The sequence below is a fragment of the Schistocerca nitens genome, chromosome 1 (assembly GCF_023898315.1).
Source record: "Schistocerca nitens isolate TAMUIC-IGC-003100 chromosome 1, iqSchNite1.1, whole genome shotgun sequence".
In the NCBI taxonomy this organism is placed as follows: Eukaryota; Metazoa; Arthropoda; class Insecta; order Orthoptera; family Acrididae; genus Schistocerca; species Schistocerca nitens.
In genome coordinates this window covers 768,430,932-768,575,110 of record NC_064614.1, presented here as the reverse complement: position 1 = coordinate 768,575,110, position 144,179 = coordinate 768,430,932, and the positions used below count along the sequence as shown (strand labels likewise).

Genomic DNA, 144,179 nt, shown 5'->3' with positions numbered 1-144,179 from the left:
ACAGGTACAGTTATCCCGCGTTTAGTTTCCTGTTAGGGGTTACTACTTGTACATACAACACGTTTTCCTCGCTATTATGAGATTACAACGTTAAGCGGCTGCTAACTGGGGTCTGTACAACTGGTAGTGTAGCGATCTGACAAAAAATTTTCTGTCAGATTTCATTTTCTTGGATACACCAAGAAGATAATATGTAATCATTCTTACCCGTTATTCCTGTTAGTCGCTTATTTCCACTCTGGTAATCTGAATCTATGGATTTCGCTAATAATTACAACAATGCTGATCATTTGCACACCCAGTCAACTACATAAACAAACAGCGATTGGCATTCACTCATTTGGGTTTATTCGGCTCAGCTTGTATAGCCTCGTCCCGTTTTGTCTGCGGGAAACTTTTTTATTTCTAGATGCGACGGGGATTCCCCTGGCAGAGACGTCACGTGCACTACGCACCCGTTCAGAAATCAGCTTTATTTCTTTGTCTGCCTGCCCTCCTTATTATTTTCTGGTTTGTACCCGACCCTCAGAGTCTTACTTGGTCGGCTCTTTGGTCGTAAATGTAGGCAGTAGTATTGTACCAAGACACTAGTTGTTTGAAAATTTTCTCGTTATTATATTGCCTTTCCTCTCTGGTTTGAAAGACCTGGTCATTATTGGTGTACTTTAGCTGGATCTTGTAGTTCCACCTGTGAGTACTCTTGTAATACGTTTTCACAAGTAATGTTTTAAGACGTTCCTTCACAGCGGTCTTAATACCTGACAGTTCAACATTGAAAATAATCACAGCCATCCGTCACTAGGGCTTTAGTCAGTTGTCAGAAGGAACAGGTTGTGGTACAGTCGCACCTTGGTTGCCGACTGAAATTAAGAGGTCGGTTACTTTGAAGTAAGTCTTACCATTGTCATATTGTTTGCTAATCTGTTTAACATTTATGCACAGGTGTGCATCTTAACGCCGAACCTTTCGACATACAGCTTTCAAATTAAAAGTTAAGTCATTTGATTTGAGTAATTGAATCATTCTTGTCATCAGTGGTGCTTATATATTTTTCATGTGCTGCAGAAGGGCATTTAATAAGACAGAGTGTGTCCAGCGCGGTAATAAACACCGCTGTTTCACCCGATAACGGGCGGGCTGCAGGTCCGACCGTCTTTGTAATCACTGTCATATTGTTTGCTGTTTTGCAATACAGTACTTCAGATTTCTTTTGCAAAGATTAAAAGCTTATTCAACTTAAGGTTTAAGGTCAAAAGAATTTTGCAAATTTGTTCATTTTCTTAAAGAAACTTTTGTGGTTTAATGCTTCGATCATCTGTAAAACACACTTTATATATTGTTAAAAAAACAGGTTGTGTGAAAAGATTGTTTTATTGTTGGGTCCTCCCTCCACGTTTTCCTTAATTCCAGTAAGTACTACGTATCAGAGAACTGTGTGGAAGTGCCACTGAAATAAATTATTTTGTTGAAATTGTGCTAGTTGTGGTAGAGTAAGCAGTTTAACTGATGTTCTTAGACAAGCCACGGTTACATGAAAAAGCTGGCTTTTGGTGGTATTTTCGACCATTTCGTGTGTACATCATGCGAATGGGGCCAGAGATGGGTCTACAGCGAATGTGCTGCCACAGGGTTGGAGTTGATGCCTGCGAGCCAGTGAAGCGTTGGTGTCCAACTGCCGGCGCCATGATGCTTCCGCTGAGCCGAGTGGAGAGGCTAGATGACGCCAGGTGCGCTTGAGAATGCGCAAGTGATGTGCTAGCATATGGCTGCAAAACAACACACTATTTTGCTTGTCAGTACAAAAACAAATACGTCCCATTAATTGAGACACACGCTGTCGCTGGATGAGACCAGGTGCCACACAGCTGAAAGGTAATAGGTTCAACACCGTAGTGAGTCCAGCGAAGAGCAGGTTGCCGGCCGAAGTGGCCGTGCGGTTAAAGGCGCTGCAGTCTGGAACCGCAAGACCGCTACGGTCGCAGGTTCGAATCCTGCCTCGGGCATGGATGTTTGTGATGTCCTTAGGTTAGTTAGGTTTAACTAGTTCTAAGTTCTAGGGGACTAATGACCTAAGCAGTTGAGTCCCATAGTGCTCAGAGCCATTTTTGAAGAGCAGGTTGCCACCTGCCCCTCACTTCCCAGTACGATGAGATCTTTCATTGTTAGTGCAGTGAACGTAAGCAAAGTGCAGAGATTAAAAGAAAGCCAATGAGTGTTCCGTTGTTTATTTTCTTGCCTGTTTGACAACAAATTCTTATATTAAAATGGGTATCATGTATAATTTACTGTTGTATATAATGTCTTGCACAGTAATAGCATTTTGGTGAAAAATATTCTAACACGAATTCATCTCGTATTTAGATAATTTATGGGCGCTGACGTTTTGATAAAATGTAGCTTTAAAATCAATGTTCATATTTGGAACATATATACGAGGGTGAGTCAAATGAAAACCTTAAATTTGTAATAACAAATCGAAATTTCGCGTCGTTATCCTGTAAGTTGGCAAGCGTGCTACAAACAGCGTGCAGAATGGCCTGTAGGTGGCAGCATAGTGCAGATGCACGCATACCGTGGCAGTATCAGTATAAAGATGGCCGCCCCACATGCGACTTGCACCAGGGAAGAACAGCGTTCTGTTACACGGGTTTTGCTAAGTGAAGGTTCAGTACGGTGATGCATGTCTGTCACTGCAGATGCTCCTCATCCAGGTCAGGCACAACGAGTTGTGACTCCACAGAACATTGCAGAAGTTGAAGCCATAGTGAAGGAAAACCGCCGAGTGACACTGAATGACACTGCAGCTTGTTTACAGATTAGTCATGGCTCACCACATCACATTGTGCGTGATGTGCTCCAGTTTCACAAAGTGTCTGCAAGATATGTGCCAGGGCAGCTGACTCCTGCAATGAGAGAACGACGTGTTGATGCTTGTGAAGAACTGCTTCGGCCCTTTGATCGAGAAGGTGATGGCTTCCCTGCAAGAATCGTTACTGGGGGCAAAACTTGGGTTCACTTCCACCAACCGGAAACGAAGAAAGCGAGCAAGGAATGGCGCCATTCCTCATCACCAAAACCAAAGAAGTTTCGAACAGAATCATCAGCAGGGAAGGCAGAGGAACAGGAGAAGCCACGGATGATCGATGTTAGGGTTCAACCTGGAATTCGAAGTAAGTTCTTGAGGCGACGATACTTCTGGGTTCTGAGCGCCTGCAGTTGTCGGAGGTGATGGCTCGGACGACGATATCAGCTACTGGGACGACGTGCAGCGTGGCGTGGCGGCTGGGTGTGGCAGTCGGCGGTCTTGTGTGGCATGAGCGAGTGCGATGATACCGTACGGTGAGCAGCCGGTGCGGTTCGTGTGGCGGCCGGGGGCATAACTGGTGCATCACGTCCAGCCGCGGCCAAAATAGTCTCCCATGTAAGGATGCCCACATGGCACCGAGAGGACACGTGACATAGCATAGGGAAATGGTACTCTGTCTGCAGCACTCTCCGTTTGCAACAGGCAAACTGCCTGTCGGCGAGGTTGGCGCATCCGGACGCTGTGGCAGCTACATACTGTATTCAGTACCATGATTGTCTAATTAGCCGGCCGTTGTGGCCGAGTGGTTCTAGGCGCTTCAGTCCGGAACCGCGATGCGGTCGCAGGTTCGAATCCTGCCTCAGGCATGAATGTGTGTGATTTCCTTAGGTTAGTTAGGTTTAAGTAGTTCTAAGTCTAGGCGACTGATGACCTCAGATGTTAAGTCCCATAGTGCTCAGAGCCATTTGAACCATTGTCTATTTACAACAGTCTTCGTGTTGAGGCAGGGCTGTACCTGACCCGCAAAGCGCACACTCTAGTGAGGTGGCCGAACTACGCAGGGGGCAGTCCTCCATACGCTATAGATATCAATAACCTACGTCAACACAAGTAAAAATTACTGTAAATGAACTGGAATATTATCCTGCGCAAACTGTAGCGAGTGTTTCCTGGTTATTATTGTCTTTTGATGGAGTGGGATATTTGGAGTTCTCATAGTATGTTTGAGCAGCTGATTCTCCAAATTTACTTCTTGCGAAACGTTGAAGTGTGGAGAAGTAGGATACTGTAATGGATATCCTTGCCAAAGAACTGCCTAGCAGCAGGAACTAGCTGACGAGTCTTAGCTTCTGGAACTATCTGCAGTCTCCAGCCCTTTTCGGTGGACATGACATTTTCGTGCCGTGAAGAGCTGTGACCAGAAATACGCGAAGTTGAATTATAAACTGTTTAGTAATGCACTGAGGCAAACATTTCGTTTGAATAGGAATACTGAATCGTCTATGGCTCTTTTGGAGTGCATGAACTTTAAAATCTGTCGGTATTGTTATAAAAGAAATACTTGTGACACAATTAAGTGTGAAGATGAATAAACAAAGTTAAGGGAAGTTATCTTTTGTTGTAGAGGAACCTTACAATCTTTTCTGATTGAGTTTGTTGTACGTAAAAAATACAGTTAGACCAAGTGCACTTAGCCTATAGTTTGGTTTCCTATGCAGTCGTGGCTGAAGTAAGTCTCTCGCCGCATAGTCCGGCAACCAACCAAGAGGGTCACGTCAGATCTTTAAAAATTACGGGGTGAGAGCTTACGACGACGAAAACAGTCACCACCCGTCGGGTTGCACAAATCGTTTCGCTGGTTGCATACAGCTGGTGGACAGCAGGTTGACGACCACTGATCCCCAACACAGGACGGATGCCTCTGTTTGTGACCAGCGGGAGCAATCTGGAACATGATAAACGACACGTAGATTTTTTCTTGAAGTCCAAAATTGCACCAAGCTCAAGTGTGAGAATATTAATTTATGAAGAAATAAAAATAAAATGCATATGGAGCCAACATTGTCTTCCTGAAGCACCGAAATGTAAAAACACAGTCACCATTTGTCTGCTCCTTCTCTTCGTTGTTGAATAGTTGGTAAATTTTGAGCCCCGTGTTGGTTCTCACTCTTATCCAGGATGGTGCGAAACAGTTTGAAAAGCTTGTAAAGGTGTTCCAGATTAGGTTGTGCTGAGAAATAATTTTAAATAAAAAAGTAGTTGCGTAGTTTCCGATTTAATTGGCATTGACATCAGCCAATCAGGTCGTTCTGCACGCAAATTCAAGCACTTGCACGCGCTGAAATCGGGTAATGTACAGACATATGTGGACCCACGAGCTCAAATGCTCATTATCAGTTGAAATGTGCCTTTTTAGGAAGTGATAAATACGAGTACGTGAGTAAACGCTACGTTTGTTCGGTTTGAGGAAACAAAACGAAGAACATGTTTGAGGACACTGTGAAACGTCCCCTTTGGAAAAATTATATACGACTGTCCTTAAACTGACACACAATATTTTTAGCGCAACGCAATCTGACTTTCAAAAATCCCTACAAAAGAATGGTCCTGACTAACATTAACCTATACGTTTCACAAATCACTTACCTCTCAAAAATCTTGGTTACTCGAACTACAGCAATACAGCGAGCGCCACTACTGCCAGCTAAATAAAAGATTCAAACTACGGAAGGCACTAACTACTGATAGGCATAGTTAGGAAATGAAAGATTTTAGTAGAGAACAAACAATGTATTTACCTTAATAGTGTTGAAAAATCATAATATACATAAGAGTTCATGACATCCAGTCTTAAAAATTTCCAAACTCCGCCATTTCTCTCCCCACATCCACCACTGCTGGCGGCTCACCTCCAACTGCGCAACGCTACGCGCTGTTCACATCCAGCTGCCGCTGCCCAACACTACAATGGCAGACAACAATGCAAACTAGCCACCGACTGCACACATCACAGCCAGTGATTTTCATACAGTGCGCTACGTAACGTTGCCAATAAGAAAACATAAACAGCCTACTTACATAGCCCCCATGCTCCCCACAAAGAAATTTACAAATTGTTTTGGGCACTGGCCAATACAGATTCGAAAAATTTTTTCATAATTACAGTAAGAAAGATATCAAATGCACACACTTATTAATACAATGTTGGTCAAAGCTAAAATTTTCTCACAGTCCATGAAGACAGTCCTGATCATTCATCACAGTAAAATTGCAGTGGTTTTTTTTTCACAAAGTCTCATTAGTAAAAGAAAATGCACATGGAAGTAGTGGATTTCCATGCAGTCTTGAAGAAGTAGTGTTGTCCTTCCAACGGAAAGACAGTGCTGACTCTTGACATGCAGACAGGTAATGGGCCACAACAGAGCAAACCCACAGCAGAGTCAGTCGAAGTTTTGAAGAATGTTGGTAGGTAGGCCATCACAGAGCAGACCCACTGTAGTCCTAGTAGAGATTATGGTATTGGGGGGCCACCAGAGGTGCAGACCCAGTGCAGTTCTTGTAGAAATGAAGGTATTCGTGGGCCATCAAAGATGCAGACCCACTGAAGTCCTTGTAGAGAAGGCCAGCAGCCATCGCAACTGTGCAGGTGCACAATCACCATCGAAGAGTCTTGCGGAGAATATAGCAAGTCCATTACCACCATTTGTGCACTCACAAAGTTTTTGAAATTGTCCTTAGAACCAGCAATGCTGTTATCCAGTCCCTTGCTGAATTATTAACACACGTGCAATCACTAACAGTCCCTACTTCTCACATATTGTCCATATACTATGACCAACAGAAATGTGTGCAGTGAAATGTAACTTACAAGTTAATAATATGATGAACTGGTGTCAATTACAATTTTATAACATGAGAATACAATAACAAAGGTACAAAATACATCATTAAAGAACATAACAATACAGATAACATTTGTAGTAAAACAGGCCTTACAAAAGAATAGAAATAGACATATACATCAGTGTTACAGGAATTATGACATAAGTAAATATATAAAAGATCAGAATAACTTTTGAAACATCAACTTCATACATGAGCATTAAAACAAAACAGAATAAATAATGTCTAAGCATCTTTACAAGGTAAATAACATATTATAAATGCAAATTATATTTGAGGATAACAGTATTCCTCATCATAGTGAATGTAGCTTAGTACTAGAAAAATTCTACAACATAAGTCTTATCAGATAAACACATAAAGACAGGAGGTACACAAATACACAAGGGTACACAAACACATAGCATAATAATACAAAAGTAAAGGACAGGGTTTGTTTTACTGCAGTATTTTGCAAACAAAACTTTCTTTACTTCTTGGAGATCTCCCTTCATTCATCATTATTCCCAAAAAGTCCTATCTATACCTCTTTTCTGTATTCTAACCATATTTCTTTCAAAATAATTATGGATCATTGTAAAATACTCATTTTGGCCCAAATCGTTTTAAAATAACTTCTCAATGCATTTCTTCCAATTTATCACAACTCGTTCTCACATATAGCCTACCCCATCTTAAGCTAACTTAAATCTACTGAGCTCAGATGCTAAACTAAGGAACGAGGCAATGCAGCAGCACAAAACAATTAACACAAACAGCAATGATAAAAAATACAAAAGGCAAAGCAAGCAGCATAAATTACAACTAATATAAGGCAATGAGCAGCAAACAAGAAAAATAAATCAGTAGTAAAACTGGCTTACAAGAATAATACAAAGTGAAATTTAGTAGCACTATGCCTGGCAAACAGCAGAAGCAAAAGCAATAAATTATATCTAAACATGACAAAGCTCAAGCAGAAAAATATTACAGTAAAGACAACAATGCAGATAAGGGAAATGACTATTCACATCTTAATATCTATGTCATTAAAGTGGTGCACCACAACTATTTCTACAAAAGAAATTACCAAGTACTTGAAAAGAAAATTATACATGCAGTTACTGTTATTAGTCCCTTCTTATTGTTCTTTCCATTCCAAGAGCTCCTTTTTCGAAGAATGTGGATCACAAAATAATTATTTAATAGGTCTGTTGACAGAAAGTGTTCACATTAGCAATTGCATTTAATTTTATTTTATGAAACCAATGCTGCAAGACAGCTGGAAACCAGATATCAAATGAAATAAGCAACTATGTACAAAGTAAAGCATAAAATAATCATTCAGTAGTCATGAGGCATTTCATAAGTTAGTAGAAATTCTCTCAATTCTCGTAGATAGACACTTGTCCTAATCAGGTGTGCAGATGTAAGAATGTTTCCAAGTTTGAGCGTGTCGTATTTGCGATGCTTTCTACAAAGGCATGTCAATAGCGAGGTTAATGGTTTCTTTTTTTCTCCGCCTAATGGCTTTTTCTCAAGGCAGCTGGCACACCTGGCCGCTCACAACGCATTACGTCACGGTCACTTACCTTTCTTACCGAAATATTTACGACAGCAGTTTCCGCTACAGTGACAGTCTCATATAAAAAATTCACAGGTCAAGAATTTGCGTTACAAACGTGTAGAAACAAAATTCTATAAATATAACAGTGCCCAAAAAATTTTCGCCGGTATTGTGATACATTCACGCAGGTACATACATTTCATAAACCTTAAAGTACGATCCTTGGTTTCCAACAACCTTTTTCACAAACCAGAGTCCCTAACCACTACTCATTATTCCTTACCTTATTCGTCGACACTTCTTCAATATTTTATGATAACAGATACGTAGCATACTCAAATAACTCATATAGCATCAGCTTATTGATCATAAACGTACCGCAGCAGCATAATACACATAGTCATCGTAATAATAACATCATAACACCTCAGTCAAATCTCAAAATCGTCGTAGCTTCCTCCAATAATTTCAAAACCTAAAAAAAAAATTCTCTGCTCATGTCAAAAGTTTCATCCACCTCAAACGTACTTTAAAAATCATGATCCCATACCAAATACATCATTCAAAGCTCTCATAGTATCACAATGGTACTGAAAATTATGAAGGGTTCACACAGTACACACAAAATAAAATTTCATAAGTGTGAAGTTATCCAGCTGTGTAATTGCGTAAACATCTGTCACTGACGTAGAAAAAAAATGTTTGTCTCTCTCAGTTAAATGATCAGATAGCTGTGTAATTCTGTGTTAGAGAAATATGGTACTGATGTGTAAAGTTGTATAAGCAAATACCATATTAGCTAGGGCTCCTTGTGCTTGCCACACACATGGTACACAAAGTAAGCGTGTACCCCCATGAGGATTAATGTAATTATACCCTCAGGTGTTACAGATTACAGCAATGGAATGAAATGTATCATGGAAAACTTTCTTTGTAATTCAAAAATCTTGGAAAATAAATGGCTTAAGTACAAAATTAATCTCTCAAATGCGTGTCCTGTAGCGCTAAATGTGCGTCTTGCTGTAAGATAATTCTGTGGAAGTGTCGTAGTTATCGTCCTCTGTAAGCAAAGTTCTGCTGAAGCCAATATACTTACCTCATCATAAACGAAAGTGAAATGCTTTGCGTATGGATACCGTAGTTATTACGTACCTTACCGTGATCAAGAAAGTACTATAATGTAACGTATTGTTGTGCTACGAAAAAGGCTGTCTCATTGTAGATATACCACAAAAGTTACTACTAAAACATGTTTTACTTTCCAGAATAATACAGAAAAACTGTGCAGAAATAAAACAGAAACACTGCAAGAGCAACATTGTATATTGTCACTCATTAGTAGCGTCGTGATAAAATCGTGTAGCTATCACATAAACTAACCACTGTGTCATCTGGTATCTCACAGAAAGTACTTTAAATCCAGAATGTATTTTCAAGTAAACCAAAATGTTGCATTAAAATCTCATTAGCAGTACTGGTAAATGTTCTAAGTATGTAAGCCTTATAGTCGTTACGTAATCGTGCAACTAACAAGCAAGAATGTACACACACAATAACACCGTGACATCTGTTCACTATAACAATGCATTCGTAATTTCTGTTTAAAAATGTTCCCTAGGTTCTAGACTGGATATTTAACTTCAAACATTGTTGCATGTTAACAGTTTCTCAGTGTAACAAAGCATACTAGAAATGTGAAGTGAAAAGTTTTATGGCAAAGACTAAGTTAAACAGCAGATTATCATTCCATAAACGGTTTTACATGTGAAATGTGGTGTAAACCTTTACTCTTCCTAGTACACAGACTTTCAACTGAAAAGCAATTGTCATGTTTTGTACGTCGGTAAGGAATGCTAAATCTTTTCTCAAGGTTAGCGTCTGTGTTATTTTTCTCTGAGCCAGCCGGTGCAGGTGGCTGCCTGCGGTGCGAGTCATTGTCTGTTCCTTTATTGGGGCGCGTCGTTATTGGGATTAGGAGACCTAACTTCTACAAATTCACATTGTCGAAAGTGCCCTGCTCTGTTTGAATCCCGCCAGTTCTGATGAAATTCAGGTCTGTCATTATGATTATCTCGTCTGTCGTCATGTCGGTAGATTTCATAGTTTCTTTCTTGTCGGTCACGTGGTGGAGAATTTCTCCCTGAATCGTAACTGCACGCTGGACTGTTGCGTCTAAAGTTATTCTGTCTCCCTTGATAATAATTGTTTTGGTTCCCATATTGTCTGTTTCTAAGGTAATCTCTGTCATATTCGTTACTACGGAAATGCGATCTTTCTCTGTAACTACTATTCTGCCAACGGTTGGCGTACGGGTGGTGTCTGTTTTGGTCACGATTTACGTTGTAAGAATAGCCTTGTCGTGTCTAGTTATTATTTCTTTCATCGCGGAATTGCGACGGATGTGACCTGTAATTGTTGTGTTCCTGTTTTCGCGTTCCGCGATTGTCAGTGTCAATTTCTAATTCTTGTAAAAGTCCCTGAAAAGCTTCAATGTCGTCTTTGCAACGTCCTGCTAAAATAATATTTCTTAAATGTTCAGGCAATTTCATTAAGCAAATGCGGATGAGTTCTGAAGGGCTGTATGGGTTTGACAGGTACTGATTCTTGTGCAACATGTCTTCTAAATATTTCACAAGACTGGAATATTCAGATTGTTCGAAATGTTTCATCGTTATGATGCTATGTTTTACTCAGTCTTGTGTAGCTTGAGACCAATATGCTGAGAGGAAGGCATGATAAAAATCTCCTTCATTGTGGCAATCGAGAATGACCGATCGCATTCTTACAGCTGGTTCATTCTCCAAGTAGCCACACATAAATTCTAACCTGTGCTCCAATGACCAGTTGGGAGGAAAACAATGAGAGAATTGATGGAGCCATGCTTGTGGATGAATGCCGTTGCCAGAATTCTTAAATGTTTTGAATTTACGTGTAGTAATGAACAGCTTATAGTCAAAGTCATGTCGGCGAGTCGCATATCGGTCATTGTTACGTCGTTGCGGCGGTTCCATTTCAAAATTCGGTGCACCTTGCCAATTTCTTTCATAATTTCCGAAATGCCCTGTGTTATTATTTTGTGGCTGTTACGTATTTCTATGTCCCTCTTCCCGTATTGGGGCGCGAGTGTCCTCTGAAATACGTAATTGTTGTATTACCTGTGTCAGCTGATCTTGTACTTCCCGGATTTCTCTTTTGTCCTGTGTATTGATTTGATTTTGATTTTGTTTGAATTTTCTAATTTGTTCGCACTCTTCTGTGTCATTAAAGACTACTGGTTTAGTGTCATTCAGATTATCATCTACCTTCGTAGATAAATTATTTAACTGATCCGAAAGTTCAACTACTTTCTCTGATAATGAACTAATTTCCTCCATGTGTCTTTCTGAACCAATGTTCAGAATATCTACTGTGTCCTTTAAGTTTTCCTGAGTTTTTGCAAGTTGTGTAACCAAATCGATAGATGCAACTGAGTCAATTTTATCTTGCAAGGTCTCATGATTTTCATGAACAATAATATGCAGTTGTTTTATGGCTGCTTCGTGATTCTGTAATGCATTTTCATGCCGCGAAAAAATAGGTTGAAAATGCTCACAAATTTGTGTTTTTACGTCATTACAGACTTTTTGACATTTCGATTCAATCTTATGTAACTCAGTAGTTAAATCTTCACGTGTTTGTCCAAGCGTGGTGTCTAACTTTTGAAGATTTTGTTCCATTGGGTCTAACTGTTGCTGTGTTTGTCTCTGGTGTTGTTCCATTGTGTCCAACTTTTGAAGATTTTGTTCCATTGTGTCTAACTTTTGAAGATTTTGTTCCATTGTGTCTAACTTTTGAAACCTTTGTCCCATTTGTCTCTGATTTTGTTCCATTTGTTGCATTAATTGCAATAATAATGTATTAGTGTCTGGAATCTGTTTCTCTATGCTTTTTGGCAGTGCATTTTCACCGGGAACATTCACATTTTGACAAGCAGAAAATGTGTTTTGACTCATTTGAGAAAACGGTGAGGACCCAAAACCTAAGTCTACAGTATTTGCAATATTGTGTTCTGTCATTTCGGATTCCTGAGGCGAGCTGTTGCCGACCGATCGATCGATAATGCTTCCTTGTTCACTACCTGTTTCACTGTCTACACCATTATTTGACGCCCGCTCCATTTCCCTATGTACAGTTAACAAATTACTACTTTGAATATTAGTTAATTCATTACATGGTGGCGCTAACACACTGCTTTCGTCTTCACTGTCATTTCTCAGTTTACTTTGGAGCCTAGTATTACGTTTTTCACACGCCATTATTGTCACAATATTTCACACGACAACACAGAAAAGCACAATTTGAAGAGCAAAAATAAGAGAACACATTAACATAGCACTGAAAATAATACCTAGTTAATTGCAGCTCCAAAATACTTGGTGCAAATCTACATGCGTGCCACACCTGTTTTACTGTACAACAATGAAAGACTGCAACTACAAAGGAAATTCTCTCTATAATTACGAGCTAGCAATAAACAATAGCTACACTAATTACACAAACTACAAGAAAAAAATCAGAAGATTCCAGTGAGGTATCCTAGGCTAAGGGTCGACATATGAAACGTCCCCTTTGGAAAAATTATACACTCCTGGAAATTGAAATAAGAACACCGTGAATTCATTGTCCCAGGAAGGGGAAACTTTATTGACACATTCCTGGGGTCAGATACATCACATGATCACACTGACAGAACCACAGGCACATAGACACAGGCAACAGAGCATGCACAATGTCGGCACTAGTACAGTGTATATCCACCTTTCGCAGCAATGCAGGCTGCTATTCTCCCATGGAGACGATCGTAGAGATGCTGGATGTAGTCCTGTGGAACGGCTTGCCATGCCATTTCCACCTGGCGCCTCAGTTGGACCAGCGTTCGTGCTGGACGTGCAGACCGCGTGAGACGACGCTTCATCCAGTCCCAAACATGCTCAATGGGGGACAGATCCGGAGATCTTGCTGGCCAGGGTAGTTGACTTACACCTTCTAGAGCACGTTGGGCGGCACGGGGTACATGCGGACGTGCATTGTCCTGTTGGAACAGCAAGTTCCCTTGCCGGTCTAGGAATGGTAGAACGATGGGTTCGATGACGGTTTGGATGTACCGTGCACTATTCAGTGTCCCCTCGACGATCACCAGTGGTGTACGGCCAGTGTAGGAGATCGCTCCCCACACCATGATGCCGGGTGTTGGCCCTGTGTGCCTCGGTCGTATGCAGTCCTGATTGTGGCGCTCACCTGCACGGCGCCAAACACGCATACGACCATCATTGGCACCAAGGCAGAAGCGACTCTCATCGCTGAAGACGACACGTCTCCATTCGTCCCTCCATTCACGCCTGTCGCGACACCACTGGAGGCGAGCTGCACGATGTTGGGGCGTGAGCGGAAGACGGCCTAACGGTGTGCGGGACCGTAGCCCAGCTTCATGGAGACGGTTGCGAATGGTCCTCGCCGATACCCCAGGAGCAACAGTGTCCCTAATTTGCTGGGAACTGGCGGTGCGGTCCCCTACGGCACTGTGTAGGATCCTACGGTCTTGGCGTGCATCCGTGCGTCGCTGCGGTCCGGTCCCAGGTCGACGGGCACGTGCACCTTCCGCCGACCACTGGCGACAACATCGATGTACTGTGGAGATCTCACGCCCCACGTGTTGAGCAATTCGGCGGTACGTCCACCCGGCCTCCCGCATGCCCACTATACGCCCTCGCTCAAAGTCCGTCAACTGCACATACGGTTCACGTCCACGCTGTCGCGGCATGCTACCAGTGTTAAAGACTGCGATGGAGCTCCGTATGCCACGGCAAACTGGCTGACACTGACGGCGGCGGTACACAAATGCTGCGCAGCTAGCGCCATTCGACGGCCAACACCGCGGTTCCTGGTGTGTCCGCTGTGCCGTGCGTGTGATCATTGCTTGTACAGCCCTCTCGCAGTGTCCGGAGCAAGTATGGTGGGTCTGACACACCGGTGTCAATGTGTTCTTTTTTCCATTTCCAAGAGTGTATATGACTGTCCTTAAACTGACACACAATATTTTTTAGCGCAACGCAATCTGACTTTCAAAAATCCGTACAAAAGAATGGTCCTGACTAACATTAACCTATACGTTTCACAAATCACTTACCTCACAAAAATCTTGGTTACTCGAACTACAGCAATACAGCGAGCGCCACTACTGCCAGCTAAATAAAAGATTCAAACTACGGAAGGCACTAACTACTGATAGGCATAGTTAGGAAATGAAATTTTAGTAGAGAACAAACAATGTATTTACCTTAATAGTGTTGAAAAATCATAATATACATAAGAGTTCATGACATCCAGTCTTAAAAATTTCCAAACTCCGCCATTTCTCTCCCCACATCCACCACTGCTGGCGGCTCACCTTCAACTGCGCAACGCTACGCGCTGTTCACATCCAGCTGCCGCTGCCCAACACTACAATGGCAGACAACAATGCAAACTAGCCACCGACTGCACACAGCACAGCCAGTGATTTTCATACAGTGCGCTACGTAACGTTTCCAATAAGAAAACATAAACAGCGTACTTACAACTGCCTCTGGCACACTGCTAGAACTGGCGCACGTAACTGCCTGACTGGATAACTTCAATGCTAATTAAATCGGAAATGGCGCAACTTATCGATTCTTTTTCTTTTCATTCATTTCTCAGGGCAACCTACCCTGCAACATCCTTACAAGCTTTTCAGACTGACCACCCCGTAAAATCTTTGGGAGTAACCACAAAGCAGATACCAGTCTGCAATTGTTCTCTGATGCCCCTGTATAAGTTGCTTTAAGCTACGAAATTACTTTTTCTGCTGCTGTTCAAATGCTTGTAGAAGTCAAGACCGTACCGAGATGGTGGCGACATAGGCCCTTGCGAAGGGCCTTCGCTCAGACACGGAGGGAGCATAAAAACTGACGAGAAAAAGAGAAGGAAGAAAAAGATGAAACTTTCTCCCGTCCCGCGACTCCAACTGCACGAGATTGTCACTGCATCCTTTCGTCGAAGCAGCAGAATGAAACAGTGAGTGCCACCGAACAGAGGGCTACCGCCAGCGTGGTTAAGGGGGAAACAGTGGGCTCGTTTCAGACAGCTGTGGCCTACACAGCTCGCTCATGTTCCACAATGGAGTTCTCGCTGTTTCTTCCCTGTGGTATTGTACAATCTCAAATATCGGCGAGCAAATGTGTTTTCTGATTCTTAAATTGCCCACAAGATTCAAATGAAATGGGTGAAGTGCACCGAGATAATAAAAGAAATTGTTGCCAAAGTAGAAACAGATATATTGTAGTGGATGAAGTTAGAACTACGATCTTTCTAGTGCTGTTCGATGGAAGTTCAGATATTAGGTTACATAAACCACTGTGCTTTCTGATCAGGTATGTCTCTTCAGTTTCGGGTGGGATCAGATCACAACTTCTAGAACTCACTGGTTTAGACCCTGTGGATTGTTCTGCAGATAAACTCTACATAGCGTTTAAAAAATGTTTCCATGCAAAGGCCGCCAAATTAACGAATATTGTTGGCGTTTAGTGTGATGGTGCCAATATAATGATCGCGGTGTTTTAGAGATTCTTTTGTTTCTCGCATAAGCAGCTACCTGCTTCTGCAATTGAAGAAATCAGAAAGTAGTGTTGGGAATTTTATGTGACTTCCAGTGAAGAAATACAGAGACGTTTTCCAATTGGGGAAACAATGTATAAAGAAATGAAATTTTGTGCTTTACGGTAGCAATCAGGAAGGATAGGTCTGAGTTTACAGATAAGGATATCTAACTAATGATTTCAAAAATGTTCAAATGTGCGTGAAATCTTATGGGACTTAGCTGCTAAGGTCATCAGTCCCTAAGCTTACCCACTACATAACCTAAATTACCCTAAGGACACCCTTGCGTTCCGTATGCTAAATTGTAAGACCAGATATAATATTGGTAACTAAGTGACCCGTTTCGGATGAATGTGGACTCAAGGAAGAACTGGAAGCTGAAGCAAAAATATGTTCCATTAACCTAACTTCAAAGGGTCTTTCAGTTTGGCCTATATTCTTAAATTGGCAATCACTACAGGTGATGTCAACATCTGACGACCTGATGCTATTTACGCTTTAGCATATACACCGCTTCCCTCGGGACCTATATTACGGTATCCTGTCACTTCGTGTGTGGCAGTCGCAGCGTTCCGTCCCAGTGCGGCGTCAGCCGAGGTACAGTTTACCATATGTTTCGGCTTTCCCCAGCCCCCTCCCCGCCCTCGCCACATCTTTCTGGTGTTTTTCATAACTTTTCCCTCGTCTCATTTGTTCACACCGTCCCAGTTTCATTGCCACGTTTTAATACATGAGTACCGCTTTTTGCGAAATTTCTCAAATTTTGGTGGAAGGTCTGGGATCGGACTGTAAAAGAGGCTTGACCACCACAATGTAAGTGTCCAATCTAGTGGCCACTTTTTCCTCTGTGCTATGGCCTTGCGTAGTATTATTAACGACGTCTTTCTCCTTTTTATTCAGATTTGCACCTGATGATGTAAGTTAAATTACAAAATCGGTCAGCTGCAGCAGTTTTTATTCAACAAGAAAGGAAATTAGTTGCTCAGCATAAGGACTGTAGGATAGCTAAGCGTTTGTTGAATTCCCGTTAAGGTTTCTTTCATTCCAGCTGAGAGGAGGAGCCCATGGATAAGCTTTCCATCAATTACCTGGCGCCTCTTCCCCGTACAAAGAGCGGCATTAGGCACGTTTTTGTTGTGGTTGACGCATTTACTAGTTTTGTTTGGTTACTTCCGAGGAAATCTATGTCAACAAGTCCTACTGCCCTGCAGCAGGGCCGTCCGCTGTGGCCGAACGGTTCTAGGCGCTTCAGTCTGGAACCGCGCGACCGCTATGGTCGCAGGTTCGAATCCTGCCTCGGGCATGGATGTGTGTGATGTCCTTAGGTTAGTTAGGTTTAAGTAGTTCTTAGTGCTAGGGGACTGATGACGTCAGATGTTAACTCCCACAGTGCTCAGAGCCATTTGAACCGTTTTTTACCTGCACCAGGAAAAAATATGTTCTGTCTTTGGGCTGCCCTAGTTTCTACTAAGCGACAACGCACCCACCTTTTCATCACGGGAATTTAAGAAATTTTGCTTTAATAATGCGGTTTTTCATACCAGACTACATATTATTAAATGCAGCCATCAATGTCGAACGAGTCAACCATAGTCTGAAACTGGAGCTTATTATTTTTCATATTCAATCTCAATGTAAATCATTCTATCAGATGGGTAAATTTTGTCTTTGATACAGCAATCATGAAACTCATATGACAACAACAATTAAGCTGATGTTTATGTATGCTAGTAATTAACGTAATATATTTAATCTGTGATCGATAAATGACCTTCTTGCGAAGAAAATTCGCTCTCGTTTCTTAAAAGTAAATTGACAAATTGAACTACATTGTGGAGTCTGCAAGGTATCACAGGGAGAGGCGTCCTGTTTTGTTAAATGGCGGTGACTTAGTCTTTCTAGAAAATATTTAGACATATGGTAAGGACACTCAAAAGATTTCAGCCAAGATGCTCGACAGCTTTGTTGGTCTGCAAGTTGTCATGAAGGTTATATCCCCAGTATGTTTTCTCATCCAGGTCAGAGCTACCAAGAAAAATGAGAGAACACATGAAGAAGCTGCTGAACTGAAAACTACATATTACTTAAAATTGTCCCACAGCGTGCAGGGTGGGAGAGCGGGGTTGGGACGGAATTTGGTTGCGCTTGTGTTAAAATCGGGCCTTCTGTTCATTACACCTCTCTGCACTTCGTAGCCTAGCGGCGGGTTCGTTGGCATCTCGTGAGAGGTAGCCAGACAACCACGGGCTTGCGCAACGGACTCCTTCGCCATGACGTCACTCGCGCCAGAGCGACTCACAGAGATGTCCAGAGGCGCTTCACACAGAAAGCATCTCAGGATGTACCTGAGAGCTGATTTAACCTAATACAGGCTCCCTCTTGGTCTGTGTGTTTGCCTGCTGTTCTTGGGTTGGTCACCAAGGACCGAGGTCCACATTTTCTTGTTGTGGATGGCTGTGGAAAGTGTGCCTTCCGTATTTGAAGAACTACCATTGCCCTTTGCCTTTGTCATCGCTGGGTTGGTGTCATTGCAGTCGACACATTTATAATTGCTACCGCTTTACTTTTCGGGTGCTGAGCTATACTATACTATATAGTCAAGGACTGGAGTAGAAAGAAAAATGGGGAATACCTTCTTTTACTTCTGACTGTAGTCCCAGTCGTAGCTCTTGTTCTTTGAGAGAGGAATTGCTGTAAAGACCGAGTTTGGGTTCTCGTGTTTGATTATGTCCAGCTTTGACTAACGACATTTATTTTAGTCTTAGCCTCCATTGTGGATCAGTATAACCTTTGAGTGTCTTATTCTATCTTTAATATTAATACATAACATTGCCACCTTTCTTAAACATTACTGACTCACAGTTAAAACCTGAACGGACCTTATAATTATTTATGTTGTTTTCATCTTGTAGCTATGTGTTTGAATTTTCCCTCGCGTATGGTTTAGTTTACCTAATGAGCTGAATGAAGGGACCAAGCGATATCTGGACCAAATTCAAGCAGAGCGGAGACTAAGTAAGCTTTGCAGAGCAGAGCCTAAACAATACTCAAATGTGTATGTTTCAACTCCTTAAAATTTGTTTTTTTATTGTTTAAATGTTGTTAGAGTTAGTTATTCTGTTACAGTTTAATTATCATTTTGATACTCATACCCGTTAAATGCTTTGTGGTATTTTTTATTCCTCATTTTGTCAATTCTGAAATGCTGATGATCGAATAAATGTTGTTCAAGATCTTTCAATTTTTTGCTTAGCGTGTTACTACCCCCAGATCCATGTTTCCTACCATTTCAGCGTTATTATACAAGCTGATGAAGCGTAGGACATAACCGTTATTTTTCGCTATTTGACGTCTCTAGATGGGTTTGTGTACGTGGTATAAAGGTATGTACCTATTCTGACAGAGTTTTGAGCCTGATAGAGAGGTTAGAAGAGACGATCCGTAAAGCAAAACTTTAGCTACAAAAATCATTATGACGGATGAGTTATGGATAGTCAACAACTTCTGAATCTGAAATGTAAATTTTAAGAATAATATATATTTTAAAGTATACCATAATCATTTACGGTGAATCTTATGATATGTGTGCTTTAATACTATGACGCAGAGATTCACTGCTCAAATTATAGCACGCTGAAAATACATCAGGTTTTTTCCTGAATTACGTTTTCCGTTTTTTCGGTATTCCACAGGTTCTCGCAGAAATGTCATGAACCTAGATCACCCAGAGAAGACTGTCATACACGTAAATAGCCGTTACGATACAGCTGTTTTCACTCTTACTGTTTTACTCCATTTTTCTGGTATTTCGAAAAGCACTGTTTTTATATAAGACCTTGTCTTGTATTTAATTAATCGGTGTGTTCCTACACTTTTGCTGTAACGGCGGAAGAGTAATTCAGGGAACTCTGATTCCTGATCCAGCTGCCACAGGTGACTCTTTTTTAATTTTATTAGGTGTATTTACTTACTTTCTTAAGCGCCTAAATCTTTTTTCAGCTCAGTGTCTGTTTGGGGAGAAGGTCAGAACACGTTCATATCGCATCAAAAGTACTCAGTACGCCGTCTGAAGTTCTACAGTATAATAAACTCCATCAAATCTTGCACAGTATTCTGCCACACATCTGCTGAAACATGCGTTTGCGCTGGTGTCATATCAGTTAAGAAGTCAGTTAAGAGGAAATGGACCACAATATTCCTCTAAACACGTAAATCTGCGTTCCTAGAAGTACTTTTTATGCTGATCATAACTATTAATATTTAAGAGTTATAAAACTAACACACTAACTGCAGTGTTATACCTAGGATGTTTAACTATTTATTCAAAATACTTCTCTCAGTAAATGATTTTTATCGTACTCTTGAGAATAAATTGAGTTTCTCCCTCAAAATTTCTTTGGATTCAGCAACTTTTGTTACACGATAGACGATGGGGTGAGCTCTAAACTGAAATATATCATACAACAAGTCGCTAAGAACGAAGAAAATACAGTAAAAGCAAAGAGAAGAGAACAGAAACTGTTAACTTCCATCGTGATTTCGAACCTATAAGGAGTGGTATGATCTTCTTCTCTAATTTGTGTTCCACTACAATTTCTACTTTTTTTTACACCTAAGCTTATAATCTTCTATGAGATGTACTACAATATTGTATAGTGTCTCCTGTTTCTCGTCACGCAACAATCATTAGTCTTTATAATTATGTCACTGTCTAGATGCTGAAAGGAGAAGAGAGTAAGTTCTCAGTTTTATGCAGAATACATACATGAAATTTAAGTTTCTTATTTCCAGTCAAATTTTTATTCACTATCCTGTTGTCAACTGACGAATCAGGCCATTTCCTATTAATGTGAGCTCATACGCATGATCTGTATGAAGCTTCACTTCTCAAATTCAACATAATTTCCTGTGTTCCGTGAGCAGTTCATGTCCTTTCTGTAAACCTCCCACTTGCGCTGAAACGAACAAACGTCAGTTAAGGGATGTGTTATTTAGATAAGTCGTAGCTCAGGAAATCTCCATCACTCACCTGCATCTTCTCTCCCCGAGTATTTATGTTACTATTACTTTAAGAGAAAAAGACTGAATAATCAACGGAAGGATAACGTTCTACGAGTCGGGGCTTGGACTGTCAGAAGCTTGAACGGTAGGGAAACTAGAAAGTCTGAAAAGGGAAATGCAAAGGCTCAATGTGGATATAGCAGGGATCAGTAAAATGGAGTGGAAAGAAGACAGATGATTATGGGGTAATATCAACAGCAGCAGAGACCGATATAACAGGAGCAGGATTCGTAATGAATAGGAAGGTAGGGCAGAGAGTGTGTTTCTGTGAACAGTTCAGTGACAGGGTCGTCCTTATCAGAATCGACAGCAAACCAACACCGACAACGATAGTTCAGGTATACATGCCGACGTCGCAAGCTGCATATGAAGAGATAGACAAAGAGTATGAAGACACTGAAAGGGTAATTATAGTATGTAATGGAGGGATGCAAATCTAATAGTCATGGGCTACTGGAATGTAGTTGTAGCGGAAGGAGTAGAAGAAAAGGTTACGTAAGAATATTGGCTTGGGACAAGGAATGAGCGAGGAGAAAGACTAATTGAGTTCTGTAACAAGTTTCATCTAGTAACAGCAAATAATCTTTCAAGAATCACAAGAGGGGGACGTATACTTGGAAAAGGCCGAGTGATACAGAAAGATTTCAGTTAGATTACATCATAGACAGACAGTGATTCCGAAATCAGATACTGGATTGTAAGGTGTACCCAGGAGCAGATATAGACTCAGATCACAAGATAGTAGTGATGAAAAGTACGCTGAAGTTCAAGACATTAGTCAGGAATAATCAATACGCAAAGAAGTTGGATACGGAAGTACTAAGGAATGACCAGATACGGTTGAAGTTATCTAAGGCTATAGAACAGCAATAAGGAGTAGCTCAGTAGGCAGTACAGTTGAAGAGGAATGAACATCTCTAAAAAGGGCAGTCACAGAAGATAGGAAGGAAAACATACGTACAAAGAAAGTAATTGCGAAGAAACCAAGGGTAACAGAATAAATACTTCAATTGATCGACGAAAGGAGGAAGTACAAACATGTTCCGAGAAACTCAGGAATACAGAAATTCAAGTCGCTGAGGAACGAAATAAATAGGAAGTGCAGGGAAACTAAGACGAAATAGCTGCAGGAAAAATGTGAAGGCATCGAAAAAGAAATGATTGTCGGAAGGACTCAGCATACAGGAAAGTCAAAACAAGCTTCGGTAACATTAAAAGCAAGGGTGGTAACATTAAAAGTGCAACGGGAATTCCACTGTTAAATGCAGAGGAGAAAGCGGATAGGTGAATAGAATACATTGAAAGCCTCTACGAGGGGGAATATTTGTCTGATGTGATAGAAGAAGAAACTAGGATCGATATAGGAGAGATAGGTGACACAGTATTAGAATCAGAATTTAGCTTTGGAGGACTTAAGATCAAATAAGGCAGAAGAGATAGATAATGTTCCATCAGAATTTCTCAAATCATTTGGGGATGTGGCAACAAAACGGCTGTTCACGTTGGTGTGTAGAATGTATAAGTCTGGCGACATACCATCTGACTTTCGAAAAAGCATCACCCACACAATACCGAAGACGGCGACAGCTGGCAAGTGTGAGAATTATCGCACAATCAGCTTAATAGCTCATGCATCTAAGCTGTTTACAAGAAAAATATACAGAAGAATGGAAAAGGAAATTGAGGATGCACTAGATGACGATCAGTTAGGCTTTAGGAAAGGTAAAGGCACGAGAGAGGCAATTCTGACTTTGCGGTTAATAATGGAAGCAAAACTAAAGAAAAATCAAGACACGTTCATAGGGTTTGTCGACCTGGAAAAAGCGTTCGACAATGTAAAATGATGCAAGATGTTCGAAATTACTAAAAAAGTAGGGGTAAGCTATAGGAAGAGACGGGTCATGTGCAATATGTACAACAACCAAGAGGGAATAATAAGAGTGAACGACCAAGAACGAAGTACTCGTATTAAAAAGGGTGTAAGACAAGGATGTAGCTTTTCGCCACTACTGTTCAGCCTGTACATTGAGGAAGCAATGATGGAAATAAAAGGACGGTTCAGGAGCGGAATTAAAGTCAAGGTGAAAGAATATCAATGGTACGATTCGCTGATGACATTCCTATCTTCAGTGAAAGTGCAGAAGAATTACATGATCTGCTGAATGGAATGAACAGCCTAATGAGTACAGAGTACGGATTGAGAGTAAATCGAAGAAAGACGAAGGTAATGAGAAGTAGCAGAAATGAAAACAGCGAGAAACTTAACACCGGGATTGATGGTCATGAAGTAGATGAAGTTAAGGAATTCTGCTACCTATGCAGTAAAATAACCAATGACGGACGGAGCAAGGAGGACATCAAAAGCATACTAGCAATGGCAAAAAGGGCATTCCTGGTCAAGAGAAGTCTACTAATATCAAATATCGGTCTTAATTTGAGGAAGAAATTTCTGATAAATTACTTATGGAGTAGAGCATTGTATAGTAGTGAAACATGGACTGTGGGAAAACCGAAACGGAAGATAAATGTTCAAATGTGTTCAAATCTTATGGGACTTAGCTGCTAAGGTCATCAGTCCCTACGCTTACACACTACCTAACCTAAATTACCCTAAGGGCAACCACACACACCCATGCCTGAGGGAGGACTCGAACCTCCGCCGGGACCAGCCGCACAGTCCATGACTGCAGGCCCCTAGACCGTTCGGCTAATCCCGCGCGGCTTAATGATTTCAGTAAATCTGTCAATTGAAACACTGTCTCTCTACAGTGGCGACTTTTGCCACATTTTTCGGTGAACAAAAGGCAAGAAATTTAATGCCAATGGAGACACATGAAATGTGGCACTTTACTGATATACTGAAGTTTTCTGACAGGAAAATTCGCAAAATTGGTACTAGGATTGCATCATTCAAATGCGGAATCATAAATAATTTTTTGAACAGTGGGTGATGTAAAGGAAAAAGAAGAGTCGCATAGGTGAGGAGGCTCTCGGTACAGTTGCAGTGGCACGGTCTGCCTTACAGGCCACGGGACTGGCCTGCTGTTCGTCACCAGCACCCATCTGAAACTTCACGATTCAGACCCCCTGTATTGATAAAATGAAGAAACTGTCCAAATCATTTTACAACTTGTGCAATTGCGGCTGCCCACAAGAATCCATTGTGCCCTACATTAAATTTAGTGGGTGCAATTTGCTTAGGTTCAGTATTTTAGATATTTTTATAGGCCTATAATTGGTCAGTTTCCTTCTTACAGGATTTCTAAAACAAATTTGAATGTGGGAAAAATGTTGGTTTCGTGGGAAACTGTTCGCTTATTTCAGGGAAACATGAGATAAAGTATCTGACAACACTGATCGATAATCTGCGGTCGCGTCGAGTTGGGCTGAGACGATATGCGTGTCGGCACTGCCCGGATGTACTTGCTGATATGCTTTTGATATGAATAATCGCGCCGCGGTTTGCTCGCATTGGGGTTTCAGTATGAAACTATCGATATCGTAATGTGGCATGCGAGATATTGCTAAACCGAATGTACTTAAAAGATTTGATATGAGTAACGTTTTCAGAAACAAATCGTACAGTTCGTGACTTGCTAACAATAAGTAATCACAAATAAGCCCGTCGTTATCCGCTTGCTCAAAACTTTCAGTGAGTGGAATAAATTTATTGTTAACTTACTGGAGTGGAGACAGGCGCCGGCATAGTCGTAAATACAGCATCACTTATTCATCCGTGTTATAACCCGCTGCTGAATTTAAAGACGCCAAATGGATGTGCGATCTTTTTTTTCCTGGTAAATATAACATCTCACTTGAACTCACCAAGGGAAAAATCAGTTCATAAGTACTATGTATTACTATATGAAGACATTCGAAAGAAAATAAATAAATTCCGAACTACGAATAAAAAACAATTTCAGTCTTTTGTCTTCCCTACACGAATGTAATACTGGAGTCAAAGAGCAAGACTTCTAGGGCAATAACGCAAGCTCCAACATATTTTCATCTCCACTTCAGAAAGTGCACGAAATCTCCAAGTGTCAAATGTTGGCAGATAAAATGAAATGACATTCATCTACATCTATGTACATCCTCAGCAAGCCACAGTACGGTGCGTGGCCGAGAGTACCCTGTACCATTACTAGTCATTTCCTTTCCTGTTACACTCGCAAATAGAGCGATGGAAAAACTACTGTCTGTATGCCTCCGTATGAGCCCTAATTTCTCGAATCTTATCTTCGTGTCTCTTACGCGCAATATATGTTGGCGGTAGTAGAATCGTTCGGCAGTCTACTTCAAATGCCAGTTCTCTAAATTTCCTCAATAGTGCTTCTCGAAAAGAACGTCGCCTTCTCACTAAGGCTTCCCCTTTGAGTTCCCGAAGCATCACCGTAACACTTGTTGTTGGAACCTACCGGTAACAAATCCAGCAGCCCTCATACATACAAACAATAATTTTTTCCTTTACTTTTATAATGAAATTCATTCATCCGTAATTATTTAAGTTAAGTCCCGTTCTGGCCAGAGCATGACTTAAGTGTCCTGCGTCACATAGGCATAACATTTTAAATATGTAACTTTGTGCACTTGCGATTGTTAATTACTATTCACAAAAGTTTACAATGGTCGTGAATTCATTTCAGGAATTTATTTTCTGTGTAAACATCACTCCATTGTCAACATAACTGCAGTATTTCTCTTTCAGCTACGTTCATTTTTTTGCTGCTACACAAGAATCACAATAAATCGTAACAGTACCACGGATAACCTATACAGCCGTGCGAAAACACTACCTCATAAAATTCTATTACGGATCTCGATTTCAGTACTGTGATTTGGTCATAGCTCCACCTCCATGACTGAATGGTCGCTATTTCTGACTGCCACTCAGAGGCCCAGATTTTGATCCCTGGAGATTGATGAGACGACAGGAACATTGTTAGAACAAACTAAAAGCTACATAAGTCGCAAGAGCTCCTTTTATCGGTAACGCTTTTGGGATGAATAGTTCAATGTAATTTCTTTTGCTGGCGGAATAAGTGACAGCTATTCACCATAGAATATACTTTGAGAACTACGTATAACGAAATGAAAAAATTGTGATCTATGTATTTCATACTCTTGATGTTCAATAAATACAGTGACTGTTGCTTCTAGAATATGAATAAATAGCTCAGTCAGTGTTCTCGTTTACGAATAAATAGACCAATGTTGCATGTGTGAGTTTGTTCTCCGGTAAGTTTGCCGATATTCAGACGCAGAATCCCCGGTAGAGTGAAGATGACGCAAAGTGAACCCTGTGACTGTAGTCTGAAATGCTTCTGAAAGTCTTCAGGATTTACATTTGTCATATCGTACGAGAAATAAATGGATTTCTGGCGTCTTGTGGAAAGACGCGTGGAAACTAGACAGACCTTATAGATTCGAGAGTGGTTGCAATATCTGGACCACCTGTCTTCCTCTGTAGTTCGCAACTGTGATCGCTGTTTGTGACTTCTTTTCCTCTAGTGTTGTGTTTTATTTGCAGGACACGTTTATCACGCTTCTATAGCGAGCTTGGAAGTGAATAAGAAATTCATACGTATGAGAGGTATTAAATACGAACAAAGAAATTTTATTTTGTCTTTACGCTTGATATGAACTACGAAATTATTTTAAGTCGGGAAACATTATGGAGCTGATCGAATAAGACATTAGTGAAGTGATGAAAGCCAACGACTGAACATCATTATTGGAGTGCGTAAATTACATGAAACGTTGATTTATTTCGCTGCAATTCACATTATCATGAGTTTCACCAATCACGGAGAGATATTTTATTACATTGTATTTGTATGTTTTGATTACCATTTCTCGTTTTTACGCGGTACCAATTTTTATTTTATTTGATACGTATTCAGAACTCCAGAGCGCTAAGTTTTAGTGCTCGCTGAAACCAGCAAATAAAATTTTACTGGACACACTGCATCGCCACTCGCCCCAAACGAATTCATTCTCCCTGAAGACGAGAACACGTTGCATGTCCGGCGAAGGAGTTGTGTAGCCGACTGATTTTTTTATGGTCAGTATTATTCTCTTCTATAATGAAAGAATTCCACATTGCTCTAGTTAAGTGGCCAATCAACGACAATAGCAACTTACCCTGGGAAATAAACATCAGTTCGCCTCTTGAAAGCCAAATGTGTGTTCCATCGGGTGACATTATATTGTTAGGTGGGTGTTATTCCGCAAGGAGGAAAGACCATTAATGACCGTACTAGAGCTCTGTTTTCAAGTACCAGTATCTTTAATTGATGTGTCTCGGAAATTTTTCATCAAGTGGTAGAGCTTCGGAAAAGCTCGGGTATGCTTTGCAGCCTCAAATGAAGCGTTTGCCTTTGTTCTTCATCGTTTCTTTGAACTGCCTGTGGTCCACGTGACTGAGAACTACACCTTAAATAATGCAAGCGGCCCGCAGTCTCTCACTGGCGTGTCAGGACCGCAGAAGCAGAGGCAGGAGGGTGGCCACGAGACACGAGAGGTACGTTACGAGTCAGCCCGGCCCACACTCGCCGCCTGCTGTCCCGCCCCTACAGCTCCCTGCGACTTACAGCACTCATGCGGGCGAATCTTTCTTGCGATCTTCTGCTTCAGTAAGAGACACGAATAAAGCCGATGTCTATCAATTACGATTCATAAAGTTGTCGTGGCTTCTGTAATTCTGAGAGCACTTGTAAGTTCTCACTTTAAATGAAGGGAAATAACGTCAGGTAAAAATTGCAGTATGTCAAAAAATAACCAACGAACTATGTTTAATTTGAAAATTAATCTTTGACATCGGAAAAATATATTAGATAACTTTTGCGAACAACTGTATCAATTAAAGCAATACCAAATCTCTCTGTTTGTCATTAACCTTATTATCATTCAAGAGTAGAGAATTTCACGCTTCCAGAATCAGTATTGAATATTCGACTACCTTAATCCAGAGTAAGACCTCCAGTTACCGTTATCGATTGATTCGTACTAGCAGTTCTCGAGAAAAGAACAAATACAGCTGTTGGTCGTACTCGTAGAAGTTCTCGCGTGTGTGATCGCTTATGTTCGGTTTCCGCTGAACTTTACGAAGGGAATTCTTTCAAAGGCTGTCAGCAGTTGTGCAAAATTGAACGTTACTTTACAATGTGAGCTAAAATAAGTTCAGTTTGATAACTCACCCTTAAGCTTTACATTATCACAACCTTATACAATTTTATAATGTACTTCTCCATCTTCCCTAAAAATTCTCATAGAAACGCTGAAGCTGTTTAGATTGCAGTGCTAGAGTCAGGTTCTCCCAAATCTTAGCTCTAAATTTTAACAAATGAAATCATACTTTTTTTCCACAGACAAAGGTGGACATAGATGTAGACTCAAAACTACCGTTATCAAGGACGCCCATACGACAGGTTGTAGAGGGGGGGCATGAAGTATTTCAAATATTTTGGAAGACGAATGGAGAGTTGTAAGTAGCCATAGAACGGTTCCAGTTCCGACTCTTTTAAAAACCTGCGAAATACCAACTTCATTTTATTGAAAGAAAAACTACTGATTATGTTATTTTTTTCCTTTCCCCGAGAGTTAGTGGAAAGAGGGGGAGGGAGGTAGCGGCCCCTTTTGCCCACGGGTATGGGGGCTCTTGCTAGCAGCATGATCCCGCAAATCACGTCACAGATTAGGAAGAGAACAGAGTAAGGAAGGATGAGAGTGCACTGTTCAAATGGTTCAAATGGCTCTGAGCACTATGCGACTTAACTTCTAAGGTCATCAGTCGCCTAGAACTTAGAACTAATTAAACCCAACTAACCTAAGGACATCACACTCATCCATGCCCGCGGCAGGATTCGAACCTGCGAACGTAGCGGCCACGCGATTCCAGACTGAAGCGCCTTTAACCGCACCATCACACCGGCCAGCAGAGTGCACTGTCTAATGTGATAAGACGTGAGAAGGAGCAAACAGGACAGGAATGCGCGCCGTCACAAAATCTTTAAGAAGAAGAGGAAGAAGAAGAAAAGAACACGTTATTACGTCTAATGTCCACCTACTCATTTTAAACAGAAATGGTAGCAATTTGAGTAAGTGACGCAAGCATCCCAAAATCAGTAAGATCAGGGGAAGAATGTGCTTCATGAAGACCTGTTATTTGTGAAAGAGTGCATACACAAGGCCTACCTGTATATGCTTATACACTGAGAACATAGAATGGAATACTTTATTTTGGCAGATGCGTTGCTTAGCGTATGAGCGGCATTGGGCGATGCATGCGACCGTTAATACGCTGAGGTTCGGAAACCGCGTGAATGGAAAGTATAACGCTTTCTAAATACTTCAGTTTCTCATTTCACAGGGTGTGCTATGTGAATGATAATTTCGATGTGATATGTATGAATAAAGCTTAAGTAAGAAATGTGTAATAATTATATTTGTAATCGGCTTCAAGCCAGTGAAGTTGAACTTCAGGTTAAAACATTTCTTTCCTCATTCGGTAAAAAACGGAATTCTCCGTATGTCTGTCTCTCCGACTATTAAGACTCCTTTTGCTCAGGAATAGGTCGGCTTGTCAAGAGGAAATACATGTCAGATATAACATTACGGTTCTGTATTGTGTAACCAGAAGATACGGTATTTTTTGATAGTCGCAAACACATTCATGAAAACCTATAAGGGACTTCCGATTGACCTAGAATCACGAAATTTGGGAAGAAGCTAGGGTTCATATTAAAAGTAAAAGAAAAAATACTAAAACTGTTAATTTGTTGTTAATCACATTAAGAATATTTTTTCCACTATAAACTTACATAGCATTCGTAATCTGTCAAAAATTTCTCGAGCTACTATAACGGTTCTCATCTAGTTTTCAGCAGCAGGTAGAGTGTTTCACGAGGAAGGTTTCTGTAAAGGTTTCGTGCTAACTGTCTGAGCTACAAGGAAATGAAGTGCGCTGTCGCTGTGAAGACGATGCCTTTGTCATCCAGCAGTGGTGGGCGTATGGACGCGCGACTACCGCTGACACTCCGTGGCTCCATGCCTTTGACACGTACTGCATCCGTAAGTAAAGCATTATTGGTAATACGTAGATGCAGCACTACAATTCCATTGTTTAGGATGAGGTTCCCATAAAATATCCATTGAAGCATTCCACAACAACACTAGCCCTATGGCCGGCTGTACTGTTTTCTTCTCTGGAGATTTCCGTCAGCAACAGGGACGAGAGTAGACGAAATTAACGTTTCTGCAATTTCCATAACACCAAATCCATAAAATAACTGAAAACCTACAGTAGCGATTGCGAATCACACAAAAAATTTAAACTCAATATTAATACCTTCTCGAAAGCCTTGGAATTCCCGATATCCATATCTTGTTAATGTCGATATCGATAACAGCGAAAATTTCGAGATTCTCTATTGCTGCGATGGATGAGCTACCTAAAAATTTAACTACGCTCTAAGAGGACATGAAGGCCCAACGGAATCGACCGGCCGCCGTTTCATTTTCAGCCCAAAGGCGTCACTGCATGCTGACATGGAGGGGCACGCGGCCAGCACATCGCCCTCCCGGCCATATGTCAGTTTACGAGACCGGAGCATCTACTTTTCAATCAAGTACTTCCTCAGGTTCCCTCACTAGGGCTGAGTGCAACCTGCTTGACGAGAGGGCTCGGCAGAACAGATGGTCACTCATCAAAGTGCTAATCCAGCCCGACAGCGCTTAACTTCGGTGATCTGACAGAAACCAGAGTTACCACTGTGGCAAGCTTCCCATAGATATGGTCACAAGAACAGGTTATGGTATCAAGAGACAAGCATATATACACGAGGGTTATTCTGAAAGTAAAGAACGATCGGTCGCGAAATGGAAAATACAGTGAAAATCTGTTGAAGCTTTGCACAGATGCATTGGGCACTGTGTCGAGTACACCCGTCGATCGCATCATGTTGCCGTTGTCAGTTCTGAGCTCACAGTGAGAACGTAAAGATGGCGAGAAATTAGAGTCTCTCGCCGAGTATGAGGGCCTGGCGAAAGATTTCGCCTGAAGCTATGCAATCCACATAACATAACTGTCATGCGGTTTCTTCTACAGGACAATTCTCGGCCGCACTCTGCAGGGGCAATGAAGACGTTCCTGCAGCGTTTTCAATGGGAGGTGTTTGATCACCCACAACACAGCCTGTACTTGGCTACCCCTGAGGTTCATCTCTGCTCAAATGAACCGCTGGCTATGAAGACAATATTTGACACAGACAATGAGATGCAGTCCAGAGTAGAAAATTGTCGAAAAGCACTGGCAGCCGTCTCCTATAACGAGGACATTGAAAAGTTGGTACAACGCTACGACAGATGTCTAAGTCTGAGCGGCGACTGTGTAGAGAAGTAGTTGAAAGGTCTAGCTAACTGTAGCAAATAAAACACTTTTGATTTTCACTGTGGTTTCCATTTCGCGACCTAGCGTTCCTTACTTTCCGAATAGTCCTCATATGATAATGATGATGTTGGATTCAACTAATACTGATCGCAATTTCGATTTGAGAGCTTGTTCTTGTTTATATTACATTTGTTGTTGTATATTTTAATAGTAGATTGATCTTTTTCAACAACTAACGTAAACAGCAAGAAACGTAATGTAAATGTGACCGAACTGTTTGAAGACTAAAATGTCGGTTCGAAATGAGTAACGACGTCATTTGTGTAGGTAAATAGCATTATGAAGTACGTGGATTTTTGTTTTCGTCTTTGCAAGACTCTACTTACACGTTGTATCAGTTTTCCACATAACGATAGGAAGAAAATGTTTGTTGAAGATATCACTGTTACTGGGACACTACGTGTTATTTATGGTAATACGAAGTAGAGAAACACAGCATTACCTTTTTAACTAGCAGAACTGTAGTCGACAGAAACCACTTCTTATACGTTTTACGTTTAGAATCTCCGGAGGGAATTACAGTTTAGCACAAAGACCATGCGCCATCTACCAACGCTTGTTGGAAAGACTTTGTTCATTGTTTGGCTCCTACTTCAAGTTTCGAGACATGCAACAGTGTACCGAGCTGGCAGCATTACTGGAGAGGTGTTTCATGAAAAAATGGCACTTAGTACGTCGCCCATTTCCACACTTCACGCTAACGAGATTATCGATTGAATTGTGGAAACTTCTATAGCAACTAACGATCGAGAACACAAAACAAACAAATAACCACCAGCAGAGGTTCACAATATGCTAAAGAAAGTTTTCTATAGGAAATATAGATAAAGTCGCTCATTCGTCAATTACAGAAAAGCCTTCAGTGTTTGATGGTATTAACCCAGAATGTCAGGTACAGAATATTAGGTGGGTATTTTTTAAATGAAATTTCCACCATTTGACTGTATAGATTGTTTAATTCTATTGTACAATCATGATTTGCCGGCCGCGGTGGTCTCGCGGTTCTAGGCGCGCAGTCCGGAACCGTGCGACTGCTACGGTCGCAGGTTCGAATCCTGCCTCGGGCATGGATGTGTGTGATGTCCTTAGGTTAGTTAGGTTTAAGTAGTTCTAAGTTCTAGGGGACTAATGACCACAGCAGTCGAGTCCCATAGTGCTCAGAGCCATTTGAACCATTTGAACCAATCATGATTTGGGCATTTGGACATTTTCAAGTGCCACAATTTTGGCTATGATCGGACTTCTATAAATGAAATCATTATCGAAATATATTAAACTTCGTTATATAACGCAGGTGTCACAGCATAAAAGCGTCAACATATGCACGAAGTGTCTGACAGAAATAAAACAAACGTGTGTGACATACACTGAATAAGATGGGCGCCAAAAACAGTCGGTACATGTGAAGCACCATCATCTCAAGCCACAGTGTGCCTTAGGACAATGGTGCTTGCACATCTAAAGACTGTTCTTGGCGACCATTTTACGGCACAATTATTCAGTGCATGCCACACATGTCTGTTTTATTTCTGCCTCACACTTCGTGGAAATGTGCTGACACCTGCATTATATGACCAACTTAAATATATTTCGAGAATGATTTCGTTTATGGAAGTCTGATGATGTCCAAAATTGTGAGACTTGAAAATAGCGAAAGCTTGAAATCATGATAGTACAGTCAAATGGCGGAACTTTAATTTAAAGAGCATTACGTGACTATGACCCTAAACCATGGCCAAACTGCCGATAGTTAGAAAGATCGAATACGTATGAGGAAGTGCTAAATCAAATGAGAGAAGAAAGAAATTTATGGAACAACTCGACTAAAAGAAGGAATTGATTGATAGTTCTATCATCCTGTGGGATTAATGAATAGTTAGTTTGATAAAAGAGGTGCAAAAATACTAGAGGGAGATCAAGACTAGACTACATTACACAGTGCCAAATGGCTGTATGTTGCAGTAATTAAGCAGAGCTGAAGAGGTTTGTACAGGATAGACTAGCGCGAAGAGTTGTATGAGAGCAGCCGTCAGTCTGAAGACAACAACAACATATCTGACATACTAGAAACGTAAAGCCAATTCTGCTACCATCTTGACAGAGCTACATCTAAATTTCGTAAAAAAAATCTCGAAATTGAGCATACCTTGACTAATGACTGAACAGCTTTGAACGAGAGTTAAAAAAAAAGGCGTATATTACATATGGTAAGAAACACTGAAATTTTCATCTTCATTACAGAATGGCTACCCATGAACGCATGTATGACGAATTTCAACCAACATGTAACATCCAGTTCATTAAGCCCATCTACCACTCAGAAAAGACTTTATCCAAAAGACCATCATGGAAGCAGAAACATTCAGGCAGAACAACTATAGGCCATTAAAGGAATGGCGCAAGGGATGGAATATGGAGAATCTCATCTACTCGTATTGTATGTTAACCGGGGACCTAGAAACGACGGAGAGGCTACGTCCCCACCGCAGCCGCAGTGGTCCACAACCCGAGGACGACTACCGCAGTCCACTTCACCCCTCCGCCGCCCCACACCGAACCTAGGGTTATTGTGTGGTTCGACCCCCGGTGGACCCCCCAGGGAACGTCAGACGAGTGTAACCCCTATGTTTGCGTGGTAGAGTAATGGTGGTGTACGCGTACGTGGAGAACTTGTTTGCGCAGCAATAGCCGACATAGTGTAACTGAGCGGAATAAGGTGAACCAGCCCGCATTCACCGAGGCAGATGGAAAACCGCCTAAAAAACATCCACAGACTGGCCGGTTCACCGGACCTCGACACAAATCCGCCGGATTCGTGCCGGGGACCAGTCGCTCCTTCCCGCCCGGAAAACCGTGCGTTATACCGCACGGCCAACCGGGCGGGCTTCATCTACTCGTACAAAATGTATTTAAAGGAGAAGAAGCTTTTTCGCCAGCGTCAGAAATATCCCACAGGGACTGAGTCAGACTGAAAATAATACGAACTTGTTACGGAAGACGTGCAGATACACAATTTTGACAATGTCTAGACAACCTCACTAAATTTGACGTACTTCAAAGAATTATTAGTTACCCTTATTGTGGGGGAAAGTGCGAGCATATGAGCGGACTGGAATGGCTTCTTTTCAGCTTCATCAGAAATACTGCACTGGGCTCACCTTTGCTTATGAATACTTTGAAAGATTTTCTGTACACTTTTACGTGTTTTCTTTTTACTTCTGACGTTTCTAAATATTTATGTTTATATATTTATATTTATTGTTTTGTCATGTATGCCATACGATAAATAAAACTACATGCTGACTGATGCGGCCTTATATACACTCCTGGAAATTGAAATAAGAACACCGTGAATTCATTGTCCCAGGAAGGGGAAACTTTATTGACACATTCCTGGGGTCAGATACATCACATGATCACACTGACAGAACCACAGGCACATAGACACAGGCAACAGAGCATGCACAATGTCGGCACTAGTACAGTGTATATCCACCTTTCGCAGCAATGCAGGCTGCTATTCTCCCATGGAGACGATCGTAGAGATGCTGGATGTAGTCCTGTGGAACGGCTTGCCATGCCATTTCCACCTGGCGCCTCAGTTGGACCAGCGTTCGTGCTGGACGTGCAGACCGCGTGAGACGACGCTTCATCCAGTCCCAAACATGCTCAATGGGGGACAGATCCGGAGATCTTGCTGGCCAGGGTAGTTGACTTACACCTTCTAGAGCACGTTGGGCGGCACGGGGTACATGCGGACGTGCATTGTCCTGTTGGAACAGCAAGTTCCCTTGCCGGTCTAGGAATGGTAGAACGATGGGTTCGATGACGGTTTGGATGTACCGTGCACTATTCAGTGTCCCCTCGACGATCACCAGTGGTGTACGGCCAGTGTAGGAGATCGCTCCCCACACCATGATGCCGGGTGTTGGCCCTGTGTGCCTCGGTCGTATGCAGTCCTGATTGTGGCGCTTACCTGCACGGCGCCAAACACGCATACGACCATCATTGGCACCAAGGCAGAAGCGACTCTCATCGCTGAAGACGACACGTCTCCATTCGTCCCTCCATTCACGTCTGTCGCGACACCACTGGAGGCGGGCTGCACGATGTTGGGGCGTGAGCGGAAGACGGCCTAACGCTGTGCGGGACCGTAGCCCAGCTTCATGGAGAGGGTTGCGAATGGTCCTCGCCGATACCCCAGGAGCAACAGTGTCCCTAATTTGCTGGGAAGTGGCGGTGCGGTCCCCTACGGCACTGCGTAGGATCCAACGGTCTTGGCGTGCATCCGTGCGTCGCTACGGTCCGGTCCCAGGTCGACGGGCACGTGCACCTTCCGCCGACCACTGGCGACAACATCGATGTACTGTGGAGTCCTCACGCCCCACGTGTTGAGCAATTCGGCGGTACGTCCACCCGGCCTCCCGCATGCCCACTATACGCCCTCGCTCAAAGTCCGTCAACTGCACATACGGTTCACGTCCACGCTGTCGCGGCATGCTACCAGTGTTAAAGACTGCGATGGAGCTGCGTATGCCACGGCAAACTGGCTGACACTGACGGCGGCGGTGCACAAATGCTGCGCAGCTAGCGCCATTCGACGGCCAACACCGCGGGTCCTGGTATGTCCGTTGTGCCGTGCGTGTGATCATTGCTTGTACAGCCCTCTCGCAGTGTCCGGAGCAAGTATGGTGGGTCTGACACACCGGTGTCAATGTGTTCTTTTTTCCATTTCCAGGAGTGTACATATACCTCTCGATTTGTTGGAACTCTCCAGCAATGCCTGCTCCAAACAAAGGCATCTGAAATGGTTTTCAAACTCTTACAAGGCATCAAAACATTTTTAATAAAACTTTGTAAAAATCCCACCAACTCACTGCCTATTGTCTTACGGTGGAAAGAAATAACATTTGCAGATTAATACTAACAAGTGACTTCGAAACAATGGAAACGTTTTGACGGGCAGGAAGAGATGTGTAATCTCTCGTGGCCGTTATGAGCAAGAAAGATCAGCCGCTTTAACTGATTGACTTTTGGGACAACTTCCTTTCTTTTTTGGCATGCCTCATGATCTTCTTCATTTTTACGCGCATTGCGCCAGTTCCCCAATCGCTGTATCTCAGAATTTCCTGTGTGGTGCATGTTACAAAGTCTCTCTTTGTTTGACACGAGAATTATTATCCTCTGCAAATCTATTCAGTAGCAATTTAAGTGTTCTTACAGTTTTCTGACTTATCTGATCCATTTTTTAAATCGTTTTACTTATACTTTTATCGCTTGTTATCGCCTCTCAGTTCTTCAATTTTCCCTCTGTCCAATAATGAATGGGAAGTTTAGTCTGCTGTTCGGTATAATACGAGCAATAATAATTTCGTGTGATCCACTGGCCTGGTGTCGGTCTTTCAATTGGACGCCACGTCGACGGCTTCCTTGCCCCATTACTCCAGTTATCCAACTGGGGAAAGGGGACCTACAGTTTAACTGGAAATCCGAACCACTTGTTATTTCTGGCGACTCCTCACATCACTGGGCAGTACACACTGGTAAGCTAAGACTTTTGACCCCCTATTTAGTAGGGTGCTGGTCCTCCTTTGGAATAGAATACAACTGTGCTTCTACGTCATACGGTTTCGACAATTCCTTAGTAGCTTTCCGAAGGTAGGCTATGTGGCACCAGATGTCTAAGCACTCGTCACTCATGTCCCATAAACTGCGGGCCGGTGCTTTGTGGGCGTGGAGATTGCGCCTCGTAGTGTCCAAGATGTGTTCCATTGGGTTCAGATCAGGCGAATTTAGTGGCCAAGACACTAACCAGAGTTCACTGTCATTCTCATCAAACCACGGTGGCTTTGTCAAATGGACAGTTATCCTGCTGGAAAATACCAACGTTGTCCTGGAACACATCAAGCATAAATTGATAGAAGTGACCTGCAATAATATTCATGTAGCCCGTAGCTGTCATGATCTCTTTACTACCACAGGTCTCATAGAAACAAAGGTGGGTATTCCCCATAGCAAAATACTGCCCCAATGGCCTCGGTCCGTGGCGCTAAGCATGATTCGAGCAGCGTTTCCATGGACAACGGCACAGCCGGACACGACCATCGAGTTGATGTAACAAGAAACTTGATTCGTTAGACCAGGATTTCCAATCCCAATGACACCATCCCAATTGCAGTAGTAATTCCCAATTGGCTGCTGGGAATACAGAGGTGTCGTCTGCTGCGGAGGCCCAGGTTCAACCAAAAATGCGCTCCGCGCTGGGTTGCCGCGCGGTCTCACGCACCTTGCCACGGTTCGCGCGGTTCGTGTCCTCCCTCGGGCATGGGTGTGTGTGTGTGTTGTTCTTAGCGTAAGTTAGTTTATATTAGATTAAGTAGTGTGTAAGCCTAGGGACCGATGACCTTAAAACAAATTTCCAAATTTTCGACAATGTGCGCTGAACGGGGCACCAGAAACATTAATGCCTGCAACTGCATTGTACTCTGTCGTTAGATCTACCACACAAAGCCGTCTATTCTGCTTCTCCGGACGAGGAAGCCTACGGCCACTTTATTCTGTGATGAGGAGTAGGCCTACTCCTGCAGTTCCTTGTGACCTAATTGGGCATCACCGTCCTTCACTCTCCATAGATACTCACAACTGTAGCACGTGGACAGCTAAACAGATTTGCCGTTTCCGTGGTGCTTGTTCCCAACCCTCGGGCAATAACTATCTGTCTTTGGCCAAAGTTGCTCATGTCAGCAGATAGCTCGTGTCCACTGCCTGCATCGTCGCTGGAGTGAGTCCTCATTCGTTTACGCCGCACTTATACAGGGTGGTCCATTGATAGTGACCGTGCCAAATACCTCACGAAATAAGCAACAAAACGAAAAAAACTACAAAGAAGAAACTCGTCTCGCTTGAAGGGGGAAACCAGATGGCGCTATGGTTGGCCCACTAGACGGCGGATATCAACTGCGTTTTTTAAAATAGGAACCCCCATTTTTATTACGTATTCATGTAGTACGTAAAAAAATATGAATGTTTTAGTTGGACCACTTTTTTCGCTTTGTGATAGATGGCGCTGTAATAGTTGCAAACGTATAAGTACGTGGTATCACGCAACATTCCGCCAGTGCGGACGGTATTTGCTTCGTGATACATTATGCGTGTTAAAAAGAACCGTTTACCAATTGCGGAAAAGATCGATATCGTGTTGATGTATGGCTATTGTGATAAAAATGCCCAACGGACGAGTGGTATGTATGCTGCTCGGTATCATGGACGACAATCGTCCAAGTGTCCGGAGCGTTCGCCGGATAGTTACGTTATTTAAGGAAACAGGAAGTGTTCAGCCACATGTGAAACGTCAACCACGACCTGCAACAAACGATGATGGCCAAGTAGGTGTTTTAGCTGCTGTCGCGGCTAATCCGCACATCAGTAGCAGACAAATTGCGCGAGAATCGGGAATCTCAAAAACGTCGGTGTTGAGAATGCTACATCAACAACGATTGCACCCGTACCATATTTCTATGCAACAGGAATTGTCTGGCGACGTCTTTGAACGTCGTGTACAGTTCTGCCACTGGGCACAAGAGAAATTACGGGACGATGACAGATTTTTGGCACGCGTTCTATTTAGCGACGAAGCGTCATTCACCAACAGCGGTAACGTAAACCGGCAAAATGTGCACTATTGGGTAACGGAAAATCCACGATGGCTGCGACAAGTGGAACATCATCGACCTTGGTAGGTTAATGTATGGTGCGGCATTATGGAAGGAAGGATAATTGGCCCCCATTTTATCGATGGCAATCGAAATGGTGCAATGTACGCTGATTTCCTATGTAATGTTCTACCGATGTTACTACAAGATGTTTCACTGCATGACAGAATGGCGATGTACTTCCAACATGATGGATGTCCAGCACATAGCTCGCGTGCGGTTGAAGCGGTATTGAACAGCATATTTCATGACAGGTGGATTGGTCGTCGAAGCACCATACCATGGCCCGCACGTTCATCGGATCTGTCCCGGGATTTTTTTCTGTGGGGAAAGTTGAAGGATATTTGCTATCGTGATCCACCGACAACGCCTGACAACATGCGTCAGCGCATTGTCAATGCATGAGCTAACATTACGGAAGCCGAACTACTCACTGTTGAGAGGAATGTCGTTACACGTATTGCCAAATGCACTCAGGTTGACGAACATCCTTTTGAACATTTATTGCATTAATGTGGTATTTACAGGTAATCACGCTGTAACAGCATGCGTTCTCAGAAATGAGAAGTTCACAAAGGTACATGTATCACATTAGAACAACCGAAATAAAATGTTCAAACACACCTACGTTCTGTATTTTAATTTAAAAAAGCTACCTGTTACCAACTGTTCGTCTAAAATTGTGAGCCATATGTTTCTGACTATTACAGCGCCATTTAACACAAAGCGAAAAAAGTGGTCCAACTAAAACAATCATATTTCTTTACGTACTACACTAATATGTTATAAAAATGGGGGTTCCTATTAAAAAAAAACGCAGTTGATATGCGTTTGACCTATGGCAGCGCCATCTATCGGGCCAACCACAGGCCATCTGGTTTCCCCCTTCAAGCTAGACAAGTTTCGTTCTTTGTAGTTTTTTCGTTTGACGCTTATTTCGTGAGATATTTGGCCCGGTCACGATCAATGGAGCACCCTGTATATTGTACTTACAGAATCAAAAGTGGGTATTTAATCTGGTAGTATGCAGTGGTCATAATTGTGCGGTTCATCATTGTGTATTAAGAATACTAAAGAACCACACGTATGTTGTGACTGCGAAAACGCTTTGTTCTTTCAGCGAATAGTGCGTGGCGAACTGCATTTTTATAGACTAAGTAGCCAGCTGACAAAGAAATAGCGGACTAGGTAATCCCTTCGAGAGTGTCATTGCACAACCATTGAGAGTCTGGACACCGCTAGCTAATAGTGGCTTTGAAGACCGCACATTCCACAGCAGGAGCCAGCATGGAGCACCCGCCGGCGGACAGCGACTCGTTGGTGGTGCCCGGATCGACCCTGCGGATGCTGCTGGGTCTGTGGCAGCCGCGAGGCGGGGCCCCCAGCACGCTGAGCACAGCGCTCGCCTGCGTGACGCTCGCCTCCACCACGTTCCTGGCGCTGGGTGCGGCCCTCAAGCTGTGCGCCGACCCTCCGCAGGAGCTCGAACAGATCACGCTGTGCGGCCTCGTCGGATCCGCCTGTGTTGGATATTCCTTCAAGGTACAGTTCACTGTCCATTCTCCAGATATGTGGTCGTGACTACCATTCACGGTATACCTACAAGGTTACTTTACGTACCGTACAAAAACACCACTAGTAGAAACAAGATACAATTTGCTGTCGAAAACTCCTCTTTCAGTTTGATCACAAGTTAACGTAAAAGATATTTTGGCTGTAGGAACAGGCAGCTGCATTGGAATGTCAGTAGACTTTTTGGTTCATACTGACGATATTTAATGGATACAGAAAGAAAGTTAAGCCTCATTCGCCTGTCGACGCTCATCAAACCACGATACAGCGAACGACGGGGTACGTAAGGCGTTTTCAAAGTTACTACCCTGTTTTTCCTCGGTTCGCTACTGAAATTTATCGTCCACCAGTGTGTTCTGTTTGGACGAAGTAAAAATGCAAACTCCGACCACAGGCCATAGTGGTCCCATCGGAACCGGCCGACCGCCGTATCACCCTCCGTCAGTGGCGTCATTGGATGCGGTACGGAGGAGCACGCGGTTTCACGACGTACAGCCGCTACTACTCTGTCAAGCAGCCCCTCAACTGGCTTCACGAGGCTTGGTGCACCCAGTCCCAGTCCTCCCACCAAGGATGAATCTCTGTCTGTACCGGGAATCGAACACGGGTTGTCCGCATGGCAGTCAGTTGCACTGACCATTCGGTCGCGGAGCCGGACTTAGACGAAGTACCACAACGAAATTTTTATTTTTTGGTTATTTTTCTTGTGAATTGGTTTTACGATCGTCTGACTTGTTCTTAGTGAACTAGGGAAAAGCAGTGACAGCCCTGTACATATTGATTTGCGTGAAAAATGGTATATACCTTTTCGTTTACGTTGAGGCTTACCTGCACATCGTCTGATTCGCAGTAATCGTCGAAAAGGGACCCAATATTCTTCATTAATATTAGTACAGCCAGTGCAACTAATTTAATGCATTTTCTTCATCACAACTTAGGAAACTGTTTCATTCATTTAAAATATAGTCAGTGGTCTGAAAGTTACAAATATTTTACAGTTTGGTTATAGATGAAAAAAAGAAAGTTTACTTGACAAAGAACCATAGTTTCATTTTCTTACCTAACCACACACACACACACACACACACACACGCGCGCGCGCGCGCACACACACACACACTGAGAGAGAGAGAGAGAGAGAGAGAGAGAGAGAGAGAGAAAGAGAGGTGTGTGTGTGGGGGGATAAATATATTTAAAAATAACTATATATTTACCGCCAAATCAGCTATATGATTAAAAAAAATGGTTCAAATGGCTCTGAGCACTATGGGACTCAACTGCTGAGGTCATTAGTCTCCTAGAACTTAGAACTAGTTAAACCTAACTAACCTAAGGACATCACAAACATCCATGCCCGAGGCAGGATTCGAACCTGCGACCGTAGCGGTCTTGCGGTTCCAGACTGCAGCGCCTTTAACCGCACGGCCACTTCGGCCGGCTATATGATTAAACATTCTGTATCTACAAGTACTTCCGGCAAAACATCATCATATGAAAAGCCAAAAAGTCTAGTAAACACGGACTCTAAAATGCATAACTTAAGAGTTATGAGCCCTACTTCATTTCCAATATTGTGAAATAAATCTCTTCTACTGCAAAGTTTTGACTTTCCATATTTTGACAGGTGGTGCTGGGGATTAAATTAAGAAAAATATGTCCGCATCTAGAAACGCATCTAGAAACGTTTGAAGCAAAAAAGTCTAGTAAACATAGGCTCTGAAGTCCGTCCATTAGAGCTATGAGCACGTTCAACTTGGCTGCTGCGAAACACGTGTTCTCTACCGGAAAAGTGCTCATAGCTCTTAAGTTATGCATTTTAGAGCCCATGTTTACTGCACATTTTGATTCGAATGCTCCTTCCTGTCATATCCTTGGATATCCTGGGGCACCCTGTGTATAATGTAATTTTAAAACTTGGTGCAAGATACGTCTACGTCTACACACATACTACGCAATGCACCCTACAAAGCCGAAAGGACGTTACTTCGCACCAGTAGCAACGATTTCCTAACACATTTCATTCACGTACGAGAGCGTGGAAGAAAGGAACCAACCCGTAAATTCGCGACGTAATGTTTGGAAATAGAACGTCTCTTACATACAGAGCAAATAGGATGCCTCTTACAAACAAAGCTTAAGACTCAATTTCAACAAAATATCTATAGCAGCCCTTGCTACACTAACTGATGTTAATGTATTGAAGAATATAGATAGGTGTGCTACTGCTTCTATTAGATTTCACCAGGGCAGTGAGAAACTCAGAATGAAAAGAGAAGCCAGGAAAGTGGTTACATGTCAACCAAACTACACTGCCAGAAAAAATTAGTACGCCGTTTTAGAAGTTTCCATTTCACTAAAGATTTATTGTTGCAACAGTCCATATGGAGCATATGAAATGATTACTTTTATAGAACACAGAGGTAGCAGGTATCGACCCCTGCTCAAACAACATATTAGTATGTGGTGTGGCCTCCATAGGTGGCAACGTAGGCGCTGACTCTGGTATCCAGTCGGTTGTACAGATGGCGGATACTGTCCTGGGATACGTTATGCCAAGCCTACTGGACCTGTTGACGTAGTTCTGTAAAAGTTGTTGGCTGACGAGTTGCACGACTTACTTCTCGTCCCGTCATATCCCACATGTGCTCGTTTGGAGACAAGTCCGCAGATAGTGCTGGCCAGGGAAGTTGCTGCAAGCCTTTCAGGGCACGTCAAGTTTCACAAGCAGCCTGTAATGTCTGAAAGAAGAGATACCATCTTCCTATAGATAAGGCTTACCGTCCAATGGTCTTCTTCGGTGCGGATGCACTCACGTTCGTCAAATCTTACGGGAATTGGTAGATTGACTGCTGCGCGTGATGAGTATATACACTCCTGGAAATTGAAATAAGAACACCGTGAATTCATTGTCCCAGGAAGGGGAAACTTTATTGACACATTCCTGGGGTCAGATACATCACATGATCACACTGACAGAACCACAGGCACATAGACACAGGCAACAGAGCATGCACAATGTCGGCACTAGTACAGTGTATATCCACCTTTCGCAGCAATGCAGGCTGCTATTCTCCCATGGAGACGATCGTAGAGATGCTGGATGTAGTCCTGTGGAACGGCTTGCCATGCCATTTCCACCTGGCGCCTCAGTTGGACCAGCGTTCGTGCTGGACGTGCAGACCGCGTGAGACGACGCTTCATCCAGTCCCAAACATGCTCAATGGGGGACAAATCCGGAGATCTTGCTGGCCAGGGTAGTTGACTTACATCTTCTAGAGCTCGTTGGGTGGCACGGGATACATGCGGACGTGCATTGTCCTGTTGGAACAGCAAGTTCCCTTGCCGGTCTAGGAATGATAGAACGATGGGTTCGATGACGGTTTGGATGTACCGTGCACTATTCAGTGTCCCCTAGACGATCACCAGTGGTGTACGGCCAGTGTAGGAGATCGCTCCCCACACCATGATGCCGGGTGTTGGCCCTGTGTGCCTCGGTCGTATGCAGTCCTGATTGTGGCGCTCACCTGCACGGCGCCAAACACGCATACGACCATCATTGGCACCAAGGCAGAAGCGACTCTCATCGCTGAAGACGACACGTCTCCATTCGTCCCTCCATTCACGCCTGTCGCGACACCACTGGAGGCGGGCTGCGCGATGTTGGGGCGTGAGCGGAAGACGGCCTAACGGTGTGCGGGACCGTAGCCCAGCTTCATGGAGACGGTTGCGAATGGTCCTCGCCGATACCCCAGGAGCAACAGTGTCCCTAATTTGCTGGGAAGTGGCGGTGCGGTCCCCTACGGCACTGCGTAGGATCCTACGGTCTTGGCGTGCATCCGTGCGTCGCTGCGGTCCGGTCCCAGGTCGACGGGCACGTGCACCTTCCGCCGACCAGTGGCGACAACATCGATGTACTGTGGAGACCTCACGCCCCACGTGTTGAGCAATTCGGCGGTACGTCCACCCGGCCTCCCGCATGCCCACTATACGCCCTCGCTCAAAGTCCGTCAACTGCACATACGGTTCACGTCCACGCTGTCGCGGCATGCTACCAGTGTTAAAGACTGCGATGGAGCTCCGTATGCCACGGCAAACTGGCTGACACTGACGGCGGCGGTGCACAAATGCTGCGCAGCTAGCGCCATTCGACGGCCAACGCCGCGGTTCCTGGTGTGTCCGCTGTGCCGTGCGTGTGATCATTGCTTGTACAGCCCTCTCGCAGTGTCCGGAGCAAGTATGGTGGGTCTGACACACCGGTGTCAATGTGTTCTTTTTTCCATTTCCAGGAGTGTATTACTGCAAATGTAGTGTGTGGACAGTAAGTTGGAAGTGTGGGTCTCACGGGTAGGGTGCCAGAGCTAAGCCCCTGCAGTCACACTATCCTCTGTGTCCTCGATGGCTCAGTCAGATAGACCGTCTGCCAGGTAAGCAGGAGATCTCGGCTTCGAGTCCCGGTCGAGGCACATATTTTCAATTGTCCTCGTTGGTATTTATCAACGCCTGTAAGCAGCTAATGGTCTGGACTTCATTGTAATTTCATTCTTTGAGAGCTGCAAATCACTAATGTCCGAAAGAACAGATACCATCTTCATATATCTGTTTGTGATGGTCAGATCGACACCAACGTGTCTGTAGCTGGCACTGTGAAAGGTCAGAGGACATCGCGGTTTTCGAGACTCACACACCGACTCCAGGAATCACGATGTGATGGCTACTGGATATGAGAACAGGACTGGTTTGCTAATTGTTGAAGGGAGAATGAATTTTTGTTGTTTTTTCTTATGGCCATGGTACCAAATGATATATTCCAGTAACGAAACGAGACCCCACACCACAAGCCTCTTGAGGAATGTACTGACCCGTGACTGAACTGCCTAGTCATTTGATTTGTCAACCACAGAACATCTAGGGGATGCGATGGGAAGATGTATACTTTCATACCAGACTTCACCCACCATACTACGTGAACTGACACAGCATGTGTTTTAAGCATGGCGAGAACCTTAAGATGATATTTTCAAATTGTTTCATTCGATGTCATAACTAAACGAAGAATGCATTCGTGTCCGTGGAGGTCACACCTCACAGTGATGTAGACAACAGACATCAGTTTCGAAAGGAATGAAAGTATATTCATTTAACGTTACGTGATGCGCAAATCGTTCAAACAACCGACTGCTGGTTCATGGTGTAACACTTCCCATTTCCATCAACGTATATAATTGGTTGTGTTAAAATTTACAATTATTCTATCGCTGCGTGTATCTGTCTGCAGCACTTAATACCCTGTATTGTGTGACTGTCGTCTGTCCATTTCTACTTTCTGGCTTAAGTCTGGGTGGCATATTTTCACGGCTACAAAAATAGGCTACAGTTTCAGCGGCATCTCCAGCAAAATCTCGACCTTGATTAGTAATATTTTATGTACGGATCTAAGAATTATTGTTAGGGTTTATTTCCGGGAAAGCTATTATTGTCATTTGTTATCTACTACAGAGTTCGTATCCGAGGATCAGGAGTCGCCGATCTTATGGAGAGCTTACTCATCCTTTCAAGGATGTAAGTCGACAGCAATAAGTGGAAGATGAACCAGTTGAGCTAGTTTACAAACAGTTTATTTCAGAATATCACCGTGAGCTATCCGTAACCAGCAACCACATAATCATTCTCCACTGATACTTTCCCACGTCTAACATTAACATTGCTCCATGCTTACATTAAAGTTTTACTACTTTTTTGTCTGAATGCCATATACATTCTATTCACGCTCAGCACAAGTGAGACATAACGAAACTGTTTCCTTCCCACTTCCCCTCCCTAAATCCATCTGTAAACTCACTATAATTTTCGTTTCCCTGTCACCAGCAGGGGAACGCCCCTTCTTATTTTTGAATTTGCCAGCAGATGGGGAAACCTGGTAGCGTTGTATAAATTTCTTTACATTCTAATGCCATGTGACACAGGTCTGTGCCCTACCCACATCACAAGGCCTGCCTCCTTATCTATGACATCATCACTCTTACCAGAAATGTTATCAGACTTATCACTGATATCACCTTTCTCATGTGACAAGCCAGGCAACCACTCCTTACTGTTACCCTTCGCGTGCCGCCTCAAACCCAACAATTCAAAATCCAAGATCTCGGAACTTGCACTGTTTTACTTTTTAACACCTTCCACTCACCTCGCTTCCCCTCTCCTTCAATCATAGCATAGTACTTTACAGACTATTAAAATGAAACAGTCAATTACAATGCAGCGATCTTGCCGCTCAAAAGTATCTGAAAGCTCCCATTTTTTTGTCTGCTATATTAAAAAATAATTAATCAAAAATTAAATTACTGGAAATATTTTTGACCACGCTTGCTAGAGAAATCATTTTTCGAATATTGAAACAAACCTGCCAACTTTCGTATATGTCTCACAACTTCTTCTTGGTGTTGTGATCTTTTTTTTTCGTCAGCATATGTTTCTGTACCACGAAAAGCACGTCAGTCACAAAAGAGGGTTAATTTATAGCAAATGATGATTTACTATTATTTCTTTTACAGGCGGTTTTCAGTGTAGATCAAGCTCTGAGAATACTTGGTAACGATGAATACAATAACGATATCGAGGATGACAGCAGTCAGATTTCACTAAGAGCCCTTTCCTTCCCCACCCCCAAATGCATGTCTCGATGCGACTGATGAGGATTCAAGTGATCAAAATAATGAAAATTTATATAATTTAGGGGGAAGTCAAGTGATAACTGAAACAGAAGTAGAAATAGTTATTGAAAGTAAACGTACTGGAAGGATGGAAGCAAGAAGAGAAAAGGCAGGAAAAGGCAGACAGGATGATAATGGTATACAAACAGGAAGAAAATGTATCATGAAGAGAAATGTGATCTTACAGACTGCAGTAATGAATGGTCTCAACATTATGTTCCCAACAATTGAAGGCTATCGTAAATACAAAGACAGAAAAAAAATCGGAACACCAAGAAAGAGCTATGCGACATAAAAGTAAGGTGGTAGGCGTGTTTCTATATCTTAAACATCATGTCTATTCACATTTCAAGCCACTCGCATAAGAATCGCGCTATTAGTGGCACTATGAAGATGAAAATTACGTTTGCTTTAAATACATACTGTTACTGTCATGAGCCTTAGTTGTCTTTGGGATGTTACTCAAGAATGGATTTAAGGCAACACTAAGTTTGAACGAGGTTGTGTAGCAGGACTACGGAAAGCTGAATGTTCCGATACTGCGGAAAGACTTGGTAGGAATGTAGTCACTGTACAGGATTCCTGTCAGCGGTGATCACGAGGATGTAGACCAGTGAGAGGACCAGGCTCCGGACAGATACGTGGCACTTACTAAGAGGTAAGACCGTCGTGTTGAGCATATGGTTGTGACGCATCGTACTGCATCTCCAGCAGCAATCTGAGCAGCATTTGGCACCACAGTGTCAAAAACAACTGTCAAAAATCGATTATTTCAGGGACAACACCGAGTCAGATGCGCTGTAGCGTGTAATCCACTGACTCCAAATCACCTTGCGACTTCAGTGGTGTCAAAAAATGGTTCATATGGCTCTGAGCACTATGGGACTTAACATCTATGGTCATCAGTCCCCTAGAACTTAGAACTACTTAAAACTAACTAACCTAAGGACAGCACACAACACCCAGCCATCACGAGGCAGAGAAAATCCCTGATCCCGCCGGGAATCGAACCCGGGAACCCTGGCGTGGGAAGCGAGAACGCTACCGCACGACCACGAGATGCGGGCTCAGTGGTGTCAAGCGGGAGTTCATTGGGGGGCAGAGTGGAGGTCGGCTGTGTTTTGTGATGAAAGCTGGTTCTGCCTCGGTGCTAGTGATGGGTTTGTGTTGGTTAGAAGCAGGCCAGTAGAGGATCTGCAACCAACCTGACTGCGTCCTAGACTCACTGGACCTACGCCTAGAGTTATGGTCTGGTGTGTGAATTCGTATGACAGTAGGAGCATTGTCGTGGTTATCTCACGCAACCTGAATGCAAAACTGTATGTCCATCTGGTGATTCGACTTGTTGTGCTGCTATTCATGAACTACATTCCAGGAGTGGTTTCCGACAGGATAACGGTCGACCACATAATCGCTGCTGTAATCCAGCATGCTCTATAGAGTATCGACATGTTGCCTTGCCCTATGCGATCACCAGGTCTCCAATCTAGCACATATGGGACATCATTGGACGACAGTCATCCATAACCAGCAGTTACCGTCCCTGTATTGATCGACCAAGTGCAACAGGCACGGAACTCCATCGAAAAATCCGACATCCTACAATTGTAACACACAATACATGCACATTTGCTTGCTTGCATTCAACAGTGCGGCAATTACCCCTGTTTTTATGTACCAGAGTTTCACATTTGCAATGGCTTCCCTCGCACTTACATTACCGGAGGAGGAAATTGGTGTTTAACGTCCCATCGATAACGAGGTCATTAAAAAGGGAGCACAAACTCGGATTAGGGAAGGATGAAGAAGTAAATCGGCCTTTCAAAGGAACCATCCCGGCATTTGCCTGGAACGATTTAGGGAAATCACGGAAAACCTAAATCAGGATGACTGGAGACGGGTTTGAACCGTCGTTCTCCCGAATGCTAGAGCAGAGCTTGCATTAGCCTGTAATCTTGCTATGTTAAGCACTGAAATGCTATACAAACGTATTCCTAAAAATTCTTTACTGTACATTCATTATTTTGCGGTGTTGCTATTTTTTTTCTGTCAGTGTGTTTTGGTCTTGTTTTGATGATGATATGATTGAGACGATTACCACATTCACAAACCAATATGTTGCAAACATAATAGATTGGGAGATTGATTTCAATTAAAAGGAGGCTATTTATTACAATTATTTACTTAGCAGTTATACTGAAATACTGAGGCGGATATGTACTAGGAAACAATAATCTCGTTACTTGGGATAACACAGTCGAATTCATAATGTCCAACTTACAGTTATGTGATTTGACAAGGTTAACGAACAATTGCAGGGAAGTGCAAAAAATGGTTCAAATGGCTCTGAGCACTATGGGACTTAGCTGCTAAGGTCATCAGTCCCCTAGAACTTAGAACTACTTAAACCTAACTAACCTAAGGACATCACACACATACATGTCCCAGGCAGGATTCGAACCTGCGACCATAGCGGTCGCGCGGTTCCAGACTGTAGCGCCTAGAACCGCTCGGCCACTCCGGCCGTCAGGGAAGTGCAACCAGTGAAGAAAAACATAACGTTGATGAAACAACTATAGCTTAATTTGGTAAGTATAGATGCAAACAGTTCTCAGAGGAAAACCAATACAATACGGCTACAAAATTTGGACTAGAGCTACAAGGACTAGACAAATTGCATGGTGGATCCTTATCAAAGTACGAGCATTACTCTACCGGAGAACTACAAACACTTGGGCTTAGGAGCGAGTGTTGTTCTACAGTATACTGATGTGTTATTGAATTTGGGGAAATACTCCTATCATCTGCTTTTTGATAATTACTTGATATCATTTCCCTTCCTTGCTGAATTACATGATAAAGGCATTCAGGATACAGAGCAAATTAGAGAAAAAACGAATCTCGAAATGTGACCTATTAGACAGTAAGTAGATGAATAAATCCCATCAGGGAACAATTCAATTAAAAACCGACAAGTCTAGGAATGCAATAGTTGAAAGATGGAATGACAACAGCATGGATATCTGTAAAGTCGCTACACACACTAAAGCGATTTTCGCAGAGTAAGAAGAAATGCATAGGTATCGAACAGGCTCTAATGATTCAGCTTTACAGTGAAAACATTGATGGAGTTGATCGGGCTAACCAAAGCATAAGCCTCTACAGGAAATTCATCAGAGGGAGAAAATGGTACTTCAGTTTGACAGCGCATTGCACTGATGCAGCTGAACAAAATGGATGAAAATTACATAGGCTTGAAAGTAAAGAGTAACTGGATCATCTTGACTTTCGTGGCCATGTTGTAGCTTTGTCCTGTAAACAAATGCCCACGCATGCAAACCTAAGGGGAGGCCATCAGGACACGGCACCAGGACTCCAGTAACGACAGAACAGATCACTCGGTGATTGGCCTACGCAAACACTCTGCAGCCTCAGACATACAAAAACCACGCCAAGGGGTGTAAAATGTGATGTTGGCTTGAATGTGAATCATAAAAAGGGAGTGTTTAAACATGTTTTTATCTGTTTATACTACTATCAACTTTGAAATGTTACAAATTTCACTGTATTCATCGCAAATAATACGTGGTGCACTATGTGATCCAAACTATCCGGACACACCCAAAAACATACGTTTCTCATATTAGGTGCATTGTGCTGCCGCCTACTACCAGGTACTCCATATCAGCTTCCTCGTCATTAGACATCGTGAGAGAGCAGAATGAAGCGCTCTGCGGAACTTATGGACTTCGAAAGCGGTCAGATGATTGGGTTCCACATGTGTAATACGTCTGTACGCGATATTTACACACTCCTAAACATCCCTAGGTCCATTGTTCCCGATGAGATAGTGAAGTGGAAACGTGAAGGAAGACGTACAGTACAAAAGCGTACAGGCCGACCTCGTCTGTTGACTGACAGAGACTGCCGACAGTTGAAAAGGGTCGTAATGTGTAATAGGCAGACATCTATCCAGACCATCACACAGGAATTCCAAACTGCATCAGGACCCACTTCAAGTACTATGACAGTTACGCAGGAGGTGAGAAAACTTGGATTTCATGATCGAGCGGATGCTCATAAGCCACACATCACGGCGGTAAATGCCAAACGACACCTCACTTGGTGTTACGACGTAAACATTGGACGATTGAACAGTGGAAAAACGTTGTATGGAGTGACGAATCACGGCACACAATGTGGCGATCCGATGGCAGGCTGTGGGTATGGCGAATACCTGGTGAACGTCATCTGCCAGGGTGTGTAGTGCCAACAGTAAAATTCTGTGGCGGTGGTGTTACGGTGTGGTCGTGTTTTCCATGGAGCGAGCATGCACCCCTTGTTGTTTTGCATGAGACTATCACAGCACAGGTCTACACTGATGTTTTAAGCGCCAAAAATACTAGGCTGTACCGGAAATCTAATAGTGTATTCCAATCTCAAAAGACATTCATAATAAGACACCTTTGTTGCATGCTCTGGGTCCAGCCAAGGTAAGTTCACAGGTGCTACTTTGGTTCTAGCTGTCTGATATATATATATATATATATATATATATATATATATATATATATATATATATATGTGTGTGTGTGTGTGTGTGTGTGTGTGTGTGAATTATTTTCTGCTTGGATGATTTAATGATCTTGTGAACTCCAAGGCAACAATTACAGAATAGAGGATACATCATTAACATACTGCTAGGTGCTGTAGTCAGAAACCTAACACATATTCAATTTACTTTATTACCTTCATAAATCGGTACTCACTGTGCAGTAGTGAGTTGTCCACAATGCAAGCTGATCTCCCTTTCTGTTGCACTCAATTACAGAAGTACACGTGTATGCTAACCTATCTATTAGATTTCACTCTGTTTTTCTGAGGATGAGAATTATGCACTTCCAGAGTTTAGTTACCACTACTTATAGGAGTAGTCTTTGCTTTTTTTCACAACACACATCTTTCAATGGTAAACAGCAAATGGTAATCTTTGAGCTTGCTCTTCTTGAAGATATCTCGCTTCTCATTTGGAAACCTTTACCTACAGTTGTTTATATTGCTAGTTTTTCGTTTCCCATTACATGTTACCCGATACACATTTGCACTATTACACCATTACACAGCTGCATCATTACAGCACAACCTGGTACCTCTTAGCCATTATCTGTTACCCAATACACTCTTACACCATTACCCTATTACACCATTACTGTGTCAAAAGTTGCCCATAATGCCAATATCTGTTTCCCTTTAACCTCTGCCAGTCACACCCTTAGACCATTACAACATTACACCATTACACTAGCATATGTTTGCCTATACCCCATTACACCGCTACCACGTTACCTCATTACACTGTTATCCCATTCCCCCAACTGAAGCAATTACAGAGTTACACTGTTACACTATAATACTGTTACCCATTTACTAATATGCTTTTGTGTTGTATATAAGTTAGCCTTTTACCAATACCCCATCATACTGTATTGTACTGTATGGAACTGGGGACCTAGAAACTAGGGAGAGGCTTCCTCCCCGCCGTAGCCCTCAGTGGTACACCCCCACAGCAGGCTACAGCAGTCCACTCACCCCGCCGCCACCCCACACCGAACCAGGGTTGTTATTCGGTTCGGCCCCCAGTGGACCAACCCGGAACGTTTCACATCAGACGAGTGTAACCCCAATGTTTGCGTGGTAGAGTAATTATGGTGTACGTGTATGTGGAGAAAGTGTTTACGTAGCAATCGCCAACATAGTGTAACTGAGGCGGAATAAGGGGAACCAGCGCGCATTCGCCGCAGGACATGGAAAACCGCCTTAAAAACCATCCACAGACTGGCCGGCACACCGCCGGACGGATTCGTGCTGGGGACCAGCATGCCTTCCCACCCGGAAAGCAGTGCGTTAGACCGCTCGCCTAACTGGGCGTGCAATACCCCGTTACAGTATTTTATTCATTACCCATTACACTGTGACCCCACTACCTCATTACCCTGTCAGCCCATTACACTGTAATCATGTACAAAGTTATGCTGTTACACTGTTACCTGTTGCCAGGTTACGCTGGAAAATGGACGCCAGTAGCTGACATCCTCAGTAGCTGACACCCATAACAGCTGACAACCACAGTAGCTGACAACCTCAGTAGCTGACACATCACATAGCATGTGCTAGAAATTTTACAAAGTTCCCAGCACAACTCTAATGTGCAAAACTTATGTCAAATATCCAGTTGAAAGACAGTTTCTAATGTGTGACCATATGATTTAGCATTGTCATCGGAAGACGAAAAAAGTTTGTTGGAAGGTAACGTAAGTACCCTAGCAAGGTGTCAGTATAATGTTTGACAGACTCTGAAAGTGAGTGGTAGACAACATAGAAACGCTCGTATCAAATCTACACAAATGTGTATTACAACTGAACTGTAATGTTTGGTATTATATCAGCAGAAGATGGCAAACATCTTATTCTGCGAAGTAAAGTCCAGCATGGAATCGCTTTAATGTCTGACTGACTTTGAAAGCGTAGCAACCCTCGTTTCACACAAAGCATAACAATCCTCCTTTCATACCTAGACGAATTTTCACTGCTACTGTCCTATATGCTGTTCCATCTAAATATCATCGCAGGAGAGCTTCTGTAAAGTTTGGAAGGTAGGAGACGAGATACTGGCAGAAGTAAAGCTGTGAGACCGGGCGTGAGTCGTGCTTCGGTAGCTCAGATGGTACAGCACTTGCCCGCGAAAGGCAAAGGTCCCGAGTTCGAGTCTCGGTCGGGCACACAGTTTTAATCTGCCAGGAAGTTTCATATCAGCGCACACTCCGCTGCAGAGTGAAAATCTCATTCTGATCATGTACATAGATTCCACTGGGTGACAGCAGACGATGACAAACATTTTGAACTGCAAGATGAAGTTAATACACTAACTTGGGGTCACTATAATGTTTGGTTGTACTTAATATCGGCTTTGGAGACGTGTTTCTGATGAACTGATATATGGGAATAACATTGTTTGCTTTTATAAACCTCGTCAACGACTGCATTTTAAACCTGTAAGTTAGATCACCAATAGCGCCCACGTGCAATTTGCAGAGCAGCTTGTGTGCCATACAGAATTACGCCGAGCCAAGAGTCAAACACATTGGATGCCGGTAGGACAAGACTTGTTGGAACAAGCAAAACACCCGGTCACTGGGTTCACTCTTAGCAATGCGTGCCTTGGGGCACATGACAAGCTTCGTAGAATATTTAGATTGTGAAACTGATTAATTTGAGGTTTCATTGTCCCTTAAACCATCTGACACAGAAATCAAAGTTTGCATCTAAAGAAGTCCTGCTTTACGTAATTTTGTCTTTAAAATGATCCTTCTCAATATATTGCAAAAAATTCAGAACATTCAGATGTTTTTGAGCACAGGTAAGATAACTACATCGTGATCGACTGTTTCATTTAAATGGTCTGCAAAACACATTTAGCCGTGGAAATACTACAGATCACACACTTTAAGTAAATTAGGAGAAATTCTTCTAAAAGTCGCACAAAAACAGGCTTCAGAGCATTTCGATGATTTTGAACATGGTCAAAAATACTACAAGTTAATCCTGTAGTAATTTCTTGAGTAAATATGTTTTAGAATAGCGCACAGAGTACATGTAACGTACAGATACTTCTGAGTACCAAGTTAGCTGCACTATTATTAACTATTTCATTTTAATGAACTGTACATTGCTGTGTTCTGATTTTAATATTTATTTTGAATTTTTTAAGGGTTCTACTACCACACCTGGCTTACTTCCACCATCTTAGACAGTGATTGGCTGGGGAGAGTTAGGGTGTGGAGGTAGGGCTGAGAGAGGAGAAGAGGTGCTTTTCTTATGGGTGACAAGGTTTTTTTTTAAGAAAACAGAGAGGTCCAACCTGTAGATTAATGTTGCTCCTTGGTAGCTGCGCTACTGGTCCTTTAGCCGAAAATGTTGGTGTGACAGGATTGTATCTCTTAATACACACATCAAAAAAAGTTTTGCGACACCCCGATTCCCGGAACTCCTGAAGATAGACGTTGACTGTGGGTATTGTATCACAGACACAGTCCCTTTGACTGTTCAGAGATGTCACCAAACCAGCCCAAAGATGTAAATCACCATGCATGAGCAGTACCTATTAGACGGAGGGGGTCCGACAGCCGATCAGTTCCAGTCATTGCACTTGGAAGGAGTTACACGGCTCGTGTTGTCTATAGTTTAACCATGCCTAGACGGTCAATACCGCAGTTAGATCGCGTCCGCATTATTACTTTGTGCCAGGAAGAGCTCTCAACAAGGGAAGTGTCCAGGCGCCTCGGAGTGAACCAAAGCGAAGTTGTTCTGACGCTGACGTGGAGGAGATACAAAGAGGCAGGAACTGTCGATGACATGTATCACTCAGGCCGCACAAGGGCTCCTACTGCAGTGGATGAGCGCGACCTACGGATTATGGCTCGGAGGAACCCTGACAGCCACGCCACCATGTTGAATAATGCTTTTCGTGCAGCCACATGACGTCGTGTTACGACTGAAACTATGCGCAATAGGCTGCATGATGCGCAACTTCACTCCCGACGTCCATGGCGAGATCCATCTTTGCAACCACGACACCAAGGAGCGTGGTACAGATGGGCCCAACAACATGCCGAATGGCCACCTCAGGATTGGTATCACGTTCTCTTCACCGATGAGTGTTGCATATGCCTTTAACCAGACAATCGTCGGAGACGTGTTTGGAGGCATACCGGTCATTCTGAACGCCTGAGACACACTGTCCAGCGAGTGCAGCAAGGTGGAGGTTCCCCTCTGTTTTGTGGTGGCATTATGTGGGGCCGACGTACGCCGCTGGTGGTCATGGAAGGCGCCGTAACGGCTGTACGATATGCAAATACCATCCTCCGACCCATAGTGCAACCATATCGGCAGCATCTTGGCGAGGCATTCGTCTCAAGGAGACAATTCGCCCCCATCGTGCACATCTTGTGAATGACTTCCTTCGGGATAACGACATCGCTTGACTAGAGTGGCCAGCATGTTCTCCAGACATGAACCCTATCGAACATGCCTGGGATAGATTGGAAATGGCTGTTTATGGACGACGTGACCCACCAACCACACTGAGGGATCTTCGGCGGATCACCTTTGAGGGGTGGGAAAATCTGGACCAACAGTGCCTTGATGAACTTTTGGACAGTATGCCAAGTCGACTACAGTCATGCATCAATGAAAGAGGACGTGCTACTGGGTATTAGAGGTACCGGTGTGTACAGCAGTCTGGACCATCACCTCTGAAGGTCTCGCTGTATGGTCTTACAACATGCAATGAGTGGTTTTCATGAGCAATAAAAAGGGCGGAAATGATGTTTACGTTGATCTCTACTCCAATTTCGTGTACAGGTTACGGAACTCTCGGAACCGAGGTAAAGGAAAACATTTTTTGATGTGTGTAAATAAACAGAGAAGTCCAGTAATTTTTTGCAAATGTTCTAACGAAATCACTTCGTATATTTATTTACGGAGATTGATTCCTATCGGTAAAGACCAGGCCTCGTTACAGCTCTCCTTGCACTAGCATTTGACGGATAGCTTTGAATTATATTCCGCCAAAAGGATGTGAAACATGAATTAATTGGCACACAAAGTAATTTTTCCTGAAGGAGATCAAAACGTTGTCTACTAGGCACACGGAACGACGATAATAGTCCGTTAAGGTATCGTGAAATAAACATGTCTTTGCTGTGAGCAAAAATTGGTCTACAATTTAGAGATAAACTACTCTTCTAATCTATTTAGTAGCTCACTAGTTGTTATGGATGCTTGTAGATCGAAAACTTACATACACAATAACTTTCGAAATACATTATTTCCAGCAAAACTAATGACTAGAAAGAGTTCATAACAGTGAATTGCATAATCTGAATAAATAGGTTTCACAGGGGATATCAGTTTCCATTAGTATGTAAATTCATGTAACGAGTGCTTAGATAACGGATTCTGTCATCAAAATTTATGGGAAGAATAACAGCATGTAAAGAAAACTTAGTATACATCCTAGCTATTGTAATTAGTAGCATAAAAAACAAAGTAGTATGGTGGGGTCCAAACATTACGTAATCCCGTTTTGAAGAAAAGAGGCGATTAAATGGGAAATAAGAAAAGTGATTTCCAAGGCGACCTGTGTATGTGGGTAAATTTATACACGATTACAAATGAGGACTGTTATGTAAGTGGCTGGGATTGGTGACGTTCTCCTGCAATCCAGCGACTTAGAGGCCACATGTGGTGGATGGAATGATGGTGGGAGTACTTTTTCACAGCATCCTGTGTTGATCTGGCGTCCGCATTGAGATCGCCACCAGTGTTTCCGCTTGAGAGGAGTCTTGGGTAATCAGGCTAGGTAGGGAGTGACGCACTGGGTCAGGGAGGAACTGAGCCGGAGAAGGCCTCATGGTGATCAGCGTGGGGATAGCGTCGCGATACAAGGAAACCTATTTGTAGATTTATGTTGCCTCTCGGTAGCTGCGCCACTGGTCCTTTAGCTGAAAATGTCCGTTACAGAGAAAAAGAAGTCCAGTAGTTCCCTTTAAATGTTCACACGGAATCGCTGTGCATATTTATTTACGGAGTTTGATTCCTGTCGCTTAAGGTCAGGTCTCATTACAGGTCAAAAATGTTTATGCATATCTCCTCACAGTCACATGTTCTGGGTATTACCTTTATATACTAATGCTGGTTTCTCCTGCCGGTTACAAAACGAATACAATCTCTGTAGACCTTTCTCATCGAATCCAGCTCTGTCCGCCTTCTTACAGCATTCGTGCAGGCCTATGTGGTGATACCATCTATTCAATGTTCCGACATCTGACAGCTGCAAGTATCCTGTGTCCAGTTGACAGTTCGGCCTGTGACCCTATTGAACTCCTCGTTCCCCAAGAAAGTTTTCGGTCTTGAAAAGATGATTTTCACAAGTGACTTAACCTGTTGCTATGTATTAGCAATGTTCGTGGTATTGTTTTTGTTGTTACAGAATTTGCCTTACTTCAGCGTGTGTTCTCTTCTCACAGGCGGGGCTCTTCGTAGCACAGGGCGGCACGCTGCGTCACACGGTGCGACTGCTGGCAGACACCAGACTACGGTTCTGCAGTGGAGATAGCAGTGAATTTATACGGCGCCGGTACCAGAACCATTCAAACATCATTTACTACCTCTGTCAGGTTAGAATATCAAACAGACCTGCAGCCTCAGGTAAAAATAACTGTGATTCTTCACAAGTAATGAGTACTCTATATCTACAATCAATTCTTAAAAACTGAACGTGTATTAAACAAGGACAGAAAAGGGGATTAAATAAGACTGACAGTAACACAGTTGATAAGGTAGTAATACTGTGTATCCTAACTAAGACCTGAACGTCACAGTCATGTCGTTTGGTTTTACTGTTTGATTTGAAGTGGTTCAAAGTAACAGTGGGTACGGAGCTGCTCGAATGACAGATAAATCGTGACTGCTGTCTATTGGTCGTGTAGTATGTTAGATGCTGTTCTATCAATCTTCCGTTTTCTTCTATTCTAGCTTCGTCTTCTATCCACGTATCTTGTTCTTCTTTTAACTTTTTTGTCCATTTATCTTGTCTATCTGCGTTCTATCTTCTTCTTCCATCCGTCCATACATTTATAAACTGAAGTCTACACACACAGTTTTGTCCGTATGTTTGCGTTATTTCCAGGAAGATAGTTGTATTCATGACTTTTGTCTTTAAAATGATCATATTCTAGAACTACATCGATTTCATTACAATGAAACATCTGGAAAAAACCACCTTCTCACGCAGATTACTCTTCCACCATCTAAATCATTCTGATATGAACATAATAGCACTTATCAATAAAAGTATTGAGTCATGCCAGCATGCACTGTTTTAAAATGAATAAAACGTAAAGAACTGTATACATGCAAATGACTGTTGCAGGACAAAAAGGTACACAAACTTCAACTCTTTCTCGTTATGCACCAAATTTGTAGGTAACAGACACCAGATCTGAACTATTACCGATGTACCTGTTTCACTCTATCAACATAATACTTAATTTTAAAATGTCAGTTATAACTAACATTTCTATATTTAGGGAAATATGAAGGTTATAAGGGAACACACGCTTACGTCATGGCACGAGTTCGATGCATTACTCTGACCTCTCGTTCATTTGATTTAATCATATTCGTTATAGTCATCATTACTTTGTCTACCTGAAATTCAAATAGTGGCAAAGTTATTACGTGTTTACAGCATTACAAGCTTCAATTTCATCTATCGATGAATATTTTAGCTGATTTGGTTTGCGAGTAGTTTTACTTAAAATTAATGTTAAGAGGCTGTGTTACTCGTAAACTAGAGGTCTTACAGCGGCGTCCAGAGCTACAGTGGGTTCGTGAATTTCAGATGCACAATTTGACATCCTCACGTATTTTGAGGTTGTAATAAATTCTATTTTTTTGTATTTCTTATGTATTTCCGCGTTAATTTCGATGACTTGAAAGCACTACTTGGTCAACAGCGTGCGTGTCTGTCCCATATTCTGGATTTTACCAGTCGTTACCTGCCACTGCACACCGTTTGTGTACGTGCTAGCCATGCCTAACCAGGCGATCACGCTATTACACTCGCTCCGCCGTACATAGCCAAGATGTAGACAGTCCTGTAATGTCACAGCACGTTTCACTTCTCGTAAATGCGTACGATCATGAATGCTATTACACAACAATATAGGGAACTGAAGGATCACATCACTTCAAAATGTAAGTACCTGTCAGCAAAGCAGCTGGTGGCATGTAGGTGTGACGACTCTCACATCCAATTAACTTTCAGACCTCATCTAGTGTACAGTTTATACAATTGCTACCACTGGCCCTTAAAACAAAGATGAGGACTCCGTGTAGCAATGGACTGTATAGGGTGATTTTTGGTGATCCACACTTACTGACAATTGTGGAACATCCTTTGCTTCCTGGTTTCTATATTGCTATCCTGTCAGTGTTATTGAATTTGATTAATTCCCCACTAAAGCTTTTACTGTAAAGTAAAAATTGCAAAACATGACTCGTCAAACCCACTCCTTTCCTGCAGCAATGTATTTCTGTGCACTGCACACATTTTAACTTTACTAACATTGCCATCCGTTCTTCCCTAGTTGCTACGTCAGTTACACTTTATCATATAGGTAACAAAAATTCCACTTTTTGGAACCGAATTTCTTTAACGCAACAAACGTGCTTCACCTGTTTATGAAAGACATCTTCAGTGCGCTATAATAAAAGGAAAATAATTTAATTATACTAACTTTGATACGAGTTCTGTAGTGATTGTTTTATATCTGTTTCTATTTACGACTATATAGTTTTCTTTTTTACATTTACATTTATAACATGGTCTATTCATGCATCTGATTTATTCTTATGTATTTATTAGGTACACAGGATACAAGTTTCTTCCAATTGATATGTCACATTTGAACACTTCCCTGCACATGACCTATTCTGTAGCACACTACAAGTGTTCTTGCTCACATGATTTAGGGCTGACTGAGAGATCATGAGAGTTTAGAGGACAACAGTGGAGTGGAATGTTGGGTTGGGGCACACTTCAGTGACCTTACACGTTCATTGTACCTAAAGTTAAAATTTCTTGTAGTCATCCCAATATACTGAGAGTCACACTTATTACATGTTAATTCCTGTATTCCCGAACTGTTTCAGTAACATTTTCCTTCTATCACAGTCTTTATTTTCTTCTCCATTGTGCTACTTGTCTTGAATATATGTTAATTTTATTTTTTGAAGATGTTAATAATCTTGTGTGTACGTTGATTGTGGTATGTTATGGTGTATTACTTTATGTTGAGGGATATGTTTCTGACATGAACAGCATTGTGATTACTGTCACATGTTGTCTGAGCTGTTTTTAATTTTGTTGTGTTCTGTTAGTATTTTCCTTTTAATGTTGTCATCTAGTCTGTATGCTTTGTATACCGTCTTGCTGTTGTGTCCACTGGTTTGTGCTATGTTGACTGTCATGTTTAGTTCCTCTTGATAGTTCTTTTTGTTTAGAGGTGTTTTACACAGTCTGTATACCGTATGCCTGATACCTGTCATTGTATGAGACTGTGGGTAGTTTAATTCCTTGAGTATTATATGTGTTTATCTGTTTCCTTTCCTAAAGTGTTGAAACTGTGTCTGTTGTTAGATTTTGTGATTTTTGACATCTCTTTTATTTCTGTTTCCAAATAGAACTGTATGTTTTGGTGTATCTTATTTAATTGTCTGTGTAAACTGTTTGTATCTTCTTGTGGTTCATCCATGAGGAAAACGATATCATCTACATATCTGTGACAGTGTTGGTTCAAATGGCTCTGAGCACTATGGGACTTAACATCTGTGGTCATCAGTCCCCTAGAACTTAGAACTACTTAAACCTAACTAACCTAAGAACGTCACACACATCCATGCCCGAGGCAGGATTCGAACCTGCGACCGTAGCAGCAGCGCGGTTCCAGGCTGAAGCGCCTAGAACCGCTCGGCCACTCCGGCCGGCGTGACAGTTAATATTTCATATTTTTCGTTCCAGTTATCCCTTACGAGGTCTATTTTCAATGTCATTCATTATGATGTTTGCTAGTGTGTGTGAAAATCGCTTCCTGTTGGCAGGCTGTCCTTCAGTAGATAGAATGAACTGTTAAATTGAAAGTAGGATTGTTCAATTATTACTTCTCAGATTTGTGTCAGTTCTTCTTTAGGGGTGTTTGAAACTTCTAGGTTTCCTGTCAGTTGTTCTGCGATTACGTTAGCTGTGTCAAGCAGGACTGAATTATACAAGTCATTCCTTCAAAGAATATGAGTTTTGTGGACGACAGGATTTCTGTAGCTTACATTTTTAGGACTAATTCTAAAGAGTTTTTATACTTCTGTTGTTCTCTAGCTTGAAATGTTTACTCAAGTATTTGTGTGTAAGCTTTACTATGTGGTATGTGGGAACACTCTTCATGTTAATAACTGATCTGATATGAATATCGTCTTTACGTTCTGAGCTGGCTTCCGAGCAAAAGTGCTACCAGATACTTTTGTACTAAGTTTTCATTCTGCGTTTTTGTACATTTTTAACAACATTTAATGTGTTTTTGAATTTTGTTTGAGACCTGTTGATTGGATAACATTCGAGTTCTTCAAGTAATATGTTTGTTACAGGCAGCAGATTAAGTTCTAAGAGACAGGATTTTTCTTAACTTTATGACAAAGCAGAAAAGTCCTATTTTAGTTCAAGAGCAGATGTAAGAGCTCTGTGCGTTTGATAAGGAGCAGAATTCTTTCCATGTGCTTGGGTTTTTAATATTTGACGGGAAGTTTTGTCTGAGATGTGCAAGCGTTTCTGATGTTAGCTATAGAATCCAACCACTCATGCTGCAAAGACAGAATCCTAATGTTTGGGTTCAGAGGGCATACATAGTTCTTACAAGCTGTTGGCAGGACTGGTGAAGACAGCCAGCTTCACAAGTGGTGTGAAAGAATGGCTCACAATTTTTAAAATCCTACCCAGAGTCGATAGTGGTCCTGTAATTAGGAGCTGAGTGAAATGTCTAAACCAGAGGCTCACACAAATCTGCTATGATTTCGGATGTAGATTTCTTCTCTTCTGCTGTCGGGTGGGGTTGTAGGGCTCCACTCAATAAATCGATCATGCACAACACAAAGGAAGCGGCACAGGTCGTTTGATGCGTACATATGGATTTTGTAAGTTAAAGGTAACCATCCGCAGGGGCAATGATAAATTACTTGCTGTAATCGAAGAAAGATTAATCTTTTTATTCTTAGCAAGGCACGATTATCTTTGTAGATTGGTAAGAGAAAATGTTTGTACTGTATTATCAGACAGCAGTAGCACTTGTGGTAGGTCCTATATTTGGCCTCGCTTATTGAAGGTAACAATGACGACAAAGTATTGGGGCCAGTTACTACAGGTTCCGAGTTATAAAATAATCTTGGTGAAGATAAGCGTCTAAGGCAACTCCAAATGACAGTGAGATGCTTTCCTACATCTTCTACTTCAGGACGTGTAGAGGCAGAGAGCTTCACTGAAAATCTGTATATTATTTTGAACGAGTTTCCTGACCATGCTGTGGTTGTAGGCGGACACTTCATTTTACCAGCTATGGAACGAGTCATATGATCAAAACTGGTGCCAGAATTAGATTCGTCTAAGATTGTTCTGGACTTAAAAAAATGTTTCAAGAAGGCACTTAAATAACCATATCTTGAGAACAGCGCCATATACCTTGTTACAAACAGAGCAAAGCTTTTTGAAACAGTTAGTATAGACCGGGGAACCAGTGACCATGAGGCAGGTACAGCATCAATGTCTGTCTGTGTACTGAGGAACGTTAGGAAAGGAAAAAAAAATAGTTTTTTAGGAAAAGTAACGAGAAACAAGGATCTGTGTTACTCAGTGAAAAACTTATTCCTACTATTATTTGTCTTATTTGATGAGTTGGCAGGCTCTCACTCTCGAAACAATTTTATGGCATGATACACCTTGTTTTGTAACGGATCCTGAGTTAAAAGCACATCAAACATTTCACCTCTGTCAAACCCTTCATAAATAGAATAACTGAACAGTCAACATCATATATACAGCACTGACAACAAAGACGTGGAACACAAATGGATATAATTTAAAATCACTGTACAACGCGCTTTAGGTCCATTATTTCCTAGCATTGTTTTAAGAGATGGGAAAGACGTGCCTTAATTCAACTTGAGTTTTAAGAAGTCGCTATGAAAGGGAAGAGAGCTACGTCACATATTTAATCGAAGTCGAAAGTAACAAAAAATGAAAAATGCCAAAATAAGCATAAGGAGAACAATGTGAGAAGCGTTCAACTGATATAATTGGAGGCATTGTCTGTATGCATTCTGTAAGCACATCGAAGTCATCTGTTCAGTCGCTCAGCGATGTTGTTGGTACTCTGATGGAAATGACATAGAAAAACCAAAATACTGAAGCAGTATATGCAGTGGGACTTCTTGCTCCTAGGTTATAAACTTAGTGCCGTACCGTTCCTGAGATAGCAAGCGCGCAGACTGTCTACATGCAGTAGCAAGGTTATGGTGAGGAGAACATGTACGCCATCCCAAAAACTGAAAGAGCCAAAGAGTATGCAGCCTAGAGTCGCCATCCTGCTCCACAAGTTCGATTTTGACTGTTGATCTGCCAGCTTTATTCTTGTAATTTGTTCCATGTATCCCACTAGGCGTCATAATCGCGGAAGTTCGATCACTGACTGCTGTTCACCTTCTTGGTTCCCATAGCTCTTTTTTTGTACCCCAGAGATGCCACCTTAGTCTGCTAGTACGCTCTCTGACTCCATGCTCCACCATCCTTGTTCTCGTAGTTTGACACTTGGTAGCCAAGGATGTTACAACAGAAGTTACGCCTATGTAGCCCAAAGCCACCATCCATCTCGCTCTATCAGTTCTATCTACGACTGCCTGTTCAGCTGTAAATTTTTCTCGTATTTGATCTCTCACCCCGATAGATGTTGCAATCGTTGTTCGATCTCAGACCATCTGCCCCACTATCTTTGATCTTGTAGTTCTATATGTGACTCCTAGTCCGCCATGTTTGTCCCCACATTTTAGTAAATGTATTCAAGGAATTTACAGTGCATAAAATGGTGAGCCTCTGTCATCTAGCTTTCAAGGTCGTGCAGGCACCCATCCTCATTGCACGTAGCTCACTTTATTATCTAGTATTAAGCGCTTGCCTATTTTGCCGATTCAGATAATTTACGTTACGTTATAGCGGAAACTATATGTAGGTTAGATCGAATTATACGAGACTGAACAGTTGTTTTATTGGCATAATTGAATACCTAATTTAAGGTGCTAAATGGATCAATGATCATCTCAGATTTTTCTTTCAAGGTTGCCTCTAACTCATCTTAATTTGGCTAGAAGTGATCCATCAAACGCCTGAGTCTGATGATCAGTGTAAGAGCCAATTAGGGTCTGCCTAAATGGTTCTAAAACCCACATAATGCTGTACGCTGCACTTCCGTCATACGTGAAACTCTCTGCAGAAGACTCACCTGCTAGAGTCCAGTGACCAGCATATGATAAGATCGGAGCCTGCCTCTTTGCTAGATTTACTGAGTTAGGTGTAGCTTTCTTTTAATTTCAGTTTTAAGCTTTTCTGAGGTTATGGTCCACTGGTGGTTCAATAAACGAACCCCCATCAACTCACGTTTCTTATAAGAAGCTTTTTGTAAATGCATCATGTTCTACATATTATGTCTGACGTTATAGGCCGGCTTTATATTTCCTGTACATCTTGGGTCGCTCGTGGTTGCCATACCGGGGAAGGCTGTAACATTTACAGATTGGAAGTGTGGTTCCAGGGCTCTCAAAAACGTTTACTGGCTGTATTTCTTTACATATCAATATCAACTACCAAATAAAACAGAACCGTCAAGTGATGATTAAAATCTTTGGTGAAGTGACTGGCAATAACAACTAGAGCAGTAGCGATCTGTAATATTAAAGTAAGTAATTTGTAATTCATTTAATGGTTTATCTATGTGGTAAACTCTCCGAGTTCGTCTTTGTACATTACGACGTTAAGGAGAAACTACCGTTCCTCCTAGACGGGAATAGCAATGACACAGGAAGAATAGTACTGAAAAAGAGAATGAGAAAGGAAGCACTAAAAACCTTTTCGAGAAAATTTAAATTCAGTGGCTGTACCATATAAAAATTGCTCTACCGAAGGATGAGCTTCCTGGAGACCAGGACATCGCGCATGATTTGGTTGGAATTTTTAAGAAAATGGAGATGGATATTTACTAATATCACTCCACGTCTTTTGTGTGAAAGAACAGTACTAAAGAAATGGCTGCACAGGCCGCCACCTGTCGGAGGAATTACTGGGTGCGCTTTATAGCCTATATATTCGGAATTAAAATTTTCCACCTTTGTAATTATCCATTCACGGTACTGCTCTCATGGCCTACCTGCCGGAGCAGGACTGTGTTTCAAGTCAGTAGAGATTAGCACCAACAGATAACCGTTGGAAGCCATGCTTTACAAGCAGTGCCTGCATCGACCAGTGGAAAGTGTAGCGAAGGAGTCACAAGTAGTTCTCGTCTGGAGAATGTGAGTAGATTATGGATTCCAGATTTGGCTCTCTCTCTTGTTTTAGCTGCCGGACCAACAACATGCACTTCCCTTCACGCTTCTCTCCCTATTTTCTTCGGAATCGGGTTCACTGCAGCCGGCCGCGATCGCTACCGCAAATAGTTTGTGGCTTGTTCGCCGTCCCTTGGCATGCCCCTTGTATTCTGTATACTGGAATAAAAGATGAAGTTAGTTACTAATTCCTGCTGATTATTTGCAGACCATACAGATGCTCACCTTTTTCCACACGCTGACCAAATTCCAACACTCAGCTCACCCTCTCACTGAACAATTCTGGCGTCAGTGAAGTGGGATCTCTCACCTGGTGGTCTGTAAGGAAAACATATTTTCATGGTTCTGTGTTCGCTCTCATGCTTCAGCACTACATGCTACGCTCGCAATCAGTAGTGAGGTTCCATTAAAGTTTCACAGGAACAGATAAATGCTCTTACTTTAGGAAGTATGAGTTGTAGGAGCAGACGGAGTGCAGGCACAACAGTCGGTGTCAAAAAATGATTACTGTGTCCAGGCTACCATTATGGCGCCTATGGAACCTCAGGCTTTCGCTGCTCGAGCCCCACAGTCTAATATAATCATTATTTTTCCAGTAGCTGCATTCATTCCCTCCTTTTCGGGAAAATCCATGGAGGATGTATCCAGCTTTTTGCAGAGTGTATGAGATTTTGATCACATGTACACACAGACGAGTTTCAGCTGCACGTGGTGTGCTTAAATCTATCAGGTGGTGCAAGCACCCATGTGGAATCGGTAAACACGTTAAGGAACGCAGGAAGTTATCCTAGGGGTGAGAGAGCAATATTGAGACACAGTAAATGTGAGTTATTATTGGGATAAGTTGTTTACCTTTAGGTAGCGACAGGGAGAAGATTTTCAAGTTTCTGTAAATTCACAATTCCATGCCATACATTTACCTTCTGGTAAGATGAAACGTGAAAATACGTCTTGCTGGAAGAGGTTGAACAGCGAGTGGTTGATGTATTTAGCCAGGACATCATCCCTCCACTAGGATATGAAGTCAAAGTCGTGTCACCTTCATCTTTGCATTCGGCAGTTTGTCTTGTACTACTAGGCAAAGAGATTGAGCAATTTGTTCCATACCTTCACACAATAATGACCTCCACTATGTTTTCATGACTGAAACAAATTGTAAATCAGGTGGTATCACCGAAAGCTATCAGACTCTTGCTATCCACATTGTAGAGTAATTGATCACTTTGACATTAACTGACCCTGGTCTCGAGATGGATCAAATTTCGGCGAGATGGTTCCCACAATTTTAGAGTCAAGGAAAGACCCTAATCATGGAAAGCCTAAAGTAGCCAGAGCAGTTAAACCTCCACACTCCCGATAAGACTAGGTAAACCGAATGTGGCTCATAAGAGGTGCAAACGTGATTGTGATAGAATCTGGAGTTTTAACTGAATAGGCACTCAAGCGAGTTTAGTGTTTTTGATAAAGAAAACGGGAAATCACCAAGTAGAATTGATAATTAATTGGAGGAAATAAATTTTTCATATGGAGTAATTATGAAAGAGGACACAATTTTGATGTCATTCTGGGGAGCGATTTTCTGCGCCATTTTGAAGCTGTCGTTGTCTACAGATCATAGACCGTATGCTGGACAACACGAAAAGGTGAAAAAAGGCGTATTTCTCGAATTTCCGCTGAACCACATCTTGGTGTTAAAAGTCAATGCACCTGAAACGATACGTGGCAGTACAGGAAGAGTTCTCTGGATGAAAAAATTTGAGATCGTGACAGAACTACCTATCTGCTGGATCCACTTGGAGAGTTAAACTGAAGATCTGCCCCAAGTTCAAGCCGACCAAGACCTTAGAAAGGCTAAAACTGTGAATGGGAAAAAGTGTGCGCCAGTTTGTCTGGGTAATATTAAAATTAAAGATGTTATGATCCCATGTGGGACTATATGGTCAGTATACAAGAGGTAAGTGATGATGAACAATCTCCAGCAGGGGGAATGCAGTTAGAGAGAAATGTGAAATGCGCAACTTGTTGCTAACGCTAGAAGCCTCCACGTCCACCAGCATTGGGTTCAATTGCGTGAGAAAATGTCACATTTATCACAGTGAGAGAGAAGCCTTTAGTATCCAGTATCAGAGGAATTTGCTTGGCTGCTGAAGAAAGGCAATACTTGCCAACCACAAACTCAACATATCAGTAGGTTCTGACAGGGAATGCTAGACTGTGCAACAGTCCTATTAAGTCCTTTATCATTTACAATATGTTCTAGAAGAGAGGTCTCGTCAACAGTTAACGATGGAATCATTCAGCCACCCTCTAGTCCCTGGACTTCACCTGTAGTAATAGTACTCAAGAAGTCACTAAATGGTGGGAGAATCTATCGTCTCTCTGTTGACATGATCAATGAACAAAGTGACCTCATATGATACATATCTGCTACTTTGTGTAGACGACAACGTAAATAGGTTGAGGAACTGCAAGTACTTCACTTCGCTAGATTATTAAATCAGGCTGTCACCAGGTTCCTATTGTTCCTAAGACAGGCCAAAAACAGCATTTGTCATACTTTCAGTACTGTATAAATTTCTTAGGATGCTTTCTGGTCTGAGGAACAGGTCTGCAATATTTCAGCAGGCTGCAGATCTGTTACTTTGAAGACTGAATCCAAGCATGTGTTTACTATATTTGGATGACATAATTTTTTTATGGACAATACAATAAAATGCTGAATGGCCGACAAACATCTTGTCAGGACTGCAAGTGATACACCCAAGTTTGAAGGTAAAACAATTGTTTTTCACAGATTGTCAGGTACAATACCTGGGCCACATTAAAAGTTCAGTTGGACTGAAACCAGAACCACAATAAAAGAAGGACACTTACTATCAATGATCCATGAAAGACTATACTACTCTCACCAAACTAGAGACTATGCTATTAGAAACGGATGTCTTTTGAGTGGACCACAAAATACATGACAGCAATACCGTAGATTAAGGATATTTTGATGAGATATCTCTTCTTAATCTGTCCACATTTTGAAAGGCTGTGTATTTTATCTTGTGATGCCAGTGATATTGCTGTAGTGTTTTCATTGGTATTCTGGGTGAATTTCTTTAAATATTACCCACATGTGATAGGTGATTTTCCGTAATTATTGATCATGTGGCCTTACTGTGACTATTGAATCTAAAGGATTCAAGTAGTTGCTTGATGACATGGGCTTTCAAATCAAGTGAATATGACCATGAAATGCAGCATAAATGAGGAAGAATGCATCAGAACACAGATGAATTGAGTAGGAAGGCTTGTGTATTCCTAGCAGATGAGATACTGGTTGCTGAGTTGTTGGAAGCATTTGAGCAAGATGCAGATCGCCAACGATAAGTGGCTCAGAATTCTGTATCGAAAGATAGTGTCCTGTATTGCAAAAGTCACCTTGGAAACTGACTGGTGATATCTTAGGGGCTTCAGTGCTTTGTCATCATGTAGTGTAATGATAGTATCCATGCTGTCACAGTGAGAAGAGTGCCACTAATGCTTTGAGCTGTGATGCATTACTGGCGGAACGGCTGCCAGTTCAAACCAGACTTTGACTCTCGCTACAAACTTTGCCTGGGGCTTCCAGACCTTTTGATGTTGTAGCTTTAGACATTATGGTATGATTTCCACAGATGAAACAGAAAAACAAATATATTTTGTCAGTTATAGAACATTCTTCACACTACTTAGTTTGCGTATCGGTTGCTGACTTATGGCTGAGACGGTGTCACTTATTTAGTATTGTCCTTTCAGGAGTCCCAATGCCTTCCTGAAGGGTCAGGAAATAAATTTTATGTGTGCTTGATATACCCAAGCGTTCAAGCTTAAAAATAAAAAATGTGTAGTGCAAACCCCCGCCCTCCATCTTAAGGGCAGATGTAGGGAAAAATTGCGAAAAATACAATTTTTTATTGCATAATCTATTAGACTGGTTCTTTAAGAATAACATTGAGAAGTTTCATAATCAATTATGACTAGAAATGAGTTTTAAAAAAGTGCCTGTGACTGCCATGCACCCTCTTTCTATACTGTGATACACACCTTCTCTACGCTATAAATTTTCTATGCGTTAATTTTTCGTTCACACAATCGAAACGAACTGCGGATGAGTCTAGGAGGCTGTAAGAAAGATTATCTTTGCTTGTTTCCTTGTTTACAAGGTGTTTTCTTAATAACACGTACTACAAACTTATTTCAGTTTTTATTTTTGGGTATGTCAACCTGTTTTGCTCCAAATGGGTTGTAATAGTGGACGCATATTCGAAAAAGTGATGAAATGCGAATTTCACGTGTAAAAGGTACAGGAAATTTAAATAACAGTGTTATAGATACTGCTCCTAAGTGTGAAGAACAGTTTTCGACGAATTCACTGAGTTAATCGAAGAAGAAAATTAGAGAAGGAATTGATGATGCTGTGTACAGTGCCAAAGACTAGTTTTCCAGTGGATTTAGGTTAACTGTCTTTGAAGTACTTGCACATGTGATTAATGTTTCCTGTGCATGTGGTAATTGTGGGTCCAAGGGCCTTAGACAGTATGATGACAGTGACAGAGTTGGCGTTGAAAGAACTCTATATATTTTATGTAAAGTTTGTAAATATGATGTACAGTTCAAGACTTCCACTCTCCATGGGAAGATGTATGAGGCGAATACAAGATTGTGTTACACCATGAGATGATTAGATGTAAGCAGGAAGGCAACAATTTGTTTCGTGACTTGAAGAACACGCCTGCACCAGTGACTAGATTTAGTGATTACAATGCAATACTCCTCAGGAGTGCTGTCAAAGTTGAGTGCAAGGAGAACATGAAAGTAGCTTTTGAGGAAGCTATAAATATTAACAATGAAGGGGAAGAACGACTGATCTGCGTGTCTCTTGTGATGGAAATGAGGAAGGAAGAGGGACCATATGTCACTTTAAGGTGATCATCTGTCATTAGTGTGGTTACAGAGAAAATCTTAGACTTCTAAGTAATGAGCATATATTAATCTAGGTGTCACACAAGAAAGGACAACGATGGCAGTGAAGAAGAAAAGTGGTAGCAGAAACAGAAGAACGTACGTAGCGTAAATTAGCACGGGTCAAATGGTGGGATGGAAGCAGCTGGGATGAAACTAATATTTCGAAGCTCAGTTGAACAAAATGGTGCTAGGTATGTGAAGTATCTAGGTGATGGCGATTCCAGTACTTTTAAGACCGTTTTAGAGAGCAATCCTTATGGTTTACGAAGTAAAACCGAAAAACTAGAATGTTTCGGGCATGTTCAAAAGCGAATGGGAGGTAGACTTCTCAGACTGAAGAAAGAAATGAAAGGCAAGAAATTAGAAGATGGAAAGCCACTTGGAGGTGTTTACAGACTGACAGACAAGTAAATTCACATTTTACAATTATTCTATGGAAACACTATCAGGGATCTTACGTAGTGTGTAAACAATGCCACAAGCCGTGTGGCCAATATTCGTCCACAAACATTCCACAAATGATAATACTCAGGATTCGCTTTGTGACATATCGTGGTGCAAATATCTTCAGGCAGAAGCAAGTGGAAAGGCATACATCCACAAACATGGTTTCCACTTGCTGTTTTAATTGTTATAAAACTAACTTACAGGTACCTAGCCAATCTTGAACTGCTGAAAAAATGTGTGCATGGGAAAACATAAAATTAAAATGAGAGCTACAATCACCTTATATGGATGCGTTGTTCAGAAACAGTATTTGTGTCCTCAATTATTGTGAATACAGCTGCATGTGATGCATGTCTAGTGTTCAGTAGGGGAAATGTAGGTCGAGTTAAGTGCCTGCAGACTAGGCTTCCATCCAGGTGTATTCACACTGTAGATACTCAGAAGCACTGCTGAAGTGCGACAGAACAGAGCTCAGGCTGCAGAAGAAAAAATGCAGAAGTGACTAGGCAAAGGAGGCAGGGGAAGAGATCACTCCAGGAAGATGAGAAAGTGAATAAAGATTAATGATACTGACAGCATTAGTCACTAGAGGTATAGCAAGATTGTCAAAATTGAAATAAAAACATTAAATGCGAATTTCTGTAAACAGATTTTTTTGAGCTGTAATGTACCTTTCCTCAGGAACTATGAAAGCTACCATCCTGATAGTTGGCATAGTTCTTAAGAATTACTGAATAATGTTGTGAAGTAATTTCCATTATCCTTTCTCTACTTTAAAATTTGAGAAAAATAGAGCAGTCCCGGATAACACAAAACTGAAAAATTAATTTCGAAGCATCTATGACCATAGAAAAGTATGTTGCACACGTTTTATTAGCCTCTTATAAAGATGCAAACTGTGAAATTCCGGTTTTATTGCTTGGTTAGTTTACGAGGAAAGGTATATTATAGAAACCAATGGTAATTAAAAATTCAAATCCTTATAAAATATATATCGAAGCTCATTTTCAAACAAAAATTCCATAAAATTTCAAGCACTATGTTGTACATAAAAGTCTCAAGTTTTACTATTTCAGCTGTAATATTGTTGGAGATATGTATGTTTAAGTACAAGGACGTATTTTGCCCTGTGTCTGTCCTAGCTAATGACATCGCGTAACAGCTTCATAAGATAATTTTAGGAACGTCATCGTACGATGTGAACAAGACATATAATGACTGGGACAGATGTTAGCCATACAACTTGTTCACTCACAACTGCTGAATCGACAAATCAACAGGGCACACACCCTGTGAGATGGTAATCAGGTGACCAAGGAGTTCTTCATTTCAATCATACAAATTACTGCCAAGAGTTGATTCATGCGAGGTAAAGCGCCTGGCTGAAGACTTTAAATGATTTAGTGACAGGTACAGTAGAGTAGTCTCAAAGTCACTGCAAAACAGGTAAAGAGGAGGAGCAAAGGTGCAGTGTTACTGCCAGCCCAGCAAAGTGTCATTATCTTGCTGTAAAACACAGTGCTCAAAAAGGGAAAACAAAAAATAATTCTCTTCACCTTACAAAGGGCCATCTAAATTGTGAGTCTGACATCTGCAGTCAACTCTGAGATACAGTTGGCAGATCACAAAGTAACTGTGGACATAGACTGGCTAAAGGCCTATCATGGACAACCAGTCCCACCTGTGATTGTCGTGAACCCACCGTGTGTCAGACCTAGAACTCTAGAGAGTGTACAGAGGAGGAGAAATCCTCTGCATCTATCAACACACAGATACGCCTTACATTCCAAACAGTCCTACGCCCTACAGTCATGATATTTGGTATGGTATACTTCAATTTTTTTCTCGAACTACCTATAAATTTCTGTCAATAAATGCAAAGTCCAAGCCATGCAGGACATTTAATCGCACGTAAGCTGAGGACTGTATGTAGACAGCAAGAGGGTGGTACTTATGTGACGTCTCCCTCCAGCCATAACGGCTGACTGTAAAATGGACAGCCTGGTCAGGCTGACATGTGTGGACTGCCACTCGAAATATGGAGCTTGCCTTTCTGTTGCATTCGAGCTGTTCATGTGGAAAAATCGTGGCACTGAGTGATATGTAGTCAGGTTTGAAGCTTCACAACATTATTTTTGCTTCGTCCAGTCATCATAGAGCTATTACATAAACGCATACACGTGACACACAAGACAATACTTACATCTGAAAATATTGCGTTTAGCCAATTTAATTTGAGAGTTTCAGGTATTTAAACACAATTACTGAGGTATAATTGTTTTTGATAATTAATCTGGAAGAGTGATAACTACAGAGTTTACCCCAATTTAACCAACGATGTTATTTATGAAAAACCAATGTTTTATGAGATTCGAAAAACTATAAACAGCGAGTCTGAGACTATAGAATCTTCTTGTTGTTACTCATTTGGTTACCACTACCGCCAGATATTGATTAACACTTCAACCTTTGGTCTTCTGTTGAATCACAATACAGATAAATGGATTTTATCATTCAGTAATAGGCCCTTCATTGTGTAAGGCAACTCAGTAAAGTAAATGTGTTAAAATTTGGAACTGAACACTGGTTCACTGTGTGAGGAAGTTGTTGAACTGGAGTGTTCAAGATCCAAGAATTTTTGACGGAAAATTGTAGGACAGAGAAGACCATAGTGAGATTCACAGTGCCATGTGATTTATGGTGTCTAGTCACACACCATATCACATACTTCTACGATAAGTGTGTGGAGCCTCGCTTGATGTGCCATAGTGCTCATTAGCTGCGTGCTACTAACTGTGGAGATACAGGCCAACTGTATATTCATAAGTAACATGTACATTCTCTGTGTCCTAAGACTCCTGACGTCAATTGTACGTCAAATGTATGGGTCTACAATAGAGTGCAGTATTATCATTTTGTTGAAACGCGCTGCGAAGAAGCATGTTGCCTTCTCCTACATCTCTCCTCTTATATCTTGAGTGCATGCACATTCAGCTTGCCATAAATGCAGACATTCTGTTTGGCTGCTATTTTCCCTTATCTCACTAGCTCTCCCAACTGCTGCAACCAATCAAGCAACCATTATACTTCAATGATGTCATGAACACCTTCCATCCACTTTTAAGCATGTTTTATAGCCGCTTTCCCTACACCTACTAACTTCTCTAACTGAGATGGATCTCCACGATAAATCATCAAAAATGCCGAAAAACACTGTTGGCTATCTGCTATGATCACTATATCATATGGTTGTCAATGAGAATGGAAAACTTTGTTATGGTTGTGCTGTTTCACTTTTTGATGATGAGCACCACCAGAACTGTATACTGACTGTAATGCTGCTAGCTCTGCATCCTCATCGCTACTGCTTCTATTTGGGGTAACTGTGTACATCTTGTACAGTAGAAACAAATTCATTTTTAGTATCTCTGTTTTTTGAAGAAAACTGATGTATGGATATTTCAAGTGAGGCTGGGACCACAGAATTACATGAATTTCCAGCTTGTTACCAGTAAACGAGCGTTTTATAAAGATAACTATGTGGGAATTACTATTTTTTCCTTACAGAATCTTGTGCAGTGAGAAAATTGGAATTCAAAGTTTGTGTGCACAGTGCAATTTATTGGCATATCTTGCCTACTTATGTGTTAAGTAACGAGTGTTACTCGTACCATGAAATATTGTACTTCACTGTTAATGTGTTACAACTATGGTTATGCAAAGGATTTGTAAACATTGTTCTTCTGACGTATAGGTACTTTGCCAGCAGCTGTAATCTACATATATTGTCGAATAAAGTAAATGAAGCATCTCAACTCTGTTCTGCTCCTAAAATACAGCATCAATAATGGCTAAAGTCTCCATACCTGATGCTTTTGTTAGGTTCTGAATGAAACTCAGATGGTTGATGCTCTGTATGTGAAACCATGGGCAACAGACGACATGCTACAGTTCATCGAGGAAAGAAGTAAGTACAAAAATGTTCAGCGAAATTCACGAATACAGAAATAAAATTTGCTGAGAAATGAAATAAATAGAAATTGCAGGGAAGCTATAACGAAATGGTTGCATGAAAAATGTGAAGAAATCAAAAAAGAAATGATTGTCGGAAGGACTCAGCAAAACAACATTTTGTAATATTAAAAGCAAGGGTTGTAACATAAAGAGTGCAACGGGAATCACACTGTTAAATGTAGAGGAGAGAGCAGATAGGTGGAAAAAGTACATTGAAGGTTTCTATGAGAGCGAATATTTGTCTTATGTGATAGAACAAGCAGGAGACGATTTAGAATAGATAGGGGATCCAGTATTAGGATTTAAGAGAGATTTGGAGGTCTTAAACTCAAATGAGGCAGATGATGATGATAATGATAATGATGATGTTTGGTTTGTGGGGCGCTCGACTGCAAGGTTATCAGCGCCCGTGAAAAATCCCATATTTTTCTCAGTCCTATCTTGCCATTTTCATGACTGATGATGAAATGACGAGGACAACACAAACACCCAGTCCCAAACTGGAAGAGCTGAGAAGTGCGAGGTTATCGTACAAGCAGCTTAACAGCTCGTGCATTCAAGTTGCTGACAAGAATGGAAAAGAAAATTGATGAGGTATTAGATGACGAACAGTTTGGCTTTACGAAGGATAAAGACACCAGAGAGACAATTCTGACATTGCGGTTCATTATGGCAGGAAGGCTAAAGAAAAATCAAGACTCGTTCATAGGATTTGTCGATCTGTAAAAAGCGTTTCGACAATGTAGAATAATACAAGATGTTCGAAATTCTGAGAAAAATAGCGATAAGCTACGGGGAGAGACGGGTAAAATACAATATGTATAAGAGCCAACAGCGAATAATATGGGTGGACGACCAAAAACGAAGTCGTGGGATACAAATGGGTGTAAGACAGGGGTGAAGTCTTTCAACCCTACTGTTCAATCTGTACATCGAAGTAGATATGATGGAAGTGAAAGGAAGGTTCGGGATTGGGATTAAATTTCAAGGTGAAAGGATATCAATGAAAGATTCGCTGATGACATTGCTATCCTGAGTTAAAGGGGAGAAGAATTACATGATACACTGAATGGAATGAACAGTCTAATGACTACAGAGTATGGACTGAGAGTAAATCGAAGAAAGGCGAAAGTAATGAGAAGTAGCAGAAATGAGAACAGCGAGAAACTTATCATTAGGATTTAAGGTCATGAAGTAGGTGAAATTAAGCAATTATTCTACTTAGGCAGCAAAATAACCAGTGACGGACGGAGCAAGGAGGACATCAAAAGAAGTCTAGCACTTCCAAAAAGGGCATTCCTGGCCAATAAAAGTCTGCTAGTATCAAACATAGGCCTTAATTGAAGGAAGAAATTTCTGGGAATGTACATTGTATGGAAGTGAAGCATATGGACTGTGAGAAAACCGGAAGAGAACAGAATCAGATATGTGGTGCTACAGAAGAAAGTTGATAATCTGGTGTATTGATAAGGTAAGAAGTGAAGAAAATCTATGGACAATCGGCAAGGAAAGCAATATAAGGAAAATAACGCCAATTACATTTTTGTAGTGTAGAGCATGATGCTTTATCGTATTCCTCTCTAACACAGTGTTTGGCGAAGTGATCATTACTTAAAAACTTCTTAGAAACGTCAGGTGCTGATAGTTTATTGTACCCACCATTCCTTCAACGTTATTTACAACTTTTTCATCAAAATTTAAAGCGTTTTACTTGCAACATAGTGAGGTACTAACTAAAAACCGTAGTATGTAGTAAGTAAACAAACCATTTTACAGTTTGCTAAGAAATACTTTGAAATGCGCAAATCGAAAGTAAATTAAGGATTTAGTTGTAGATATGGTTGTAAGTTCAGATCTTTTTTTCTAGCATCGCGCTACAGTATGATTGCAACCCTGCATGGTTACACACGTGTGCTGGGGTTCGTATCGGTTACAATAGCTATATCGAAATCAGAAAACCTGCCAAAGTGGCAGGCTGCAGTCGTAACTTACGCTGAGCCTTGATCACTGGACCCGGGCGGGTGATGCATCAGTTTTAGTTAAATTAAGATGAATGAAAAGTGACCTTAAAAAAAAATCCAACAGAACTGCTGAGAGATTTAGCACTTTAGACTAGGTATTGGATTATGTAGATAATTCAACTGTTCGGTATATAATTCCATAAAACGTACGCACTATAAAGAGATTTAAATTGACATAATCGCAAAAGACGCTAAACACTTCGTATTCGATAGCAGTGTGCAAAGTAGCATGGGGATGGAAGCCACATGACTCTCGATAGCTAGACGATGTCCACAGGGCATTACAAACCGAAGTAAGAGAACAGTGGCGGCGGAGCAGTAGGTCAGAGACGAAAGTGTCGTTTTTACATCTGTGGTGTATGAGACCAACTACGAGAATAAGACTGCTGAGCAGTCGGTCAGAGATCGAACTATCATGGAGCTAGCAGCAGGGTACATAGAGCAAACTTCTCTTGTAACGTCTTATGAGATTCTGTCAATGAGCTACGAGATGTGAGGTTAATGGTGGCAGAGGAGAGGACACAGACATACGTTACTAGATTGGCAAAGGCGTATCATTCAATAAAGCCCGACGTTTAATAAGGTAAGATGGCGGCATCAAGAAGCTTGTGTATGCTACTACTACTATTGTCTGATACAAAAAAAGCGTTGTAAGCTTTACGAAGCGGTCTAAATTAGTTCCGCATGCGAGAAAATACTTGCGTACTAGTTGAGTTTAACACATAAGATGTAGAATCGTGTTATGAGAAGCACATCGACTTACATATATATACGTCATCACACAATTTTACGTGCAGGACATAGACTCCAAACCAAAATTATTGTGTTAAAATACAGTTGAAATTTTGTAGGGGAAAGTCGGGAAAGAGTACGCGCTTAGTATTTTATCGCTAATACCTAGTATATGAGAAGGTTAATACAAACTTTTCTGATAACAAATTATTGCTGGTTTATTTGTGAACAACATAAATCAGTTACAGCTGCCTAACTTTCAAATTCTGCTCGTCCGTAGTCTTAGCCGCATCGTCCGGTAAGAGTACGCGACATGTAGTCAAAGAGTATGGACTAACATAAACCACAAGAAAATTAACCACGTCCTTCATAACCTGAATTTTCTTCATGCCGACATCACGATTAATCCAATCACACTTCATCCAGCCTTCCGTGATAGGCTCTTTGTAGATTTCACCACGCCATGGGTAATTCAAAACATCAGATCCCTCCTTAGATTTGGACCTGCTTGTTCCTGAAGATGATGGCCTGGTTAAGTTCAGATTAGCCCTAGGGATTCTGTGGTATTCGTTACTGGTATTTTGTTTCTTCTTGGTTTTGTCTGGCTTAGCTTGTTTCTCTAACAATGCATTTTTGTAGGAGACCTAGAGAAAATCACAGATTTTTTGCTATTTTCTTCTTTATTTAGGGTCGATTATATTTTGACAGAGGATAAATATTGGATAAGCCTACACCTGTTCGTGCATCAGTACTCTGAACTTCACTTGTGTAACGTTCTTGGCTTTTTCCTGGTGACTGCACAGACAAATTTTCTGTCATCGAGGAGCAGCGTTTGTGGAACCCCTTTGCCTTCTTGAATTGTTGTAAATTCGTCTCTCACAGGGATTTCTGATTGAGCAAAGTCTTCTGCTGTGAAGATATCCGAATGGAACGGGAGGATTTCTCAGCTGTTTGGATTGCGGCTACGCTGGAACATGCAACTCGAAACAAACCACTCACATCTGTCTTCTGCGTATGGGTCTTCCTGTTTTGTGTTTGTGTGTGTGTGTATGTGTGTGTGTGTGGGGAGGGGGGGGCGTTAAGAGACGCGCGTAGTCTTTCTAACCATCTTGCAGCGTACTTGACCAATGCGCCAAACAGTTCAAAATAAATGTCACACTGCTTGGCTTCCGTGTTTGTTTCTAGTGCATACTACTGACGATGTACAACTTAAAGATTATGTAATTTTAAACTGAAAATTATATTTACCTGCAATAACCAATAAATCTGGACGAGCTCTTCAAGATTACATGTGATGGCGTCGCCATGGAAGCGATAACTGTATGTAGTTTTTCGTTCTCGGTCGGTGCCGCCAGTATAGATAAAATGTCACTGCTAACTCCTACTGGACATGTACTCTTACCCGACCTTTCCCGACTAGATTTATTAAAACCCTTAAAATACACAAACTGTTTATACATTATCGTATTTGAGATACGAAAAACTGTAATGAAATTATTTAGGCTTGTATACAGCACAAGGGCAAAAGTACCTAAGATGTTTCTAGTTATGCTTGCACTGAGACATGTTCCTTTCCTTGTATCTTCCATATGCTGTACAAAATATTACAGCCAAACACGCCATATACATTGAACACTACGTCAAAACCCTAAAGATAACGTTGTTATATAAGTTTTCCGCATATCTTACGACGGTTTTATCAGTAAATAAACAGCTGTTCACACGTCCTTTGCGCTTGCCACCATATTCTTAAGCACTGGCTTCGGTGACACAAGTGACCTTCTGTACAGTATTTGCAGCAGTGATCTCTATACCATCTGGATCTTGAACTTCAGTTATCTGATCGGGCCAGCCGTAGTTGCCCATACCTCGTTTCTTGCTAAACTACAACATAGCTGCTAGGAAAGCCACAAACAACGAAAAGAAAATACGTTTCGATTCCGCTCCCGCACCAGCCTATTACATCACATGCTGACATAAAGTTCAAAACAAAAAATCAGTCTGCATTTCTTTGTTACGTACAGACAGATGGAAATTTGTATGCCAAACTACATCATGGCGGACGATGCGAAGCACATGGATCTGGAGCCACTCTGCAGTTCTGTACTCAAGGATCAGACTTTTACATCCAGGTCGTATAGAGATCACTGATTGCCATTCCAGTATTATGTGTCTGTGAAGCAGCAGTTTTGATACATAGAAGGTAGTGTGAGAACAAATATGGTGAAGCAGAGGCCAGAGAATAAGCTACGAGAACAAAAATAGTGGTGCAGGTGTTCAAAAATTGTATTAGCACAGTTAAGATGGTGGCTCAGGCGTACATGACGACGGGCTCTTCCATTGCTTATTGCAGTAAAACACTAGGTTGCGATTGGGAGAGCAAAAACTGCGCTTGCATGTGAATGTGTGTGTTTGTGTCTGTGTGTGTGTTTTCTCCTACTCAGAGCTTTGCTGTTTACCGAGTCCGCTGTTCTAAAATAGCTTCATTCCATAAAACTGAAATATGTTTCCTCGTTTCAACCGTTACTCAAACGTCAAAAGAGAAGATGTTAAGTGACCGCAAAATAATAAAAAAAAATTAAATAAGAAACAAAAATCATTTAGCAGTCTAAGGCTGCTCTGATTGAGATACTTTCCCTTTCTAACAGGTGTTTAGCGTGTCTGGCTTACGTAAAGGAGTGTATCAACGATTGCAAGGAAGTGCAGATTACTTCTGTTTTCAGACTCAATCATCATATATACGGACCTAAAAACAGACTAAGAATTGCTTAGTAGTGTGGTGATCCACATCTAGAACGCAATACAGCGCCAATTCTGCTTGCAGGTATTCGACAATTCCTTGGTAGGTTTCTGAAGATGTGTAGCATTAAGCGTCTATGCATTTCCGGCAAAATGCGGGCTGTGGTTTGTGCTTGTAGAGATAGAGCCATTGTGTTCAGAGACATCAGTGTAAGTTCAGTGTAATGCTCCGTAAACAACTGTAGCACGACCCTGGGCCTGTAATACGGAGAGATAGCCTGTTGGAAGGTGCCCTCGATCAAGCGTAAAAGGAAGCAAATGAGCCTCAGTAAGGTTCTCGTAGACCTCAGCTCTCATGGCATCTTTGGTTACTGCTACAGATCCCATGGATGTCAAACACAACATAATACTGCTTCAGCAAGCCTACGTTCGTAGCGTGGTAACCGTTTTGATCAACATTCGCCTGAACGACGGCGTATCCTGATATGACCTTCGACCTGGTGTAACAAGAAATGTCATTCATTTCCGTTGAGCCATGGTCTAATCTCCGTGATCTCTTGCGCCTACAGTTTCGTCATCATGAGAACATATGTCGCCGCCTATCCTTACATACATAGAACACAAGTCAGCAACCTTCACGCTCTGTAATATAGCGTCGATGTCCAGTACTTTGTAGCCTGCTTGTATTTTCACCGGACTTCACGTTCTTTCCATATGGGCTCACGACAGCAGCACACGAAGAGCCAGTCAGTTTCTCCACTTACAACATGCTAGTTCAGAGACTATGGGTCGCAACGGGCGATCCGACTATAATTACCTGTCATTGTTATTTCAACGAATGTTGTGAAATCCTTGTTATCCAAGATCGCATATAGCAAAATAGATAATTAGTTTACACCGTTTCGGCATATTCGGATCTGACAGATGTGGAGGGATACAAAATGGGAATAGCATTCAACATTAATGGTATTTACAAAATATTTTAACAAAGTTAGCGATCAGTGTGTCCCAGAATATAAAAATCAATGTCTAAGATAATAGCCTGATAACAACGCAATGGAATCAGCTGTCAAAAAATAACGTAAAAATCAATATAGAAGCAGCATAATATAAGTCTGTATAAGCCATAAATGACAAGATAATATCATAAAAGTAGCATGAGAAGCATTATACTAAATGCATAGCTTCGAACTCGACCATATAAGATGAGCATACTCGTATAGTATTATAAGAATAGACAAGCACTATTCCGAGGACGTAAATTTAAAGACGATCTTTTTCTTTAGGACAAATATTATCACTGTAAGGCAGTCTTTCGGTTTGAATGTAGCCTCTTTGTTGATAAGAGCGTTAGATCAGGTACTGGGGGCAGAGGTAACTGCTTCAATAACTATACGTGATACTGGTCGGTTAACTGCTGCTGAGTATTGAGGACAGTACAGTCGTTAATCCAGTGGCGTGTTTCGGCTTCATGAAAAGGATTACAAGTCGAACAATGAAGAAGTTGCAATTTATATAAAACAGAATTCACATTTTGGGGGCTCATTATATCCGCATAAGGGACAGGAAACGCAGTGAAAACGAACCTATTCAAAATTCTTCATTTATACATAAAAAGTAATTGAATCATCTATTTAGTTCTGTTGGTTTTAGTGGAAATATGTCAGGGGCATGCTTCCAATGATCCTTCTTCAACTGGTCTGTCGTGGACAATAGTCCGATTTTGGGAAGAAAATTGTCTCAGAAGTTTGAGCGCTAGGCAGGCATTGGCACAAGATGAGACAATCACTCTCATATCAACGAACGTTTCTGTCTGGAAACATATAGTAGTAAGTACTGTACTGGTGTTGACTTGTTTCAAAATTTTGGAGAAAATAAGGACGAGCAAAGAACAATTGCTCTTAGTAGTAGAACCCTTAGATGGTTTGAAAGAAACTATAGAATAACTGGAAGAGAAATACTTCTTATCACCAGTTCCTTTCAGACGCTCAAAACCTACTTGTTGGGAGCATCCTAATCATAGAACATCTTTTAAGAAATCTCATCCACTGATAGCACATTAACAAGATTGTCCCTATTGCTCAGTATTTTGGCAGATTAAAAAGAACAAAACATACTTTTGGAGGCACAATACTGATTTTAGAGCATTACATTTCTTCGAGAAGTGTCAGCTGCTGCACTGTATATTAACTTGATGAGCACTACTACCCAAACAGTCTGAATTTAAATGTGAGTTATTTGAAAGGGATAGAAAATATAGTGCAATATACTTTGTGAAGGTTACCATTAGGGAATTTACCCAGTACTGAGTTGTTATAGGGTTACAGGATAAAAAATTTTGTACATGAAACGAATCTGGAAGGGAAATGCAAAATATCTTATAAGTATCTGAACAAGGACCAAAGTGAAGATGAAATAAATAAAATGTTAGGTAAAACTTGGGTATGAAAGAAGATAATAAAAATTGTATGTTATATGATGAAGTACTATTCCAATGTAGTATTGAAAACATACGTTATTTGAGAGTGTGTTGGATCAACACACAGATAGGAGCATTGGTTATGTTAATTTAAGTTACTGTCATGAGAGGACAAACAAATTCAAAGAAAAACGTAAAGAGAGAAAGATTAGAAGTGGACACAAATATTTTTATAATTTGATTCTATGTCTTACATTGAGAACAAGGTGAGTGAGTAGGTGGAATGAGTGAATTAGTGACTAATGTTTTCGGGACTATCTACCATTTATGAAACTTAATAACATAGGTTTGGAAAACTTGGGAAAATAGTACATAGTATTAACGTATGTTAACTTGAAAAAAATCAGGTAGAGGAAGAAAAAGGAGGCATTGATAAAGATAGGAAGAGAAAGCACTGAATCTATTATCAGAATAAATTTCGTTAAATCGTGAAATAGTCTGTTTCAGTCCATATTGAGTTATAAGCCTATTTAGTAACAGGATTACGTACAAAAATATTTTCAGGTTCTGCAAAATCTGTTTTGTAGACATATTAGTGGTATAGGGGACTCTCACTAGAGCAAACTCAGGATTGTGAGGGTTAGACGAAGTCTCCAGGCTCCATTGCACTTCATGCTACCGGAAGTACTCCGTGCCTTACATTGTAACATGGCTTACGCAATACAGATGTAGATTATAACTTAAGGTTATTAAAACTATGTGCTACAGTTAGCGTAATTAATAACAACAGTTGATAGATTCAACGCTCATGCTACTCACATTCATTCATCGTGATCTATAACCACAAAACTGGTAATTAATGAGTTATCACTTTTCGTTCAGTTCATTCCTAACAGCAACTGACAAAAATAAGTTATGATAAATGTAACTTACTAACAGTTAACAACCATGTGCCAGCTTTTATGGGCAATGCTATATCACTAAATAACCGAACCAAATATCACAATACACCCCAAGTTACAATCTCTCTGCACCCCACTTCTACTTTTTTAATACGGAGTGATAGGTTGTTGCCCATGTATGTTAAACACAAATGGTCGATTCAACAGAGCGTGTTGTTGTTGTAGTGGTCTTCGGTTTGATTTGATGCAGCTCTCCATGCTACTCTATCCTGTGCAAGCTTCTGCATCTCCGAGTAACTACTACAACCTATATACTTCTGAATATGCTTAATGTATTCATCTCTTTGTCTCCCTCTAAAATTTTTGCCTTCCAAGATTCCCTTCAATACTAGATTGGTAATCCCTTGATGCCTCAGAACGTGTCCTACCTACCGACCCCTTCTTCTACCCAAGTTGTGCTACAAACTCCTCTTCTGTCAATTCTATTCAGTACCTCCTCATTAGTTACGGGACCTACCCATCTAATCTTCAGCATTATTCTGTAGCACCACACTTCGAAAGCTTCTATTCTTTTCTTGTCTAAACTTGTTATCATCCGTGTTTCACTTCCATACATGGCTACGCTCCTTTGCGATATGTAGTTAAATATTATGACAGTCAAGTGCGTTTAAAACTGGACCTGTCTTTCCCCAGGAGATAAAAGACTGTTTTAGTTCAGGAGGAGGTGAACAGTTTACGAGTAAATCGTTCAAGTGTTCCACAGTTTTCTGACCAAACTTCTGTATAGATCTTACTTCCAAACAGTCCTCCAAGAATTGCGATGACATGGTTTTCTCGTTTGCGCAGATGGTGACGGTGCCGGCGACGATTGGCTGGGTCCTCTGTCCCGTGCTGTCCCGCGCCGTCACAAAGACCGACAAGGAGCACCAGGACGCCCACCGGCAGCTGCCGTTGCCCGTCTGGCTCCCAGTCGACGTCTACGCGTCTCCCACGTACGAGTTCCTGTACGTCGTCCAGTCCTTCTGCACCCTGGTCGCAGCTCAGTCCTGCCTCAGTGTAGACAGCTTCTTTGTTCATATGATGTTGATGGTGGCCGCCGAGTTGGAAGTTTTGAACTGCAACCTTTCTGACATGGAACACACCAATTCGACGAGAACAGAGGGAGAGCGATTTTTTTCTGGACATAAACGAAATGGCGAACGATTGGCAGTACTTGACAGCGGCCAAGTGGTTGATCAACATACATTGCCAAAGAACACTGCACACGGGCGGCTTCATCGACAGTTACTGAAGAACGTGCTTCACCATCAGGCAATCCTAAGGTTAGCATTGCAAATATCATGCACAACAGACTCTACAGACCTCCTCATTGTCTTTTCTTTTCATTTTCGCTTCTGATTACACATGTCTCTGTGAGGCCCCAAACTAAGGCTATAAGCATCTATCAGCTCCATTAGTTTAGGGGACTGTTTCTGAGAGTAAATACTATATAATTGTCTGCCATATCCTTTGTCACAGGGAACAAGTGCACCTCTATGCAAATTACAGACATAAAACCAACTGTAGAGAACTTACCGTCAAATAACAAACAACACACCGAAGCATAAGCAAGTATCCAATACCCGAATGAAGAAGTATTTGAAGAAAATAACTCTCAAATCTTTTGTGAAATAATTTGTCTAAAAGTAAAAAACATAACAGATGAGAGAAACATTTTAGACGCCTTTAAATTCTGCTCGAGACGTTTTGCAATAAGTGAAGCACATCAAATATTTCTTCAGCATATTTTGTTTCTTAATTTTAGACAAATCATTTCACAAAAAATTGCCGTTTCTTTCAACCTTTTTTATTTTCAAGTTAGAAAGGAAGAAATATAGTATAAGGTTAAATAACAACTACTTTGTTTTCGTTCTTTTACTTTTACTTGTTATTGAGCCTTAAATGTGCAACTTTTCTACCAAGAAGTAACGGAAGAATCCATAAATAAGACGTGAAGTATAGTATATTTAAATCTCGATTAGTATTATATTATTAATAAGAGTTCATATAGATCAACAGAAAGCAAAGTTATTTCAAATTACATTGTAATTTGATATTAATTTTATATTTTCAACACAAAAGAAAGAATTCCACAACTTTAACACCAGTCTAACGTTTTATATGCAAAATTTCTAGGCCCATTCACATAACTAGGAGCAGCTGTTCATGAAATATTTAAGTTTTTCCTCAAATTTCTAATTTTTCAACTATACTACCAAATTTCAAGCATTTAAATATTTTATTTTATTAATTAATTTATTTTTTGCAAAATCAAACGTCATACTGGTCAGTTTGATACCCCATTTTTCCGTTTTACACTCTTCGTTTGGCTATTAAAGTTCGGATGACAATTTTCTCTCGACTCGCTAGTTTGAAAAATTTTTGACAATTAACTTCACTGTTTTCAAGCAGTTAAAACTATTTTGCAAAGCTAGACTTCATTCTGGTTAATTTGATAAGCAAATTGTCCATTTGAGATTCCTCAGGTGTCTATAAAAATTCAATCAAATATCCATAGTGTAATTTCCCTTAATGAAGCAGATTACTTTCAAGCAAATAGTTTCTCACTTTGGTGGATTTGATGCTCCATTCGCCATTTTCCCTGTCTTCATTTGGGTATGGAAATTACGAAAATATCCGTTTTGTAATTTCTAGGAAGCCTTTAGTTCGCTCTGCTTCAACGTTTCATCAAAAATTACTACTAACTGAACTGAAAGCTGCAGAAGTAACATTACTCTCAGCATGAGTATTTACGAATCGTCATTCAATACGCAAGCTTTTGGTGATAACTGATTGAACATAAATCAGGTAATTCTATACTGATAATAAAATGGTGTAACGGGTGTAGGAGGTTTAGGATTCGTAATGAATAGGAAGGTAGGGCGAAGAGGTAGTTCTTGTGAACAGTTCTGTGATAGGGGTGTTCTTGTCAAAATTGACTGCCAATCAATACCAACAAAGATAGTTCACGTATACGTGCCGACGTCGCAAGCTGAAGATGAAGAGATAGAGAAAGCATATGAGGATACTGAAAGGGTAATACAATACGTAAAGGGAGATGAAAATCTAATAGCCATGGGGGACTGAAATTCAGTTGTAGAGGAAGGAGCAGAAGAAAAGATTACAGGAGATTTTGGGCTTGGGACAAGGAATGAGAGAGGAGAAAGATTAATTGAGTTCTGTAATAAACTTCATCTAGTATTGGCGAATACTCTGTTCAAGAATCACAAGAGGAGGAAATATACTTGGAAAGGGCCGGGGAATAAGGGAAGATCTCATTTATGTTACGTCATGGTTAGACAGAGATTCCGAAATCAGATACTGGATTGTAAGGTGTACCCAGAAGTAGATATAGTCTCAGATCACAATGTAGAAGTGATGAAGAGTAGGCTGAAGTTTAAGAGATTAGTCAGGGCGAATCAATACGCAAGGAAGTGGGATACGGAACTACTAAAGGATGACGAGATATGCTTAAAGTTCTCTAAGGCTGTATATACAGCAATATGGAATAGCTCAGTAGCCAGTACATATTAAGAGGAATTGACATCCCTAAAATGAGCAATCACAGAAGTTGGAAAGAAAAACATGGGTACAAAGAAGGTAACTGCGAAAAAACCATGGTGAACAGAAGAAATACTTCAATTGATCGATGAAAGGAGGCAGTACAAAAATGTTCCAGGAAACTCAGGAATACAAAAATACAAGTCGCTGAGGAATGAAATAAATAGGAAGTGCAAGGAAGCTAAGACGAAATAGCTGCATAAAAAATGTGAAGAAATCGAAAAAGATATGATTGTCAGAAGGACTGACACAGCATACAAGAGAGTCAAAAGCACCTTCGGTGACACTAAAAGCAAGGGTGGTAACATTAAGAGTGGAATAGGAACTCCACTGTTAAATGCAAATGAGAGAGCAGATAGGAGGAAACAGTACACCGAAGGCCTCTATGAGAGGGAAGAGTTGTTTGATGTAATAGAAGAAGAAACAGGAGTCGATTTAGAAGAGGGAGGGGATTCAGTATTAGAATCAGAGTTTAAAAGTGCTTTGGAGGACTTAAGATCAAATAAGGTAGAAGGGACAGAAAACATTCCATCAAAATTTCTACAATCAGTGATGGAAGTGGCAACAAAACGACTGTTCACGTCGGTGTGTAGAATGTATGAGTCTGGCGACATACCACCTGACATTCGGAACAGCATTATCCACAAAATTCCGAAGAGGGCAAGAGCTGACAAATGCGAGAATTATGGCACAATCAGCTTAACAGCCCATGCATCCAAGTTGCTTGCAATAATACTATAGAGAAGAATGGAAAAGAAAATTGAGTATGCGCCAGATGACGATCATTTAGGCTTTAGGAAAGGTAAAGGCGCGAGAGAGGCAATTCTGACTTTGCGGTTAATAATGGAAGCAAGACTAAAGAAAAATCAAGACACGTTCATAGGATTTGTCGACCTGGAAAAAGCGTTCTACAATGTAAAATGGTGCAAGATGTTCGAAATTCTGAAAAAAGTAGGGGTAAGCTACAGGGAGAGACGGGTCATATACAATATGTACAGCAGCCAAGAGGGAATAATAAGAGTGGACGACCAAGAACGAAGTGCTAGTATTAAAAATGGTGTAAGATAAGGATGTAGCCTTTCGCCCCTACTATCCAATCTGTACATCGAGGAAGCAGTGATGGAAATAAAGGAAAAGTTCAGGAAAAGAATTAAAATTCAAGGTGAAAGGATATCAATGATACGATTCACTGATGACATTGCTATCCTGAGTGAAAGTGGAGAAGAACTACCTGATGTGCTGAATGAAATGAACAGTCTAAAGGGTGGACTGAGAGAAAATCGAAGAAAGACGAAAATAATATAGTTGATGACGAGAGAACTTCGTGACTTGCAACAAACTTAACTCATAGGTTCAAATCCTTACCAAACATTTTCTCGCTGACAACCGCCGCAAAATTATGAAAGGAGAAAAATCTATCGCTTACTGTATTTTCGCTGTACACGCAGTAAAAGAGTCGCATCATTCATGCCGTCTATTAAAACACATCTTATATACACCATGACCTTCAATAGAAGTGTTTTCTTCGTCAAAACCGGTTTTCGGGTTTTATAACCCATCACCAGTGGCATCCAACACAAACAACAGTATGTGCATTGATTTTTACAAAATGATAACAGTACATATATAGAAGTGATATAAGTCTACTTACATTATGCACTTCTATAGCAATGACATGCTTGTCAGTTAATACGACAGGATCTGAAAATAAAATAGTACACAGTTTGTCATGTAGAGTAAACATTGAACTCGCAGGTCAGGGAGTCTACATTACCTAGCTTTTGTTATTTCCAAGATGATATTTATATTGTCTGTGACCCGTATTCACATAATTATGAAAATTACAATTTTTGACAGTGGTATCTGAAGGCAGAATATACAAAAGACATGATACTGCAAAATAATGCAACATATCACTTCAAATGGGACAATTTTTCATTTCCAGGACATAAACTTAAAACCAAAATTATTCAGTTAAAACAGTGTTGAAATTTTGATGCCTATATATATCTTTTTCTGTAACACTTTTTGTTTATTAAGTACGCTGTCTGGCTGTTTTGCGTATGTATGTACATATATCAATTTCTTCTAGAATACATAATAAACTTTGATTCAAGAGTAGGCATATATCATTCAACAGTAGGCCAATAACTTCCGTTACTTTTAATTGACAGTAAAACTGATACAAAGTGTTTCTACATTAACATACTTGAGAGTATGTGATCACTCTCAACGCTAGTAAACTGTACATAAGACATTCTCTAATATCAAAGGAATTACTTGAGCAGAATATAAAAAATAAGAGTAGTTCATAAAATTTTACTTTTACGGAGAAGAGTGCTTTACCTGCTGCAAAACACGCGGTATATTACAAAGCCGTAATTTTAATAATTGTAGGACCCCCAGAATTGACCTCGTTCTCTCTAATTCGTAAGAAGTTTTATGATTCTTTGCAGTTTACCAATACCAGTTTTGTCAAAAAACAAGTTGAACATATCACATCTCTTCTTCAAGAGCAACTGACTCAGAACCAGCTCCCTAATAAACCATTTAAAAAACCTGCCGTTAAATAACCTTTTGATACATAGTGACAACTTTAGGTATTTTACATTGTTTTTTGTCTGGTACGTACATTTCACTTAACTGGGATTATTACAAGATGGTTTTATATTGGAACAATGTTTAGCAATCGGGTTTAAATGTTAAGAAATCGCAAAAGTCTTACAAAACACAAGTTTCTCGCCATGAGAATAGGTTTGGTTAAAAAATTTCATTTAACATTTACAAAGTAGGAAGGAGTATTTTATCTTACAAATCATACCACAGTGCAACCATTTGATCACAAACACTGGAAAATATCACAATTACTTAGTAAAATGAAAACCCGTATTATAACTGAAGCAACCCTTTGTGAGCGTCTTCATGATATTTTATTTAAAATAACCTCATCTCAATACCTTTGGCATGTCAAGTTGCGGTGCAGTTTGTAGCTTTCCTCTGGTATAAACAGAGTGAGCAGCTGAGAGCGTTCGCATTTCATAATAAACTTGTCTGCTAACTGGCCGGCCGTGTGGTTCTAGGCGCTTCATTCTGGAACCGCGTGACCGCTACTGTCGCAGGTTCGAATCCTGCCTCGGGCATGGATGTGTGTGATGTCCTTAGATTAGTTAGGTTTAAGTAGTTCTAAGTTCTAGGGTACTGATGTCTGCAGATGTTAAGTCCCATAGTTCTCAGAGCCATTTGAACCATTTGTCAGCTAAATGTCTAATTTAGTTGTACATGCACACAGTCCATTAAGTTTTGCTACTGCTTTGAGTCCCACACTCGTGTTTAGAATGCCTCAGTGCCTGTTCCATTGTACCTGTCCTTTCTTTTCCGTCCTGGAATAATAAAACGATATGTGCAGTTACGAATTCCACGTTAATAACCGTAGCAGTTAGAGTAGGCTGTTACTGTGACACTATGGCCAACTTTAATAGGTGCTTGGTGGGAAGCTAAGAGGTTTGTGTTTGCCTTTACCGAGCCTTTAGTATAGGTTGGCACAATGCGGTAGGCTGGTCACTTTCGTGGGAAGGTTAAACCCTGGTTCCTTTAGGGCAGCTCGCCACTGTTCGCTGGTACCTTCGTAAGATCGGTTGCTCGGAAGAACCTCTCCTCAATAGTTTGGTTAAAATTAAAAGTTGTATAAATTTTCGGTCTAACTGAAGTCCTAACACTTTTCTCTTATACACTGATGCGACAAAAGTTATGAGGTACCTCGTAAAACCATGTCGGACCTCCTTTCGCCCGGCGTAGTGCAGCAACTCGACGTGGCAGGGACTCAACAAATCGTTGGACGTCCCCAGCATAAATATTGAGCCAAGCTGCCTCTATAGCTGTACATAATTGTGAAAGTCTTGTCGGTGCAGGATTTTTAGCATGAACTGATCTCTCGATTATGTCCCATAAACGTTCGATAGGATTCATGTCGGGCGAAACAGATTATCTCGAATTGTTCAGAATGTTCTCCTGACCAGTCGCTAACAATTGTGGTCAGGTGACCCGGCGCATTTTATTCCATAAAAATTCCATAGTTTTTTGGCAACACGAAGTCCGTAAATGGCTGCAAATGGGCTCCAAGTAGCCGAACATAACCATTTCCAATCAATGATCGGTTCAGTAGGGCCAGAGGACCCACTCCATTACATGTAAACACAGTCTACACCATTATGGACCTGCCACCAGCTTGCACAATGGCTTGTTGATGAATAGGACCCATGACTTCGTGGTGTCTCCACTCACTTGAGCCGTACCATAAGTTCTTATCAACCGAAATCGAAACTTATTCGACCAGGGCACGATTTCCCAGTGGTCTAGTGTCCAACCGATATGATTACGAACTCGGGGCAAGTGCTGCACGTGATTTCGCTCAGTTATCAAAGGCTCTCGCGTCGGTCGTCTGTTGCCATAGCCAATTAACGTCAAATTTCGCCGCACTGTCCTAACGTATACTTTCGTCGTAGGTCACACATTGATTTCTACGGTTATTTCAAGCAGTGTTGCTTGTCTATTAGCACTGACAACTCCCGCAAACACCACTGTTCTCGGCTTTAAGTGAATGCCGTCGGCCACTGCGTCATCCTTAGTGAGAGTTAATGCCTGAAATTTGGTGTTCTTGGCACGCTATTGACACTGTGGATCTCGGAATATTGAGTATTCAATTCCCATTCATCCACCTCCAATTATTATTACGCGTTCAAAGTCTGTCAAATCCCGTCGGACATAATCACTTCGGGAACTTTTTCACATGAAACACCTGAGTGTGAATGACAGATCTGCCAATACCCTGCCCCTTTGTACGTTGTGTTCTAAATAATACCGCCATCTGTATACGTGCATATCGCTAGCCATGACTTTTGGCACCTCAGCCTAGCTTTATAGTCAACTGGTTGCTGAGGTGACATTTATTTTAATATCGCGAAAGTAAATGCATTGAAATTTATGGGATTTCCTAAGCCTTTGTTTGATTTCACTAGTCAACTGAACAAATGGAGGTGAGATTTCAACCAGCTTCTGTTTTTCGAAGAGCGACATGCGTGTGCATAATACGTATCTCTGTGATTTTGCCACTGATTTTTCAATTCGTTTTATTCCGCGCCTCCCCTGTTCGGCACTTGTTTTGTTCATTACCATCGCGTTTTAGTTTAAGACCCATCAGCTCTCGCTTCTTCTTACGTTTCTGATAAATTCTATCCAGTTTCGATCCATTTATCCTGAAATTGCTACTTGTTCGTTACTTGCTTTGTTCATTAACATGACGTGTTAGTGTTCCGGTTTAAAAGCCCTTTTGTACTGTAACTTTCGACATCTTTTTCCGATACTGTGGATTTGAATTAAATGTCTTTCTCAGGTTATGTTTTGATCTTCGTTTGTGTATTTTGATGGTAACTTTACATATTAATTCCACGTGCTAAAATCGAGGGAGCAGCAGCTCTTTGTTAGCGACGTGTGGTCATGCTGAATGATCTTTGCTATTTTTCTTTTCTCCTCATAGTAAATCTCATAAATTGGTTCTGAGTGTTACGTGCGTGTATTTAACCCATCCTTTGATTATCCCCGTTTCATAAACCACGATTTTAGTAGCGGATTCAGACCATGGTTTAAGATTTATCATGCATGGAACTTGGTACATATCAGCACCGATAAAATTTTTTATGTTCACAAGCGCTTTAATTCAGATAACGTAGTCAATAAATGTTCATTTTACCCGTAATTATATACAAGTTTTGGATAAATGAAATTCATTCCACGCCCAAACCATCTCAGATCCAGGGCATGTCCCACAGCGCTTCCTTACGCAATAATTAAATACAGGTAACTGTTCATCATGAACTATGATTATTTAAATTAGCCCATGGTTAAATAGGTTGCATCTTACATTCTTAAATACGCTATCTAGCCAGAGCACATATTGTTCAGGGTGCAGCCGCACTCTTTAAATGAGCAAATTTTCGCAAAGAACGCCAACTAGCGTAGAGCAGCTATCACTCTATTTTTCTCTTTAGTATTACAATACTTTACAACCAGCGTAGCAGCCTTTTACACATATTGTAACATAGCTGTCTGTTCTGTTAATAGTTCCCTGTTTTAATACACAGATAATCTGACAACTCAGTTGTGCCATAAAACATGTCAGTTCCTTGTAAACCTTTATACTGTATATCAAATTTTACAGTCACGTTTATATCGTTTTTCGAAATTTTCGTACTGAGATATAAAAAAAGAAATATTTACTGACTTACAAAATATAGTGCCCAAAATAAATCACGTAACCATAACATATGTTTTAAAGTTAATTGTTTGAGAATGAGGTCATACAGTAAATGTACTGCGTATTTATAATGTTAATATTGTACACAATTTTACGATTTTTTTTTCAGCAAATACCTTAGTGTACATAGTGCAGTGCTTTTCGTTCAGTCGTTTTATTGCTTTCTTCTGTATAGAAGTAAACAGTAACTGTTTACTTGAAGGTCTGAACATTGATGTTTTCATATTTGCATGCGTATTTCACGAGCGTTAGTGTCTCCTGATCCTAGTAATGCACGGAAGTCCATAATTATAGATCTATATCTTTGACAACGGTTTGTTGCTTAATCCTTGACCACATTCAGAGTTCGAATATAACAAATTTCCTTGGTCAGAAAAGCTTCTCACGTGGTATACTACAAACCATGGATGGAGGGCAGCAAGCAGGTTCCATATTCGTAAACTTTCGGGAGGCGTTTGACATCATGCCGCTCTGAGACTGTTGACGAAGCTCCGAGCATGCGGATTAGGTTCTTGGATACGCTATGTGATCAAAAATATCCGGACACCTCCAAAAACAAACGTTTTTCATATTAGGTGCATTGTGCTACCACCTACTGCCTACTGCCATATCAGCGACATCAGTAATCACTACACATCGTCAGAGACCAGAATGCGGCGCTCCGAGGAACTCACGGACTTGGTGGTCAGGTGATTGGGTGTCACTTGTGTCATACGTCTATACGCGAGATTTCCACACTCCTAAACATCCCTAGGTCCATTGTTTCCGATGTGATAGTGGAGTGAAAATGTAAAGGGACACGTACAGTACAAAAGCGTATAGGCCGACCTCGTCTGTTGACTGACAGAGACCGCCGACAGTTGGAGAGGGTCGTAATGTGTAATAGGCAGACATCTACACTCCTGGAAATTGAAATAAGAACACCGTGAATTCATTGTCCCAGGAAGGGGAAACTTTATTGACACATTCCTGGGGTCAGATACATCACATGATCACACTGACAGAACCACAGGCACATAGACACAGGCAACAGAGCATGCACAATGTCGGCACTAGTATAGTGTATATCCACCTTTCGCAGCAATGCAGGCTGCTGTTCTCCCATGGAGACGATCGTAGAGATGCTGGATGTAGTCCTGTGGAACGGCTTGCATGCCATTTCCACCTGGCGCCTCAGTTGGATCAGCGTTCGTGCTGGACGTGCAGACCGCGTGAGACGACGCTTCATCCAGTCCCAAACATGCTCAATGGGGGACAGATCCGGAGATCTTGCTGGCCAGGGTAGTTGACTTACACCTTCTAGAGCACGTTGGGTGGCACGGGATACATGCGGACGTGCATTGTCCTGTTGGAACAGCAAGTTCCCTTGCCGGTCTAGGAATGGTAGAACGATGGGTTCGATGACGGTTTGGATGTACCGTGCACTATTCAGTGTCCCCTCGACGATCACCAGTGGTGTACGGCCAGTGTAGGAGATCGCTCCCCACACCATGATGCCGGGTGTTGGCCCTGTGTGCCTCGGTCGTATGCAGTCCTGATTGTGGCGCTCACCTGCACGGCGCCAAACACGCATACGACCATCATTGGCACCAAGGCAGAAGCGACTCTCATCGCTGAAGACGACACGTCTCCATTCGTCCCTCCATTCACGCCTGTCGCGACACCACTGGAGGCGGGCTGCACGATGTTGGGGCGTGAGCGGAAGACGGCCTAACGGTGTGCAGGACCGTAGCCCAGCTTCATGGAGACGGTTGCGAATGGTCCTCGCCGATACCTCAGGAGCAACAGTGTCCCTAATTTGCTGGGAAGTGGCGGTGCGGTCCCCTACGGCACTGCGTAGGATCCTAGGGTCTTGGCGTGCATCCGTGCGTCGCTGCGGTCCGGTCCCAGGTCGACGGGCACGTGCACCTTCCGCCGACCACTGGCGACAACATCGATGAACTGTGGAGACCTCACGCCCCACGTGTTGAGCAATTCGGCGGTACGTCCACCCGGTCTCCCGCATGCCCACTATACGCCCTCGCTCAAAGTCCGTCAACTGCACATACGGTTCACGTCCACGCTGTCGCGGCATGCTACCAGTGTTAAAGACTGCGATGGAGCTCCGTATGCCACGGCAAACTGGCTGACACTGACGGCGGCGGTGCACAAATGCTGCGCAGCTAGCGCCATTCGACGGCCAACACCGCGGTTCCTGGTGTGTCCGCTGTGCCGTGCGTGTGATCATTGCTTGTACAGCCCTCTCGCAGTGTCCGGAGCAAGTATGGTGGGTCTGACACACCGGTGTCAATGTGTTCTTTTTTCCATTTCCAGGAGTGTATCCAGAGCATCACAAAGAATTCCAAGCTGCATCAGAATCCACTGCAAGTACTATGACAGTTAGGCGGGAGGTGAGAAAATTTGGATTTCATGACCGAGCGGATGCTCATAAGCGACACATCACGGCGGTAAATGCCAAACGACACCTCACTTGGTGTAAGGAGCATAAACAGTGGACGACTGAACAGTGGAAAAACATTGTGTGGAGTGACGAATCACGGTACACCATGGGCGATCCGATGACAGGCTGTGGGTATGGCGAATACCCGGTGAACGTCATCTGCCAGCGTGTGTAGTGTTAACAGTAAATATCGGAAGCGGTTGTGTTATGGTGCGGTCGTGTTTCTCATGCAGGGGGCTTGCACCCCATGTTGTTTTGCGTGGCGCTATCACAGCAGAGGCCTACATTGATGTTTTAAGTACCTACTTGCTTCCCAATATTGAAGAGCAATTCGGGGATGGCGACTGCATGTTTCAACACGATCGAGCACCTGTTCACAACGGACGGCCTGTGGCGGAGTGGTTACAGGACAATAACATCCCTGTAATGGACTGGCCTGCAGAGTCCTGACCTGAATCCTATAGAACACCTTTGGGATGTTTTGGGACGCCGAATTCGTGCCAGGCCTCACCGATCGGCATCGATACCTCTCCTCAGTGCAGCACTCCGTGAAGAGTGGGCTGCCATTATCCGAGACACCTTCCAACACCTGATTGAACGTATGAATACAGAGTGTCATCAAGGATAAGGGTGGGCCAACACCATGTTGAATCCCAGCATTGCCGATATAGGGCACCACGATCTTGTAAGTCATTTTCAGCCAGGTGTGCGGATATTTTTGGTCACATAGTGCATGTGAATGACTCGAAGATTTTTTAAGAGATAGAACCTAGTAGGTTGTCCTCGACCGTGAATGTTCATCAGAGGTAAGGGTATCGTCAGGAGTGCCCCGGGAAGTGTGATAAGTCCAGTCTTAGTCTCTACATACATGAATAAACTGACAGAGTGAGCAGTAATTTACGGCTGTTCTCTGATAACACTGGGCTGTACGGGAAGGTGTCGTCGTTGAATGACTGTAGGAGGATACTAGAAGACTTAGGCACAATTTCTAATGGGTGTGATGAATAGCAGCGAGCTCCGAATGTAGGAAAAAGATGTAAGTAAATGCGTACGAATAGGAAAACCAATGCTGTAACGTTGTAATACAGCATTAATAGTGTGCGAGTATTCTTTGAAAGTGTTCTTCATCTGTGAAGGAGACGGCGTGTAGAAAGGTAGTGCGATCCATTCCTGAGTATTACTTGAGTGTTTGGGTTGTTCGCCAGGTCTGATTCAGAAAGATATCGATGCAGTTCAGAGGCGAGCGGCTAGATTTGTTACCGGTAGGTAAGATCAGCAAGCAAGTATTACGGAGATACTTCGTGAACTCAAATATTGTGCGAGATACATTTGGGAAGTGGGGAAAGACTGGGTAAAAGAAATGCATACACATCACCGAGAGTTTGTTCTAGCATCATAAGCAAAACGCGGAGAAAGGGAAGAATATCTTCCTGCCTCAGGATGTTAGTCTAAGGCATACAGGAGCGAAATAAGTAGCGTGAAAAGCTACTGATGTTTTGAAGTGAATACAGAATCACGAGATCGTATAAAACGTACCATTTGTAACATTTTATTATTTTTGAATGACAACAGCTTAAACGATATTTCATCCTAAAAAACGTACTGTCTGTATGTTTTTTGTTGCTACCACCGTCAGTACAACAAACAATTTTCCTGAGTTATCACAATAATTATATTTAGAAAGGACTCTTAAGGCGCTTCAGGCTTTTTTTTACAACATAAGAAAAGTGTAAATATGCGAATCCAGTATTCAATTTTTTACCCACTTAGCTAATAATATCTCAAAATGTTTATTCCTTTACTAATCTCATAGCTTGGCCAGGATCGTGTTATAGGTGGCCGACAGAATTCCTATTCTTAAGAGTTCATTCGCACAGCGTAATTGTTTAAATACGGTACCGAAAAGTATCCCACGTGTCGAAAATTGAGTAACGTCGTCAGGAAAAGTGGTGTTGTTACATATCCGCACACCATTAAAAAGTTCTTACCATAAATAAAACTAAATTAAGAACACAGTGATGCGTTTTCAGAACACATTGTTACCAGCTCCATCTTTGTTCAATGAACAGTTTATAAGTTTGCGCGCGTTTAGTGAAATATGTTACGAGCGCGTTGGGAGCGGCATCTGGAACTCCTCTCCACGACTCCACGTGTTCCCGTTTCAATAGAGTATACTTCCTCTGGCGCGAACAGAGGTATAACGAGAGTCCTACTTTGCATGTGCGAGTTGCACGTGGGATAGGAAAGGGGTAGAAATGATGCTGTTGGACAATCTACCCTTCGCCAAAAGCTGAGACGTATGTGGATGCATGTACTGGTACAGATTTGTGGACGATGCAAGATACACGATCTGCCAAAGGAAATAACTACTTTCATATGGCCATAAATATAATCGATCTGGGCTTAAGAATAACGAAATGGAACAGCAAGCAAAATTTTGATAGAAGACGGACTGTAAGAAATGTAATAATAAAAAATAAAATCTAGCTTCAGAACTAGGAAGAATAAATATAAACAGTGCCACACAGTTCTATTGGTAACGGAAATAACAGTCATGTGGTACAGAGACACTGTCGTATTCTACACTGAATTTGCAGATGATTGAGCTCCAGATTTAACCATAATGTACAACACATCCCTTGAGCGAAAGATTGTGAGCAGTGATTGGGAAGGAAAACCACAGGCCGCAGCTGCATGCAACAAGGGTAACAGAAGTGACCCGCACAGCTGATGTCCGTTCTCATTGACTTCCAACTGTGACAGAATGTCAGAACATATTCTGAGCTCAAACATGATGAAGTTTCTCGAACAGAATATCGAGTTCCATGACAACCAGCGTGGATTCCGAAACAATTGCTTTTCTCATGTGACATCCTGCAAGCCATGAGGAAAAACAGGTAGCTACAGTATTTTCTGACATCTGAAAACATTTAACTAGATGCCACGCCAACTTTGAATAATAAAAGTACGATTATATTGTACATCCAACAACGGGTGGACAGTCATCGACAATAGTAGAAGCAACTTCAAGCATGCCCCAGGGACATTTATTGTTCGTGCTGTATATTATTGACATAACTGACAAGATTACTATCAGCCTGTATGTTATGTGTTTATTAACAAAGAAGTACTGCTCCCAAAAGAGCTGCAGAAATTTTTAGTAAGTGAAGCCAGGACTGGTAGTTAGCCTTAACTGTACAGCAATGTAAAATTGTGTACTTAAAAAAACGAAAAAAATATAACATCCTATGAATACATTATCAGTGATTCACAATTGGAATTAGTCAACTCGAACAATTAGAAGGGCCAGTAAAATAAAAACGAGATAGATGGAAAAACGCAATTAAATTGTTTATTTCAAAAGCAGTCTCCATAACTGTTAATAGGTTTATCCCATTGTGAGACAAGAAGACCGATCCACATGTTGGCACTCGTTGTTCCACTATGAGGCAGAAGTTTCGCTGGGAAGCCCTTACACATCCTACGTACAGTCCCGATAGGTCCCCGTGCGATTTCCATATTTATGGAGCCCTGAAGAAAGACATTTGCGCCCATAGATTTGCTTCGGAGAAGGAGGTGCACGCCTGGGTAAGATCACGGTTCCATAGGCAACAGAAAACATTTTTCCATGAGGGCAGCGACCGCCTTGTCTTCCAATAAGATAAATGTATTAACAGTTATGGCGATTACTTTTGAAATAACGAATAGGTTACTCACTCTTTAGGGTTCCGTATCTCAGTCGGTATGAACGTAACCCTCATAGAATGACTCTGTTGTCTGTCTGTCTGTCCCTCTGTCTGTCCCTCTGTTAACACCCCTTTTTTTCGGGACAGGTCTATCGTCTTTTGGCAGTATGAAAACTTTAAGGTTTTAAGGCAATTCATTCAAAAGATACGGCTATTTGTTTCACATAGATTGATACTCGGAAGTTCACTCCTCATAACCTATAGGGTGCTCCCGTTTGATCTAGAATCATAAAATTTAGCAGGAAGCATGACTTAATAGTTCACGTAATGGAAAAAACAGAAGAACAGAAGACTGTTAATTTATAACTACAGCACAAAAATTAAATCGTGTCCTTTTTTTTTTCAGTCAGTCGTCTGACTGGTTTGATGGGGCCCCCCACAAATTCCTCTTCTGTGCCAACCTCTTCATCTCAGAGTACCGCTTGCAACCTATGTCCTTATGTCCTCAATTATTTGCTGGATGTATTCCAGTCTCTGTCTTCCTCTACATTTTTTACCCTCTGCGGCTCCCTCGTCTCACTAGTACAGCGGAAGTTATTCGCTAATGTTTTAACAGTTGTCCTATCATCGTGTCCCTTCTTCTTGTCAGTGTTTTCCATATATTCCTCTCCTCTACTATTCTGCGCAGAATCTCCTCATTCCCTACCGTGTCAGTCCACCTGATTTTCAACATTCTTCTGTAGCACCACATCTCAAATGTTTCGATTCTCTTCTGTTCCGGTTTTCCCACAGTCCACTTTCACTAACATACAATTCTGAGCTCAAAACGTAGATTCTCGGATATTTATTCCTTAAATGAAGGTCTATGTTCCATACTTCTCTTGGCCAGTAATGCCTTTTTTGCCAGTGCTCGTCTGATTTCTTGTTCTCATTGCTCCCTCCGTCATGAGTTAGTTTGCTGCGCAGGTAGTAGAATCCCTTAACTTCATCTACGTTGTGAACTTCAATCCTCATGTTAAGTTTCTAGCTGTTCTCATTTCTGTTACTTCTTATTACTTTCGTCTTTCTTCGATTTACTCTCAATCCATATTCTGTACTGCGTAGATTGTTCATTCCAGTCTGGAGATCCTGCAATTCTTCTTCACTTTCAGTGAGGATAGCAATGTCATCAGCGAATCTTAACATTGATATTCTTTCGTCTTGAATTTTAATTCCCCTGTTGAACCATACCTTTATTTCCATCATTGATTCTTCGATGTATAGATTGAACAGTAGCGCAAAAGGCTACATCCCTGTCTTACACCCTTTTTAATCCAAGCACTTCTAGTTCTACCATTCCCTCTTGGCTCCTGTTCATGTTTATATTACCCATCTCTCCCTATAGTTTACCACTTTTTTCTTCATAATTTGAACATCTTGTACCATTTGACACTATCGAACGCTTTTTCCAGCTCTAAAAAATCCTATGAACGTGTCTTGATTATTCTTTAATCTTTCTTCCATATCAGGCGCAACGGCTACCTCTCTGGTGCCCTTAGCTTCCCTAAAGCCAAACTGACCCTCATGCATCACATCCTCAGTTTTCATATTTCAGGTCTCAAGTACACTCCTGGAAATGGAAAAAAGAACACATTGACACCGGTGTGTCAGACCCACCATACTTGCTCCGGACACTGCGAGAGGGCTGTACAAGCAATGATCACACGCACGGCACAGCGGACACACCAGGAACCGCGGTGTTGGCCGTCGAATGGCGCTAGCTGCGCAGCATTTGTGCACCGCCGCCGTCAGTGTCAGCCAGTTTGCCGTGGCATACGGAGCTCCATCGCAGTCTTTAACACTGGTAGCATGCCGCGACAGCGTGGACGTGAACCGTATGTGCAGTTGACGGACTTTGAGCGAGGCCGTATAGTGGGCATGCAGGAGGCCGGGTGGACGTACCGCCGAATTGCTCAACACGTGGGGCGTGAGGTCTCCACAGTACATCGATGTCGTCGCCAGTGGTCGCCGGAAGGTGCACGTGCCCGTCGACCTGGGACCGGACCGCAGCGACGCACGGATGCTCGCCAAGACCGTAGGATCCTGCGCAGTGCCGTAGGGGACCACACCACCACTTCCCAGCAAATTAGGGAGACTGTTGCTCCTGGGGTATCGGCGAGGACCATTCGCAACCGTCTCCATGAAGCTGGGCTACGGTCCCGCACACCGTTAGGCCGTCTTCCGCTCACGCCCCAACATCGTGCAGCCCGCCTCCAGTGGTGTCGCGACAGGCGTGAATGGAGGGACGAATGGAGACGTGTCGTCTTCAGCGATGAGAGTCGCTTCTGCCTTGGTGCCAATGATGGTCGTATGCGTGTTTGGCGCCGTGCAGGTGAGCGCCACAATCAGGACTGCATACGACCGAGGCACACAGGGCCAACACCCGGCATCATGGTGTGGGGAGCGATCTCCTACACTGGCCGTACACCACTGGTGATCGTCGAGGGGACACTGAATAGTGCACGGTACATCCAAACCGTCATCGAACCCATCGTTCTACCATTCCTAGACCGGCAAGGGAACTTGCTGTTCCAACAGGACAATGCACGTCCGCATGTATCCCGTGCCACCCAACGTGCTCTAGAAGGTGTAAGTCAACTACCCTGGCCAGCAAGATCTCCGGATTTGTCCCCCATTGAGCATGTTTGGGACTGGATGAAGCGTCGTCTCACGCGGTCTGCACGTCCAGCACGAACGCTGGTCCAACTGAGGCGCCAGGTGGAAATGGCATGGCAAGCCGTTCCACAGGACTACATCCAGCATCTCTACGATCGTCTCCATGGGAGAATAGCAGCCTGCATTGCTGCGAAAGGTGGATATACACTGTACTAGTGCCGACATTGTGCATGCTCTGTTGCCTGTGTCTATGTGCCTGTGGTTCTGTCAGTGTGATCATGTGATGTATCTGACCCCAGGAATGTGTCAATAAAGTTTCCCCTTCCTGGGACAATGAATTCACGGTGTTCTTATTTCAATTTCCAGGAGTGTAGAAATGTATGTCAAATGGTTGAGGTTTACGGCCTTTTGCGGTGTAATTAATTTAAGCTTCTAAGTTAATGGGGTCAAAAGATACGGGTATAACACCTTTTGTTGATTGTTGTTGTGGTCTTCAGTCCAGAGACTGGTTTGATGCAGCTCTCCATGCTACTCTATCCTGTGCAAGCTTCTTCATCTCCCAGTACCTACTGCAACCTACATCCTTCTGAATCTGCTTAGTGTATTCATCTCTTGGTCTTCCTCTACGATTTTTACCCTCCACGCTGCCCTCTATTACCAACCCTCCAATACCAATCTGGTGATCCCTTGATGCCTCAGAACATATCCTACTCAACTGATCACTTCTTCGAGTGTGTGCCACAAATTCCTCTTCTCCCCAATTCAATTTCGTACCTCCTCATTAGTTACGTGATCTACCCATTTAATCTTCAGCATTCTTCTGTAGCACCACATTTCTAAAGCTTCACTTCTCTTCTTGTCTAAACTTTTTATCGTACGTGTTTCGCATCCGTACAAGGCTACACTCCGTACAAATACTTTTAGAAAAGATTTCCTGACACTTAAATCTATACTCTATGTTAATAAATTTCTCTTCTTCAGAAAGGCTTTTCTTGCCATTGCCAGTCTACATTTTATATCCTCTCTACTTCGACCATCATCAGTTATTTTGCTCCTCACATAGCAAAACTCATCTACTATTTTGATTGTCTCATTTCCTAATCTAATTCCCTCAGTATCACCTCATTTAATTAGATTATTTTCCATTATACTTGTTTTGCTTTTGTTGATGTTCATCTTATATCCTCCTTTGAAGACACTGTCCATTCCGTTCAACTGCCCTTCCAGGTCCTTTGCTGTGTCTGACAGAATTACACTGTCATCCGCAAACCTCAAACTTTTTATTTCTTCTCCATGGATTTTAAATCCTACTCCGAATTTTTCTTTTGTTTCCTTTACTGCTTGCCAATGTATAGATTGAATAACATCGGGGGTAGGCTTCAATCCTGTATCACTCCATTCCTAACCACTGCTTCACGCCCTTCGACATTTCGATACTCGTGAATTCATTCATCAAATCCTGTAGATGAACTACCTATACAGAAGCAAGATTTGGTGGTGTAGCGGTACAGCTAGTGCCTGAAAACCGAGGGTTATGGATACGTTCGTTGTACGTCGCACACTGATTTCCGTTATTGTTTCACGATGTGTTGCTTGTCTATTAGCAAAGACAGCCGTACACAAACGTCGCTCCTCTCGCTTGTTACGTGAAGACTACCAGCCACTACGTTGCCCGTGGCGAGAGGCAGTGCATGAAATTTGGTATTCTCGTCACACTCTGGACACTGTAGATCTAGTATTATTCAATTCGCTCATGGTTTCCGAAATGGAATGTCCCATGGGTCTAGCTCCAACTACCATTCCGCGTAGGGCGGCCCTAATCACGTCAGAAACATTTAGACATAAATCGCCTGAGTAAACATGAAAGCTCTGCCAATGCACTGCCCCTTTATACCCTGTGTGTGCGATACTATCGCCACTTGTATGTGTGAATATAGCTATCCCACGACTTTTGTCATCTCTAAATACAAGGTATACAGAACACCAAATACAATCCAGTCACTCTACTCACAGCAACATAAGAACCGGACAGTAGCAGATAGGTACAGACTTATTTATGTAATTCTACGTACATGTGGGTGACTGGCATAAATTTCGAAATAAAAGACAAGGAATACGTAATAAAATGGAAATTTGCGTTGTGGTGGAAAAGGAGAAATTCGTTTACGTTTCTGTGGCGACGAACAGGATGAAGTCGTTTCTTCAGTTTCCTGAGGGTACCATAATACACTTCAGAGTTGCTCGTTGCTCCATGAGAGATGACAACAAACAGAACAACCGCTTCAGAGCCCCAGCAAACCTTCGCCATTACTTTACCGGCTGATGGTGCGTCTTTCAACCTTTTCTGTGTGAGTACCCCAACTGGTGGCTGAGTGTGCCAGCGCTATCATCGGAAACGCCAGTGATCCGTCGACATCTCGAATGAGAGTGTAACAGTGCAGGTGTCACAGCCATGTGCGGACGGCCAGCTTTGTGCGAGCTTGTTCCGATTATAAAAGACGCCTCGTCAAATGCCTCTTCGTGCTTCTGTTCACTGCCAAGTTTCCGGAGAAGTTCTGGAAGATGCTATGAATGTCTGTGGTGCTCTGATTTTTCGCAATAAGAAATACCCGAACAGAGCAGAGTGAAAATACTACGCTATTCAGATTTTCTGCCCCACACACCTTGTTTTAGAATCCAGACGCTGAAAGAAATCTACATACTGGAACATGCATAAAAATCAACATAGCGGAGAATCTGTAAAAATGGGGACAGGCATAAGTATGGAAGTACAGTCACTCCTCCCTAAAGGGGTGTGAGGGATGCTGCAGCCTGGTGCCCTGGAATGTAACTGGAGCTGCTTATTGATACAATGCAGCAGCGAGCAGCTGGAACCTTTCTAGTACTTAGGACGCAGCATTGGTTGTCGTGTTTGTTGTGGACTAAAGACCTTTGGCGGGTATGTGAAATACTTTCCCTTTTTTTTGTACTTATGTTTAGTTTAAAGCAATTTCTCAGTGACATCCGGAAAACGAAATCCAAAGCTAGATACGTTTTTACTCATCCATGTCTGTAGACTGCATTCGATAGTAGCCATCTTACTTCGGTAGTGTTAGTTTAAATATGGGCCCCAATGTAAAGATCACAATATTCCCAGGGGCCCTCAAACCCAGATTCTCCGTTCGCGCCGGCCAGGGTGGCCGTGCGATTCTAGGCGCTACAGTCTGGAACCGCGTGACCGCTACGGTCGCAGGTTCGAATCCTGCCTCGGGCATGGATGTGTGTGGTGTCCTTAGGTTAGTTAGGTTTAAGTAGTTTAAGTTCTAGGGGACTGATGACCTTAGAAGTTAAGTCCCATAGTGCTCAGAGCCATTTGAACCATTTTTTTTTCTCCGTTCGCCATATCTTCTGTTCCCAGTATTAAGAATAGAATCACCACCCGGGAACGCCACGCATCAAGTGCTAGTCTCGGGAACGTGGTACAAGTGTCATTTGAGAAAGTCGTTTGATAGAAGGGCTTCAAAACAGAGGCCGTTGAATTTTACCGGGGTTGAAAGCCGGCTAGAGAGCAGCGTTGGAAGGCCAAACGCCCCCAGAAAAAGAAAATTCAATCCACGAAATGAACATATTCTTCATTAGACTCGTGCGATCTTCACCTAGTGGACAGGGATGAATTACCTGGAAATCATAATCGATGAGGATACATCTGACACGAAGTATGCAACCCGCATCTTCCGTGATGAAAAATTCTCTCACTTACGCTGCGCCGGAACTAAAAGAGTGATTTACATTTGCAATTTCTGTAAATGTTTCTTGATTTGATGTTCATTTAAAATGTTTGTACCCAGGTAGCTCTTAGTAGACTGGTATACCGTTTTGTATCACGTTATCCTGTTTTATTAAGACACATTAAAAGATTTTTTGTGACGGTTTTGGGAAGGGTCCATATTTCCTCCCCATTTTAAAGACATTATTCGACCTTTCCTGCCCCCCATGAACCATGGACCTTGCCGTTGGTGGGGAGGCTTGCGTGCCTCAGCGATACAGATAGCCGTAGCGTAGGTACAACCACAACGGAGGGGTATCTGTTGAGAGGCCAGACAAACGTGTGGTTCCTGAAGAGGGGCAGCAGCCTTTTCAGTAGTTGCAAGGGCAACAGTCTGGATGATTGACTGATCTGGCCTTGTAACAATAACCAAAACGGCTTTGCTGTGCTGGTACTGCGAACGGCTGAAAGCAAGGGCAAACTACGGCCGTAATTTTTCCCGAGGGCATGCAGCTTTACTGTATGGACAAATGATGATGGCGACCTCTTCGGTAAAATATTCCGGAGGTAAAATAGTCCCCCATTCGGATCTCCGGGTGGGGACTACTCAATAGGATGTCGTTATCAGGAGAAAGAAAACTGGCGTTCTACGGATCGGAGCGTGGAATGTCAGATCCCTTAATCGGGCAGGTAGGTTAGAAAATTTAAAAAGGGAAATGGATAGGTTAGAGTTAGATATAGTGGGAATTAGTGAAGTTCGGTGGCAAGAAAAACAAGACTTCTGGTTACAAGACTACAGGGTTACAAACACAAAGTCAAATAGGGATAATGCAGGAGTAGGTTTAATAATGAATAGGAAAATAGGAATGCGGGTGAGCTACTACAAACAGCATAGTGAACGCATTATTGTGGCCAAGATAGATACGAAGCCCACACCTACTACAGTCGTACAAGTTTATATGCCAACTAGCTCTGCAGATGACGAAGAAATTGAAGAAATGTATGATGAAATAAAAGAAATTATTCAGATAGTTAAGGGAGACGAAAATTTAATAGTTATGGGTGACTGGAATTCGAGTGTAGGAAAAGGGAGAAAAGGAAACGTAGTAGGTGAATATTGATTGGGGCTAAGAAATGAAAGAGTAAGCCGCCTGGTAGAATTTTGCACAGAGCACAACTTACTCATAGCTAACACTTGGTTTAAGAATCATGATAGGAGGTTGTATACATGGAAGAACCCTGGAGATACTAAAAGGTATCAGATAGATTATATAATGGTAAGGCAGAGATTTAGGAACCAGGTTTTAAATTGTAAGACATTTCCAGGGGCAGATGTGGACTCTGACCACAATCTATTGGTTATGACCTGTAGATTAAAACTGAAGAAACTGCAAAAAGGTGGGAATTTAAGGAGATGGGACCTGGACAAACTGAAAGAACCAGAGGTTGTACAGAGTTTCAGGGAGAGTATAAGAGAACAATTGACAGGAATGGGGGAAAGAAATACAGTAGAAGAAGAATGGGTAGCTTTGAGGGATGAAGTAGTGAAGGCAGCAGAGGATCAAGTAGGTAAAAAGACGAGGGCTAGTAGAAATCCTTGGGTAACAGAAGAAATATTCAATTTAATTGATGAAAGGAGAAAATATAAAAATGCAGTAAATGAAGCAGGCAAAAAGGAATACAAACGTCTCAAAAATGGGATCGACAGGAAGTGCAAAATAGCTAAGCAGGGATGGCTAGAGGACAAATGTAAGGATGTAGAGGCTTATCTCACTAGGGGTAAGATAGATACTGCCTACAGGAAAATTAAAGAAACCTTTGGAGATAAGAGAAACACTTGTATGAACATCAAGAGCTCAGATGGAAACCCAGTTCTAAGCAAAGAAGGGAAAGTAGAAAGGTGGAAGGAGTATATAGAGGGTCTATACAAGGGCGATGTACTTGAGGACAATATTATGGAAATGGAAGAGGATGTAGATGAAGATGAAATGGGAGATAAGATACTGCGTGAAGAGTTTGACAGAGCACTGAAAGACCTGAGTCGAAACAAGGCCCCCGGAGTAGACAATATTCCATTGGAACTACTGACGGCCTTGGGAGAGCCAGTCCTGACAAAACTCTACCATCTGGTGAGCAAGATGTATGAAACAGGCGAAATACCCTCAGACTTCAAGAAGAATATAATAATTCCAATCGCAAAGAAAGCAGGTGTTGACGGTTGTAAAAATTATCGGACAATCAGTTTAATAAGCGACAGCTGCAAAATACTAACACGAATTCTTTACAGACGAATGGAAAAACTAGTAGATGCCGACCTCGGGGAAGATCAGTTTGGATTCCGTAGAAATACTGGAACACGGGAGGCAATACTGACCTTACGACTTATCTTAGAAGAAAGATTAAGGAAAGGCAAACCTACGTTTCTAGCATTTGTAGACTTGGAGAAAGCTTTTGACAGTGTTGACTGGAATACCCTCTTTCAAATTCTAAAGGTGGCAGGGGTAAAATACAGGGAGCGAAAGGCTATTTACAATTTGTACAGAAACCAGATGGCAGTTATAAGAGTCGAGGCACATGAAAGGGAAGCAGTGGTTGGGAAGGGTGTAAGACTGGGTTGTAGCCTCTCCCCGATGTTATTCAATCTGTATATTGAGCAAGCAGTAAAGGAAACAAAAGAAAAATTCGGAGTAGGTATTAAAATTCATGGAGAAGAAATAAAAACTTTGAGGTTCGCCGATGACATTGTAATCCTGTCAGAGACAGCAAAGGACTTGGAAGAGCAGTTGAACGGAATGGATGGTGTCTTGAAGGGAGGATATAAGATGAACATCAACAAAAGCAAAACGAGGATAATGGAATGTAGTCGAATTAAGTCGGGTGATGTTGAGGGTATTAGATTAGGAAATGAGACACTTAAAGTAGTAAAGGAGTTTTCCTACTTGGGGAGCAAAATAACTGATGATGTTCGAAGTAGAGAGGATATAAAATGTAGACTGGCAATGGCAAGGAAAGCGTTTCTGAAGAAGAGAAATTTGTTAACATCGAGTATAGATTTAAGTGTCAGGAAGTCATTTCTGAAAGTATTTGTATGGAGTATAGCCATGTATGTAAGTGAAACATGGACGGTGAATAGTTTGGACAAGAAGAGAATATAAGCTTTCGAAATGTGGTGCTACAGAAGAATGCTGAAGATTAGATGGGTAGATCACATAACTAATGAGGAGGTATTGAATAGAAATGGGGAGAAGAGGAGTTTGTGGCACAACTTGACGAGAAGAAGGGACCGGTTGGTAGGACATGTTCTGAGGCATCAAGGGATCACAAATTTAGCATTGGAGGGCAGCGTGGAGGGTAAAAATCGTAGGGGGAGACCAAGAGATGAATACACTAAGCAGATTCAGAAGGATGTAGGTTGCAGTAGATACTGGGAGATGAAGAAGCTTGCACAGGATAGAGTAGCATGGAGAGCTGCATCAAACCAGTCTCGGGAGTGAAGACCACAACAACATTCGACCTTTATGTGAAACATGGTTTTTAAATAGAAATAATCGATATTAATCATTGTTTTGACTCCTATCATTTAGCAAACTTGTTACAGTCGTTAATTAAGTTCAAAAATTTAGAAGTTTTCCACAAGAAAGCAAGTGTAAGTAAGAAACAAGAAAATGTTGACCATATTTACATCTACTCCTATTCTCATTAAATCACACAACCCACCCACCCACCCACCCTCCCCCCCCCCCACCCCTCCCCCCCCACACACACACAAACAAATAAACAAACAGCCAGCTACGACCAACAAAAGGAAATTGAGCTGTGTAGTGGTAACACAACACAAAAAAGACTTCACGAAGTCACATCATAATAGTCAGCATCATTATTTGCAATGTAATAGAAAAGAAGCATTCGCATTCGTACCGGGATAATTTTGAAATCTGAAAGAAAAATCGTAGCAGTTCTTCCTCAGCACCGATGTAAAGAAAAGACTACAAAATTTTTACACGTGCGTTGAATTTGAAGGTTTAATAATTCATGAAAATCTCCACCAATATGTGTAACCTTTAAAAACTGGCCCAGATCATGAACAGTTCAGTAAAAATTATCACAAATTCAGTTGTCAGTTCGCTAGCGTATCTTTTAACACAAAACGAAAACTTGCAGAAACATTCTCTTAGTAAGCAGCAGAATCTTAAAACTGACTTTATCGAATGTTCTTTTGATAGAGATGTAATTGCTGATAACTGAATTTGTTCTATTCGATATAAAGTTGAAAAATAAAGCTGACCTTACTGAAGATATCATTCACGCAGAATGGGTTATACTGTGGTACATTGGGGCCAAATTGTGGACAGAAACATAAAGCAGGAAATTGTACTTAAAAATAAAATGGTGTGGGAAAGATGACTGACTTTCTAGAGTGCGAAATCATACGAGGGCGTGCTGAAGAGTAATGCCTACGAACCTTTTTTATGTAAAAGCCCGTCAAGCTTTTTTTAAAAAACAACCCTGATTAATATTCTACATCTTTGTTCCTAATATATACATTTTTATTTCTCAACGTAGCCACCCTAGAAACGAACGCATTCCTTCCAACGAGAGCTTGTTGATACCGTCACTGTGGAATGTTTGTTGACAGAGCCACAATATTATTTCTGCTTGCGCCTCATCATCACTGTCAAAGTGAAGTCCTCGAAAGTGTTGTTTAACTTTTGGAAACAGATGAAAATCGGATGGGAGCAAGTCGGGACTATATGAAGGATGTGCGTTGACGGTGAAACTAATGTGTCGGATTGTTACAGATGTCAGATCTCTTCCGTTTCATGTAAGCACTGGGCATTCGACGCACCAACCATGTGCACAGTTTTCTGTAATTTTAAACATTTTTATTGGCTGAGATCCAGCAACCGAGCATTAACTTAATTTCAGGATGTCAAATTGATCGTGGTTTCGACGACACTAAGGCGGTCTTCATCAGAATAAAAATTACATAGGATTACATGTAAACACACCATGGATGAAAAATATCTGAGCAAAAATTCTCTCGTTATTCTTATGACAATTTCTATTTGACGAGAGCATTTTTTCTCAGATGTTTTTCATTCATGGTGTGATTACATGTAATCCTATGTAATTTTTATTCTGATGAAGACGGCCTTCGTGATGTCAAAACCATGGTTAAATTGACAATAATTTTGTGCAACCGACGATTTCCTCTGACGAGTTCGTCAACTCTGTTCTAACGAGTCTCATCTGTTGCCGTACGCGGTCATCCACTCGGAGACTATCATACATTTTGAGGTGTTAACACCACCGTTTTCTACATGGAGAGCACGAACAACGCAATGCCGCACATCACTGGTATCGACACAACCAACGGTCACCGTACACAGCTTTCATTCTACTACGGGTTGCAGTTGAAGGTCCGTTTTCTGCGGTTACAAACTCGATTACAGCAAGCTGTTTCTCAGGCACTGACACTGTTACGTTAGACGGTGTCATGTTACACGCTACAATCCAGGACCCCTTAGCGACAGACGGTTGCAACTTGCGTCAGCGAACAGGGAAAGTCGACCGTGTAATACGCATGACATGTAATTCCTCAACCGATATTGAGGACGGAATAAAAAATTCGCAGGTATTACTTTTCACTACGCCCTCGTATTCAAGGTAAATCAGTTTATCACTGATTTGTCGATCTTTAAAGAGCACTAAGAATGGGTGGTGTACTGAGTTTTCCCGCTATATCTTGCCACTTGTAACGTTACTGTTCTTATAGCTCATCTTATATCAATATGAACATGTAAGCTTATCAGCCAGTGACATTGGTGAGTTCTGAGAATAAGTAATACTGCACATCTGAGCTATGGCCAACTCGAGAACATTTTTTCCTCGCACGTAACATCTGGAGTAACCCTACCCCCCTCACCCCCTCACCCCTCTTTCCCTCCTTGCTCCATTGCCATTAGTTGCCTTTCCTTCAACTTTTATTTATTTTACTCATATCATAAACACAAGAAACCGCTATGACGCTGAGTTGTAGTGTTAACGCTTTTCACGCGATGGACTCGGGTTTTTTAAGCCGGTTATAGCACCAATGTAAACTTACACAGCATTCACTGAAATTGCATCAGATGAAGACATTTGGACCGAGCAACATGACATTTATTATTTACTTACCGATAAATGTCAAAGCAAAACTCTGTTATTATAAATACGTTACCTTGGATCTTGGGGAACACGATGCGTGCATGATACGTCACAGGCATACGTCGCCGTTGAGGTAGGACATACGGTCTAAACTAGAATGATCGAGCACAGCCTGTGCATTGGCGTCCAAGATCACTTGACCTTAGTTTTCCGGGTTTTTCTGTCCAAGACCTCTAAAAAGAGGAGAACTGCAGCAACAACCGAGCAGTACTCGCGAACTCGTAATCACATATTCGCAGTTATTTCCACAACGACTAGTTTGCAGACCTGCGCTCATTGGAGCGTTTCTGCTTCTTTTATCGTATACAGTGACCTGTGTTAGTATTCGCTACTAATTATGATACTCGCTGTTTTACGACAGGTACCTCTGGCATCCCTCTAAGCATGGTGTTGCAAGAGGCCGATAGTGTCGCATGGGCTTAAACTGGCTCTGCTGTGGTAGCAATGGATGAGCCTTAGCACCGCGTTTAGGGCCACAGGCACTCGGATTCGGTCAGCAGAGTGATGGCAAGCTGTCGTGGTACGGTAGCGAGAAATGACTTTGATGTGATTCGTCTGCTGCTGATAAGAAAATCGGTGGTGAGAGATGTCTGAAGGATTAATGAAACTGCTAATCAGCAGCAGAGCAGTGGCATATAGCGTTTAGTGAAGTCGAGTTATAGTGGAAAAAACCGACACCAACAATAAATACATTAAAGTTGTTGGTTGATCTGGGGAAGGGAACCAAACAGGGAGATCATATATTAAATGTATTCGCAGTTCCGAATATGGACTACCATCTGTTGTATAATGAAATGACGACAGTGAAAATGTATGTCGGACCGGGATTCCCCGCTTTTCTCCTTACCATTAGACCATACGAGCGGGACTCACTGCCAGACAGCATACGGCCATGTGTCGTCTACTCTGTGTCTACAACCTGTACTCGGGCATCCATTAAGTATACTCCCACACAAGCAGGAACCATTTTAATTTAAAGTCGTTTGCCCGGAGTCGGCGGACAAATACGACATTGCAGTGCCTGTGCTATTCCGAATTACGATGCAAAATTCCTTTGAACATGCATGCATATCAGAAGGTACTTTACCTCGTAATTCGAAATGACACTTCAATATCGTAATAATGTGTCGTTATTATTAATCTGAAACCTATTGTAAGACGATTGAATCTGTTTCTCGATTCGTACTGCATCTTAGTTTGGGACAAGAGAGAGATAAAGAGAGAGAGAGAGAGAGAGAGAAAGAAGAGACGTTTAAGCCGGCAAGCAACGAGACTATAACGGTTACCAGTTCAGTTCAGCTTAGTTAATCTTCAACAACACTCAAAAGAAATAGTTTTCTAGAAATAAGTACGGCAATTATTTTCTCTTTCTTTTCATTTCAATGGTAGTTCCAGAAGAGGACCGTTCGAACAGGGCGATTGAGATATTCAGCTCATCTCGCAGTATAAGAACACACAAATCACGAATTGATGAAAACAGAAACTGTTTCTCGCTACTGTATTTTGTTTCCCTTGCTTAATATCTCGCACATTTTCCAACAGATTGAGATGGTACATTCGCTGAGATACTGCATTTGTTTTCGCGTCCACCAGGGTTCGAATCCGTGTGTCCTCATGTCGGATTTGTAGTTTCTGGATCATTTGAGGCAGTTGCTGAAATACTTCTTAGAACAAGGAAACGTCTTATTCCTTTCTTCAAACATCTCGAACTCAGATATTCCGTTCCTAACAGCACCATTGTCCACGAGACACTACTCTCGAACGCATCATCTCTGCGGTCTCAGGTTCACATCATAAATAATTCTGGCCGTCAAACATCTTGTCATATCTACATTTATAATCATTTGTGTATTGTCATGTACTTAACATGTGATAAAAAGTTCATTTCACGTACATATGGGCCCATGTACCAATTTTTCGAAATGTTACTGTGTTTCTTTGCAAGATCATAGTTCGCAGATTTAAAAAAAAAATGATGAAAGAAAGCAGTAAATTCATCAAAATGAAAATTATGAAGTGAACGTGTATCTCTGCAACAAGGCGGTACGAAAAGTAATATGTCGCCATAAAAATTGTGGGTTAAACTAGAAAAGGCGCAATTGGTAGTCCAAATACTCTTGTGTTATATTAGAGTTATTAGAAGAGTAATATTTCAACGTTGAAAGTATGGACATTGCAAAACTTGGTTATTGGAGGTGTCGGACATTATATCTCACGATCAAAAGTATTACTCTACTATTTAATAACTGTTTTCCCTACAATTTTTATGTAGTCTGCATACAACATGAAACAATATTACATGTAAGGTTTAGTGGGCATCAGAGATTTTAATACAAAAAGTTCATAGTTTTCATCTTTTGCTAATTTTGTTACAGATCTGTGTCCCTCTTACAGTCAGCAATGAGTGTGTCCATATTCAGTCTTCTGTTCATCAACATGGCAACCCTATGCTCCAGCTTGTTTGTCGTTGCCGTAGTAAGTATATCCGTTTACTTTTTCTTTCTGAAAAATAAACATGGCGTATTTATTAGCTTGTTGTTACACTAGCTTTTAAAACGCAGCACAAAGTGGTTCAGAGATTGGAATTGTGTTCAGCGAGATAAGCAAAAGTATACAATCTGTGGCTGTGCCCATGGTGCATTTATACTAAGCGTGGTTTTGTGTAAGTATCGTTTAGAAATAAAAACAAAACAACTAGACTTTTCTTAGCAATTTTATTTTTACGTGAAAGCCTGTACTTCAGTATACTTTTTTAAATAATTCCCACCAATATTAAGGCACTTGTCGTATCACACAACCATCTCTCCTCGTAGAAATGTCTCCTAATTAGGCAAAAGCTGCATAAAGCACACTTCTTGACATTTGAGGAAACTCTCCCTCACTTTTTACTCCACTTTCTGTACCAAATCGTTAATAATGACTGAAGACCCCCAACTTCGTTCCTCAACTTGCACATTCGTTCAGCCGTCTGTAAATACACTCACTCATTTCCGTACCATCCTGTCGCCCGGAATATTTACTCCATTCTCTTTCGCGGTCTGATGGTGAATTTTAATCCGCTTTCATATCATTAGCACTAAGGAAACTAATAACAGCTCTTATATCACAATGGTCGGGTTTCGCAATCAAGGAATTTCAGATACTCACAGACAAACGTAAACACAGCGAATATTGATGAGAATCATGCATTGGTATATTTTCATTTCAGAACGGTACACGCTTCATACGACGGAGACACAGATAACACTAAATACATTCAACATTAGTAATTAACTGCTAATACAAAACACAGATTCTCTAAAGAAAACTGAAACCGGTGGGTATGTAAAATTTATGTTGAGTGATGTGAGGGTTCACTGGGGATGACAATTAGGTATAGTTAGGAAAAAAGCTGTTGGGTTAAATAGAGTTATACCAGTACGTCTCCGACCACAACTTACTCATGTGTCATCATTTACATGAAAACATTTCTCTTGGAAAAAGAAAGAAAGAGCGACATCGTACTTTCGCATGGCAGGCTCTGAGGGGTTGTTCAGCTGCCTAATGAGGAACAGTTTACTTTCTCCACACACAATGACCTCTTTCTTCGCGGTGTGTGAAAATTATGTCTTAAATGTGTCTGACGAGTGTAGCACGAACTCTGTCCACAAGCCCTAGAGGGGCCAGTTGGTTCCGACCGTCCACCGTGTCATCCTCTGCCAGTGGGGTCATTGGGTGTGGTATGGAGAAGCGTGGGGCCAGCAAACTCCTCTCTCGGTCGTTATCAATTTCTGTGGTCTGAAGCCGCTACTAGTCAGTCAAGCAACAGTTGTCATCACGATGCTGAGTGCAACCAATTCTAGTCCTCCCACCAATGAAAAAGTCCTGACAGTACCAGGAATCGAAGACGGACCCTCCAAATAGTAGGGAGCTGCGCTGACCACTAAGTTACAAAGGCTGACATCTGTTGAGTGTAGATGACCGTAAATAGGGCGTGTGTAGTGTGATGATATGTTTGTGTTGTGTATGATGAGAGAGGGGTGAAGGTGAAACGCTGTGCTGACACATAGGCTACACCACTAGAATAGCGCTGAAGAGACCGCTGTATTTAACGTCCCCAGCTGATGGAAGGATCATCAAGAGTCTTACAGTTCAGGGATCATTGTGGGGAAGTTTGGAATTTAGGGGAGGACGTCCATGCAAAGTTCATCGTCAGAAACATTAGGCCGTGACTGCAACCTCTTTCCGGTCATTTCCGGATTCGAACCGAGTACCACGAAGTTGAAAACTGCTGCGCAGACGCACAGACGTGCTTTAACGTTACGTTTACCTTTTGGAGCTCATGTTTCATAAACATTTTTCTCCTTTTTTGGTCCATACTATCACCTCTAAAAGTTTGTTGTTGGAGTTGTGGTTCATCCCGCACATTCCTCCTGTACTCTCAAAACTTACCGGCTGCAAGATATAACAAAACCGCACAAAGAACTCATCATAGTAATATCATATGCAAAAACTCGTGCTGTGGGGTAGCTACTTGCGATATTTCTATAAGTACAAAAAGTGGGACCGACAGAACGTGCAAAATGACAAAGCAGGATTGGCTAGAGGTGAAATGCAAAACTATAGAAGCACGTAGGGAAATGATAAAGGTAGACGCCGAATATAGGAAAACTGAAGAAACATCATCATCAGGAGGTAAGATGATAATCAAGTACCAAGCAAACAATGGAAGATTCAAATGGTTCAGATGGCTCTGAGCACTATGCAACTTAACTTCTGAGGTCATCAGTCGCCTAGAACTTAGAACTAATTAAACCTAACTAACCTAAGGACATCACACACATCCAGGCCCGAGGCAGGATTCGAACCTGCGACCGTAGCGGTCGCTCGGTTCCAGACTGTAGCGCCTAGAACCGCACGGCCACTCCGGCCGGCAAACAATGGAAGACCTAAGGGTAGAAAGAAGAACGTGAATGACTAATATAAAGGACAGAAGTTGTAAAAGAATTTTATGGATAGGGAACAGGAGGTATTTAGGAGGTATGGTACTGTGAATAGAATGTGACAGAGCACTGAAAGACCTAAGTAGAAACAAGACACCTAGAGTAAATGACTTTTACTCATAATGAATAATATCCGTCAGAGAAACAAGCGTGACAAAACCGTACCATCCGGTATCCACCCTATATGAGAAAAGCGAAATACCCCCAAAAGTTCAAGGTGAAGTTAACAGTCTCGATGCCAAAGAACGCAGGTGCTGACAATTGTATTAAGGAACTATGTGTTTAACAGGCCTTGGTTACAAGACAATTACAATGGTAATTATTTACACGTGAATGAAAAGACTCGTAGAAACCGACCTGGGGAAGAATAGTTTGGGTTCCAGAAATATGTATGAACGTGCTTGGCAATACCCAATCCATTACTTAAAATGCAGACTGAAAAAAGACAAATTAAAAATTATAATATCTGTAAATTAAGAAACAGTTTTTGATCATGTTGAGTGGGATACACTCTTGGAAATTATGAAGTTATCATGGATTATAAAACAGAAAGTGAAAAATCATCTACAGAAACCAGACAGCAGTTGTAAGAGCTGAAGGACGAAAAAGAGAGGCAGTAATTGAGGAACGAGTCAGACATGTTTGTAGCCTATTAGCCTTCCTCCACGTTATGCAGTTTGTACATTGAGCATACCCTTTAACCAAGAAGAAATTTAATGAAGCAATTAAAGATCACGAAGAAGAAACATAAACTTCTTTTTACCAATGATATCGTAATTCTATCACAGACAAGAAAGGACATGGAAAATCAATTGAATGGAACGGCCATTGATTTTAAAATAGAATATAAGATGGATATCAATAAAAGGAAAAAAAGTAATAGAATTCAATCATGTGATATCAAGGAAATTAGATTAGGAAACTAAACACAAAAAGCATCATATGAGTATTACTATTTCGGCAGCAAAAAGCTGACTGTAACAGAAGTAAAGATGGTGTAAATTGAAGTAAAGTTTTTCTTTAAAAAAGGACAAAAATATCAACATCTAATATCTAAACTGGTTTTTGGGAACGTGGCCTTACATGGAAGTTAAATGTTGACCAAAAACAGACCAGGCAAGGAAAGAATAGAAGCGTCTGAAACGCGGAGCTAGAGAAAATGGTGTAAAGGTGGGCACAGGTCTAATTATGGGCACCCCTCACGAAGAGATGGGAAGTGCTGCAGTCTGGCGACCAGGGCTGAGAACGGTGCCTGTTGTTGATAGACGGTAGCAGTGGACAGTTGGAAGCATTGTTTTAAGCAGTGTAGCTAAATCGTCGGTTATTGTGTGAATTGGTGTTTGTTCACGACTGCAGACGTTTGGCAGGTATCTGAAATGGTTTTCTTTTTGTATCCTTCTGAATAGTTTAAAACAATTTCTCAGTGATATCCGGAATAACGGAATCCTAAGCTACTTCTAGAAGCACGTTTTACGTTACACACGCTTCTAGGTTAGACGTGATAGTGGCCATGTTGCTTAAGAATGGTTGGTGTAAATATGGACCCATTGGGTTGGTGTAAAAATGGGCTCCTATTTAAGCAGGGCCCATAATTACATCATCACTTCTCTTAAAGAGTGTAAAACATTTAAATAATTTTATGGGGATATGGTTAGTCGAATTTTGTTTGGAGATCATATATACAATCTACGCAGCAACAAATAAAGGAATAGAATTTTCAAATTGCGATAATAGACCCTAGTGCTTTTGTTCGTCCTTGCAGAATGCCGAGAACGAAGATGCACTGAGAATGTAAGAACCAGAGGCATCAGTGGGATAAATCTCAGACGGTTTGTGCCATAGCAGCTGTGTAAGCAATGGAGGCTTCCGTGAAAGGTGCAGCAAGAACATTCAGAGTGCCTCGTACTGCTTCACAGAGATTACGTAAACTTGATAAAATCCCTGAGCAAGCAATGCAAGAGACAAAGCTTAGAAGGAAACCGATTTTAAATACAGACCTCGAAAAATAGTTTCTTACCTCCTTGAGGTGGAGAAAAATTCTTTGGTTGCACATTGGCGGAGCTGAGAAGAATGACATTTTTACTTGCCCGGAGAAATTGTTTGACATCCCTTTTCAAAGGAGGAGAAGCGGACGAGCTTGGGCTGACCTTTTTCTTGAGAGACACAAGGATGAACTGTCAATTCGCAAACCTTGTGGAACTTTATATGCCAGAGCCTTAGGATTCAATAAAGAGAATGTGATGATTTTCTTTGACTTATTGGTAACGCTTTCAATAAACACTCATATCCAGCAGACCGAGGGTATAGCGTGGACGAGACAGGCTTGTCGTTTGGCCAAAGCAAAATTCCAAAAGTGATAGGGGTGAAAGGGAAGAAACAAATTGTAGCTCTAATATCTGCAGAAAGAGGGGCTACAATCACAGTTATCGAATGTATGAGCGCTTCGGTACATTGGGCCCCGGCAATGATACTTCTCCCTAGAAACAATATGACCCATTATGAGAGGTAGAAATTCGTAGAGCCCATCCTTCAGAATGGGTTCAAAACAATTTATTCATCGAATGGCTTTTTCGCTTCATCGAGAAAACATGTCCGACTGAACAAAGGCCTGTTCTCCTGAACTTGGATGGTCATTATAGCCACGTTCTAAATCCAGATGTAATTGACTTGACGAAAGAATACCACGTGACTATCATCTCACTTCCTCCACATTGCACCCACAAACTGCAGCCTCTAGATAAGACGTTCATGGGACCTCTTCAAACGTACTACAGCGAGGCAGTAAGAGTGTGGTTGCATCACAATGGGCGTCCTCTAACACATTACGACGTCATGGAGGTTTTTGGCCAAGCCTACCTTCGTACCGAATCAGCTGAGACTCCAAGAACTGGGCTGTACCCTATGAGCCGTTACATCTTCAACGACGCTGATTTCATAGCTGCTGAGTTGGTTGCAGGAAAATCTTGCTCCACAGTGGAACCTAGACTTAATGTTTCTGAATCACATGCTCCTCTACTTGCTACCTCTGGACCATCGACATCATCTGCTTCTTCTTCGAGTTATCCTGATGTACAGTCACATCAAGCTCTAGCTATGACAGTTTATGCAATTTCACCATTCGACATATCTCCTGTCCCGAACATTATGAAGAGAACCACAACGCGGGTACGGAAAGCAGCAACCGCCTGCCATATCAATGAACCGCCATAAAAAGATCACTTGACAAAGTCGCTTGACGAAAATGCTGTCAAGAAAAGGTTGTTGAGGTGCAAAATCTAAAGGCCTTCAAAAAAAGAAAATTTGTTCCACAGAACTATCTGATTCATCATCCGATTCTTCAGGTTCCTGCAGCCCTCACCTTGTGGGCAGTGATAATGACCTTGATGTGAACGAAGGGGTAAACTAGACTCAAGCGAAAGCTCTAATTTAGACAGCTGAATTTATTAATCATTCAAATTGCATAACATAATAGTACAACAATACAATGGTCGAATATTGTAATTATGTACATGCAGATTTTACTATACTATACATAACTTCTACTAACAGTTTTGACATGTGTATGTAAGATGTGCTTTGTAAGTGAATTTTTTACACTTAATACGGGTTTTTGTTATCAGTTTTTTCACACAGATGACATCTGCCTCCTGGATCGATTTTCTTCCGATGTGTGTCTCAGACTCTTAGAAATATTCTGAGCTGACACATAGTAAAGTGTCTGGAACAGAATTACCTCCTCCAAGCCAACAATCCTGGGTCCACAACCCAAGTCATACTTTCCTCACAGGACGTCCTGTAAGCTAGGGATCAAAGCAGTCACGTAGGTGTAGTATTTTTAGAGTTCCGAAAAGGATTTAACAGAGGAACATACCCAAGCTTATTAACGGAAGTATAATCATTTGGGTTTTCTAAGTAAATGTGTGACTGGACTGAACATTTATTGGTGGGAATAACGGCGTATGTTATCTTGGATTGAGAACTGTGAACAAATGTAGACGTTTCTTCAGGCTTGTGTAAGGGAAGTGTGTTTAGGACCTTTACTATTCATGTTGTATATTAATGACCTGGTGGACTCTATTAATCGTAACCTGAGACGTTCTGAAAATGATTTGACCCATGATGAAGTATTGTCCGAAAGAAACTGCATAAATATTCAATCAATTCTCGGAAAGATTTCAAAGTGGTGCAAAGACTGATAATTTTCCTTAAACGTACGATAACCTAAAATAGTGCTACATTTATATGTATCTACATTACTATTTGTTTCTGGCCTCAACGACAGGCTAATTTTTTCGCTTATCAAAGAGCGACGGGTGCTGTGTTAAAGAGCTTCATTGTTATGACGGGTGTCTTAGCAGTTGTATGCGCTTGGTAGCAGGCCGCACTGGCTTGGTGTGTGTTTGTTGTGTAGAATGTTCGATCATGACTTATATTCTGTATGGAACTGTTGGTGTATTAGTGGTCTCTAATTCCTATTCTATTTATGGTTCTAACTGGAACGTATTTGCGTATAAATTTCATATTTTCTTTCATACAGCTGTTGCAGAGAGATGGAAATATAGGAAAAGCGATGAATGCACTTTTCTCAATACCTGATCTCCTCTACGAAACTATAATTTTCTGCATTTATGCGCACATCATGACCGACCAGGTAAGTGACTAATTGTATGTTTTACCATTGCTCTGCGAAAATGTCTTATTTAATTTTTCCTTTACAATGAGCTTAGTGCACGTTAAGAGAGAAGAAGGAAGGATACATAGGGAGAGGATAGGGGGGTTCTGCGCCTGCTATCTTTAACATTATTCATTATTTTATCTGTTGAAATTGTTTATCATTTATTTAATTGCCTTCATTGCTCGAGAATGACAGATGCAAGAATCTTTATCGATTTGATGGTTCTACACGTTATGGGTAGATTTGAATAACTTTGTGACAATTTTAAAAGTATAGGTAAGGAATTTAGATGTGTTTCTCTGTCTCAAAAGTATAGCTTGCTGGCCATTTCAGTTTTTTTAACCGAAATGTTTCGCGTACAGCTGTTGTCGAATGTCACTGAATATTTTGTTGAAGGTTAGCTACAGTAAACACGAACAATCATTACACCAGTATCTTCAGTACGTACACAGATTAAACACAATCATAGAGATCAAGTCCTATAACTTAGTTTTTATCAATTCACGAAAGTTGCCTGCACAATCAGTAGAACATTTTCCTCAGAAGAATCCCATCTGTATGACAATAGAAATCTGCATGAAAACTGTAAAACGTTTTTCGTGAAAGTCGATAATGTCTCATCCATACTGGAAAAATACCAAAAATTTCTCGTTAGCGTCGACTAATTAGACTCAATAACTACATTTTATATGAGGATATTATGCAGGTGGAACACAATAACTACAAAATACCTTCTCAAGGAGAACTTTAACTAGAAAAACAAAGTGTAAAATATTTATCCTAAGTGAGCATTACGAGTACAGTTGACACTCTGCCATGAAAACGAACAGAATATAAGTTTAACGTGCTGAGTCATTCTCTACGACCATACCCTTGCCTTCCAGCATGACTGAGATTTGGTCTAAATTACAGGTCGACTGTTTTCAGCCAAGAAGCTGTGGGGTTCTTAACTGAAAATATTTTTGGGAGGTAGTACATTGTTTTCTCGTGAATGGAACAAATCTGACTGCATGGAAAAGGATTGTCCGACCTTTCGCTAAGATCGAAAACCCACAATTACTTTGTGATTTCCGATGAATCAGCGTCTTACCCGCTGTATCCAAAGCCCTAGAATATATTGTTTAGGGCCAAATTACTGAATACTGACACAAATTCAGCTTATGTAACATACATTAGTTCGACTTTGATAAAAGTAGTAACACAAACACCGTATTAATTAAGGTAACTAACTGAGGCAACGATACTAATACTAGTAGACTCCAGCAAAGTTTTTCAGAGCGTCAAATTTGACGTACTGCTTAAAAAAATGCGACAGCTAAAATATTCAGGTTGTATGCTGAAGCAGTTACAGAGCTTCTCGAAAAATAGACACCAACGAGTTGTCTCTGGAAATGAATAGTTCTGCTGAAAACATGTTCTTTTAAGAGTGCCAAAGTTATCAGTTTCTTTGTCAATGACATCTCATCGCATCTGTCCTCCTGCAGGTATCATGTCCATGTCGACGATCTTCAGTGTTACCCAAGTGGTAGACATGAAACAATCAATACTACTACCTTCCACTTGAATGACGATCTGTCTTCAGTTGTAAGGTGGGCTCAATATCTGGGACTTAAAAGAAATGCAAAAAAGTCTCAAGTAATTTTAGCATCCCACCAGAAATTAATAAGTTATGAATTCCGCTTACAATTGCCTCCTATTATTCCCGACAGTATTTGAAAGAACTTATCAAAAACATTAAAGAATCTGCCTGACCTTCTCAACAGGGCAGAAAACACGGCCACCTTATGCAGAGAGAATTCCGACTGCCTCTATGTGCTTGAAAAATTTCGGAACATATTTCCACGGGGTGTGGAACGCAAACTTCTGCAATCACTCGTTCTACCGAAGCTCCAGTTAATCCAACACGGAACGAGTGAGAACTAACAATGAATGCTTGTCTGCGCTGTCCATCTGTTTCACCCAGTCAGTGCTTCAAATGCCCAGTTAGGTCGCCGCAGTCAGACGACCTACGTGACTGTCGAACCCTGTGCTTACTTCATCGGTGCTCGGTGCCCAAGAACACCAGTGCTTTGTATCGGAGATTAAGTAATCCAACACAAGGCCTCACTTATCTAGTACTCTAGCTGTGTCCAACTATGAAACAGCATTCTTTTGTGTTGCTGCTGTCCGTCTCTGGAATAAGACGCTCTCTGCTCACAATTAAACGGTTTGTTACTTTTAAGAAGTGAAACACTTCTTTCTGTCTCTTCCATAAAGTTTCCGGAAATACCACTTGTTGCATCACTTTTCCTTCCATTAAATGTATTCTCCCAGCTACGTTGCTTGGTCTTTTAATTTATGATACGTAGAAAGTCTGATTAGTATTATCAGGTTAAATAAACCAATAAATACACTCCTGGAAATGGAAAAAAGAACACATTGACACCGGTGTGTCAGACCCACCATACTTGCTCCGGACACTGCGAGAGGGCTGTACAAGCAATGATCACACGCACGGCACAGCCGACACACCAGGAACCGTGGTGTTGGCCGTCGAATGGCGCTAGCTGCGCAGCATTTGTGCACCGCCGCCGTCAGTGTCAGCCAGTTTGCCGTGGCATACGGAGCTCCATCGCAGTCTTTAACACTGGTAGCATGCCGCGACAGCGTGGACGTGAACCGTATGTGCAGTTGACGGACTTTGAGCGAGGCCGTATAGTGGGCATGCGGAAGGCCGGGTGGACGTACCGCCGAATTGCTCAACACGTGGGGCGTGAGGTCTCCACAGTACATCGATGTTGTCGCCAGTGGTCGGCGGAAGGTGCACGTGCCCGTCGACCTGGGACCGGACCGCAGCGACGCACGGATGCACGCCAAGACCGTAGGATCCTACGCAGTGCCGTAGGGGACCGCACCGCCACTTCCCAGCAAATGAGGGACACTGTTGCTCCTGGGGTATCGGCGAGGACCATTCGCAACCGTCTCCATGAAGCTGGGCTACGGTCCCGCACACCGTTAGGCCGTCTTCCGCTCACGCCCCAACATCGTGCAGCCCGCCTCCAGTGGTGTCGCGACAGGCGTGAATGGAGGGACGAATGGAGACGTGTCGTCTTCAGCGATGAGAGTCGCTTCTGCCTTGGTGCCTATGATGGTCGTATGCGTGTTTGACGCCGTGCAGGTGAGCGCCACAATCAGGACTGCATACGACCGAGGCACACAGGGCCAACACCCGGCATCATGGTGTGGGGAGCGATCTCCTACACTGGCCGTACACCACTGGTGATCGTCGAGGGGACACTGAATAGTGCACGGTACATCCAAACCGTCATCGAACCCATCGTTCTACCATTCCTAGACCGGCAAGGGAACTTGCTGTTCCAACAGGACAATGCACGTCCGCATGTATCCCGTGCCACCCAACGTGCTCTAGAAGGTGTAAGTCAACTACCCTGGCCAGCAAGATCTCCGGATCTGTCCCCCATTGAGCATGTTTGGGACTGGATGAAGCGTCGTCTCACGCGGTCTGCACGTCCAGCACGAACGCTGGTCCAACTGAGGCGCCAGGTGGAAATGGCATGGCAAGCCGTTCCACAGGACTACATCCAGCATCTCTACGATCGTCTCCATGGGAGAATAGCAGCCTGCATTGCTGCGAAAGGTGGATATACACTGTACTAGTGCCGACATTGTGCATGCTCTGTTGCCTGTGTCTATGTGCCTGTGGTTCTGTCTGTGTGATCATGTGATGTACCTGACCCCAGGAATGTGTCAATAAAGTTTCCCCTTCCTGGGACAATGAATTCACAGTGTTCTTATTTCAATTTCCAGGAGTGTAAATAAAAGGTTACGTGTTACGGTATTTACCTTGCACCCAAAGGAATCCTTCCGAAATCTGTCATTGGAATCGAGGGATAGGGCTTGTTTTTATTTAACGAACAAAATAAAAAAATTAACCTATAGAGTTTGCGTGTGTATATGTATCTTACGTGTTGTTACTCCATATCTGCTACAGTGTATCTCATTAGTGTGATAGAGCACCATCGCTGTGCTGTCTTCAAAAATGGTTCAAATGGCTCTGAGCACTATGGGACTTAACTGCTGTGGTCATCAGTCCCCTAGAACTTAGAACTACTTAAACCTAACTAACCTAAGGACATCACACACATCCATGCCCGAGGCAGGATTCGAACCTGCGACCGTAGTGTGTGCTGTCTTCATTTGTACATTTGAAAATTGTGTTTGCCAGCTCTGGAACTTATATCACATCTAATTTTCTAATTGCGCTATTCAGCTGCCTTCTGCCCAGTACGGAGCACGTCTGCGGCTTCTAGTCATAACCACACACTATCGGTCAAAAGAACTCGGACACCTCTATGTAAGGTGGAATTGATCAACAGATGTCACAAGTAGGTAACCAACCTGTATAAAAGAAGGTGGGTGTATTGTGTTGTCAATAGAGAATCGGTGTCGGCAAACTTAGTCGTTCGGTAGAGCTCAGTGACTTCGATTTGAACTAGTCACTGGACGTTACCTGAGCAACAAATCCACCAGGGACATTTCAACCCTTTTAAATCTGCCAAGTCAACTGTTGGTGATGTGACTCTGAAATGGAAATGCGAAAGAACAAACACTGTAAAATAAAAATGCCGTGTAGCTAGGGCCTCTCGTCGGGTAGACCGTTCGCCTGGTGCAATTCTTTCGAGTTGACGCCACTTCGGCGACTTGCGTGTCGATGAGGATGAATTGATGATGATGAGGACAACACAATACCCAGTCCCTGAGCGGAGAGAATCCCCGACCCAGCCGGGAAACGATCCCGGGCCGTTAGGTATGACATTCCGTCACGCTGACCACTTTATTTTTTTTATCTCAGTTTGTTCGTTATTGTTCGTTGCATGTGTCCTGGGGCGGACGTCCATGACACCTGTTCAGGTTCATCGTTGATCTGTTCACTCAGTTTTTTTTATTACTGGGAGCAACTAACCCTCTGACCGAACACGCTGAGCTACCATGCCGGCAACCACTCAGCTACCATGGGCGGACAACAAACACAGTTAAACTTAGTCTAAGCATATCTCACGTGCTGACACAAAGGGACCGGCAAGCATTGGAAGAGGTCGGTTGTAAAAAGTCGGATGAAACCAGCGGAAGGAATCACTTGTGAGTCCCATAGTGCCATATCGCCAGCTAGCACAACGAGTGTGCGTAGGGGAGTTGGAAAGAATGGGTTACAAAGGTCGAGCATCACGTCATAAGCCGCAAATCCCTGTAGAGATCGCCAAGCAACGCTCGAGGTGATGTAAGGAGCTCCATCACAGGACAGTTTATGACTGGAAACGAGTCATTTGGAGTGATGAATCACGCTGTACCCTGTAGCAATCCGGTGGAAGTGTCTGGGTTTGGCGAACACCGGGGTGACCAACTCCATGATGTGTGGGGCCAACAGTAAAGTTCGGAAGAGCTATTCTTAGGATATGGAGGTGTCTCTCCTGGTTGCCCTGTGGTCCTCTTACAGCGCTTAAGAAAACGCTATATGCGAAAGGATATGAATACATTTAAAGCATTGTGTGCTGCGTACAATGGAGGAACAGTTCCGAGACGATGCTTGTATCAGCACGAATGCACCCTGTTATAAAGCAGCAATTTTGAGGCAATGTTTTGGGATAATTGCATTCCTGAAATGGAGAGACCCGCCCAGATTCATCTTTTGGATGAGTTGGATCGGCGGCTTCGCTGCACAACCCAGCGTCCAAAAAAAGTTTCGGTTCTTAAGGAGAAATGGGCTACCATTCCTCCATGCCCATTCACACACTCACTGAAAGTGTCCCCAGCAGAATTACAGCCGTCATAAAGGCGAAGGGACCGCTAGTTTTGATCAGATAGTGTAGTTCGCTAAGCGACTAGAAAACCCATAAAATCAATTCTAAGTATGCAATTTGGTGTCGGCTGTTACGAGACAACGATCTCCGCAAGGGTGTCACCTTTCGGTGAAGACAGGAAACAGGATTACTAGACATTGCAAACTGTGACTGAGGTTACCCTCCATTCAGAGGCTGCTGCATGCAGCGACTGTTATTGACTTGTAAATAATAGATTTCAGCTATCAGTCGTCCTTTCGATATTTTATTGGCAGATCTAGATTTCAGCTAGAAACTGGCCATTCTCAATGCACCATCATTTTTGATCAATGTATGTAATGCCTGTTGGTCGGGCTTCATTCACAGTTCATTGAATATTCAATTTTCACTTATGATTACGAAATATTCTGCTGCAGATTGGACCGTCAAGTCTTTCCCTTCAATCCTCAAAGAAAGGAAGCTGAAAATGTATCTGGGCTAGCTGAAGAAAATACTGATGAACCTAATGCAAACATATCTCTATAAGCCCATCTTTATACAGGATACGGGTGGTTGCTGACCTTGACTCTTCAATATAGAAGTCGAATCAAAACACCCTCAGCCGTTTAAATTTCCCGTTGTTATTTGAGTAACTAATTTAAATGCTACATTACGCCATCTTCAGGCCTCCTGAGCAACGTGTAAGAAGAATCCCACCACTGGTCCAACCTTCAATGGCTGGTATCCGTAGATTTCTTCTCAACACAGCGATCCCTTCGATCCACTGAATGCTCGCACCTATTTTGAATGGACCAGAGGTGAGATTCCTCGCACATGTCGGTCAGGGGACTTGAAGAAAGCGTAATGCAGTGATGAAACTGGTTACTCGAATAAAATAACTGGAAATTTAGACAACTGGACGTGTTTTGATTCGACATTTTATAGTGCAAACGTAGGTATGTGTAAGGCCAAAATTAAGCAAGTAAATGTACCTATGTGATATCATTACAGAAGATGGCATATGAATTCATGCAGTCTAAAAGGTAAGGGTTTCTGTTAGTAAAGCGAAAAGAAAGATTGAAAGAGTATTGAGAAAACACCGTATTTACATATAAACCAAACACTGCTAAAACGATTGTCTGAAGTTCATTTAACATTCCACTGAATGTATCTGTCCAAGATTTACTAGTGAATTTTATCCCCAGCCAATACTGTCATTTCGTCTACATTTAGACGGAATGACATAGATGTACATAAACTTCCTTGACGAATTTGAGAGTATCGTGGTCGTTGTAACATACATGAACCTTAAAGTAGTGGGATATTTCTCTTCCACGGAGAGTAGAAGCAGAAAAATAATTTTGCTTACACAGTTGACTGTTCTGGTGTGTGTTACGGGTGGCTGACAGAAATCCTGTTCGGAGAAGATAAAACTATAATTTACTCTTAAGACTTCATTCGCACAGCATAATCGTTTAAATACAGTACCAAAAAGTACCCCAAGTGTCGAAAATTCAGTAACATCGTCAGGAAAAGCGGTTTTGTTATATATCCGCACACCATTAAAATTTCTTGCCATAAATAAAACTAAATTAAGAACACAGAATACAATCGGTCTATGCTTAAGAATAAGGAAAGGGAACAGCAAACAAAATTTTGATAGAAGACGGATTGCAACAAATGGAATAATAAAAAATAAAATGTAGCTTCAAAACTACGAAGAAGAAATATAAATAGTGCCTTAAAGTGCTTTTGGTAACGGAAATAACAATCATGTGATACAGAGACACTGTCGTATTCTACACTGAATTTACAGCTGATTGAGCTCCAGTTTTAACCAAAATCAACACATCCATTGAGCGAAAGATTGTAACCAATGATTGGGAAAGAAAACCGCAGCTCGCAGCTGCCTGCAACAAGAATAACAGGAGTGACCCGCAAGGCTGCGTGTTTCAAGTTGAGTATAATAGAAAAACTGTTTCATGTCCATTCGTAGACAGTAGAATTATAAATAAATATAAAAGACCACTGTCTAGCTCCTTACTCACGTAGAACTAATATGGGAAAGGAAGGAGTTACGCTTGTTGAGACGCAACACAAGATAAAAAACACTGAGCTGAGCCAAGTAGATTTGGTAGTGAGCAACACACAGATGTGTGTGCTGGTGAATTAATACTGAAAAATAAGCCACTGTAATTGTAAGTGTATTTAAATTCCCAGTTGCAAATTTTTAACTGTTTGTGAGGAATTTGGATGCCTTAACGTGCTGTCTGTCAGAGAGCACCAAGCAGTTGACAGTCTGCAGCAATATCAGTGTAAATATTTTAAAAGATTCCGACAGCGGAAACGACCTGAAAACCTGAATCATATAAATGTTGATGGTGTTAAGACAGCAACCAGCCACAAATTTACTTTGAGTTCCTTTATTCAAAGGAAACCGTTACCGGTTTCGAATCGTTGCGATTCATCATCAGACGGTTTACACGCTTTCTTTCTACATTTGGTGTGTTTTTATAGATTAATTGTCCTAAAATATAAATAAAACATAATTACAAACACGCTAAACACAGATGGTTGCGTTGCAGATTTTCGTTGTATGTGACTTACGTGAAACGTCGGTTTCGAGTGTTTGTTTCCATAACGTTCATCCAATCGATGTAAATGCATTCGCATTGCATCCTCGTTGTTGCACACGTAATAGTTCTCACTGTACACTTTAGATCTGTCCGCTGAGATCATTCCAACCAAGCACCACATGTTTTGGTACATACAAAGAGCTTACAAACATATAGGTGTCACAGATGCTATAATGTATCGTAACATGTGACGATGATGTCCTATGTTTGGAAAGAATCATATATTCTTTTACAAAACTGTAATGTCTTTTACATTAGTACAGAGATTTTTTTTTTGCTAATTTAATTATAAAGGTTTTTATATATATTTAGAACTGTATTGGTAAAATAGTACATTATTTTATTACATTTGGCAGCATGAGAATTATAGTAACATATAAATTTTCCACTTGATCTGCAGATAGGTGTATTAATATTATTTGCTATGGAGGCTGGAAAGTAATTTTTGAAAATTTTTCAGGAAAGGGGTGTTAGCCAACTCTGTTTGTTCATTAAGGATATAGTCTGGGGTGCTGTTTTTGTGTGTGTGAATTTCTAATTCTTCTAATATATTCATAGTGGCCCCTTTTTCTGTTAGATGTAATTATGTTTTATTTATATTTTAGGACAATTAATCTATAAAAACACACCAAATGTAGAAAGAAAGCGTGTAAACCGTCTGATGATGAATCGCAACGATTCGAAACCGGTAACGGTTTCCTTTGAATAAAGGAACTCAAAGTAAATTTGTGGCTGGTTGCTGTCTTAACACCATCAACATTTGTCTTCAAAAACAGCCACGGTCTCCAACATGTCATCATATGACAAAATTGCACTGAATCATATAATTTAATCTCAGCAATTAACTTTCTGTACAGATTTCGGAACTCTCGGAACCGAGGTGATGCAAAATATTTTTTGATGTGTTTATGGTACGTAGCCATTTTTATCGTCTATCAAAATATATAGACGTAGTGGCTCGCGTAAATACTAACATGTTTTATGTTGCTTCTTGTAAACGTTGCAATTTGTAGAAAAGAAACTCGGTCTCGTCGGGTACTGCTATTCTCAAATAATTTTTAAATTTTGATGAAAGGTGGTTACCAGGAAGAAAGTAAATAACGAAATAAATGTGTAGATAATGTAATTACAAAATTCAGACAAACCCAACTGGACAAGAAGCTGCCGAGATACCAGTTGCTTATAATGGAGCCTGAGTTTGAGCCCCGTTAGAAATAACTAAGGTTTAGGCTCTTCACCTGGGTTACAGTTCGTATCCGATTATCAGCGAGAGAAAAAAGGAAAAAAAAAGTATAGATTTTTTACTAACATTATGAGTGCAATGAGTTTTGTCTTATGGAAAAAAGAGATGAAAGTGATTTCATTCCACAAGCAATTGACTGGTTGCAGGATATCTAAAGATAGTTCGCAGATCGTGGTAAAGTGGTTAGCGTCGCTGTGTTTAGATGCCGGATTCCGTGGATAGATCCCGGCCGGCTCGGAGGTTTTCTTTGCTGGTTTCTGGACTTTTGTATTGTTCTAATCGCTTCATCCACCTTCATCATAGAGATGCGCAAATCGCCGAATTCGCATTAGTTGGAAAGACTTGCACCAGCAGGCAAGCAACCCCAGACGGGGTCTCTCGGCCAATAATGCCATACCATCACAGACAAACATACAGGAACAGTTACATATCCTGAGAATTCAGGCTTGCCCATTGAACGACAAGTCCGGAAAGAAAGAGGAAAAGCGCATGTGGTCATGCACCTGAGCATGCTACTTTCGTAACGTGCCTTTCCTTTCCCAAGCTCGTACTTGTTCTCGAACATATTACCCGTGCGCATAGTAGTGACCGACCATATAGCGTTTACCCATCTTAACGAAGCACAACACTCTGTAATGTCGTCCGTACAGTCGTTCCTGTGCGTAACAGAAGTAACAAACCCTTTTCAGAGCGAGAGGCTGATGTACTCCGCCTTCAGCTGCGGCTGGGTCAACAGTGACGCTCGCTTCAAACGCAGCCTGGGCATCTTCATGATGGTGACTGTGCGCCCGATAGTGATCACGGTGGGCAAGACGTGCACACTGTCCAAGCAGATGCTGATCCAGGTGAGCGAAACCGATGTAAAGTATAGTGAAAACAGCAAAATCACTCCTGTAGCCAATAGTAAACTGTCTTGTACTGGAGTGCGGTGCGGGACAGCCGTGGGAGAAGGTATGCAGATCGTGTTACGTGACACGTAAATACTGTACGTTCGCACTGGGGAACATTTGTTGTTGTAACAGTGAAACGATTTGCCTTGTAACATTTCTTTTACCGAAATCGGTACCTAATTGCGTTAATTAGTCTACTAGGAAAACAGTAATTAATAGTCACAGTAAATGACTGACAGTCATTCACAGAATAAACCAGTAAAACACACTGTTTTAAATGTTTGTTCCTGTAACAGTGAAAAGGACCATCTTTTGAAGTGGTGTTCCTGTAATAGTGAAAAGGTCCAACTTTTGAAGTGGGTTCATATTCATATCAGTATATAATTAGCGGACTCCAGTCTCTACACGTTCGAGCAGATCAGGAATTTAGGAACATGTTGTGTATGTAATCTTTCGAAACTGATCAAGAGCAAGTATATGAATTGCTGATGTATAGACAAATATTATAAAAAGTGAACTACAATTATTTACTCCAAATTTTCTAAAACCCCTCCAGCATGTCAAGAGCACTAATTAGCGCCATTGTGTTTTTACGTGAGGGTTCCCGAGATTTTTGGCTTGCAGTGTGTATGTGGTTGCTGCAACTTTTCTTCTATAAGAAGAAAGTGAGCACCTAATCTTTTTTTAGGCTTATTGTCATGTGACTCGCGAAGTGATTTCATTATATTTATATTTTTGTTTTCTTCGCAGGTCTTGAATGGAGCGTACGGCTTACTGAATTTGCTCTACTATCTACATAGCAGCAACTGAAACGGCACCAGAGAGGCACACCTGAAGAACGCAATGAATGTGCTACACACTGAAAAACCACCAGAAACAACTGTAGTGTGAAAATTCAAATGTTTACTGTAAATGTGAAACAAGCCTGTGTTGATAGTACACCAGTCAACCGTTGTTCCATGAAGTATCCATAAACATCACTTACGTCTTATTAGTTAATGTGATATCCAAGCAAATGAATTCATAACTGAAATATATGTATGCATTATTTTAATATGTGGGAAACGGACCAGTATACCCTCACTATCTGTCAATGGAACTGAAGAAGTGTCCAATCTAGTATTGCCCTACACGAAGTTGTTCAAAATATTAATGTTTCATGCCGGCGTTATGCAGAACATAGGTATTTTGTGGCGATTTATATTACAGTATGCGTGAGTCTCCGGATTGCAAATAAACATATAGATACTAAATCTAAATCGTAGAAGCGATGACTAAATAGCTGAAACATCATGCATCGAAGCACCACGCTACCCAACAGCAGAAGTGTATTCCACTATCTCGAAACTTTTACCATCAACTTCCACAATATCGCGCCTGAGCGCCTTCTGTAAACTTAAAAGAACTAAGTAAATCATAATCTTTTGTAGTATTATGAAAAACTTGATCACATTTAAGATAGATAACTGACTACTAGATACATAGGTTTGTGTTATCATGACGCCATAAACAGTATTAACATCTTATGAAAGCATAACTGCAGTGCAGTCCTGTAGAAAGTTACAGAACTAAGCTCATCGTGTTCTGTAGTTTTGAGTGGAGAAAGTTCAGGGGAAATATATCCGTAGCAGTGCGCTTTGTTCTGCATCATGGACCTGCCGAGCTCACTACCGAAGGGGAGAAGTGTGTGAAACAACGCTTGAGTCTTGCACCTAATTTACGCTTCACGACATACGGTACAATCCTGTGCACAGAATTTAAATATGCAGCTCTTCAACAGCAATTAGTAACTGACATAATTTTGATAATAAAACTATTTTTTAAGTACAATGAAAATAATTTGGGAGTAGTGTTGACTATTACGATGTAGCAATGTTGACAAGCATTACGAGACGTACCCATCCTCAAAACTGTTAACTTACAGTAATATTCTTTTTTGGTCATCGGTCTTCTGACTGCTTTGATGCGGTCCGCCACGAACTCCTCTCCTGTGCTAACTTCTTCATGTCAGAGTGGCACTTGCACCCTACGTCCTCAATTATTTTCAGTATGTATTCCAAGCTCTGTCTTCGTGTACAGTTTTTGCCCTCTACAGCTGTCTCTAGTACCATGGAAGTCATTCCATCATGTCTTAACAGATGTCGTATCATCCTGTCCCTTCTTCTTATCAGTCTTTTCCACATGTTCCTTTCCTCTCAGATTCTGCACAGAACCTCCTCATTCCTTACATTATCAGTCCATCTATTTTCAACATTTGTCTGTAGCACCACATCTCAAATGCTTCGATTATCTTCCGTTTCGCCGCGCGGGATTAGCCGAGCAGTCTAGGCACTGCAGTCATGGAATGTGTGGCTGATCCCGGCGGAGGTTCGAGTCCTCCCTCGGGCATGGGTGTGTGTGTTTGTCCTTAGGATAATTTAGGTTAAGTAGTGTGTAAGCTTAGGGACTGATGACCTTAGCAGTTAAATCCCATAAGATTTGAACACATTTGAACATTTATCTTCCGTTTCGGTTTTCCCACAGTCCATGTTTCACTACTATACAATGCTCTACTCCACAAGTAATTTACCAGAAATTTCTTCCTCAAATTAAGACCGATATTTGATATTAGTAGACTTCTCTTGGCCAGGAATGCCCTTTTTGCCATTGCTAGTATGCTTTTGATGTCCTCCTTGCTCCGTCCGTCATTGGTTATTTTACTGCATAGGTAGCAGAATTCCTTAACTTCATCTACTTCATGACCATCAATCCCGGTGTTAAGTTTCTCGCTGTTTTCATTTCTGCTACTTCTCATTACCTTCGTCTTTCTTCGATTTACTCTCAATCCGTACTCTGTACTCATTAGGCTGTTCATTCCATTCAGCAGATCATGTAATTCTTCTTCACTTTCACTGAAGATAGGAATGTCATCAGCGAATCGTACCATTGATATTCTTTCACCTTGACTTTAATTCCGCTCCTGAACCGTCCTTTTATTTCCATCATTGGTTCCTCAATGTACAGACTGAACAGTAGTGGCGAAAAGCTACATCCTTGTCTTACACCTATTTTAATACGAGTACTTCGTTCTTGGTCGTTCACTCTTATTATTCCCTCTTGGTTGTTGTACATATTGCACATGACCCGTCTCTTCCTATAGCTTACCCCTACTTTTTTAGTAATTTCGAACATCTTGCATCATTTTACATTGTCGAACGCTTTTTCCAGGTCGACAAACCCTATGAACGTGTCTTGATTTATCTTTAGTTTTGCTTCCATTATTAACCGCAAAGTCAGAATTGCCTCTCTCGTGCCTTTACCTTTCCTAAAGCCTAACTGATCGTCATCTAGTGCATCCTCAATTTCCTTTTCCATTCTTCTGTATATTTTTCTTGGAAACAGCTTAGATGCATGAGCTATTGAGCTGATTGTGCGATAATTCTCACACTTGCCAGCTGTCGCCGTCTTAGGTATTGTGTGGATGATGCTTTTTCGAAAGTCAGATGGTATGTCGCCAGACTCATACATTCTACACACCAACGTGAACAGCCGTTTTGTTGCCACATCCCCAAATGATTTGAGAAATTCTGATGGAATATTATCTATCTCTTCTGCCTTATTTGATCTTAAGTCCTCCAAAGCTAAATTCTGATTCTAATACTGGGTCACCTATCTCTTCTATATCGATTCCAGTTTCTTCTTCTATCACAGCAGACAGATATTCCCCCTCATAGAGGCTTTCAATGTATTCTATTCACCTATCCGCTCTCTCCTCTGCATTTAACAGTGGAATTCCCGTTGCACTCTTAATGTTACCACCCTTGCTTTTAATGTTACCGAAGCTTGTTTTGACTTTCCTGTATGCTGAGTCCTTCCGACAATCATTTCTTTTTCGATGCCTTCACATTTTTCCTGCAGCCATTTCGTCTTAGTTTCCCTGCACTTCCTATTTATTTCGTTCCTCAGCGACTTGCATTTCTGTATTCCTGAGTTTCTCGGTTTTTGTACTTCCTCCTTTCGTCGATCAATTGAAGTATTTCGCAGTTACTTTCTTTGTACGTATGTTTCCCTTCCCATCTTCTGTGACTGCCCTTTTTAGAGATGTCCATTCCTCTTCAACTGTACTGCCTACTGAGCTACTCCTTATTGCTGTTCTATAGCCTTAGATAACTTCAACCGTATCTCGTCATTCCTTAGTACTTCCGTATCCAACTTCTTTGCGTATTGATTATTCCTGACTAATGTCTTGAACTTCAGCATACTTTTCATCATTACTATCTTGTGTTCTGAGTCTATATCTGATCCTGGGTACACCTTACAATCCAGTATCTGATTTCGGTATCACTGTCTGACTATGATGTAATCTAACTGAAATCTTTCTGTATCACCCGGCCTTTTCCAAGTATACGTCCCCCTCTTGTGATTCTTGAAAGATTATTTGCTGTTACTAGATGAAACTTGTTGCAGAACTCAATTAGTCTTTCTCCTCGCTCATTCCTTGTCCCAAGCTAATATTCTTATGTAACCTTCTCTTCTACTCCTTCCCCTAAAACTACATTCCAGTACCCCATGATTATTAGATTTGCATCCCTCCTTTACATACTATAATTACCCTTTCAGTGTCTTCATATACTTTGTCTATCTCTTCATATGCAGCTTGCGACGTCGGCATGTATACCTGAACTATCGTTGTCGGTGTTGGTTTGCTGTCGATTCTGATAAGGACGACCCAGTCACTGAACTATTCACAGAAACACACTCTCTGCCCTACCTTCCTATTCATTACGAATCCTACTCCTGTTATACCGGTCTCTGCTGCTGTTGATATTACCCTATAATCATCTGTCTTCTTTCCACTCCATTTTACTGATCCCTACTATATCCACATTGAGCCTTTGCATTTCCCTTTTCAGACTTTCTAGTTTCCCTAACGTTCAAGCTTCTGACAGTCCAAGCCCCGACTCGTAGAACGTTATCCTTCCGTTGATTATTCAGTTTTTTACTCTTAAAGTAATAGTAGCATAAATACTCGGGGAGAGAAGACGCAAGTGAGTGATGGAGATTTCCTGAACTACGACTTATCTAAATAACACATCCCTTAACTGACGTTTGTTCGTTTCAGCGCAAGTGGGAGGTTTACAGGAAGGACATGAACTGCTCACGGAACACAGGAAATTATGCTGAATTTGAGAAGTGAAGCTTCATACAAATCATGCGTATGAGCTCACATTAATAGGACATGGCCTGATTCGTCAGTTGACAACAGGATAGTGAATAAAAATTTGACTGGAAATAAGAAACTTAAATTTCATGTGATGTATTCTGCATAAAACTGAGAACTTACTCTCTTCTCCTTTCAGCATCTTGACAGTGACATAATTATAAAGAATAATGATTGTTGCGTGACAAGAAACAGGAGACACTATACAATATTGTAGTACATCTCATTGAAGAGTATAAGCTTAGGTGTAAAAAAAAAGTAAAAATTGTAGTGGAACACAAATTAGGTCAGGCCACTATAAAGGATTCCATTGCACACTGAAAAATAAAATTCCTTCTCTAACTGATGTCTACTATTCGACAGAGAATTTCAGTTCTACCCCAAATCAACTTAAACATCGCAGAACATCGTTGTCTTCTCCATCTGAAATCTTAATGCTTTTTCCCCAAGGAAACGGAAAGAAGAAGAAATTATTTCCTAAAGTATCTACAACGAGACAGAATTTTGTGTATCAAAGTTATTTTTTCTGATGAGAAATGAAAAGAAGAAGGTCATACCACTCCTTATAGGTTCGAAGTCACGATGGAAGTTAACAGTTTCTGTTTTTTTTCTCTTTGCTTTTACTGTATTTTCTCCGTTCTTAGCGACTTGTTGTATGATATATTTCAGTTTAGAGCTCACCCCATCGTCTATCGTGTAACAAAAGTTGCTGAATCCAAAGAAATGTTGAGGGAGAAACTCAATTTATTCTCAAGAGTACGATAAAAATCATTTACTGAGAGAAGTATTTTGAATAAATAGTTAAACATCCTAGGTATAACACTGCAGTTAGTGTGTTAGTTTTATAACTCTTAAATATTAATAATTATGATCAGCATAAAAAATACTTCTAGGAACGCGGATTTATGTGTTTAGAGGAATATTGTGGTCCATTTCCTCTTAACTGACTTCTTAACCGATATCACACCAGCGTAAACGCATGTTTCAGGAGATGTGTGGCAGAATACTGTGCAAGATTTGATGGAGTTTATTATACTGTAGAACTTCAGACGGCGTACTGAGTACTTTTGATGCGATATGAACGTGTTCTGACCTTCTCCCCAAACAGACACTGAGCTGGAAAAAGATTTAGGCGCTTAAGAAAGTAAGTAAATACACCTAATAAAATAAAAAAGAGTCACCTGTGGCAGCTGGATCAGGAATCAGAGTTCCCTGAATTACTCTTCCGCCGTTACAGCAAAAGTGTAGGAACACACGGATTAATTAAATACAAGACAATGTCTTATTTAAAAACAGTGCTTTTCGAAATACCAGAAAAATGGAGTAAAACAGTAAGAGTGAAAACAGCTGTATCGTAACGGCTATTTACGTCTATGACAGTCTTCTCTGGGTGATCTAGGTTCATGACATTTCTGCGAGAACCTGTGGAATACCGAAAAGACGGAAAACGTAATTCAGGAAAAAACCTGATGTATTTTTAGCGTGCTATAATTTGAGCAGTGAATCTCTGTGTCATAGTATTAAAGCACACATATCATAAGATTCACCGTAAATGATTATGGTACACTTTAAAATATATATTATTCTTAAAATTTACATTTCAGATTCAGAAGTTGTTGACTATCCATAACTCATCCATCATAATGATTTTTGTAGCTAAAGTTTTGCTTTACGGATCGTCTCTTCTAACCTCTCTATCAGGCTCAAAACTCTGTCAGAATAGGTACATACCTTTATACCACATACACAAACCCATCTAGAGACGTCAAATAGCGAAAAATAACGGTTATGTCCTACGCTTCATCAGCTTGTATAATAACGCTGAAATGGTAGGAAACATGGATCTGGGGGTAGTAACACGCTAAGCAAAAAACTGAAAGATCTTGAACAACATTTATTTGATCATCAGCATTTCAGAATTGACAAAATGAGGAATAAAAAATACCACAAAGCATTTAACGGGTATGAGTATGAAAATGATAATTAAACTGTAACAGAATAACTTTAACAACATTTAAACAATAAAAAAACAAATTTTAAGGAGTTGAAACATACACATTTGAGTATTGTTTAGGCTCTGCTCTGCAAAGCTTACTTAGTCTCCGCTCTGCTTGAATTTGGTCCAGATATCGCTTGGTTCCTTCATTCAGCTCATTAGGTAAACTAAACCATACGCGAGGGAAAATTCAAACACATAGCTACAAGATGAAAACAACATAAATAATTATAAGGTCCGTTCAGGTTTTAACTGTGAGTCAGTAATGTTTAAGAAAGGTGGCAATGTTATGTATTAATATTAAAGATAGAATAAGACACTCAAAGGTTATACTGATCCACAATGGAGGCTAAGACTAAAATAAATGTCGTTAGTCAAAGCTGGACATAATCAAACACAAGAACCCAAACTCGGTCTTTACAGCAATTCCTCTCTCAAAGAACAAGAGCTACGACTGGGACTACAGTCACAAGTAAAAGAAGGTATTCCCCATTTTTCTTTCTACTCTAGTCCTTGACTATATAGTAAAGTATAGTATAGCTCAGCACCCGAAAAGTAAAGCGGTAGCAATTATAAATGTGTCGACTGCAATGACACCAACCCAGCGATGACAAAGGCAAAGGGCAATGGTAGTTCTTCAAATACGGAAGGCACACTTTCCACAGCCATCCACAACAAGGAAATGTGGACCTCGGTCCTTGGTGACCAACCCAAGAACAGCAGACAAACACACAGACCAAGAGGGAGCCTGTATTAGGTTAAATCAGCTCTCAGGTACATCCTGAGATGCTTTCTGTGTGAAGCGCCTCTGGACATCTCTGTGAGTCGCTCTGGCGCGAGTGACGTCATGGCGAAGGAGTCCGTTGCGCATGCCCGCGGTTGTCTGGCTACCTCTCACGGGATGCCATCGAACCCGCCGCTAGGCTACGAAGTGCAGAGAGGTGTGATGAACAGAAGGCTCGATTTTAACACAAGCGCAACCAAATCCAGTCCCAACCCCGCTCTGCCACCCCGCACATTATGGGACAATTTTAAGTAATATGTAGTTTTCAGTTCAGCAGCTTCTTCATGTGTTCTCTCATTTTTCTTGGTAGCTCTGACCTGGATGAGAAAACATACTGGAGATATAACCTTCATGACAACTTGCAGACCAACAAAGCTGTCGAGCATCTTGGCTGAAATCTTTTGAGTGTCCTTACCATATGCCTAAATATTTTCTAGAAAGACTACGTCACCGCCATTTAACAAAACAGGACGCCTCTCCCTGTGATACCTTGCAGACTCCACAATGTAGTTCAATTTGTCAATTTACTTTTAAGAAACGAGAGCGAATTTTCTTCGCAAGAAGGTCATTTATCGATCACAGATTAAATATATTACGTTAATTAATAGGATACATAAACATCAGCTTAATTGTTGTTGTCCTATGAGTTTCATGATTGCGGTATCAAAGGCAAAATTTACCCATCTGATAGAATGATTTACATTGAGATTGAATATGAAAAATAATAAGCTCCAATTTCAGACTATGGTTGACTCGTTCGACATTGATGGCTGCGTTTAATAATATGTAGTCTGGTATGAAAAACCGCATTATTAAAGCAAAATTTCTTAAATTCCCGTGATGAAAAGGTGGGTGCGTTGTCGCTTAGTAGAAACTAGGGCAGCCCAAAGACAGAACATATTTTTTCCAGGTGCAGGTAAAGAACGGTTCAAATGGCTCTGAGCACTGTGGGAGTTAACATCTGACGTCATCAGTCCCCTAGAACTTAGAACTACTTAAACCTAACTAACCTAAGGACATCACACACATCCATGCCCGAGGCAGGATTCGAACCTGCGACCATAGCGGTCGCGCGGTTCCAGACTGAAGCGCCTAGAACCGTTCGGCCACAGCGGACGGCCCTGCTGCAGGGCAGTAGGACTTGTTGACATAGATTTCCTCGGAAGAAACCAAACAAAACTAGTAAATGCGTCAACCACAACAAAAACGTGCCTAATACCGCTCTTTGTACGGGGAAGAGGCGCAAGGTAATTGATGAAAAGCTTATCCATGGGCTCCTCCTCTCAGCTGGAATGAAAGAAACCTTAACGGGAATTCAACAAACGCTTAGCTATCCTACAGTCCTGATGCTGAGCAACTAATTTCCTTTCTTGTTGAATAAAAACTGCTGCAGCTGACCGATTTCGTAATTTAACTTACATCATCAGGAGCAAATCTGAATAAAAAGGAGAAAGACGTCGTTAATAATACTACGCAAGGTCATAGCACAGAGGAAAAATGTGGCCACTATATTGGACACTTACATTGTAGTGGTCAAGCCTCTTTTACAGTCCGATCCCAGACCTTCCACCAAAATTTGAGAAATTTCGCAAAAAGCGGTACTCATGTATTAAAACGTGGCAATGAAACTGGGACGGTGTGAACAAATGAGACGAGGGAAAAGTTATGAAAAACACCAGAAAGATGTGGTGAGGGCGGGGAGGGGGCTGGGGAAAGCCGAAACACATGGTAAACTGTACCTCGGCTGACGCCGCACTGGGACGGAACGCTGCGACTGCCACACACGAAGTGACAGGATACCCTAATATAGGTCCCGAGGGAAGCGGTGTATATGCTAAAGCGTAAATAGCATCAGGTCGTCAGATGTTAACATCACCTGTGGTGATTGCCAATTTAAGAATATAGGCCAAACTGGAAGACCCTTTGAAGTTAGGTTAATAGAACATATTTTTGCTTCAGCTTCCAGTTCTTCCTTGAGTCCACATTTATCCGAAACGGGTCACTTAGTTAACAATATTACATCTGGTCTTACAATTTAGCATACGGAACGCAAGGGTGGCGTTATTAATATATAGGAAGAGCTAGAGCTATTTCATGTTTAAGAAAATCTTCAAACCAAACACTTAATTCTCAATTAAGTTATAAGGCCATTTCGGATAACTTTGATTACTTAACGTGTAGCTTTTTTCTTTCGTCTCCTCCCTCTTACCTCCTCTTCTATGATGCACTTACTAGAGCTGTTCTCCTTTTTGAAAAACGTTTAAAAATTGGTTTTCAGTTCCTGAAATATTTTAAAAGTTGTAAGAATTTTAAAGATTTTTAAAATTCTAAGTATTATGTTTATCGGTGGCCCAAAATAGGTTCTAGGCTTTTAT

At 41.6% G+C, this 144,179-nt stretch overlaps 2 protein-coding genes across 2 annotated transcripts; both read left to right on the top strand.

Annotated features, from left to right (window-relative positions):
• The first annotated feature begins 58,514 nt into the window (after positions 1 to 58,514).
• On the top strand, positions 58,515 to 86,524 carry LOC126201611 (uncharacterized). Its single transcript, XM_049936802.1, has 3 exons — positions 58,515 to 58,653; positions 85,786 to 86,261; positions 86,458 to 86,524. Exons 2-3 carry the CDS (start codon positions 85,786 to 85,788, stop codon positions 86,522 to 86,524), a joined length of 543 nt encoding a protein of 180 aa, XP_049792759.1. The 5' UTR covers positions 58,515 to 58,653.
• Positions 86,525 to 123,147: 36,623 nt separating this feature from the next.
• On the top strand, positions 123,148 to 134,705 carry LOC126237065 (odorant receptor 2a-like). The gene is made up of 3 exons (XM_049946856.1): positions 123,148 to 123,215; positions 133,624 to 133,779; positions 134,575 to 134,705. The coding sequence occupies exons 1-3, from the start codon at positions 123,204 to 123,206 to the stop codon at positions 134,632 to 134,634; spliced, it is 228 nt and encodes a 75-aa protein (XP_049802813.1). The 5' UTR covers positions 123,148 to 123,203; the 3' UTR covers positions 134,635 to 134,705.
• The last annotated feature ends 9,474 nt before the right edge of the window (positions 134,706 to 144,179 follow it).

Excerpts from the sequence above, each read along its gene's own strand:
- LOC126201611 (XM_049936802.1), top strand. The coding sequence starts at position 85,786 with ATGGTGACGGTGCCGGCGACGATTGGCTGGGTCCTCTGTCCCGTGCTG. Across the intron at positions 86,262-86,457 it reads CACCATCAGGCAATCCTAAG|GGAACAAGTGCACCTCTATG; the intron begins GTTAGCATTGCA and ends CCTTTGTCACAG.
- LOC126237065 (XM_049946856.1), top strand. Across the intron at positions 133,780-134,574 it reads CCAAGCAGATGCTGATCCAG|GTCTTGAATGGAGCGTACGG; the intron begins GTGAGCGAAACC and ends TTTTCTTCGCAG.